We start from the raw sequence: 144,179 nt of genomic DNA, 5'->3' as shown, positions 1-144,179 counted from the left end.
CAGATGGAACAGCAGAATTTTTCTTGGTCCAGTTGATTTCCTTGATGTGCCATTTTCCCTCTCAGTGATCTTGACTGTCTGAGTGACTGTCAAATAGTTTCACTTTCTCTGAACAGAAACAATGTCTGTGCTCTGAAGGAAAACAGATCTCCGTTCCTTTTGCTCTAGTTCACTTGCTGCAGTGGATGAGGCTGATGAGCACCTGCATTTCACACCATGTTGTTTACACCATCTGTTTCTGATGGCGGGGAGTCAACAGAGAAATATCTTGATTGGGTGGAGCTGGAGAAAGAAGACCGACTTTCAGGTTTTACTGCATTCCACAAAGGGTGGATTGTTGTGAGAGAAACAGTTTTTATGTGTCATCTCCAAAATGCAGTAAAAATAATTGGACTTAAAGGTATGACACACAGGCAAGGGTGTACCTTTGGGTTAAACATTGGAGGGGTTGAGATTTCATCCCATTTCAGAAAGTCCCAGGGGTGGAGTTTAAAAAAAAAAAAAAAAAAAAAAAAAAAAAAAAATCTATTTTACAACATCAAGTTGTGCAGAGGAACACCAACACCATAAAATCACAAACTTTGATTAAAGAACCTGTTTCTAAAATCTGCTTTGAAGCTGCACAGTTGTGCTTTAACAAGGGACATGCAAAGTTTCACAGTATGAAGTAAAAAGAAAATGTGCAATGTGCAAACATAGTAACCCAGAGGATTTGTATTAGTGTAACACACTGATGCACGTTAATGTAATGTAATGAGTCTGTGGGGGTGGAGAAGAGTCCATGTCAGGTGGTGGTGGATCAGATATTCACACAGGAGATGGACACTTGTGTCCCGTCACATGTCTGTAATTATCATGCACATCTTTTCCATGTGCAGACATTTTAAGAGCCATTTCACTGTCTTTGTCAACCTTTTAAATAAAGGTCATTGAGGAGATAAATATCACACTGGGTTCTCTGTGGTGACGTTCACCTGCAGAACATAATTCCCTGATGTTCAGCTTCACAGTGCTTACATTCAACTTACACATACATTACCAATGAACTCTTATGAGGAGGGTAAAGCTTAATGACTTAATGAAGGATGTGACCTTTCTGTCAGAACCAGCATTACAAGTTGCAAGAAACTGATCTGCCACCAGGAGGCGGAAGAGTTCCACAACCTCAGCAACCTCAGCACTAGATGCCACTAAATCCTATGTTATCAACAAACGCACTATTATGATGAAAAGTAAAAGCATTCACTCTGCAGGCCACTGCGACAGATATGTTATTAGATATGACATTATGAGACTGTAATAAACCACATACATCAAGGTGGAGCTGGTTTTAAATAGGCGTGGATTGTATTGTAAAAGCTTGTCATCTCTGAAAAGTAACCAGTAACTCATAAGTAGCTGTCAGATCATTGTAGCAAAGTAAAAAGTACAGTCTCACTAAACTGAGGTGAGGTAGAAGTATAAAGTATAAAGTCGCCAAAAAATGGAATTACTCAAGTACAGGCAGTTGAAAATTGTACTTGACTCGAGTACTCGAGTACTCACTTACTCTCCATCACTGCTGATTGTCTGAACAAACAGCTTTCACCCTTCAGAGGAAGGGCGAAATGTCTGGCACACACACCTTTGACCGGACGTACACACCACAAACTGAGTGTGAATTAACTGCAAGTACATTTTGGAGAAATTAATTTTTCCTTCAAGCGAATTAAAGGCTAATTGAAACCCTTGAATCAATGCTGGTTGGTCAGAGGAGTTCCTTCACACTGCGAGGTGTGTCGCTACCCCTGACAATCAGTAATACCGTGTGTTTCATTTTAAATAGCACTCTGGGTTATGTTTTATGAAAATGTTTTTCTGTGAACTTTCAATCGCCACAGGTGCCCCCAAAACTAACACCGGATTAACACCGTCAGCCATAACACGACAACTTTAATGAAGTCAACTTTCAGTTTTCAGTTTCTAAAACTAAACCATCTCCAAAAATCCATCCTCATGAAATAAGCATGAATCAGCTCGAAAGAGCGCGAGCATCTCCGGAGCGTCAGATCATCCTGCTGTTCTGTACTGTAACGCCGTGATGATCACACTGCTGCTGTGTTATCAAGCTCAAGCTAGCGTACCTGCATGGAGGGGCATTTGGTTCACGTGTCAAATCATTCACGGTGGAGTTTCTGGGGCTTCTGGGCAGCAGCCTGTTCAGTGTTTCATGTTGCCCCTGCGGAGCCAAACAAGTGCACCAGGTTCCTATTTTCACTCAAAAATGTCATAACAGGAGGGTTAGACTCAAGTCTGCAGGAGATCCTGTATTTTTTTGAAAGTGAGACTCATTAACATCACTACTGTTTAACTAAGAGACAAATTAAATATCTTATTGGGTATTTGGTGATGTTTGTGTCTTGTAAGTAAGTTGCCTGTGGTGAATAATTAATGGTTCAGAATCAATTTGCTGAAATTCATAAGCATAGATTATAGGTTGCAGAACTGCAAATAATGATTATTTTAAAGCAGCTATAATGGACATTTTTCGAATGTATGAAATATGTACTGAAAACAATGTGATGCTGTGAAAGATGTCACTCATTGTGATGAACCTACAGTTGAATCTGCAGCTCCCCTTTATGGAAATTAACAGTGAGTTTCAGTTCTTTGTTTAGCTGCGCAGCTGCAACTTTACTCTCCTGGTTGAGTCTTGTGGCTCTCATAGTGTCCATATGACTCACTGTACACCACCTGCTCTGCAGCTACAGCAGATGGACGCAATTAGAGACTAGCTGATGAACATAGTGCAGCATTTAGCAGCTAAAGTAATTTTTCCCTCAGGAGTTGACGGAGACCAGTGGTGGACGGAGAAAGAGGTTCAGGTGGCTCTTGTGTGACAACAGAGATCTGAACTGTGTGATGTCAATGATGTGTGCACAGCTTGTTTCCGCTGCCCCCAAGTGGCCAGAAAAGTAGGTCTTATATATAAATAATTGGACCATAAAAAGCCAATGTCCTTCATTGGTCATACAGTGGCTCTGAGATACATAAGGTTTCAGTCTGAAGGAGTGTTGATAGGACTTGAGGAGAAAGTTACAGTCGCTTTGACTGCAGGAGCAACAACCAGATGGTGGTGTTGTGGGTACCTCTGGAGTCCTCTGCCTGAACTAAGAGCTAGCAGGCTTTGTTTCATTAAAACTAAGCAGGCACTGACTCGTCTTCACCTACCGCGCTTCTCTCATCCAGCTGCTTTCCAAAAAGCCTGCTGATGGATTAGACTTCCTTTTAATTGTAGCTGCTGGCGCGGACTCTTTGTAGTATCAGACGGGCTCGATCTAAACCAACTGTGGCAGTAAAACAGCCTTTGTGCTCCATCTGTCTGCAGAGCCAGTGTAATGTTTAAGCCTGATCTGATAAAAACATGTTTCTCATCGCTGAACTTTTCCACAAACTTCACAAAACTCCAACACATATATTTCAATCACTGACAGAAATTCTCGATGGGAAAACTGTGTTGAGAAAGTTATTTTCCTGCTCAGGCGACAATTACTCTATGAGCGGCACAGTCTGTTCTAGAGACACTGACAGGCAGTTATCAAGTCGTTTCTCACCATTCGTTTCACCGCTTTCATTGCCTTTGTCGTTTATCTGATAAAGGCCAGAGGAAAAAAAGACTAACATATAGGAAAATGGAGCAGAGTGGACACCTTTTATCTTAACGTTCATCCCCATTTTATCTAAATATAGCTGTATTGTACATATTCTGTAGAGCTTAATCGAATTGTAAAGGGCATTCAAGCCTGTCTTTCTGAGGAAAGAACAGAAAAAAGGTTTGTTCATCTGAAAACAATGTGCAGCAAAAAGCATTGCTGCTGCGTTTAGAAATAGCTGCACATTAGCGAGAGATGCCCCCCAAATACAGAAAGTTACAGCTGCTGTCATGACATGAAGAAATAAAAGGGTCAGATAACCTGGACACACCCCAGCTAACATGGCTGATTAATGCTGCTAATGTTGGTATAATAATACCAAGAAGACTTTAAAAACCACCTTGTTTTCACATTACTTCTAGATGGAGAGCTTCAAAACACAAAAAGAAGCATCTGGATGGAGGCAGGACTAAAATAACGTGGCAGAGCAAAGGCCTTAAAGTCGTCTTTAAATGCCCAAAGATCTCGATCACTCGGTCCACCATGCACACATTTAATTCAGGCAAGAAAAACAACAAGCTGTGAGGTTTTGACCCCACAGCAGTGATGAAGTCTGTGGTGTGCGGGTGTATAATGAGAGTGTGGATGGACACCGTGGAAAGCAACAGTGCTGAGCTGATTTCAGATTCAAGCATTAGTCTTCAGCTTTACTTTGGTTATCCATATTTATGTCAGGCTGCATGTTATTTCTCAGCACCCATCTGCTGCAGCCACACAGGGGAGCTGCAGAGGACTCCACTGAACGCCTGCCAGGATCACGAAAGATCGTTTGTTCTGTCAGCCAGTTTTACACGTTTATACGGAAGAAAATATCACCACCAAGCAACGATTCCAGATGATGGCAGAGATTTGCCATCGGGCTCATTTAGAAAAATTGCCAAAGTACCACATTCGGAGGCTGAATCATCCTGACAAGCCTTTTTAGTTCCCACTTTACAACAAACACAGGCGAGCGCTCCCTGAGACCTGCAATCAGGTGAGGTGCAGAAAGTTCCCCTGTAAGGTTTTGGTCAGGGTAAAAGAACGATTCCAGTTCTGGAAAAATAACTGTTTCATTAAGATAAGGGAATGTAACTGTCTGCAGATAACAGGAAATGAACAGCAGCATCCCATATCAAAGCCGTCCGCCCACCTGACCTCCTCCACATGTGGACTTTCAGACTCTAACAACGTTATACTATTCCTGCCTTTGCCCCCAGCAAAGCTGCTGCAGCTTCTCGTCAGGTAAATGTAAATATATGTTGTGGAGTGCTGATGTCCACTGTCCAATAGACGAGGCAAAAATGCCCCTGAAATAATCATTAAAAACATTTTTCACTTCAAAGAATCTTCACAGATAATTGGTGCTCTCATTTTTCATGAAAAGAGCCCCCAGTGACTCTGTGTTTTACATTTCTGACTTTTAAAACAAAATTCTAATTATTAATCAGAGTAACTTCAGTCCAAACAGCAGCCGAATGTGGAAAGTTGCTCTATTTGCAAGGACATGCTGGCTGCAAAAGCACCCTCACAGTATTAAAATCAATGCAAATGCAAACAACTTTAAAGAAAGAAAAGTATGAAAGTGAAAAAGAGGAAATTGTCATCATGAGTCACGGAGCTGCACTGGTGCAGTGACTTGTATGCTGTACAAGTCACTGCCTGCGGATGCTGCAGAGGCGCAGGCGGATAAAACAAACACATATCTGCATAAACACACACACAGCAAAGAGATCAGTGTCGGTGCTGCTGTGATGCTTTCTCCTGTGTATTAACATATAAACAACTTCACCTGCAGATGTGATGCTCAGTGACAGTGAGGAAGTATTCAAAGACATTTGAGATCCTGCCTGCACAGCTGATGGCTCCTCACGGCAGGAAGTTGTAGCTGCCTCTTACAAATTTAGAGCAAACTCATTTTTTTCTTACATAATTTACATTTTGAAAGTAATGAATCCCTAGATTTGATTCTGAACCTACAATAAGCGGGCTCAAGGTTATTTTGGCGTTCACAGCTCATCAGCTGCAGCCGATCCGCTGTCACTGATAATGGATCACCCGTCTGAGGAAAGTCCTTCCCCTCGCAGCCTCACTCGGCTTTCAGAGTTTGTGTACAAGACTGTCGGCAGCATTCCACAATTTCCTGTAAGGACACAGCGTAGTTTGCTCTCCTGCAATTTCATCCAATCATTCAGCCAAATTCATCACGACTGCTGTCAATGGGCAGAGCTGCAGGGCCGGAAGAAAACAAGTGAGCATTTTGGAAGAAGTAAGTGTCCTCAAATCAGCAACAAATGGAGAAACGCAGATGAAGCAGGATGTGGAGGCAGAGCAGAACTCGGTGGCTGATTAATGTGGGGTGAGGGACAGGTGTGCAGGCAGGTGAGGATCAGGTAAGTGGTGACAGGTGGGAAGAGCCAAGGGAAGAGTGGCAGAAAAATAGCAACTTGGGTCTTGTTTTCATTGTTTTATGAAAATAGGACCCAGACTAGAGATGAACTATGCTTTGGCTGTATGAAAGATGACACCAGAGCGTGAAGTCCTGATGAAAAGAAAAGGTTCTGCCTTTACAGTATAACCTGAATTTTTGCTGTCTCTGTTTGATGATTTGTTGTGAAGCATGTTTGGAGCTTTTCAACAAGACGTCTGCTGCTTGCTGTCAGACTCAGGCACTCTGGGACAGCAGGACGTCTCCACTCGTGCACTAATTATTCTACTTCGATCTGTGAGTGAACTAACGTGACGAAGGCCTGTTTGCCAAATATTCCCACAGTCCAGCTTATGGCTTCGTGGCATCCCACTATGGCCATTCAATCAGCTCATCAGCAGACCACACAAAGCACTCAGATACTGTATAGGATCTGCAGTGGACCCATTATTTGCATAATTAGTGTCTGGTTCCCACAAAACGGTGGTAACGGTCAGTGACCTGTAAGCTTCATGAGTCACTGACATGTTTTCAGCTTGTTTACATCCTTTTGTAAGGAGTAAACATGGAGACAGGACACACAATGTGAAAGCATTGTGAAGCACTGCCCAGTCCCCCTCCCTCCAGTTAGGAACACAGTGTATGATATTCACTGTTCACACGCCTATAGCAAGAGGAACATCTTTATTATTCATGACCGGATGCAGAATATGGAGAATTCCTCACTGCCACCAAACTGGAACGCGATTCAGGCGTTGATGGATCTGCCAGAGGAGGCATGGCAGCTCAGCCTGGAATGCACACACATCTTACATTTAAAATATTAAAAGCAAATTGTTGAGGGGCACATACAGTATGTGGGAAGCCAACGGATTTAAATCCCAGCATCCCTCCTGTCAGGGTGACAAAGTGCAGCATATGCTTCAGCACTGGCCTGGAGACTGATCGTCCTTCTTCAGCAGTGATGGAGGACGTACTCACATGCTTTACTCCAGTAAAAATGGCATAAAACAATGTAAATGTACTCTGTTACATGTAAAAGTCCTGCATTTTAGCTTGTTGAGATGAAGCTGATTTGAACTCTTTTATATACTGTTGGGCAGTTCATCATTTTATCGTCTTATTTTTATATGTGAAAATCTAGTACAGCTAGAAATAAATGTACAGCTCTGAAATAAATGTAGAGAGGTTAAAGCCCAGTATTTCTGTATGAAATGCAGTGGAGTCAAGGTTTAAAGTGCAGTAAGTGTACTTAGTTACTTGCTAACATTGTCCATGGCGGTCAGATGAACCTCTCTCATTCAGAAAGTTAAGAATGGCCTGAGACAATTTCACAAAACGTGCTGCAGCTAAAAGTTTGGAGGAACTCCACCATCCTCCTCCAAGTACAAATTTGAGGTACTTGTAATTGTCTCCACTACAATTCAGAAGGAAATACTTTGCTTTGTACTCCACTACATCTATCCGAACCCTTTAGGTACTTCACAAATTCTGATTTTTGCATGCAAAACACATGAAGAGCTTATAAAATATTAGGTTTTGTTATGAATTCAGCCGCCCAGCAGTCAAGTAAGTTGGCTGACTGCATTTCCACTACTTTGAATATTTTTACGGTGTGGTATTTCTACTTGTTTTTAAGTAAAGGATCTGAATACTTTCTCCACCACTGGCATTGTGCCGATTAAAAATAGATACATAAATACATGAACACACTTTATCTATAGACCCTCAGATCTCAGATTCCTTCATTTCAAATCATACTGGTCCCACAAACTCCTTCATCCTGAAAGTGGCATCTGTATTTTTACCGAAGAGGAAACAACATGTACTGTAGGACTTAATCAAGTATTCAGTGGAAGTAAGAAGCCCCAGAGAGCGAGGAGGAGGAAGAGTTTCTTTAAACTTGTACCTGCGTGGGTAATCAGGTCCCAGCAGAGCCCAGAGAGCCGACAAATGAAAGAAAAGTCTACTTTGCAATTATCCTGACATCTAGAACCTCCCCACATTTGGAAACCACTGACTTCTTCACACAAGCTTCTCTCATTTTCTCTGTTTTGATCAATTATTCAGCTGCGGGGAAGCAAATAAGTACAGGAGAGCAGGACTCCCACTGTTTAAGAGACGGGGAGCACAGTCAACGCAGCCAGGAAACAAGGCCATCAGAGAACGTCAATGCGAACTGGATCAATGCATCGTTTCAAATCAGGGAGTTCACGGCAGATGCTTCCGTGTGATTTGTCAACAGCAGCTCGTGACATTACAAATGACCGAAGTTTAAAAAGAGATTTCTCCTGGTTGCTATCGGAGCACCTCGGAACATAATCAAAGTGCACTGAATTAATTTTCTTTACTCTGTTTTGTTCCACCAGAAAGTGTCTCGAGGCACCTTGGGTTGCCTTTTCCCTCATGTGATTGTCTGCTGCTCTTCAGTCCCAGAATAAGCATGAATAGTTCAACATTTTGCTACATGAGAAGAATGATACTGCTGCCAATGTCTTCATGTTAAATATGAAGCTAAAGCAAGCAGCCAGTTAGCTTAGCACAACAACTGGACCCAGCCAAGAAACACAAATCAGCGACTTGTACATGTAGATGGTAAAAGATGTTAGTTAATGAACTTCAGGCCAACAGCTTTGCCTCTTACCAGTCTTTATGCAAAGCTACGCTAAATGGCTAGCTTCTCATTTAGCGTGCAACATTCTTACTGAACTCAACCAAGCTAAAGCTATTTAGGATGCACGAAGCCATCCTAAAGAAACAATAGTGTTGTAGTGAATTATAACTTAACATTTCGTCAGTGCATCACAGTAGCACGGTGGCACAAGTGGTAACACTGTCGGCTCACAGCTAGAAGGTCCCCGGTTCGAATTCCACTGTGGGTACTAGTGGCATGTCCTCCACCATGCCTTTGGTGCCTGCTGCTCGAGGAAAAAAAGGGGCCTTTCTGTGTGGAGTTTGCATGTTCTCCCCGTGTTCACCCCGGGTCTCCTCCTTAATAACCCCCACTAAAAACATGCAAGACCTGACCAATGGTGACGACGAGTGCTGGTCCCCGGCAGCCGACAGCTGGCAGCCCACGGCTCCTGGTCCGCGGTGGATCGACAGACAGAGGATGGCATAAAAAAAATTTCACGTGAAGCATGGCGTGTAGTGTGCAACTTAACTACTGAACTGTGTGATGTGATTAATAAAGTTCGTTTCTTCTTCTTCTTCTTCTTCTTCTTGCACGGAAGCTTCTTACCTTGATTCAACTTATTTTTCTTTGCATCCTTCTCTTCTTCTCTGGTAAATAAGTCTATATGTACAAATTATTACATCACTGACCTAAAAATAAACTTGTCTAACATGCAAACATTGAGAACATAAAGGGCTTTATGAGCATCACATAAATTATTGGATCAGGGTTTCTCAACTTTTTGGATTCATGGCCCAATTACATTTTTTTTGTGCCACAATTCTGACATGACCTCAAGGCACAACAGCCTTCATGTTATCATGTCAGTCTGAATGTGACATATGCTGCTGTTCCATTTTCAGGAGCAGGAAAAATGGGACAATAACAGAAATGAAGGCATTTTTTATTCCAGTTTAATTAAATTTTTAGCCAGAGGGGCGACTCTGCGGATGTTAGTCGGTTAGTCGGTCACCACCTCGTCCACACTGAAATATCTCACTCTTGGATGGATCGTCAATGCGCAGACATTCATGTCCACTGGCTGAATAGTAAATTTGATCCCTCTGTCATCAGGCTAAAATTTTAATTCATCCAATTATTTGATTTATGACATTCCCACCAGCCTCTGGAGGGTATCACACATTTAGTTGTGTGTGTGTGTGTGTGTGCAGGTGCTTCACCCACATGCCTCCACACACCTGCCAGAGATCTGAGTGCACGCTCTTGTTTGCAGATGCTAACATGCTGTAACGCTAAGCTTTGGCGGTGAATACGCTGCTAAACAAAGCAAACGCTCAGTGTTGACTTTGTGCTGACGTGTGTGGGATTCAAATGCAGTGACGTTTTCACACTGGCAGGAAGTGGCGTTGGGGAGGAGCGCAGGAGATTCTGGCCTCATGAAGTCTTTGCAGTCCAGCATCAGTTTGCAGATCACCAAACTATCGAACATCAAATCCACAGAGAGTCATAAGTGCTTCAAATAAAACCACAGGAAAGCAGCCTCATACTCAGAAACCATGAGCATATACTGACAAACCAGTGCAGAGCTGCACTCATATTGAACAGGACATTGAAGCTCAGGCGTCTTAGTTAAAGACTGAGTGAAACTTTGCTTTTCAGCCTGGTCACTCACAATGAAGCTTCCCTTGAGCAGGAAAATGAATTCCTTATTTGTTTGATTAGTGCTTTGCTTTCATATTCAGACAACTAGTCTAATTGAAATCAAGGAAAGACAAATTTTTTACAAACAGATTGTCCCAGAGGACTTGGACGAAATGAACGAGAGGCTGCGTGTGTTTTAAAAGTGCCCACTTAAACTATTTTTATCTTCCCTTCCTTCCTTCCTTCTGGTTAATGCATGAGCAGCGAGACAAATGTGCTTACTGGGATATAATGAATAACGATGTAGTTTGTGTTGGAGTTGCCCCAATTTTAGATATTTGGAGAGATTGCATTCTCTGTAGTGCTTACATGCAGGCAGATAAGCCGTGAAAATCAGAAGACCACAGAAAACGACCACGTGGTTCAGGCAATTTAAGCAAATAAATAATACTAATAGCATCACCCTATAAGGATAGAAGCCACATAACCATTGCAAACCCATCATGTTTGATAAGTTATCTTAATCCAGTTTATGAGGAGATTTATTGAGCACTTTGAAAAGAACTAAGCTAAAAAATAAATGTATTTTTTATATTAAATGCTGCAGCAGTTGTTTTTCAGACAACGGTCAGATGCAGCCATTTGTTTGTGCAGAACATTCGATTGAAATCAGGTGGAGAAAGCTCAGCACTTAAGCACTTAAACACTTAAACACTAAACACGGTGCTATCCAGCTGAGAGATTCATGTCTGTTTTTGCTTTCAACCCCAGAATGAAATCGGATTCAGGCAGAACTCATTAATATCAACATTAACATTAACGTCAGAGGCTAGACTCAGAGCCAACAGGTGGATCAGACCTGTCAGACCTCCCGTTTTTCCCAGGATTCTCCCACAATTCACCCGCCTCTCTGCTGTCCTCTTGTTTTGAATACTTTCCCATAAATCCCCTGTATTTTTAACCTAAGGTGGCTGTAACGCTGATGCTAAGCGCAACCGTCTATTTGATGTGTTTGCTACATTCGCCTCCAGTACAGCAGGGGGCAGTATGTAGAGCAGTCGCTGTAACCATGGTGACAAGGAGTCATTTGTTCAAACAGCACCTGCCAATTAAGGAAGAAGAAGATGAAGGAGGAACATGAGAGGAATGGAGTAGCTCCCAAAATCTCACCAAGTGGCATCAGGCTTTCGGTGCTTAATGAAGAGCGACGTCAGTCAAAGTCATCCATTTTTTTAAACATCCCACACAGATTTTAGCATATCAAAAACAGGGAAAAGTATAAATATTCCCTTATCTTTTGTGTTTTCGCTTCACAGCATTTCACTTTTAATCAGGTGTCTGATTCTGACGGAGGTCACTTCATGCAGGAGCTAGTTCACAGATTTGCTGGTTTTGTGCCTCGCTTGCCTCACTTCCTTCATAAGCCTATGGACCTCATTTTGTATTATTAAAGATCACTGAACAGCACCAGGGACACTCATGTCCCACCTGACACCATGCTGCAATGATACAAAAGGATAAAACACGTGCACAATCCAATGGTAAGGTACTTGTACTGTGAGTATTCTGATTTATGAAACTCATTACTTCTATTTCACTACATGTCAGAGGCAAATACTGCACTGTTAGCAGTTACCTTGCAGATTTATGCTGCATTAAAAGGCTGCATCCATCGTGGCAATAATAATCCCGTCATAATGTGCTAACCCTCTGAGGGGCCAGTCTAATACTTGTCGTTAAAACTTTTTTGAATGCAGGACTTTTACTTGTGATGAAGATGAGGCTCTGAATGCTTCCTCCAGCACCGATACTGAGGCTTTGGGAGGCGCTCAGAGAACGATCCTGCAGCTCGGAGAACATTTTAGCATCATAGCCACAGAGCATACAGATGAGAGGTGGTTAGATGCTACGTGTTTGGTGCTCCGATAAATCCAGACTGACGCTACATCAGAGGCTCTTATCTGCACAGCAGCAAGCCCAACACGAGGCAGACAAAGCTGATCTGAGCCATTAACGCTCAACATGGAGGATAACGATTTCTCTCTGAAATTGCCGCCTGTAATAAATCCATTTTCAGTCATTTTAGCGTTTTATCTCTGAATGTGTGGACAGCCAAATGTGAGCTGTGTCCATGAATGTTTCTCGCACCATGTTCCTGTTTAAAGGACTTTTTTAATGTGTGAGGTCCAAGGTGAGTTGGATTTTAAGGGGAAGGCAGGAAACAGGAACATTTTTTGGCTAATTTATCCCTCGCTGATTCATGTCTCTCCTGTTTTTACATGCCTTTCTGCCATCTATCTGCTGCTCTGGAAAGCACTTTACGATGACCAATTTTTGTCTGTCAATAATTAACTTCCACAGGGCAACAAAAAATACTAAAATAAAATGTAAATTAGAGCTAAAAATGGACCCTTTCTCATCCCCACGGAGCTGCCAGCATCAAAAAGCTAATTTTCTAGTCAGTGAAAAATTAGTTTTTAGCGCTTTTCAGCTAAATCTAAATTGCATTAGTGACTAGTGTGAACTGTGAAACACAAAATGCAAAGGCACTTTCATGAACTTTACAGGGCACGTCTTTTCACACAGAACATCATTTTTCGAGAGCTCTCTGTCAGGAGATACTAATTTGCTGTCAGGCAGCTCTGAGGGAGCGTCCAGAATCAGGGAAAAAAGAGTCTTTCCTGCGTGACAGTGACAGTGAGCGGTGATGTTATCCTGAAGATGTGTGTGTGTGTGTGTGTGTGTGTGTGTGTGTGTGTGTGTGTGTGTGTGTGTGTGTGTGTGTGTGTGTGTGTGTGTGCGCGTGTCATCCGAAGACATCTTGACTCTAACACAGACTGACACAAGAGGCCAACAGGCCTCACCGCGGTTACAACATGGATTTCACACGTAGCAGCGAGATCCAGATATTCGATTTTCTTTCGAGAGCTTGAAGCAGCTTCTTCGGTCCCGTCGGTCCGATATCGCTGCAGTCCTTTAGCTGATCACTCCACCGGTGGTTTGAAGGTGTGGACTGAAATAGAGCCAGAGGTGATTCGCATAGCTTAGTATAAACAATGGAAGCAGAGGGAAACAGCTAGCCTTGATCTGTGCCTGCAGCCACCCCCTCGTTCATTCACTCAGTCCTATTTAAACACTGCATACACCCCAGAACAGATACTAAGAGGTGTACTATAAATATTAAGGGATTAAACAGTAAATCATCACTGACAGCTGTGGAGCTGCGCAAGACCATCTTTAGAAAATACAAAGTACAATATATTGTTAGCAGGAGGTCCTGTTCATGCCATGACAATGACAAACTTGTACTTCAATGAATTAGAAATATACTTCAAGTGTGGAACACTTTTACTTTTTGTAAAGATCTACTTAAACATATTCAAAATGAATATACTAATTATGCAGTACTTAAAGTGGGATTTCAAAGTACTTATAAAAAAGTGTATTATAAATTGTGCTGAAGTGTACTTCTAAAAAGTGCTAAATTACAAATACTTTTAATAGTAATAAAGTGTACTAATGAAAAATATACTTATTTTCAAGTCCTTTTTAGTACACTATTAGCATGCTTAACCAAAGTGTACTTTAATTTCACTTCATTAGAAGTCTATTTGAATATAATGGTTATACGACAGCAGCAGCAAACACACACACACACACACACACACACACACACACACACACACACACACACACACAAAAGATTCATTTCCATCTTCTCGTGTCACTCTTGGAGGGAAAGCGGATAATGTTTCCAATCAAGCTAATCCTTTGGGTAAATCTCAAGCATGATGATGTACAGCAGCGCTTTGTCACACATCAGTGATGATCACTCCATTAAACAATAATCTGACAAGATGAGCAGATTTACTGTGATAATGTTTCTGTTATGAAATGTTGAAAAGTTTATCCATTTCACTGGAATCGGGCGAACATGTTAGCAAACGCTGCACATCCAGCAGATGCAGAGCAACATTAAGGTTCAGCTGCAGTCGTGTTGGAAGCAGCTGCAAACAGGTTAACTTTGATTTGAGTTCGAGGAGCAGAAAATCTCAACAGTGATCCAATGTGGACTGAAGAGCTCTAAGGAACTGTCTTCAGCACATCGTCTGTCGATCCAGAGTTCGTGTTTCTGTCATGTCGATGTCAAACGCAGACGAGTCCCAGACCATCAGGAAGTCAGAGCAAGGAGCAAAGAACTGGAGTGATGTGGTCTCTGCCGGTCTTATGAGGACTCCACTGGTCTCAGTGAGTGCTCTGCTGGTCTTAGTGAGGACTCTGCTGGTCTTATTTGGACTCTGTTGGTCTTATGTGGACCCTGCTAGTCTCAATGAGGTCTCTGATGGTGATGACAACTCTGCTGGTCTTAATGATGACTCTGCCGGTCTTATGAGCACTCCGGTCTTAGTCAGGACTCTGCTGGTCTTAGCCAGGACTCTCCTGGTTTTAGGACTCCGGCAGCAGCATATTGAAAAAGCCATGAAATGTAAAACTTTTGCCTTCAAGCCAAACTGAAATATTTGTGTTGCTTTTCCTCTGCGTTGTCTAAGAGTCACACTGAATCGAGCTGAAATAAGTTTCCTGGTGGCTCTGAAGGTGTTATCATTCATGCCTCGTGCGAACTGTATATCGATGCAGCTGAACCTCGCAGCGTGACCGGGCTGTGAAAGTCTGAGATCCTTGGAGAAAAGGACATGACGTACCCATTTGCTGACAGGGTAAAGGTCAATAAAAGCTCGAAAGCGCAGGAGACAGATTTGACTTTCATTTGAATCGATTCTCTTGAACTTCCTCCGAGGTGACCACGTTGAGTGTTGGCTCGGGTGATTGATGGCGGCTTGATGGTTGCAGGTTTGGCCGCGGTCTCAGACGCACGTCTCGGCTGTTGTCGGCTGAGGCGGAGTGACAGCTCGCCCACCCGACCCCTCTGGTTGTTACTGAAACAACGTACTCCGCTGGTGACCCTTGAACCCCGACGACGTCAAGTCTCCCCCGCCACCAACTACCCACACTGGGCTGTCAGTCTTATCGACCTTTCCTCCTCAGTTACACGCAAACACACACACCACCACGTCCCCTCAGAGCTCTCTGAGACACAATCTCACCACATTCAAGTGACAGGTAGAGGACATGTCGGAAGAATAAGTGAAGAAAATACTCTGGCGGTGGTGAAATGGTGACTTCTGCTGGATCAATGTGTCCCCAACCCCCGAAAACACGTGCACTGAGTTCCTAAAGCCAGTGGAACAGAGGTGGAATGTAACTCACTATACTTACTCAAGTACTGCACAGTACAAATTGTACTTCACTCGACCTTTTCCATTTCATTCCACTCAATACTTCTACATCCCAGAGGGAAGTATTGAACTTTTACTCCACTACATTTGTCTGCCATTAAGTTGCAGACTGAATCAGTAAACAGCAACAAAAAGGTAGGTAAACCAGGACAAAGCAGAATGATTAGCTGATCAATTAAGTCTTACCTTATCTTATCTTAACTCTACAGCCTTAGTGCAAAATATCAACAGCGACATCTAGTGGTGAAACCATCAACTGCAGCACAGAGTAACACGATGGTGCCTATGCTATGTTGATGTTAGCTTGTGCGCTGTTACAGGAGTCGTTTGTGTCCTGTCATGGAGACCTTGTGGCTGATATGAAAGAGCTGGAATGATTCACGATGCTCTGTGCTAACTGTTATTTTACGGAGGACTAGTGGTTTGGGCTAGGTGTGAAGTTGTAACTGATGCCTATGATGGAACTATTTCAGCTGGTGCAACCCTTAAAATATTAGTAGCATGTAAACTCCTAAAATCCTAAATTAGAAATTATATTCAAACTAGGCGACATCTGAACTTATGTATAGGTGGTGCGACACACTGCTGATCCCATAATGCTTTGGGAGCTGTGTCCTGTGTGACCATACTCTCCTGTTAATGAAAAATATATAATTGACTTTGGTTTTAACCCTCCAGTCTCTCCTGGATTATCTCACTTCCATATCCTCTTTCAAAAAGCCCGACATCAAATGTTGGAGGTTGTCCTTAAAGTGCTGTTTTATAGTACTGTGAGTCCTTTGCTTCAATGAATGCTGGGATAAACTTCAGCCGTAAAGCTCAGAGCAAAACTGAATAAGCAGGAAAATAAATAATACATACACAGTTGTACACTCCAACTAATCAAACTCCTCCAGCAGCATTAAAACAGCTTCATGAAGGGCTTAAATTACCCCTCAGTTCAGAATATGATGCTGAACCAACAAACTGCAGTGCTGATCTCAGCCTTATCTTATCCTTACCCTTATCCTATCTTCATGCAAAAGCTGTAATCTGCTCATTCACTGATCTTGTAAACACGTAAAAATTCACAGCAGCGACCTGAAAGTGTCAGAGCAGCTGCCGAAAACAAAGCTGATGCATCGACCTCACCCACAAGGGACGAAGGATTTTCTGCCACTCAGAGTTTCACTCTGTTTTCCTCCTGTCTGTTAATCAGACAGAGATGAACTTAAGACTGATGTAGCTTCTTGTCTGACCCAGTGTGCAGCTCAGGTGAACAGCTCGACTGCATGTTACCTGAGGGTGCAGGTGTTCAAGCTACTTTAAATAACAAGAACCGAACTATTACAAATCCCCTCTGTTTTGTGTGGTGAAACTCCTCTGACCGCCATATACCTCAGCCAAGTGTCTTAAATGTACAACTGTTTAGGAAAAAAATACAACTAGAACAGTCAAGTTAAACTATTTAGAACAAAAACAAAGGAGAGATCATTGGTTGGTCATCAGACGGTGGTTAAATCTGGTTGATGGATGGTCGACGGCTGTGAAAATGATACTGAAATTAGCCTGTGTCATTTAGGCAGCAAGAGGAAAACAGCTCCAGTGATTTCAACATCTAGCATTTGTCTGATTTCAGATCAGGGCTACTGCTGAATGATCAGTGCAGGTAACAAGAGTATTGATCTGTATTGGTAATTAGCCCGTGAAGAGGATAAACTTGCAGATCAATGTGTTTGTGTTAGTTTGAGGAGAGTGGTTAGCAAGCTGGGCTAAAGGTGTCCGAACAATAGCACATTTAAGTTGTTCTATCTGAAGTTAACAGATAAAGAAATAAAACATCATGCATCACATGATCGAGCTAGCTTGCTGGCTAACACATAAGCAGCACAGTTAGCATTAGCCCTTTGAAATGTCTGTGCATGTCGCTGGTTGTTAGCAAGCTACAATAGCAACCAAACTGCTAAAAGAGATGTTTTCATTTAACCAAACAGCTTTAGCTAGAACAGGACGCTGTGTGAAACATAAATAACACCAAATGTGATAGTTTGCTAATCCTTTTTAACACGAACTTACCTGAAAACAGTACAAAGGCAACATATTTAATATATCTGCTTATTCTGGATGCAGCAACATGTTTCAAAGACTGGGAAAGATGTGGAAGATGATGAAGAAGATGTGTTTGGAGCGTTCCACAGGTAAACAGGTTGATTGGTAACAGGTGATAGTATCATGATTGGGTATGAAAGGGGCATCCTGGAAAGGCTCAGCCGTTCACAGGCGAGGATGCAGCGAGGTTCACCTCTTTGCATGAACAAATGATGCGAGGCGATGTGGAAAGCTATGACTTCAAACTCGAACTGCAGCCGGTCCTGGAGCGTGAATGTAGCTGTTCTTCCTCACTTCTCTTGACAAAGCTTCAGTGAATGACGCCGTGCCTAAGATGAAAGTCAGCGGTGAACAGATGTTTGTCGCTGACAGACGGAGTGACCAGATGGCTGAAGGCGTCTGACTGTTCATGCTTACTGATCTGTTTCTCACTAGTTCACCAACCGCTCATTAAAGAGCGCGATGTGGCCGTGTGACGTGTTCAGTGGAGAAAGCGAATGAGAAAATGATATTATGCATGAAGCTCAATAGTGGGAAAGCATTCACATCCATATTGGCCAAATAGTGTGGGAGTCATAGCCATTTTTATACATAGTCCACACAATTAAAGGACAATGCAGAGGAACAATGATCCTAAATCCATACACAAAACATCCAAGGTGTGTTTTTTATAGATAAACAGGAATGTTCTTGACTGGTGAAGTCTGTCATCAGACCTTAATCCAGCTGATCGTGTGTTTAACACAAGACAACAGTACCTGCAAAACATAGCTAGTAGAGGGAAGACAACGATATCTGCAGCCAAATATTAAACATTTAGCACCCCCTGTATTTGGGGAAATATAAAAAGGGGTTGAAGTTCCTCAAAGGTCACAGCTTTCATTCAGCACTTGACCACCACACTGACGTAATGAGCTGCAGGAACAGTCTGCCGGGCTTCGAGGAGCTCTGAACACTTCTGTCCTGGGAGTTCAACACTTCATCCACATTTCACTCCCGTCTCTGCTCTGTCAGTCACTGCCGTCATGGAGGCGGTCGTGTGGTTCTGCAGCCAACAGGAACATCGGGCGGAGAAGAGATGCGAGGAATGTTGCCACTTCCACTTTAATTCATGCCCATCAGGTTAAGGTAGGCTTTGCACGGCTGTCACACAAAACTTTGGACCCGTGAAGACCCGACTCCAGCCTCTGCTGACCAGCATGAGGAGCCAATATAAGAACCTCAACCACATGTTATATGAATATTAAGAGCTGCAGCATTCCTCATGTTCATCTTCAGTGGCTGATAGCTGTTTACTTAAGCTCCGGTAAGCTGATTCATCAAATGTTAGCTTACTGGCCTGATCATCCCATCATACACTGTAAATAGCTGCAGGCTTTGCTATCTAAGATAAGCCTTTATTGATCCCCAGAGGAGAAAGACAGAGAACAGAAAGTCCAGATGAATACAGAAGGTAAAAGATAAATAGAAATATAGAACGGAAATCTACACACAATGTTACAGCAGCAGAGTCAGCGAGTGTCCTGTTTCAAAACACCAGGCTAATATTTCATAGGATTATAATATAGTTTGTGCATGATTGTCATGTTACAGTCGGGAAAAATGAGTTGGAGAAAGCGATAATCACCCAGCGGAAGAGCTCTGATAAAAGAAAAAGCAAGTGATTGTTTGCTTGAAAACGCCTCAACACTGAAATGCTTGATGTCAAACCTGAGAGAGCACCTACAGGTGAGTCCACGTAACTGCAGCCAGTCTCCTAGAACAAAGCGCTTCCTGCCCCACCATGTTATTCATGTGTGTTCTAGGTGTAATCAGCTTAAAACACTTGTTAGGAAAGAAATCAACTGCATTCCTTTGATGGAGTCATTAAAATAGTTTCATTACTTATCAAATTCGAAACAGTGTAACTAGTAATCTGTACTGAAAAGTAAGCAGCTGATGTTTCGTCATATGAGCACTGTCAATGCTGTATTTTCACCGTCAGCTGGTAAAGAAACTGCAGTGAAGGCTCAGTTCCCCTCTAGAGGCCTCTGGTTTCCGCACACAGTGCTCAGTCGTCACCTCGACGTCGACCCCTCACCCAGCCCGCCTTCTCCTTTCCAATTAGCAGTGTCTTTGCCTTGAGTCGTTCTGTCAGCTCCCATCAAGGCTGCTCGTCTTCTCGGAGATGACTGTACATCCAGCTCGCCACCTCCAGGCCAGGCGGCTCTGAGGACGCAGCGATACATAGAGATGAGGAAGAGGAGCAAAAACGAAGAAGCTGCGAGTCTGGATATCGTCTTGTTTTATGTGCTGCTGAAATACTAAGCTAAATTTTATGTACTATTGAAATACTACTGTAAACAAAGTACTCAAGTACTGTGCTGAAGGAAAACTTTGAGGTACTTGGAGTCTGTCACTTTATACTTTTCCACACTTCACTCCACTTCATTTGTTTGACAGATATACTTAAAAAAATAAAACAAAAGCTTTTAAAAAAGGCACATTCTTAAACATTAAACCAGACTTGAGCCCTCCTCTTCTTTAAATGCATTCATGGTATTTAAATTTATGAATTATTTTCATATTTGCAGCTTCATTTTTGCTGCCAGCTTCATTCAAATCAGCTGAAGTATGTTGAATTTTAAGTATCTTCTCATTAAAGTCATGCAGCGCTTAGTCATTTTTATTAAATTAGACATATTTGCATTTTGCTTTTGAAAACAGTTTAACGATCAGCCATTTAGAATTGATAATTAAAGCCTCTGAATTTCACACAGTCACTGTCATTTGCTGCATTCTTTGTCTGGTTGTTGCACAATGACTGTCCTCTAACGAGCTTCCTCCTTTCTTTTTTCTCTAATTGATAAGATTTTTTCAAACAAACTTCTGTCAAGTCTCAAGCACATAACGAGATTTCTTTTTTCTCTCTTCTTTGAAATCAATAACACAAAGCCACGGGCACTTCAGCTGAAATTCATTATGCATCACTCAAGTTTTTCATGAAAATCAAACGTGTGCTTTGTCCCAGCCATGAGTGTGTGTGTGTTGTGTGAATGAACTGAAGATTGCAGTCTATTGCTCATGCTCTTATCTGATGGGTGAAAGCAGCTTAATTAGAGGGCAGTTAAAAGGACCGGGCGGCCTTTGACAGACAGCAATTTGTCACGGAGGTGGAGCCACTGACACATTTTAACGGCTTAATAACAACGTTTCCCCCCCACTCATTCAGAAATCCATCTTTATTAATAAATATTCCATCATGTGCAGAACATCGCTCAAGAGCAGGATGCAAAATGGGCAGAGAAGCAGTGACAAAACACTACAGCTGGCTGACGTCTGACCTTTCAAACATTACACTCACAAAGCAAACAGAACACATCACATGGGACATGCTGCGTGACGTAAGAGACCCCCACACGCCCACACAGGTGTGCTCAGTTACGTCTGATTGGCCTAAGTCTGCACGATGCACCAGGAGAGTCGGGGGAGTCCACACACTCTGTGGACTGGGAGGAGGTCCAATCAGGCAAAATGAGTGAAAGCACCCGTGTGGGTGGAGTGTGAGCGTGTGTTTTTGCTGCCGTATTCACATCATGTGGGAGTCACCATAATGACCAGTTTGACTGCTCCTGACGAGCTGATCACATCCAAACAGCCGACCTGAAGGAACCACTGGGAGACTTTACAAGCTCCAATAAATCAGACTCATGTGGACAAAGCACACAAACATGGAGCCTCACATCAGCCGAAGTCTGTCCCTCAAGAATTACTTCTAATTACATATCGGACAACGCATCAGTGCAAATGCAGAAAGAAATGTGGCCTGTATGTAGCAAGGCAGGGGGAAAGCCCCCATTTCCACTTGGTATTAACACGTGATCAGCATTTGTCTACACTGATGTCTGATTACAGGACTGTGCACTTACACCTGCTACAAAAAAGTGCTGCAGTTACCTCAATTCTGCCAACATCCATTGGTAGAGTTTTTCTGCAGCAAATAATATGTTAGCTTGCTAATATTACCCCTTGCAGGAGATGCTGCACTGCCTGAACTAAACAGTGTGCAGGATATTTTCATTGTCCTCCACCAGTCACATATTCAGGTGCACACAGACTTTTTAAAAGTTTTTAAAGCTGCAATTTTTTTTGTAAAATGGAAAAAAAAAAGGCAGCAAAATAGCTAAACAATATTTGAAATGTGGCAGCTGAAGGACAGACTGCTTGAAGATGCTTGAGTGCTGCGACACACACATCTGGTGGACATCATCTCTGTACATTTGGGATGTAAACAACAGAACAGCAGGAAGTCAGACAGTCCGAGCTGCGAGCCCTTGACAGTCATAATCACAGGAATCCCACATGAGGTGAAGGTGGCGTTAGCTCTGAGGCAGGCACTGTTTGCTTGGACGGGCTGATGCGATGTATACAAATACAACTTCTGTTGTGATTTGGCGCTATACAAATAAAAAAATTGAAAATACAGGGGAGTATTTTAAAAGCCATCCCAAATGATCAGGCAGCAGGACCCCAACTGGAGGCTTTAATTTGAAGAGTGAGGGTCTTTGTTAGCCAGAAATCACATCACTTTTGATTAAGCAGGACAGGCTTCTGAAAGCACAAACAGTATAAAAGAGTTACATTCTCACAGTGCAGTGCTTACAAAGATCACCTTTATCAATCATCCTCTGCACGACATTCATGGTGTCTCTATACAAATGCATGTGTTAAATAAAGACATGATACTCAGCATCACGTCGGTCAACGTTAAACATTATGTCGCTCGACAAACCAACACCAAAGTGTGTGCCGTTTGTGGTCTTCAGTGTTTTGTGTCCTGTGTGTACATTGATGTGTTCTGGTACACTGAGTAACATGGCGACGTCCTGTTTGTCATATGTTTGGTAACACTTTTCTGAAGGCATACAGCTGTTTTGAATGGTAATGTTTGATATTTGCATGGCAGCTATCACAACCTCATCACTTGTTTTTAAACTCTTAAAATGTGAATATTTACTGATGTCTCAGGTCTTTTGGACTGAATTGAATACTTTTGGGGGTTTGAAATAAACTCTTTGAAAGCGACAGTTTGGGCTCAGTATATCAGTATTTTCACAATTTTCTGAAATTCAGCAGACCAAACAATCTGCATATTAACTGTTAATGGAAATAATTGCGAGCTGCAGCTCTACAATAATTTAATATCTATGACAAATATGGAAATTGCTTACAAAAACTAAATATCAGAAGAGATGAAGCCTTTCTGGTGTATATTTTTACACCTTACCTTCACATCCTCGTGGAAAACACATAAAAATTGCATTAGGAGGATTAAAGAGGACAATTTTTCAGCAAATGTCTGCTTAATTGTTAATTGTTTTCTTTCTTCATTTCTTCTCCACACAAGCTCCAACCCTGCTGCCAAAATTAAAATTTTCCACCTTAAATAACTGACAGTCACGATGATGGGAAGTAAATCCAAACTTCGGGCCTTGAAACTGAAACTTAAGCTCTTCTGCAGCTAATCCGACATGTGGAGTTCCACAAGGTTCATTCTGAGGCCCACTGTTATTTTCAGTCTACATGAATGTAAACAACAATGACCTTTATTTCGCTTCCCTGACTGACAACAACTAATAATGAATCTAAATGTGCATTTGGTCCCGAGCTGTGTTTCATAATATCTTTTAAGGCACAGTGGACTCTGGCTCTTAGTCAGTGTAGATTAGAGGGCAAAAAGATCATTGTTTCTCATAATATTTGTAATTTTTAAATAAAAATCATTTACAAAGTGGGAAAATTAAAGAAACTTTGGCACTTCTTCACTAAAGATCTTAACGTGGGGGAATATTGCTTTACAATCAGTGAAATCAGAATAACTTCTGTATGCCTTCAGTCAAGTGTCACCAGAATTTTTTGACTTGTTTAATTACAACTGGTAAAAGACAAATATAGCACGCTGCACAGAGCAAGCTGTTCCTTTTTTCTTATTTTCTCTTGACAAAATTTACATTAGATTCTACAAGAAAATGACACGTTAACAACTAACAGCAATGGAAAAGGCGAAAACACTGAGAATATCATGCAACTGCTGCAGCACATGTGCTGCATGAATAAAACTAATATTATTCCCAGTAAGAAGAAGTTATTATTCTCTTTTAGGTTCCCGTGTCCGCCTGGCACTTCTGCTGCCACTGGTGACCGTCAACAGATGACGAGAAGCTTCTTATCCTCTAGGCACGCCTGCATCACTGCAGCAAGATAAGAGTTAAACCAGTGGAGGTCAGAGAAGAGTTCAGCTGCTCTTTAATATCTATGTGTCATAGCACAAAATCTCTGCTTATGATTAGAAAGCGGAGTTTCTTAAACGGCCACATGGTGGCACTATTTACACCAAAGAGTCATCCGCTCTTGCGTTGCTCAGGGCCTTAACTTCCATCAGATTTCACTGTCTTTCACGTCTGCTGTTTTCTCGCCACCTGCCCACTCACCGTCTTTCCATCTCTTCAACTTGTTGGGTATTTAAATTCAATTTTAATGTTTGTTTTCCATTCAGGTCTTTAGGATTTGGCTGACTGAACCAAATATGGAGTATTTGCATTTCTTCAGATTAAAAACATTCCTTGATGGTTTTTTTTGGGTCTTATTTTCCCTGTGGGAAGGGGGCAGAGAGGATTTTCAGCAGAAAACAGTGCTGTGGGTGGGAGTGATCAAAATCTCTACATGAGCAGGTGGGAGTGGATGGAAATCCTGCAGGAGCGAAGTGTAGGTTCCAATAAACAGCAAACCTCCTGTTTCCAGACTCTGATTAGATGAATTTGCTTCATTATTCTGTGTGCACAGATCAGCACACACCTCTGTGGGATGCGATCCCTCACTGGGTTCCCACTGAAACATCAGTCCGGCTCAAATTGCACATCAAATACAACAATCCTCTCGCAGCCTGAGACTCCCAGGCTGTGTAAAACCGGATATGATGACTGTGCTGGTTGTTGAGCTTGTCAGCAAATCAAGTGTCAGGTGTTTACGCCACCAATCTCAACAGAAGTTCCCAGTGGACACGCTGTGAAGCTTCCCTTTAAAAGACATGACATCTTCAGTCTGAGCACCAACACTGTTTCATTATACCAGTGTCAAAACCATCATAGCACAGATAAAGGATTCGAAGCATGCACACCACGTCTGCATGACAGCAGTTCATTAAATGTACATTAAAAACGACGCAGTCTGTCGGAACAGTTGGGGTTCTGAATCGGTAGAAAGCAACCCTGTGTGCCCAAACAACCAGCTCATGAGCTGACCTGGGTCAAAATGAGTCATTCTCAGCAGTGATTTTAACAAGCTTCAAGTATCAGATGGGTGGGCGTGGCCACTATGGACCACAGATTTTGTCACCTTTTCCTGCATACTTACAGGAAATGTTGCTGCTTTTTAGCTGCAATGAGTACTTTTGCCTTTGTTGCCTCCTTCAAATTAAAAGACAAAATACGTCACATGTCCGTGTCCTCTGGAACGACATGTTTTCTGATCTTAGACCACGACTGTCAGCATCTTCCAAAGCAATGACAAATCACCGTTTGACAAATACAATCGTTTTCTGATCGGACACCGCTGTGGTTAAGGTTTGGTTAGGTTTAGGCACAAAAACTTGTCTTAGGGAATGACTGACGTGGATAGGAACCAGCACAGGACACGTTAATGTTTGACATTTTGCTGTCAACAACGCCGTCCTTTGCTCTGGGTGCGACCTTGAGAGGGCTGTGTCACCTGTTTGGGGGCATTTGTTGACATGACTGCTGCTGTCAGTAGAGAACAGTCTCTTTTGCTTCATCAGTGTATGTGGCTTGCACATCATGTAAACTGAAGGCGAATACAGCGATAATGAATTTCTCTCCTCAACGTTTCACTTCCATCAACCGCAGATCGTCACAGTATCACGACTCCGACACGGCAGCATCACGGCTGCAGCTCAATTCCAATCTAAAGCCTGCAGCCTGCAACGAGGAGAAGGAAAGCAGTGTTTCTCTTCCACACGTTACTTTAGAAATATTCAGCTGATGCAGAAGAAAGATCTGTACAGCTAAAACCAAAATCAGCTCTGAAATGATGTGCAGGTCCCACCCATGTGGTACTTCACCTCAACTGTGTGTTAAAATCATTTTGTAAAACCATTCGACCCAGGCCAACCTGGAGACTGTTTTGTTTCCTTAAAGGACCCTCGGGTCCTCACAGCACGGTGGTCTCTGACTGCAGGATGGACTGAGTGCGGGAGTTGCGGTGAAACTGCACCATGTGCTCTGAGCTGTTCCTGGAGGCGAAGGTGCTGTTGAGGTGGTGATCTCTGCTCAGGTGGCAGTTCAGACACATACTCCGCCACTTTCTCTTTAGCTCAACTTGAACCTGCAAAAGGAGATTAAGCCTGATATTTTAAAAATGTTACAAACAGTGAATCAAACTTTGGCTACTGAACAAACCTTTCCAAAACACCTGACCGCCCATTTGCCTGTAAATGTGCTGAAAATTTTGAATGTGCTGAAAACTGTGACATCTATTGGCCAACTGTGGAACTGCATTGGTTGTAACGCTTCATGATATCAACATGCGTCCTGGGTGATCCAGTCACAGGTGGACACATTGAGATCCAATCACTCCGAATGCGGTCTGCGATGCATATGGCCACATTCTTTAAGAAGTGTGTATGTGAATGTCCACACTGAAGACCACCCACTCAACTGAGTACGCTACACATGAAACACAATGTCACTGTGGTTCACTGTAGTGCAAACGCAGCAAATATTTCGCCGTCAGTATCCCCAGACTCCCTTAAAAAATTGTGCAATTTTGAGTTGTTGCGTTATGAGTTCGATCACAAGGGTTTGCTCGAGATGTGTGTGGAGATGCATTGTAATGTGATCTGACGCTGTCCGCTTGTGATGGAATCAACCAGGACGCGCGTTCACACCTGCCGTAAGCAGGCCGAGCAGAAACAACTGCAGTTCCTCCAATGGCCTCTTGAGGCTTGTGCTAAAAGGAAACGAGCACCTGTACATGACGTTAAACCAATCACAGCATGTTTGCGTCTGTGTGCAAGAGAGCGTTTGCAACACACAAGGATGATTTAGGAGTTTAAAGTAAAGCCAGGATGCATTTTCAGCACGAGCTGCTCCAAAATTCAAAATATGTTTACTTAAAAAAAAAATAAAATAAAATAAAAAAAAATCTAATGATGAAATTAGGACACGCTCACATTTTAGCTCCAAACAGAGAAACTGGGAACATAATTTACTGCTTATCAAATGTTTCCACTTAAGACCACGTTGAAATTAAGCTGCATATTTTTAAATAAGCGTGTTATCAGCTGAATGCAGACACATTTAACGGGATATTTTAATTATATAGTTATCACTACTTTTGCTATATCAAATTATTTTTGGCCTCTCTAAAATCAAATACTGAAAATTGTGTTTTATGCAAATAGTTGCTGTTTGGAGGCTCCACACTCAGTCCTGCTCGTGTGTTTACTTCTCATTAATATTACTGAACACTTTACTGTCATTCCGTGTAATGCGAGCTTACCTCACTGTTTAGGAAACAATAGAGAATGGCCACCACAAGACCCTGGAAAAGCAACACAGAGATCTTAAAACACTTTCATTCATTAAGAATTGTTAAGGACAATAACATGCAGTCACAGAGGTGTGGGAGGAGGGGCTGATAATACAGCACCTGGAAAGATCCGAGGGCCAGGTCAAGGAATATTCTATAATCCTCTGCGATGGATTCGTTGAGAAAAGCGAAGACCACATAGTGGATCCCGAACAGCGGGATCAGCAGGAGAGTGGATTTGGCCAACCTCCTGATTGAAAAACAGGAGGAAACTGTTACTTAATGCACAGTTTTGAAACAGATGGAGTGTTTATATTTCTGTTGTGTGACAGCATTAGACCCTTTAGAGCAGCATGTTGCTCTAAAGGGTCAGTTTGTGCCATGCAGGTAGTTCAGGTGTTACGATCTGTGAGACCAAAAAGCAGCTTGACTCATTGTCCACTCATGAGCTTTAATCTGAGGTTTTATCAGTGTCTTAGATGTAGGAATGCAGTTGAAATCTCAGAAAAAGGCCTTTATTTGAGACTCTTTTGTCAAAAAGGGGGAAAATGGAAGTATCAAAACTCAATTCATCGGTGCCTGCACAGAAGAACATTTTAATTCTGGACTGTGACTGACTGCAGACCTGCAGATCGCTGCCCTATGCTTACTTGGACATTACTGATACTAATGACAGATTGCCTGGAACCTGCATCCAATGTCAGACAAACCCCGACTCCTCACTTAGCAACATTTCCACATAAATAACGAAGCTGCGCTGCTGATCCATGGTCCTCACTGTCAACACTCGTCAGTATCACAGAGAGGGTTCTGTGGGAGAACTCCTGACAGCGAGATGTGTGGGTCATTCAGGGTCACCGTTAGTCAATGCTGTGATGACCACAAATAAACTTCACGACCCAAAATTGAGTCCGAGATGCAGCTGTGAGAAACCTCTGAATCCAACGTGGATAAACTTTAAAAACCTCAACACCGGTGTGGTCAAAAAGAGCAGCAATACAGCTCAACTTTCCTGCACTTCACAGTTCAAACTCTCCACCTGACTCAAAAAACATGTTTCTCCAGTGATTATGATGCATCACATGATCAGAGTCCACCTGGGCATGATATATTGATGCACACACCCTTAGAAAGGAATAGCACACTATCTGGACCTGAATTTGGACCTCGTGGGGGCCGACCATCTGCACGGCTGTGGGGAAGTGGGCAAAAAGTTTTGGAAAGCTGAATACATTTGCACTACATTTATGTCAAACTACTCATGTGGTATTGTATTACCCCTACATCTCCCACAAAAGACGGCCAAATCCTTCCTTTCGGTATCAGACCCTGAACCACCGAGCGCTGACGCTGAATATTCACGTACACTGATGGGAGATTCTGGAACAAACTGAGCACATCCAGGTTTTTCTTCACCTCTGAATCCACAGGACACAAGAACACCTGACAGCTCAGCACAGCTTGGATTTCCCCGGAGGGTAAAATTGCCTGAAGATTAAACAGACTGCCTCTGAGTGGGCCAAGACTCAAACAGACACCGAATGTGCTGCTCCGTAGAGGTTTCACCCCCCCAACTCTCCATTTCACAAAGGCTGCATCATGAAACGCTGTCTTGTTGCATGAGCGTTAGCCCCGGTCTTATCTCTCCAGACAGCAAACACAGACAGAATAAAAATGTTCTGGGCGTCTCAGATTATCTGCTTTTTATATTTTGAGGCATTTAGCTGACTCCTTTGTCCACAGCCGCTGACATTGACTGAGCAGTCGTAGCTTTTGCTTAATGACACATAAATGTCGACGCAATCTGTCGACTTTTATTAAACTTGAAAAAACAGGTTTGTAGCACATATCTGAGTGCGCAGAGATTATATTTCTACCTCTGTGCAGCTGTTCACACTGTTGGAAGAGCATCAAATCTGTACCCCAGGTGAGATACCTGTATTGTGATTGGTCGTTGCCACCAACGTCAGGACACCTCAGCTTTTCAACCAAGATCCGAATGATGCTGATGAACAGGAAAAAGTTCACCTTGGAGACAGGGAGGAAATGACAGAAACATCAGAATGCCTGAAGAGAGTCACAGAAACCTCATTCTATTTTACCGTGTTTGACATTTTCCACCCACACTAAGCTATGAATGAAAAGCAGCAAGCGAGCGAGCGAGTGATCCATCCACTGAATTGTCCAATTATATCTTGGCAATTAGCAGCTATGCCATGGCAGGTCTGTCAGCCTTTTTTTTACATGCCAAAGTGCTGGGCAGTAGAAAGAGATAATCAGTCTCTGAAGACGTGGAGAGACGTGGCTTCTTTCAAACTTTCAAAAACAACAGCGAACTTCAGTGGGTTAGCTTTAGCCTGTGTTACATCAGCAGCAGAAAAACACACTTTTTACACTCTCTCTCTTGTATAAGCTGCTAAAATTAGCTAGTTAATACTGGTCGAACAGCCGGGCTTCACTTCACCACTGCTCTCTCAAAGGCTGCACCATGAAACGCTGTCTTGTTGCATGAGCAGTAAGTTCTGTATGTTAAATTAAACGACTGAACATTTCCTTCATCCGCTGTTACTGTGCGAGGCTAACTAGCTCTGCCCAGCAATACAAGAAATGATGCTGCTCCTTTGCTTCTACAGTAATCAACAACTTGTGAGGACATTTTTGAACCAACAAGCACGTTTAAGACCTGCAGACAAACAGGATGTGGCCAACCTCAACCTACCATGATACAGAACCCGATTGGTCCATTGATCACCCAGTTGGGTATGGGGTTGTCATTTGTCTCCCAGCATCTGAGGGTAACATAAATAACCAATGAGCATCTATTAGGGTGTACATGATGGTAAAAAACACACATCAGGAAAAGTGTGGATGGTCAGAAGCAGAAGCAGAGAGATGCTGCTACGACTCTTGGTGTTAAAAACCAGTTTGCAAGGTTGAATCTGGCTCAGTCCAGTCTCATGTCCTTCAGGGCAAGTCTGAGCCACTTAACCGGGCCTCCTGAGCCAAGACCTGCAGGTTTTCTTTGAGGATCCCAAGATATCACCAGGTCAGATGGAGTATGTATTCCCGGTAAATGACAGGCATCATTATCGGTGGGCTGAGCCATTTTAATTAGCTTCGTCTGACATGATAATCTCTGAGCATCTGCTTTACGACAGATGCACCAGTCTGCCTGTCATGTCAAGGTCCAGCTCTTTCCGGAGCTTTTAACTGCTCCACATGTCTTTTATCGAGTGATTTCAAGCTCCAGAGCAAGTCAGTAAGATTATTTTTTACGCTACTTCCACCCTCAGGCTTCATTATCATTCTCCACACAGTCTCCTTGCAGTGCGGAGCTGTCTCCTTGCTGTCCTTTGTTATCAGACTGCTGTTCTGTAATTGTTGTTGCAGAGTTGTTTCATGTCTTTTTAACAATGCGCCCACTCAGTACAACTCCCTCAATAATGAGCTGCAGCGTCAGCCGTAATAACATGCAACATAAGCCGAGCATATCCGAGGCAGCAGCTTGTAATAATGACTAAGTGCACTTTGACATGTGGGATATTTGTCTTATTATTCTGGAAACTGAGCGACATTCCCACATGGTCACCTGCTGCCAGAATCTAATCAATGAGATGTCATTTGTGGACTAATGAAATAATAGATGCAGTCCCACTGAATATCAATGCATGCCACTCTCTAATGTGATTGAAATTCCTGATCTCCCATCACGTAATAAAGGAGGAAATAATAAACAAATCCAAAAGCGCAAAACGTACGTTCATATATCCCCTTGGCTCAAAACAAATTACACATTTACATTACAAAATTACGGTATGCAGATTCCTGTCATACAACTGTATGATGAACACAAATGCCAAATCTGAATCTCATTTCAGTGATGGTCCGTGATTGGTTGGCAGCACTCACCCGGTGTCCTCCAGATAAATCCTCGCCATCACCCACGCAAAGATGAACATGGTGGGGATTCCTGCAAAATGTCACGAGGAAAACACTGACATAACGTAGGTATTTTTATGTATTTTACACTACTAACACAGTATTATTATTGTATAATCATGTATAAATTACTGATTAATTAATTACTGACAATTAAACTAATTGTTTAAAGCTGCATTGTTCAAACTTTGGCCACTAGAGGGCAAGAAAACACAATAAGCCCAACATTTGCGTATTTCCAGCAGACATGCAGCAGCAATATGGTGCAATACCAGTACATCTACTGGTAATAACACTGGATTTATTATCCACATCTTTAATAAACTGTACATACTGTGCACATACGCAGACTCATAAAATTCAATGTTTCTTCCGATGCATTTCATGTATTTCTCAAGTGCAATACAACATGCGACACTGGTAGTTTTCTCATAAGAATATTGGCAATAGTGTTTTTGTAATCTGTACATAATGTACATATACACAGTTTTTTCTATATCTTGAATACTTTTTACTTTGATCCTTCTGTGCCACTCTTTTGGCTGTTTTTGCTTTTTAATACTTCCTGGCTGTAACAACTTATCTTATCTTATCCACTCCCCCTCTAGCTTGGGTTTGATCTCCTCTCACTCTTGAGAAAGATACCTGGCTCCTGAGCTGCTCGATGTTCCACTTTCTCAGCTGCTCTCTAACTGTGTCAGTCTCCTGTCTGATCAGCTAGTCTGCAGTGGGTTTATCAGAGCTTGTTTGCTGCAAACAGCTTCATGCTGCTGCTGGAAAGTTTGAAACACTGACAGGAGCGCTGAGACTGAGCCAGAACGACACAAACCGTAAGCTGAAAGAGGCTGAGCGGCAGAGCTGAGTGGTGATTCTGCGTGAGTAAGAACACTTTCGACACCACGAAATACGACGATTAATGGTGCTTTAAACTTCGAAGTCAGTCCTTAATTCCAGAAGATGCCGACTTGAAATTAAATAAAAGCTGAAGTGCAGGCCAGCCTACCCCAGCCGATGAACATGTAGACGACAAAGTGTCTGTTCTCCGAGAAGATGACGCGGAGCAGAGTGTGGAGGTACAGACCCTCCACCAGCAGCCAGAAGAAGTTGGCCATGATGAAGTACTGGAAAAACACCAGACTGGCTTTACATCCCACCTAAAAGCACAAAGTTTAAAGGCCTTAAGCAGCTTCGGGACTCTGGATCTACATATAAAACTGATAAATGGCACAAAACTATCAGCAACAGCAACAGGAAGCACAGCTTTAAGTCACGTTCTCTCTTTTTTGCCTTGCAGGGTTTGATATGAGCTCAGACTCCCACATGGACAAAGACACTGCAGCTTAATCAGGCAATTATGCTAATTATTCGGACACAAGGGTATAAATTCCCGCTTTCAGCGAGTTCACCTGGAGGATACGCTTAATTTGTAGATCACAACCTTACAAGCAGCGAGAAGATGGGAGAATAAAGGTCAGAGCGCCCTGACAGCATCCCTTTAATAATCACAGGGATTTTCCACTCGAATGTGAGAGGAAATGAAAGCGAGCAGAGGAGACAGAGTTAAATATTTCCTTTGTGCATTCTGTATGAGCGCCGCTGAACGGAGCCTGAGAACAATGAGCGCTTCGATGTGATTGTTGCGCGTTTGAAAAATGGAGAACTTCATCTTCGTCTCGAGTATTTCTTTTTCAGATAATTTTTTGGGGGATGCGGTGACAAGACATCACAGATTCTATTCGAACTTGTCACTGCTGTGCAAGAAAATGAAAAATATGATCTTCCCAAATTAAAATCTCCCCGTCTGCCCTCAGTTGCCAGTTTATTAAGTACACCTAGCTAAAACGAATGCAGTGTAATAGCATTAGGTAGGTATCCCGGTCTATCTAATAAGTGTATGAGCCTGCGGACATCAAGCTCGCTAACGAACGCTCTCAGTCTGATTGGTTGCAGCCATGTTGCTCTGTCAGTAAAAACGGGATATTGTTGTTTGCAGCTTGAAGGCAAAGTGGATGAGCTGTTCTGAACAGATAATCATGAACCCGAACCATCTGAGTACTAATACACGGAAGCATTCTGCTTTCAGCGCCACAGAAAAACTTTGCTGCCTCTGTAAAAAGCAGCTACACACAGCAGTTAGTTGGTTCTCATTCGTGTGAACTTTCGTCTTCTGCCCCGTTAAACGCTCGATGGCTTGATGGAAGCCTGGATTCACTGCAGTTACAATAACAGCAACTGACATTCAAAACTTTTATTCATCAAACTATCCTCCAAAAACACCCCTCTCTTGACTTAAAGTCCACCTCCGACACATTTGATAGATTTTTGGTGGCGTCTTAAATAGATTTTAAAGGTTTGGCTCGGTTAGTTGTGGACAAAGTCATCCCAGCTAAATCCAGTGCCCTCACCAGTGACGGCTGGTTGGAGCACTGTGACGTTCGGTTGAAGAGGATGTCGTCTTTCACCAGCACGGCCACGGCTCTCAGGATGAAGGAGAAGAAGAGGTTGAGGTGGATGTAGTTCCTGGTGCAGTGGAGCTTCCTGCGCAGATGATGGGAAATGAGCGTTGTCAGATAAATAATGTCTGAACAGTAATAACCATCATGCAGTTTTTTTGTTTTATTTATTATTTTCCACTGAGTACACATGCCTTCCCAGGTCTAAAAGGAGTATACTTCAGTGTATTCAACGTAGAATTTAAGTATAGAACACGTTTACTGTTTGTGCTTAATTTAAAGTATGTTTGCAAAAAGTGTACTTCTAAATAGATGTCACAAAGTTCTACTTAAATGTTTTAAAAATCAATATAATAATTCTGCAGTACTTTAAGTGGTATTTCAGAGTACTGATAAAAAGTGTACTTTATTGGTATTAAGTCTATTATAAATTGTGTTGAAGTGTACTTTTACAAAGTGTCCTAAATTACAAATTGTAATAAAATTTGCTGATGAAAACTCTCCTAAGCACGCTTAATTAAAGTGTACTTTACCTTAACTTTCATTTCATTTGAGGTGTGTTTAAGTATATTTCCAACCTGTTGGTGATAATACTGCAGGTGTGTTTTGAACGCTCATCAATCCTGATTTTCTCCAGTGTACTTCAGTACACTTAAAGTTTGCAAAAAGTTATTTAGCAAGTACAAGTACACTCAAGTATTATTCAAGTGGAACTCAAAGACTGCTTGAGTACACTTAAGTATACTTGAAGGTGACAAAAATAGCACAAAGAGTACAGCAAAAAGTACAATCTTATATGGGATTCCATCACATTTACATGTAAACATGATAAAAAATACTCCCAACAATCTTCAATAAAACTTGGGATGCTTAGTTTCCCTCTGACAGTTTGAGGTATTCTTTCCAGTCCCAAACAATGTGGTGTATTTTTAACTCAGACATAAATATTTGGCTTATCACTTTTTTCCAGCTCAGAGCGAGAAGCGGCTTTGCTTCAGCATCCACAGACGGTACCTGCACTGTGACTGTGGACTGTTCTGCTCTCCGAACAGGAGCCAGTGGGCACAAACGTTCAATAAAAATAGTTCTGATGGAATATTTATGAATGTGGTTTTTGAGCTCTTATTAATAACCTCCTACCGAAACTGGGGCATCTGCACAAGCAATGAGTAAGAATACCTTGAGACACATTTAAAGCAAATATCAGGAATGCTGGTGTCATATTTATTTAGTGTATGATGGATACAAATGGTACTTTCAGGTCAGACTGTGCGCTGATGAATAAACACCCTCATTAGTCTTAAAAATGGATGGACTTCATAAATGACCACCCAGGACGCGAGGCCGCACACGGCAGTGGTTAAATGAGTTTTTCCTTGACAAACAGTCTCTTTATGTCAAGAAAAGTAGGTCACAAAGAGGCGTGCAGGGCTCTTCTTAGCAACACAATCCAGCTGTCATCCAACAAACTGGGACAAAGGCAGCCCGTCCTCACCAAAAAACGCTGCGTATGTCCACTTAGGAGGTTACTGCGACCCATGTTTATATTTACTGTGAGATGGCGACCTCTAGTGGTTGTAGTAATTATGACAGGAGCACAGGGGGAAGTCAGGTGATGTAGTATAAATAGCAAGAAAGTCCACGTATGGAGGAAGGTGTGGTGGACGGATGAGTCAAACAAACACAGGACTTTCAGCCAGGAAACGCCCATAATGTCCCGTGTGACACCGTAAGCCAGCACTGATCTACTTTAACGTAATTACAGTAAGATTTTTGACCCAAACCATCAACCAACTAACTGAGATTAATCCCCAAATAAGACTCATAACATACGATGTGATAGTTCGGTTTATATTTTGAGGAATTGGTTTGACATCATCGTCAGGCTTAACTCAAAGGGTTAGGGTTAGGGTCAGCTGCATCTCAGTCCTCCTCTGAGGAAAAACCCAGTAAGTGAGGACATACTTCATCACTTTATTTAATTCAGAAACTGGTTTCTATCTCATTGAATATTCTAAAATGATTCATTACTCTAATTTAGTTTGACGTTTTGCTGTTAATTCTATTTGTTATCTTAATTTTGCAGATTTTGTTTCAGGTGTCATCATTTTCTTTCCTTCTTCCTTCACTTCAAGCTTCTATAATGGATGAATTGTGCAATAAAAGGTGTATTACTTAGTATTATTAGTGTCATGCAGACACACTAAAAGTCACCTTAATACTGCAACTACTTCTAAAAAAGCACATCAGTCTGATCAGATATGTGCTACATCTGTTAAGCTTTCATAACCTCGTCCTTACACCCCGGACAGGCAGTCAGTAAATCAGAGGCTGAGGCAAACCTGTGGATTCATTTTTTTTGAGTTAAACTTAACTTCAACCTGCGATCAGAAGCTAAAAACTTTCTACAGTCTCCTTTAAGCCTACAGTGTGTAACTACTGCATGTCCACAGTAAAGCGGAAGTATAATGAGGTTTTATTCTGGGACAAGAGCAATAAGAAGCAGCATATGGACGTGGATAATGACTGAATAGTTATGATACTCATGGTGTGGAGGAGCTTTAAACTGAATATAAGAGGATTAACCTTCATCAAACGCGCGAACCCTGATAATGTAAACTCCTGATGTCATCAAAAGAAGAAGAAAAAACCTTGAAAGGGTGAGCTTCTCCTACACAGTTCCTTAAAGTTTTGATCTAATCAGGCTTTAAAAAAGTTTTTCCATGTCCAACATCTTTTCACAGACGTGTGGTTTATGCAGATTTAGCACTGTGGTCAAACCTCCAGTGGCTTTTTAAAACGAATCCCCACAGCAAAGTAAATAAAAAGAAAAAACATCCAATCAACATAATTTAGATGAACGAAATGAATAAACCTAAAACCAATTAATGGGTAAACTGAGAAGTTGTCTCACATGCACACACACACACACACACACACACACACACACACACACACACACATCTGTTGGCTATGATAAAGCTGTGAAATTGCCAGCTGGTTCATTTACAACCAAATTAAACTTCACTTCCTGTTGTGTCTCCTACAAATTATGTTTACATAGGACTTTTGAGGGAGCAAAATGATGACTGAATTATGTTTTTGTTCACATGAAAGTCACAAAAATGTTGACACTGAACGTGTAAAATGGTGAAATGTTTAGTGGTGCACATTTCATTTGTATTTGGCCAGAATAGGCAAGCATTTGGTTTGGTGTGTTTTAATACAGAAAAAAGTAACGTAACTGTAATATTTGGTCTTACCGGAACAGGCAGAGGATGGCGCTCCCTGTGGTGAGGGTGATCAAAGACAGACTGTGACCCAGAGTGGACAACGTCTGCACGACCACGTAGAAGACCAGCTGCAGACACAGAGAGGAGCAGGGTTACTGTTCATTCTGCTGATCTTTACCTTGATCTTTATGCTCAGAGCGTTAGCAGCAGGCTAGTGGTCTGACACTGAGGTGGTTCTGTTTATCACTTTGGTCCATTCGTGTCCCCCTGAGGATGAGCTGTAATCACTCCAGTCATCTCTGACCTTTCGTGTCGCGCCATCATCACGTCTAAATTTGATTTTGGTCCTTTGGTTTATGAGGAAACACCTGAAACACTAATGCTGTTCCCTTCAGCCTCACCTTCAATATGTGTTTAGTGCTAATCAGCTAATGCAAAAAAAAGAAAGGAAATTAGCATGTTAGCATTGACAGTAAGAATTTAACTGCCACTTGGGTTTAATATGGATTAGTTTTCACTGGACAGAGACATGTGGTGGGACAAATCAACCCAGTATTGCACCAAAGCTAGCTTAAAGTTAGCCGTAATATATACATGTAACATCTGGTTAGACTTTCAAAATAAAGCTTGCTGAGAAACATTTCAGGTGATGGTCACAGTTTGGTTAGGATTAGGAAAAGATCATCAGCATTGACTGAAACGATCAATGCTGACGATAGGTTTTACATGAGGTGAGTCAAAATCCTGTGACCCACCACTCCACCCGAAACCCCACACCCCTTATCGCCACCCGCTGGCAGTGCTTCTTCACACACGTACTTTTCACACCTATGCGAGGTAAAACATGACACTGATACGCTGCCCTCTAGTGGATCAGTGGGCGTATTGCACTCAAAACTGCTCCGTCCTCCCACGTCACCTCTAAACAAAGATTCTTCCCTACTGCACCCACACCCTAACACTCAGAGAAGATTACACTGGAAACTACACCCTCATTGCTGATGTTTCTACATGTTTCGGCTGTCAGTGTCTGATAACTTTGAAGAGATGTTACAGAAAGAAAGCGATTAAAATGGAGATAAAAGCAGGGAAGGAAGTGTTCAAAAATGAAATGTCTCATTGGACTTATTGGAGCATTTTATTACGACTAAAGGTTTTGTAATTGTTCATTTGCAGCTGCAGATCTGACAGAATTTGCTGAACTCACTGCCAGCAAAGCTCACAGCTCAACGATCTGAGCTGAAGTGAACTGTGAACTGTAGTAGCACGCAGAAAGAGAGAGAGGACAGCACAATGGGCAATTCAGCGCTGCCATTCGTGACCTGAAACGAGCCAAACGAGCCAACAGGAGGAAGCTGCAGTTACACAACAGCAAAGAGCCAAAAAAAACCCTTTAATTTGACATCTTCCCTGTGAGGACACAGAAATCTGCAAATGAAGAGCGACATTTATAGAAATCTGGATGAGCTGATGATAAATGACAGAAATTCAGTTGGTGAAGCATCTTTACGCATTTATTTTGATAAAGTTCCATACAAAACACAAATTATGGTACTGATACTCAACAATGATCTTAAAAAACATTCATAAATGACACCTGTCTTCCATGATTTTCATGGTTCCATTTCTCTATGAATTATTTTAATTTTTACTAGATATTCATTGAACTGTGCATCTCTGAGAGCTCTTGTATCACTATTTTTAGGATTATTTACACCAGATCGTGCATTTTTTAATATTTACTCTTATCTCTAAAACTCTCAAAAACCTTTACATTTACAAATACTTTATATTACTAATACTACTCATATTATTATTATGTCTATGTTGTCTTTATAGTATTTTTTCTTTTAAACCTTTTTAAGCATTTCATCCCTCTTTCTAGCCAAAGCATTTCCCTGCAGGGATCAATAAAGTTTTTCTACAGCATCCCAGAATGGACAAACCAAACACTGATATAGAGAGAGCTTTGCACGTTTTCGATGAGTTTCGTGGCTTCTGTTGGCTCTCCTACACGGGAAGGGAGAGTATTCATTTGGTTGCGATCTCCAAAATCACCACTAGATGCCACTAAATCCTGCACACTGGCTCTTTAAAGATAGATCAAATTTAAAACAGAAGAAATCCGCTTTTTATATTTTTCAGATGTTATGAAGGTATGTACAGTTAAACGTCCAATAAAGAGCAGGCTTCAAATGTCCACTCTAAAAAAAGGCAAATGTCAAAATGCAACACAGCAAAATCGGAAAAAGGTTGAAATATTTAGAACAAAAATGCCAGCAAAATACCTAAAATGCTTCAAAATATTTCATCAAATAGACAAATTTCCGAGAGAAAATGCTGGATTGAGGAACAACAATCATTCAACAGTCACTAACCAGGCGGCTGAGAGACGAGACGTTAGTCTCTGCTCTTACGCATCATTAGAAAACAAAATGTTCTTCAACACTCTGATGCAAACGTCCCACAATCAGACTCTCAACGCTTCACTGATTGATCAGTTTCACTGAATAAAACCAGTTTGTTACACATGTGAATGAGCCTCTGAGGTTTGACCAAGCCGACTTAAAACTACGCCCAATTCTGGTTCACCAGTGAGACATGAAGCAGAATTCAGAGGACGGAAACGTTTAAATAAAGCAGGACCAGCGACTTCTGCTCTCGTTCTGGAACTTTCCTTCCAGAGGGTTCATAAAATATGTGTCTCGTGTCTTTCAGCATAAACGTGATGCAATGAGGCTTTTGTGCTTTGAACGGAGGTTTGCGTCAGATCTGAGGCTCGTTACGCTGAAAATGTTGCAGGATGAAAAGAGAGAAAGTGTTTTGTTGTTGTGAAAACTTCCTGGCACGAAGAGCCGATCATTTCCTGTCGGACACAGAAACACAGAGATTGAATCTGCCAATAAATGCCCTGTGTGTGTGTGTGTGTGTGTGTGTGTGTGTGTGTGTGTGTGTGTGTGTGTGTGTGTGTGTGTGTGTGTGTGTGTGTATAAATCACAGCCTCTTCTCAGCCCTCTTCACCTTTCAGACATCCTGAGTCACTCGCTGTGTTTCCTTCATTGTGTTTTTCTGTGTTTTTTGAAGTATTGTCTCAGAAAAGGTCGATGGAAACAGCCTGTTTACGCCTGTTTGAGGTGGTTTGCGGTAAAGACTTAATGGAGTTAATTGGAGAAGGAAACACCTCTGATAAGTTCTCAGGTAATGAGTCACATGACTGATCAGCTGTCGCTTCACATTTGCAACCTTTACTTCTTTCTCTACTGTTTATTACAGCCTTGCGTAACATCTATACTGCCAACTTCTGACAAAAGTTTGTGTTGCAGAGCCGAGTTTATTCGCTCCAAACCAGTTGAAACGCACCTAATTTGTATTTTTTTTTTCTTTTCTGTGACAAATTTAATTCAAATTTGCTCGGCAAGTGGATGGAAATGTGTAGAGAGAGAGACTGAAGCTATTAAAGGTACAAATTGATGCTCCAAACAAATGGAGGGCAGCGTATCAGCAGAGTAACCGCTAACCGGCCATTAGCTATGTTAGCTTGGTTGCCGTGCAGCTAGCTGTGCTATCAACACCAGCTGACTGACGGACTGGGAGCTCAGCACTGGGGGAGTGTTGGTGTTTACAATGTTGGGCTAATTTGGGAACATTCTTACTGCATCATGATTGGCTCCACGCTAGTTGTGATGTCACAAATTCCTGCCTGTACAAACAGGTGTTAGACTGCGATCACAGAGGAACTTTCCCGCTTCAGCAGCCAAACGTGTGAACAGCCAAACATTTCTGGGCGAAGGGCGCTCCCCACTTTTTTGGGTTTCTAATCAAACGCTTTGTCCAAGCGGTGGCTTTGCAGAGGCTGCAGCTCCGCAAAGATGCAACAAGAGGTAGCCACAAACGGCCGTAAATAAAAGGTTTCCTGCCAGCGTGTGAAACTTGTCTCGATGCTCGTTTGTGCAGCGACAGAGGCCTCGTCTGCACAGTGTGTTGAAACAAGCAAACAAAAACTGTGATGCGGCTTCAGAGCTGAGCGTGTGCGTGAACGGGAACAAGATGTTTTGGGGTTTTTGTTTAGTTTTATGCTGAAATGTCACTCTCGTCGCGCGTCATGCTCTTTGTTCTCCTTCCTGCCTGCTTCCTGTGTGACACCTGTGTTTCATTGGCTAACTTGTTGGCGTCTTTTCCCTCTTTCAGGTCGCCTGCGTCTCTTGTTCTTTCCTTCCTGTGTTCCTCGTGTCATCCCAGTTTGTTCTGAGGTCAGTTTCTGTGTGTTCTTGGATTTGTTTAATCCTGCTCCCTCCGCTTCCTTTACTGGATTCAGCTTTGTGTCATCAAAGCTCGCCCTTTGTTTCTTCTGCCTGCCCGGTTTGCTGCATTTTGACTCCTCTTTCTTTAACATAATGCATTTGTTTTGTCTGTTAATTCTTCTGTCCAATTCTGTTTTTTTTCATGTGCTTTTACATAAACCTACAAACTAATTGAATTTTTCACTCTCGTGTTCAAGACTTCATTACAGACAGTTCAAAAACACCTTGTCTGCTGCTGCCAGATGAAAGTTGGCATTTTGCCTCTTTTTAACTTTGAGCGAATAGCGGAAAACGAAAGGGGGCATTTATATTCCTTAAAAGCATGAAGCTCCTTTGATTTCATGTCATCTAATTGACTTTACAGAAGTCGTCACAGTGCCGACCGACCGCTGTGTCATGGCTTTCAGAGGGGAGAGCTTTGAATGTGCCCCAAGAAGGTTTGCTCTTGTCTGAATGATAAAAGCTTAATTCTAATTTTGGCAGATTTGATGATTCTTGTGCCTTTGAATCCTTCCTCACAGCTATCGATCTATTCCAGTAACACACGAGGAGTGCGCAAGAAATAGATCTTTCTTCCTTTGTCCACTTCGATCTGACAGACGTGGAATATCGTTCAGGGTGTTTTGGGTGAATCGCTCTGAGAGGAAGACCTGCTCAAGCTGGGCGACCGGAGGAAGAGAAAGCAAATGAAGAAGAGGGACAGAAAGAAGGAGAGCTAAAGAAAGTGGAAGAGACAGTTAATTTAACAAGCACAATGGACGATTGAGGATAAGACCCGTCGTGACCCAAACCGACCCTCAGCAGTGAAAGAGGACAGCAGCGGCAATTATCACCGCCGAGGCCGAACCAGGCCAACAAACACTCAACCAAAAACTTTCTTCTGCTTCCCCGAACTGTCTGTGAGGACGAGGAATCACAGCACACCCGATGAACTGCACACAGCAAGGCAGACGTGCACAGTTTGATCATCATCATCATCATCATCATCATCGTGGCCTCAGAATACCTTCTGATTTCATGACGTCAGAACACATCAAGGTGAGTTTCGGACTGAATATTGGAAAAGATTTTTAGCTGTTTGTCGTCCGTGACTAGGCTGCTTCAGCACCATATGATTGTTTTTCACTGCGTAGTTTAAAGCTGCTGCATCAATTTTGAAATGGTACGTTGCCTAAATGTCTAAAAAAACATCCCATTGATGTTTTTCAGCTTCTAAATCTCATCTTTTTTGTCCCCATAAAAATCAAATGCAGAGGGTTTCTTTCTGCGCAGAACAAGATGATGCAACGTGTTGACTGGTGAGCTTTAGAGGTGCTGGCAGGCAGATTTTGTCAAAAAAAACAATAAGCTTTTGCAGATCTCGTTCTGATGCTCCTGATAAGAGAGCCACCTCTCACCGGGGCTGTGGAGCTTGGAGCTGGTTTACAAAGGCATTAAAACTAAAGGCAAATTAAAAAGGGTGTTAAAACCGAAGCTCAGCTCAAACGGCAAGCCTGATTAAACGTCTCATTGGAGGTTCAGATCTGAAAATGTCCTGCCAGGCCTGCTATGAAAGGGCATTCTGGGAAACATAAAATGAAAACACTTTATAACATCAAACTGCTCGCTCTCTCTCTCTCTCTCTCTCTCTCACACACACACACACACACACACACACACCAAATTGCTAATCATGTGTCACACTATTGTTGGACATTGACCTTTTTAAGATGCAGTCCTTCACCACTAACCCGTGTTAATTAACATCTGGCCCTGCAGGCTTCGTCGACTACAGGCCAATAATGATCCACGTAATGTTGAGGTTGAGGCGTTCAGGTGAAACACTGCTGACATTTAGCAGCGAGATGTTTCCTGTACCTTGTCCTGGCTGGTGTCCGACCCGCACACGCTGGTGATGTTTGGGAAAACGTCCGACCATCCCGCTGCCGTGCAGTTCCTGCTGATGTTACCTGTGAGAGAAGAAGAGATGCAGCGCACAACAAATGATCTCACACATCAGAGAATAAAGGCACATTTTTCATTCCTCAAGAGTTTGACCGTTTCCCCATTCTTAAAACTCAGACGTCACATCTGTCAGAAAGATGTCAGTAACTACTATGACTGTATGTAATCAAGACAAATTTCATGCCAAGATTCAGTCCAATGGACATTGTTTCAGATGGATAAGCTAGAAAATTAATCAACAACGTGTCTGAGTCATGAAAAGCTAATGCAAAACATTTTACATTAGAAAAAATGTGCTGCAGCTTCAGATGCCAAGTCATAAACATGTGAAAGTCCAAAACAAATACAACATTGTGAACATGATGCAAATCAAAAAATGAGCTGCAGAAAGCCAAAACAAATACAAATACTGCAAAAACAGAAACGCTGCGAAGTCTAAAACAGAAACCAATGCAGGAGAAACACGCTGCATTTCCAGCAGCTTGTATCTGATGCAGGAAGAAAAGTGGACTAAAGAGGTGACAAGACACAAAACACACAAATGTTTGAGACTTCATGTATTCTGACCCTGTCACACAACACATCGCAGGCTTTGATAAAGTACTGCAGAAGCTTGTAGTATTACTACTACAAAGCCTGCGCAGTGAAGTGGAGCTCAGTATCACTGAGTGTTTCACATGAGCGCCACGTCCAGGGGGCAATGAGCTCCCGAGGGGCATTTTCTGGGTGCCCCAAAGCCAAAATCGCAGCAGTGCACTCAGAGTTCATGTCCCTGGGAAATTCCCAGCATGCACTGTAAAAAGCAGGCGCGCCTCTTGCTCACTGACTGGAAGTAACGTCACCACACTTCTGCCTCACTACCCTCTTCACAGCGTCACAGCAGGGTAAACACAGCTGAAGCTGAGAGAACATTTTAATGGGTAACGGTGATTTATATGAAGTCAGTTAAGAAGCGCTCATGCTAACGCTGCCGTCAGCGCTGCTGTGGGCTGCGATGTCTGTGGAAAGTCCCACAAACTGCAGTGAAGCTAAACACAGAGGAGCTCCGACCAAACTTCATTTAGAAATCTGAAGCTTTATTACGTATTCCAGAGGTTTGAGCAACAGATGTTCCTGAACATAGCACAAGAGTGTCTTTGGTAATTAAACAACATTAAAGCTTTATGCTGTGACCACCGGGTGTAACGATTTCAACTTTCTGAGAAATCGTCGTCATCTGTGTTTGGTGGGAGGCGTTAACACTAAAAACACCCACCGAACTGTTGCTGTGAATCAAAGCTGTAACAAGTTTTTTTGTTGTTTACATTGAGGATAAAAGATAAGAAACCAGATAAAACACTTCTTCAGCTTCATTATTGGCGAACAAAACCGCTTCTAAGCTCAGAGACTGGATGTTTCTTTCAGGATGCACGCTGGGAGTCGTAGCTTCCGTTCAGTTGTTATGTCCAGAGGCCTGTACCCTCCACATTTTCTAACAAAGCAAAAGAGTTCCCGTTTGAGGGTCAGCGTTGGTCCATCTTTCCCTAAACTTCACAAACAGCGCGTTGCCTGAGCTTAACCAGGTAACCATCGTACAGCTGGACGGCACTATCAAACCACCCGTTTGTCATTTACTTATGAAGATTTATAGCACGGAGCTGCAGGCTTGACTGCTGGTTCTTAGTGGAAATGATGAATACTCTCTCACATTTAATGGCAGCTGATATTAATGAGGAGAACAAACTGCTGAGCTCGGCAAAATCAAAGTAAGACAAAGAGTTGGAGGTGACTTAAAAATGCTGTGTATTGTTTTAGCAAATATACAGTAAGTTGAGTCAAATGTTGGTCGTTTCCCTTCAGATAAAAGCCTAATTAACGGCTTGTTTTCTCAGCACTTTCCAACAGAATACAGGCATCCGATGAGTTCACGGTGGTTGTTTAGCTTCCTTCAGCGTCTTTGACCCTTTATATAAAATGCTGTAACTTATCGATGCAGACAGGGAGGCCTAAGCGTGAGCCGCTGGGTGCCTGCATGAAGATTATTCATCACTGTAAATCAGAGCACGTCGCAGAGTGGAAATCCAAACCGCCATCTGGCCACTGGCTGGAAGGATTCCCCGCTGATGGACTCAGATGAGGATCGACGGCACAATTCTCAAAGACAAGCGAAGTGAAATTCATGAAGACACAAGTATGCATGAGTTACAACAACCCAATATGAACGCAATTAACGCAATTATCAGCAGAATATAACCTGCAGGTCGGAGGATTCAGAATTACAGGAACATATTTGGGGTTTTCTCAGAAGGCTGTGACATAAAACGATTACTTGATTTGTTGTTTGGGTTATAAAATATCAGAAAGTGGTGAAAAAGGTCGCAGGATGGCGTCCTCAAATGTCCACAACCCAAAGATATTCAGTTAACAGTGAGAGAGGAGTGAAAAAACTAGAAAATATTTACATTTAAGAAGCCTGAATCAGAGAATTTTGACTTTATTTTTTCTTTAAAAATACTCAAACCATTCATTTATTAGTTATATCTAATATATTGTAATTGTTGCAGCTCGAGATATGGGTGTATGGTATTACGGTATGTCACATAATCCCATCCCGACATCAGGACAGCAGAAGCTCACCTGTTGGTCCATAAAAAAAACACCTTTTCCTCCATTTCTTATTCTCTGGTTGTTCTACACGCAGCACCTGAGCTGATGCAAAGGCTTACCTGGGCTGAAGCCCAGGGGCCCACGGAGTTTAGGGGCCTATCATTTTTGGGACAAATTAGCATACAAAGTCAAATTGTTATGTAACTTGTCAGTTCTCCCGTCAGTCACATTATGTGCAAATTTGAGACTGCTGATTGATCTAAATTAACCCGTTGCCACGACGCCCAACCCCGCCCCCCCTACAGTATGTGTCAATCTGGTCACGCTTCATCACTTTGATAGAGAGACAGGTGGAAGATTTCGGCCAAAAAAAAGTTCGAGAGTGGTGCTTCGGTAAATTTGGAGGACGGGACAGGGCCTACCAAACTCCTCAGCCCTGGGGCCTAACAGTAGGTTAAGGGCCCTGGATGTCCCCTCATGTTTCTGGCTGTTTTGTATCCTCATGGTTGAACTCACTTTCTTGATGAATGAATAAATTACTCACCGTTTCGGCCGAACACAGTCTTGAGGACTCGCGGACACGGGATGGTGACGATCTCTCCAATCTCAGCGTGCTCCCAGCATGCAATCCTGTCCCATGCTCCTTTGCATCCCGACTCTGTCAAAACCAAATGTGGCTTCGTGAGTATGTTTTTGGACAGAGGAGACTTTCCTCTCCAGAACAGACGAGGTGATTGGTCAGGCTCCTTTCAGACCAGATCAGGTGGTCTAAGAAAGAATCAAAGCCGACCTGATGACGGTGTAAACAGCATTTTAATTTCCTTCCTGCTCTTCACCTCAACCTTAAACAACTGTGTGTGTGTGTGTGTGTGTGTGTGTGTGTGTGTGTGTGTGTGTGTGTGTGTGTGTGTGTGTGTGTGTGTGTGTGTGTGTATAAGGCATGCATTGAAGGACACACTGTGCTGTATATGCTCATTAGCAAAGGCAGATGCAGCGTTAGCTTGTTCTGTCCCCGCTTCAGGTCTCAGAGAGGCAGTCGAGGTGGATGCACCACAAACACCGCCGCAGATTTTATTATTATTATGACTATTTTTAAAACCTCTCCGTTTTCTGGTCCATCTGTTAACCGCTGACAGAAAAGTAATAAAATGCGCAGAAAATTTGGGCCATTTCTTTTCAGTGTGCAGCAGAAGTCTTTATAATGAGGGAGCTGACCTTTCGAATGTTTTCTCCATTTCCTCATGAACAACAGCTTGAATGAAAAATAAAAGCTTCTTCCACATGATGCCATGACTTTGAGATGCATTTAAAGTCCCCAGAACACATTGTAGTCATATACAGTGTGTGAAACTACATGTCCGAACCTGGCCGATATTTGGATATATGAATCATTTACAGCAAACTTCCAAAGCAAAACAACAAATAACAAAATAAAACCAAAAATCCAAGGAAAGCACTCCTCATATCAAGGCCTGCCTGCCTTATTTTCTGTTAAATTGTTTTCTGCTACAATTTAAACTCTCAAAGAACACACAAAAAGAGCCTCAACTGAGCCGAAACAAAGGCTTTTAAATGTTAAAGTCCGGGTGGAACATAAACAATAAAAAAAGTCAGTGCAGCTTATTGGGTCATATTAGATGATTTTTCTTTAAAAAGAGTTCGTAACAGAGACCCAGGTGAAAATAAAGTTTAGGGTTTTTGTTTTTTTTTAGCACATTCTCATTTTTTTTAATTAGAAAAACTTAAAACAATAGTTTGACATTGTGTGAAACATGCTTAAATATGAAGCTACAGCCAGCAGCGGGTTAGCTTAGCTTAGCTTAGCATAAAGACTGGAAAAAGGTAGAAACAGCTAGCCTGGCTTTCTCTTCACAGCAATTTGTGATATGAGGTGAATTGTTTCACCTGGAGTCTCTACTAATGCAGATCTGATGTTCATGATTTCAGCAATGAAACAGCTATTTTAAAGAAATCCAGTCACCCGACCACTCCTTTTCATGTCTTTAATACGTTTAAACACTGTAAAACTTTAACAAGCACTGTCCCTGATAATAAGGTCTAATGCTCACCCGTTGTGCAGTACGACCATGTCATATATTAATTAGATTTAGTTCTGTCAAGGCTGTGCTAGCAGAAAAACAAGAGATAGGACCCAGATCCATATGCAAGGGCAGAGCTAAAGCAGCTCAATGATTTAATGCATAAAATCCAAAAGTATAAAAGGTCCAAAGTCCAGGAGGAGGCCAGGAAGTACAGGAAATCAGCACAAAGATCCAAAAACGCCAAGAGGCCTCATGTTCAAACAGTTCATGCACAGGCGGGTTCATATAAAACATGTCTGTGAAGAACCATAATTATGTCCACTGATGGACCAAAATATTCCGATCATTCACGTCGATAATGTCTACTATCAGCTGGCATTCCAGTTTACAGCTCCTCCACTCACTCTGCGTAAACAAGCATCTGGAGGGCTCCAACAATCACACAGGATTACTGATCATTAGCCACATCTGCCGGTCCAGAGGCTCACGGGCAAGGTTGGCTCGGACAGCGGTGATGTCAGCTGGAGTCTAGACGTCCTCACGTGCAGGATGCAAACAGTGAGAGTCAACGGTAAGCAGCCATTGGTTCTCTCCGGGGCTGCGTCCTCGCTCCACCTGGCTAAAACCAGCAGATTCAAACCCACCTTTGTTCCCTCTCCTGGACATTTTGAAGTCACTTTTAAGACAGTTTGTCATTTGTCCATTTTTGGACGCTGCATCAGCGTCAGATGAAGAAAAGCCTACATCTGATGACAGTGATGAAGATCTGAAGTGGAGGAGCACTGCGTATGGTCAGATTTTTTGATATTTATCCCTGATGTCTGGAAACTGCTCTGAATTCGGGAGTGTTTGCATGATGCTTGTCGCCTCGTAATCACAGGTTTTTGGTGTTCAGTGCAGGACTTTAACAGCAGACTCGGATTGCATCCTGAGTCCTGACTGTGGTTAGATTGAGCGTCTCATTTTTCAAGTCACTGCTGAAGTTTTCTGTAATAAAGCAGACCATCATCGCTCCCTAACCTCAACCTGCTGCTGCCAGTGCCTCAACACAACCAGAGAAAAGTGAGTAATGTCACCATGGATGAATATTGTGTTGGATATTTTGGCAGAAAAGCTCATACACAAAGAATTAAATATAGGCCATTAAAATCTAATGAAGCACTGTGAGTTTTCTGAACATTAGCTCCCTAAAGTGCACAGGAGGCATGCATACACGGGAGGACGAGCGGCCCTGAACGGACACAAAACGTCCACTCACCCTCCAGAAACAAGACAAACAAACTGCCTCCCAAAATAGCTCTGCAGCTCTTCAGCATGAGCCTTAATGGGTGCAAAAGTGCTGATGGCAAACTGAACAGTCAACAAGGCTTTTTAGGGACGAGAGATGAGTGGAGACAGTGTGCTTGGACAAACGCAGCCTCTTCTCCAACGTCCCTGCTGAAGAAACCCAGCAACCGCGGCATCGGGCCATGAAGAAGATCAAGAAACTGCCATAAAAACAAACCTATTAGTGTCAACCTGCTGAAAAAACAACACAGCCAGAGGAGGTGAGAGGCTAAAGAAACCAGTGGGATTTCACCGTCTCTTTCTCTTTTCATTGGTTTTGTTTCTCTTTTGCCTCTGAAGGTGTCTGTAATCTTATATAGTCCAAACTGGGTGAGAACTGCACACTTTAGGCGTTTAGATGATGACTTGTTACCCAGAGCGAGGTGCAGAAGTGATGTTGTCAGGATGCTGACAGATACAAGCCGACAGCTGCACAGATCAAACTTCTGACTTTGAGGAGCGACAGCCAATCATCAGCATCTCCTCTTGCGCCTTCACCTCAGGTTTCACAAAGCTCTTCATCCGCAGCGAAGCACCAAAACAGCAGGGAAATGTATAAATCTCATCTTCTCCCTCCAAACAACAACACTGCATCACAGCCGACGTGGGATGGCGGGACAGACGCATTGTGATTTCTCCATTACACTTCCAGTCTGCTGCCACCTGCTCTCACCACACTGCTTTAACCCTTCAAGCCCCTTTTTATGCAAGTCTGATTCCAATAAAGGTCAGGACGCTGAATAACACATAAACAAAACAGAATGTGATCATTTGCTAATCCTGTAGCAGCACAAAGACGACATTTTTAATGTTTTTCCTCATCAGCTTCATTGATTTTTCTAAACGTCTGCTTATGCTGAAAGTAGTGGAACGCTCCAAAAACACCTGTTTGGAACATTCCACAGGTATACAGGTAATACAAACACATGAACGCCATGTATGAAAGGCCAGTGTTGATGCTGCATTCTGAGCCTCAGTATAAGATTGATACGGCAAACAAAATGCCCGTACAGTTCAAATTTTCTATTCCTATAGCATGATTAACATGTCCTGTGTTCTAGAACTGCAATTCCCATAATGCAAAGCATTATGTACCCCACTTTATTTCCTCCATTTTTCCTTACTGTCCTTCTTTCTTTCAGTCCTTTCTTTGCATTTTCTCCTCCTTTGACTCCCCTCTCTGGCTTTCTAACTGATCGTTTGTCCTGATCTGCTGTCTGGGTGAAGACTCGCTGACCTTCCACCTCCTTACTGTTGACTCCACGCTTAGACGACTACACGGAGCAGAAAAGCCAGCGCTGTTCGAGAAGAGGGGAGGAAGAAGAGGGTCAACCTAAGAAAAAGAGGACAAAATATGTGCTAAGAGATCAGAAGATGAATAGAGGAAAAGAAAGAAGAAGGTGCTTTGAAAAGGAAGAGTGGAAGCATGGAGGAAATGGAAACAGGAAGTGGTGAAAGAGAGGAAATAACAGAGGGGGCAAGAGAGGACAAAAGAGGAGAAAGAGTGAGAGAGCGGATGTCTTTGGGGTAAAAATGGCTGAACTCATCAGTGCATGAGGAGAACTCTGCCCGCTAAGTGATCCATCCTTTCTCTGTGCACTTCCCCGGAAACACTCAGATGAGAGGCCGGGCCTTCATCTTTGAGCAACGACGCACCAAATGCACAGCAGCGCACATCTGGAGGGAAATCCTCCTCCTCTGGTCTTTTTATTCTTTATTCTCCATGAAGTTATGGCTGACTGAGCACTGCGCCCCTTTCAGCGTGGCCCCAATTCAATTTCATGCAGTTAGTTAAACAAACAGGTTTCTTTTATATGAACTCTGTGACAGTATTCCATTAACCTTCCTCAAGCGCAGACCCTTTTCTTTGGTGCATCAGATGTTTGAATGCATGATCTGCAGGATCTGCAGAGTTCAGTCCAGCACCTGTGCTGTCCTGTGTTCAGTGGTGGGAAGTCACTGAGGGATCATGGTGCTGTTTCACACAGACATGAGGGCATTATTAAGTAGCTTATTCAATGTGTATGAATCCACAACTCAGTCTTCTCAGTAACATTGTGGAGGTAAATATAATCTTTGGCTCAAAGGCGACATTTTAATGAGTTTCACTTCAATGCTAAATAATGCTAAATCACATTAATGTCAATAATACATTGTGTCTTGCGCAGACTTTTCCTTTAACCCAACATTGGACTTAACTTCTGTGATCTACTGTGTCTTGATTTGGGCCTCATCTGGCGCAAAATAAAATTTCTCACATCATATTCATTTCCAGATGGCACTTTTCAGGTTTCTTCTGCTGAAAAAAACCCAGTTTCCAGGTTCATTCCTGCCCTTGAGAACAGTCTCACCACCATGTGCACTGCTGGATGAGAGCATGGCCGTGACCCAGTGAGGTTGGCGGTTTGACTCCCATCGAGCTCACTAAATGTAAATTGTTCTGTGTTGAAATGAGCACAGTGGCCACGAATCAGATGAAGTCCTAAAAGCCTCGCTGCTTGACCGATTCAGTGAAACAGCTCTGTGAGAAAACTGCTCTCCACAGCACTTTTTCCCCCGCAGAGAATTTGAGCCATGTTATTATTTTGCTCTACTTCATGTCATTGAGCTTTAATTAACACAGCAGGGGGGGCTCGGCATCAAGAGCTCACATCAGAGGAGGGGAGAGTCAGGCTCGTTAACACTGCAGGAACACACAGCAAATGCAGCTGCGCTTTTAGGCTTCGGTCTGGAGCCGTGGCAGATAAAAAGAATTAGGGAACGAGATTGTTTCACTTCAGAGCTACGGACCACCGGCTGTGCATTCATGCAACATGTGGAGAGATAAGAGTATATACACGGTATTAAACATGTGCATTTCAGAGGTGGATATGCAGACAAAACATGAAGGATGTGCAGGGAAAGTGTGGTTAACTCTGAATTCAAACACAAACTAATTGGATTTTATAATAAGAGTGACAGTTGGTCTTATTTAGAAAACATGGAGCCGTTTCAGTGCTGAGATAATTATGCAAAGAGAAGTGTGTTAGATCAGATACAGCCTTTCATCTGAGGGAAGAGCAGCAGCACATTTCATCTTCACCACAAGTGTCCTTCCAAACTTCTAAACATCTGTTTATGACGTTTGACTTCAGATAGCAGTGATAGTCATTAGTGGATCCAGGAGGTGATTCGGAGCAGCGGTGTCACAGTTTCATTTTTAGAGAACAGAAATCTCGAGTTTACAGCTGTTATGAGACAAAAAACCACTGATGTCTGTCGTTCTAAAAAGGGCACATGACTACTAACCCTAACCCTAACCCTACCCTCGATGTAGACGCTGAACTGAAGGTTTCAGGTTTTGCACACTTCAGTCATTGATGCTGATGTTTGCACAACCACAACAGGTCACTTGAAACCATGAATCATCAGTAATCATTACTGTTGCAGGTGAAATATTCTTATTATAATGTCTTATGAATTATCCATGTAGAGCTGAGGTCTGAGCTGCTGGCAGCACAGTTGTGATTGTGATGATGTCTGTTGAACCTTTACATTGTAAAGTTTTTTAAAAAGAGATTTTCCCTGCTCCAAAGCACAAAGTTAATGAGGATAATAACAATAATCACGCGGGTTGTGTCTGGAGAATCTGCTTCACGTCTTGGCCTCATTATTTCTTGTTTTAAAAGTGTGGATTTTTCTGTTTTGATTCTTAAATCCATACTGACCGCTCTGTATTTTAATTCCTGGTTTTCGTTTCCTCAGTAATCAGCAGCTCCTTTGTGATTTGCCTTCGCTCTCTTCAGTGTTTTCTGTGCTGTGAGAGTTGGAAATGGTCCACATTCACTGTACGATCTGCAATCATGAGCATTAGCTTGCACTTTTAAATGCACTGAGGATATGAGATATGAGTGAAAACTGATTTTAAGCAACTCTGTGGTTGCTGATGTCTGTGCATGAACTGCAGAGATGAAGTCAGGACGTGGTTAGCCTAGCTTAGCATAAAGAGTGCAAACATGGGAAAAGAGCTAGCCTGACTTGGTCCAAAGTGAAAAACATACACTCACCAACAGTTCTGTCTCATTCATTTTAGTACAATCAGATATGTAAAAATGTTTTAAAAACTCATGCACACATCGCTGGAAAGCTGAGGTTCCTGTGATTCAACTGATGCAAACCATTTCAAGATACAATCACGACAGCAAGTCCAACAAACGGCAACAACATACAACTGCTTTTAAACTTTAGGCAACAGCTGGACGGCGTCGCCCCGTCTTATATGTCCGACATGGTTAAGACACATGTGCCTGCGATGTTGCTGAGATCATCTGACTCAAACCTACCGATTGTTCCTGAGGCCAGAGCTACAAGGCATGGACGAGCTTGATGTCATTTGAAATCAACAACAATCGAATATATTTGTGATCTGTAAATAGAGAAATCGGATTTAAATAGGATTTAAACTCTCAATATTGGCTAAAACAATTGATTCTGCTTGTGTTTTTCAAAGGTTTTTTATCAAGTCTGTCAGATTTATGTTGGAAATATGACATTCAGTGTTTGTCAGTTGATTCTGTTCTTATTTTATTGTAGCAAACATACATTAAATACATTCATTTCTACAGATTCAGATTTTTTTTATTTATTTGTCTTTTTTTTTTTTAAATAAAAATTACAAATTAATAAGAATTTGTAATATTTATTTTGGGATGAAACTGGAGCACCCAGAGTAAACCCAAACTAAGAGCAGGATAGATGCAGCTGAAAGTAGCTGCTGGACTGGATGGAGCCTTTTAAAGTGGCAGGAGAGACAACTCCTTTCAGTCTTCTCTTGCCTTCTCTGGTGTGAACTTATGTCCATGTGTTGTTTTGGTCTTTGTGAATATTCAGACGGTGCTTAGGTGTACATGTCCACCTTTTCATAGAGATAGATTATCCCTGTGACATGTATGTCATCTGGGTAGCGCTCTGGTTCCACAGATATCTTCCGATCGTCTGCTTTGATGGTCATATCATCAAAAAACAAATATGACCAAATGTGCAGACCGCCGTGACAAATGACAGAGGACAGTTTGTAGAGCTGCGTTATGTCTTTGTCCACAGCAACCTCAACATAGTCAGAAGGAGCCACTTGTACTCTATCATGCGGTCCCTGAAGGCGAGGCAAATAAAGGCTTAAAATGTCTGGGCTATTCCAGACCTGGTGTGTCTCTACGGTGGATCCACATGTCTTACATTTTCCAATGCTTGGACTGAAAACAGCCTTGAGGAGAGAGTAAATGTCTTCTCCTTGTCCTTGTAAAAAATAAGTTGTGCCAATGGCTGAGGCACTAGATGTGGTGTCTTTACATTGTTCACACCTGCTCGTATCTGTTGTCATCACCATTGTTTGCACCCCGCATTCTTCTAACCAGAGCAATAAATGCTTTAATAAATCAGCAGAATCATTAAATGCGCAAGGGGTCAATTCTGGTACGGCCAAAATTAATTGGTTCAATGCCTTTAAGATAGGCTTGCGACCGAAACTCTTTCCTGGGTTTCTGAGGGCTGTTAGAAAGAGCCTTGCAAATGCTGGTGCCGGTGATAATTCTACCAAAGCCTCTGAGGGTCGGTGCTTCAATTTTTCTTTCACAAGTGCCAGATGTACAACAGATTGTACTGTTGCGTTCATCCAACAATTATTAAAGTAATTAGAAAATTTGCAAATGTTCTTGCAGAGATTATTGTTGACCTCTTGTGCTGTGGTGCACAGTGAATCATGCAGATCCCGTCTGATGGGAACAGGAGGTCCTGTGTTGGTGTCTACGTCTGGAGCACCCTCTGCTTGGATGAAGATGGGAAGAGATCTTCTTTTGGTGTCTGCACCTCCAGCTCCCTCTTTTTTGACGAAGATGGGAACAGGAGGTCCTGTGTTGGTGTCTACATCTGGAGCTCCCTCTGCTTGGATGAGGATGGGAACAGGAGGTCCTATGTTGGTGTCTACACCTCCAGCTCGCTCGTCTTGGTCAAAGATGGGAACAGGAGGTCCTGTGTTGGTGTCTACACCTCCAGCTCGCTCGTCTTGGTCAAAGATGGGAACAGGAGGTCCTGTGTTGGTGTCTACACCTCCAGCTCGCTCGTCTTGGTCGAAGATGGGAACAGGAGGTTCTGCGTTGGTGTCATCTGAAGGTTCCTCATTTTTGCTGAAGTAGAAATCAAAGAGCCTTCTGACACCTTTAGTGGCTAAAGTGCCCACAACAAAACCCAGTGCTAACATGACGATGTAAGTTTAACCTTGAACTCCAAATGGAAATATGTGTGATTGTTCACTACTACTACTACTACAAACTACTATGCAATCAAAAACAAAGTGGGTTAAGTGTCCTATGAATGTGTCTCATATTTATAGACATAGATTAATTCATCACACATCAAAGGCATCAAAGCACACATCAGTGATATCATCAGTGATGTCACAGTGATGTAATACCAGAATGCTGAAACCGAATTTAAAAGAAAACACTGAACAATCTGAACCGTTGATATCGCTCTCTCTCGCTCTCTCTCGCTCTCTCTCTCTCTCTCTCTCTCTAAAGGATAAAATAGAAGGCCATGCATGCTGCGTTCACTGACATGCTTCACAGTAACTGACGGGAAAAGTCACGTTTTCCAAGACAAATAGTTAATCTATCATTTTTTGGTTGAAGCAAAAGACAGGCTCATGTGCCTAGTTTATGGGATGTAAAAAGGCCAATCTCGAGCATCCTCACAGCTTGATCACTGATAGATTTTTTTCATGATTAAACCTTTATGTTTTCAGCCAAGTCCCATTAAGATCACAAAATCTAAATTTCAAGGGAGACCTGGCCAAGGTAGCAGCATTACAGTGTTACAAGCAACATGCATGCAATCATTGAAAAACACACAAATACAATAATAATAAACTTTAATTATATAGCACAGTTCATACAAAATGCAACAATATAAAATCAATTAATAATGATGTGTGATAAAACAATAAAAATGAAAATTAAACAAACTAAGACAAAATATAACGGCCACCAAGGAGAAAGCGATGTAAAAAAGACATGTCTTTAGATGTTGTTCAAAGGCATTGTAGAGAAGGCCCCAAAGTTGCCGGTTTGTTTTATTGACTGTTGTTGATGTGCCTTTAAGTGCATATCTGTTAGTGTTCAATTTAGTTCTGATTTTTATAGGCGAGCCAGCTCACGAGTTGGTTGTGAGTGATGTCACACAGTAGAAAAAGTGAGTGCGTGAGCTCCGAATTGTGCAGGACCTAACTTCAGTGTGGGTCGTGTGTGTGCGTGAATGACGAGTGAGTATCGCCATTGTATCACGTGTTATGTTTCTGTGTTGATGTGGTTGTGCATAACCTATATTGGCTGATGCAGACGACAGTTCAGGAGCCAAATCACTTTAATTACTTGCCGTGTCAGTTCGTCGTTCATGCCTGCTAGCTAGCCACCTAGCTTACCCGTTCCTGCACATCAAGTGTGAATATGTCATGTTTATTTACCATCGGGGCGGACTGGGACAAGAAATCGGCCCTGGCATTTTGGACCAGACTGGCCCACCACATTTGATAACGCACACCTTTTTCGGTCTTTTCGGTTTCTTGACTGTGTATACCAACTGTGCAACTCTTTAAAACCGCGTACCTTAAGCCATGCAATGAGTTAACGGAAATCAGTGAGAGTGGACACATTAAATACTTCCAAAAAGTGTAATTTGCTAACACTACAAAAAAGTATACTCCATCACTCCATCACAGTAATGTATCTTTAAGCAGAATTCATCCTATTGGGTGTACCTATGTGTTTCAGGGAGGAAGAAAAGAGAAAGAATAGAGATGAGAAATGATGGATCAGATGCTAACTCTTTCAAGAGTAGTACTCAATAAATTGTGAAGTGACCCAGTACAAAAGGATGAATGTAGCTGAGCTCCTGAATGAACTTTGAACTCTGTGTGTGTATGTTTGAGTGAGAAAAAGAGAGAGAGATTTAATTATCGGCAAATCTTCAGGATAAAAATAGTAGTGTAGAAATTGAAAACTTAAGAGGGATGATGACACATGAATGAGGGAGAGGGCTACATACACAATGTCTTATAAATACCTGCGTATACAGGTATTATACAGGTATTACAAAATAACTCGAATACAAAGTAACCTGGCCATAGAACATCAGCCAAAAATTTCTTATTGATGTTTTATCATTATCAGATTTACCAAGGGGTTGGGTTGCTTTCCTCATTACAAGTGTTCTGAAAGCAGTCCATCTTACTGCATGTTTTACTGCATGTCGCTGTGCAATGTCGCCACCACCACCACTGTCATCAGCCACGGGAGCTGACGACGGCCCTGCCATGGTAAACATGTAAACATATCAGAAATTTTTGTGGATTTGGCAGCACTGGCTTGAGGAGCCAGCTTCTTTTTCTCTCGCAGTTTCTCTGCACCTCCTTTTCGTTTTCTCTCCATTCTCGCAGGTCCTAACACATTACCGACGTAAAAGAGGGAAAGTGTTTCATGATATGTGTGAAGTGAACTGCGTGTGTCGAGGGCCGGTCGGTGGTTATGAACAAACTCTCGCACTGTTCTGGTAAAGATCGGCCATCCGACGTTCAAGTTCACTGATTTTTTTGACTTAGCCGAAGGCATTCAGAGCAGTCCAGAGGAGACATGAGTGGTCACTGCAAGGTAACCAAACATGCCTCAGCAACACGGTGTAATAAAATCTGATCAAAAAATGGTTTATAAATAGTCCATAAAATGTTACACGCAGACCATAAAATCAATTTAGTATTCTAACAGCCACAAGCAGCTGCTGGCAGTAATTCAAATCCAGTTCTTATGGAACTTGGAGTCGAGTAAGGCTTCACACTGTGGTTTCATTATGTTTTCCAGGTAATAGGTCCCACATACGGTCATATATATCCATGTGAAAAGTAACTTCTACTTTAGTGTGTGAAACTACCGTTCAAAAGAGACCAAATCCATGCATGTGCTCCACATGGTTTGAGAACACCTTTCAGTATGCGTCGGTTTGGCGTTTTAGGCTAACTGTACAGGAATGGGAAGATTTAGGGGAGTCACGCACTGAAACTATTTCTGCGCAGACATCATAACATATTTACAGTACGCTGGAAGCGCTGCAGGCAGCAGCAGCTGCAAAGGAGCTTTACAGCCTGCCTGCATGTGTCTTGCCATGTGCAGCGCTCTATCACTCCCCCTCCATCCAGCACAACAAGTACAGTTCCACTCTGCAACATTCAAACACCAGAAGACGAAGACCAAAAAATATTGAGGGCTGAGGCCACTGTCACCGATCATGTCTGCCAACCTGCACTGCACAGAAATACAGGAAATATTTATTACGTGCAAAGGGCACATGTTCTTTGGACGCTGTGTATTAGGAACAGTGACTATAGACTATTTACACAAGCAAACACCAACAAACTATACTGACTGTTATCTAAAAAGTCACCTAAATCTTTCAGGCATGATTTAGTTAGAACAGAAGAAGAACAAGAATCAGAGGGACAATCCCCAATACACTCCAGCTCCATCACACAGGTTTCAGTTACCTGCCAAAACTGGGATTAAACAGCAGTTTGAAAGCTTCTACGTCCTCACATGGCAGAGGTATTAATATATGAACAGAGTGTATGCATTCATGTATGAAACTTCATACATTTCATACATGTATTTGTTGTGACATCAGCTTTCAGTCCGCAGACTCTACCTGTGTTGCATCCTTCCTGTTTTAAGATCTAGCTCACAAAGTTTTGCTGGTTATTTCTCTGTTGCTAGAGGAAGTGTAGTTTCTAACTGTAGTTTAGAGAGTGATTGTGACCTTTACGGCTGCTGGCAGCCTCCTTCTCCCGCAGCCTCCTCAGACACTCCGCCTGGTCTCTTTCCACCTCCAGCAGGAAGTTACAGGTTGGATGTCGTCCATCAACCTGTGGAGGAAGCAGAAAAAGAATCAGATTTATACATAAGTCAGCTTTCATGCTGCACTAACAATGTTTTTGGGGCAGTCTCCTTTCATAAGGATCTTAAACACCGGAAGGAAAAGTATTAGCATTGTGGATTTGACCAGAGTGGTGGAAATACCTGCTGTCCATTTCAATCAATCAGTAAACTCACACAGCTTTTAAGATGAGAAAATCACAGATTCAATCTACTGCATACTTTTCTGATGCCGTGTTGCAGCAGGCTAAGCAAGGCAGTCCAGACGTCCTTCAGAGGAACAACGTTTTCCAGCTCCTCCTGGAGTTCTGGAGGACGTACGTGCCGACTCTCGCACTCGGCTACAAACTGGCCCGCTGTGCGCTGAAGGATATTTATTTAAACCTCTTCAGTGCTGCCATACAAAGTGATCTGTCGCACCTTAAAGGTCCAGTGTGTAGGATGTGGTGGCATCTAGTGGCGAGGCTGCAGATTGCAATATCCCTCGCTCTTGCGAAGGCCATGCTAATCTTCTCTATATCTAACCTAGTTTAACACATGTACTGCCTCATCCCGCCCTTTGCAGTTGTGTGCGAGAAGCCACATTGGCTGCAAAACTAGAGCCAGTGTTGTGTGGTTTGACCTTTCTGGGCTACTGTAGAAACATGGCGGTGCGACATGGAGGACTCCATGGAGGACCCACTGTGTCTTAATTTCATTTTCCATAGTTTTCTCGTTATTCTCAAAAGTAACCGTTGGGACATATTTCAAGCTGATATGCAGAGGAAAGTCAAGATTATGATTGACAGATGAATATAGGGTTAAGATAAGCTGCTTAAACTGACCAGCCGACACTGTGTGTGTGTGTGTGTGTGTGTGTGTGTGTGTGTGTGTGTGTGTGTGTGTGTGTGTGTGTGTGTGCGTGTTTAAAACCAGGAGAAGCAGATGAACTACTCGTGTGTGAGCCACATAAATCCTGAGGAGAGACCCTGCCAAACGACACCGGGCAAACAACAAACCATCCTCCATGTTTTTGAACGTTACTGCACATGTGTGTTTTGTACATGTATGCAGAGTGTGTACACCAGCCTGAAAACTAGACCTGTGATCTGATGTCAGCAGAAATATAAGTACTGCAGTCTGGTTCCATCAGTTGTTGGTACATGAGGAATATTCTGATGTCACTGGTACAGAGACCAAAAACAACAGGCAAACATCACCAAGCCAGAGGAACTATTTTCATATAATAGCTGCACGAATTACAAGCTTTTACATTAACACTGATCGGATGGCTAAGTTTCAGGTAAATTGAGTCACTCATAGCCACAAACTGCTGACAAAGGCTTCGACTCTACAGTTTACCCCAGGTCTGTGCAGCAGTTAAGCATCTTTCAGCTCGTTGGTTTGGTTTCACGGCCCACAATTTTAATACTCCCACCAGCTTGTTTCATCACCAAGCTCTGATGAAGCCGCTGTTCACTACCTGCCCTGCTAATGCTGCTGCTGGATGTGTAGATGAGCAACTGTTTACTATCTTTGTCACCATCAAAAGTGATGTCAGGCGTTGGATATACATGTTGTTCTACTGCCCCAAATGGCAGAAAAAAATTAGGACAATTATGGCGCACTAACGACCGCATTTTTCATTCGTTATTCTTGGCAATGCTAAGGCACCAGTTGGACTCCAGTTCATCAGAAGCATCAGCAGTCAAACCTCCGTAGAAACCAGTCTGCTGATGTTGATTTTAATTTTGCTAGTTTGCTAATGCTAACGTCGTATAATCGCATCGTGAAGATGAAGAGACGCCAACAACAATCAACAATCTTTCTCCACAATGACTCACGCCACCTTTAAGTTTTATTTTGCCAATAATTGGATCAACGGCATTTGAAATAGTTCCCAGTGGACAGATTTGTCCCCCGTCCATCACTCATAAATCCCCTCAGACAGACTGCAGCTCTTTATCCCCCTGGCATGAGGCGACGCTGGCTGTCAAAGACAAACACACAAATTCAAACATGCAGACAGACGTGAGCCAGAAGAGCCTGCTAAACAGCAGTTTACTGCATCAAACACCAAAACAATTTACCCTGAATGTGAATAATAGATTAATCAGAATTACAATACTTTATTGATCCCCGAGGGGAAAGTGGGTTAGCTGCAGTTGCTTCAAACAGAAATGAAAATAGGAAAGAATAAGACTGTAAAAATATGGAAGAAATATGTAGACATACGTAGACTATACAACAATATAAATCAAATTAACCTCAGACTACTTACACCAACCAGAAGATGCTGATGAAGTAAATTTATGCGAAAAGTGAGTTTTTTGGTCATCTAGGTTACATAAAACTTGTTTAAAATCATTTGTGTGAATATTTCTAATGTGAAGCAGGTCTTTTACTGCAAGCTTTTGAATGCTGATCACCGCCCACATGTACGCTTCAAGTCATCGACACTACAAAGAGATGCTGAAGACAGCGACAGAGCTATGATAACGGGCTATTTGTCCCAGCTGTCCCACAAGATTTGAAGACAAATTAAGACATCATGTAGTAACTGAAACTAATTTATCAAAGGAACAAGCTTTCAGTGACCTAAAACGGTATTTGTGTGCGGACACAAGGCTGAAACACATAGAAAAGGTTTTAAAAATGCCGCAGTTGCTCTTTCTGCTCGTACTTCTGCTGACCTCCAAAGCATCGCTTCCTCTTCACCTGACAGCGATCGTTCAGCTCATGGAAAAACTTCTACACACCAGGCAGAATCACTGCCGTATTACAGCAGCCAGCAAAACTGACACTTATTTACATGTGAATGTGGAGGGAAACTTATTTCACGGCTGGATGGAAACACAGTCCTGTTGCTCTGCGTCTCACACACACACACACACACAAACACACACAGGCGAATCAATCTGTGTCATTGTGCTTTTAGTGTCTCCGAACAGCTCTGCCACTTCGTTTCTCTCCTCTTGTCTTTTCTCTCCCTGCTTGTCTTCCTTTGGTGTTTGAAGACGTTGTACAGGCCTCATTCCCACACCTGTCTGAGACTTGTGTGTGTGTGTGTGTGTGTGTGTGTGTGTGTGTGTGTGTCTGTGTGTGTTTATACATGGGTATGAAGCTACTTTCAGGGACACATTTCAGACTCAACACCAGTTAATTCAGCGCTGGATGGCTGCTGCAGCCAATTCTAGTGTTTCATGCTTGAGAGGTTCAGTCTGAAGTATAAAACACAGCAACTCAGTGCTGGAGACGTTGACGACAGTCCATGTGAAATCCATAAAGCACACCTTAGCCAAATGCTCAGCAGGCCAGAGAATAATAAAGTCAAACACATTGCTCACATTGGATGTACACAGTCTGCTGCAGCCACGGTAGCTGGAGTGTTCTGACCTGGGAAACAAATTGCTGCTCTTCTGAGGTGTAGTGTGCAGGCTTCTACAGAAAACAATAGGTGTAGCTGATGTAAAGTCCATCATGTTGGCCCAAAGACATTACAGCCACATCACCTGTTTGGTGAGGCTGTACACTGCAGGTGCTTTCGGCTAAGTGCTAGCATCAACATAGCAACATGCACACAATATTTACAGGTAATATTTACCATGCTGGCCATGTAATGCTGGGGTCAGACTAGATGAGTCGAGCCCGATTTTGAGATGATTTTGTGGTTTTGCCTGCTGTTTTTTCTTAATTTTTAATGCTCAAGACTGCCAGCATCTCACACAACTCTGCTGTCGCCATGACTGACAGTTGCTTCTCCCACCTCCCCAACGACCTCTGAATTTGCATGTTTGTCAAATAAGACGTGCCGTGATTGGCTGGTATCATACGTGAAGTCTTACCAGTCACCCAGCCAAGACACGGCGAGGACTTAACCTGACTTTGTCCTAAGTGGATAAAGACAAAGGTTAATATGTCTGATGTTCTTGTTAGCACAAACATGAGCACACCGAATTATTTTGTATTTTTTCCCGCAGTTTGTTTTATAATCCCTGAGTTTTCCCGTTAAAGATCTTCTTGACTCACAACAGAGGACAAAGAAATACATCGTATGTAAGATCATCACCAGTGAGAGAGTTTTGTGCAGTCTTTTCCAAAGTTTGACAAAAAAAACAACACAGAGACACTTTGTGCCATGTTCAGTAAAGGTTCATAACAAATAAATAAATAACAATAAATAAAGAACAGTGGGAGCAGATTTTTTCAGTTTCCACTCAGTTCACGCCTGAGCTTTAGAAATGTTAATGAATCGCTCTTATCAGCTTCTCTCCTCCGTGTCCTCCTGCTGTGGCTTCGTTCAGCAGCGCTGCACACCTGCTATCAAATGAGCTTTGGGAGATGATTGTATTGCCTTGAGTTTACTGTTTAACGGATTAGAAATTACAGCAGAGGCTGACTGAGGAGGGAGCGGGTCCAGGCCTGCCGAGCCTCCGCGGCCTCATCTAGCATATAAACTTTAAGTGTAACATCTGCAGTCCAGACGAAAACAAGTTAAGGATGATTCATTGTGAGAAACAGCAGGAGACGCTCACCAGACACTTGCTGCATTCCAGCCATGTTTGAAAAGCTGGAAATCCCAACTTCCTACTTGGAAAATTACAAGGCATTTATCACCATACCAAATGTATTGTCAAATTCCCTGTTAGTATAAAACTGGACAGTGTGTGCATGTCTTGTTTATGAACATAATGATGATCATAGTCAGTATACAAGACGGAGTGTTTGTCTGCATCCTGTCCAGACCTCACAGGATATTACGGAAAATACTACAGGACACAATCACCTTCTATTTTCTGAGTACAGAGCTACTCAGCAGTAAAATGTATCTAAGCTGCCTCACAGAGTTGAACACAGACCAGAAATGTCCACTGCAAGTTGTTGAACAAAGGAAAAAACTGAATTAAAACCAAATACTGGATCATAAAATGTTGAAAGGAAGGCCATGAGTGAAAGTCAGACACTGATATATTGAGGAGTCAGATGATCAGAAAGTCCTAATTTGCCTCTTTTTTGAGTTTCTCTGTTTAGAAGAGATTTTAAAACCCATCACAAAAATCCAGGTGGTCGTTTATGAAAGAGCTTGGACTTCACTGTTGGCCTCGACTGTTATTTACACCTGGCCTCAGGTGAATCCAGCGACTCTCAACGACCGCTGTGACACAACCAGGCGCACTGAGGACCCAGGTGGTGTCAACAGACGAGCTCGTAAAATGTAAATGTGGGTGATCAGTTTTCTCTTAGGGCAGGAAATAACATTAGAAAATGTGGATGGACATCAGTTTAATCTGATGTGCTCTGTTCACGTGGCTCTAAAATTAGAGTTGTCCCTAAGCATCTCTGTGTCACCAGCCCTCCTTATAACCATTTACATGCTTTATCCAGTCTTTTGTACTGGTATTGTGCGTTTTTTGCTTTGTATTTGTTTTACATGATCATCTGTGGACAGATCATAGATGCTGTACGTCAATATTCATCTGCCTGAGCTGTCATGGCTGCCGGCTACACGCTTAAACCTTTTTCTACTTTGTGGGCCACGACAGCAAAATGTTTCAGTCTGTGATGTCATGGGAGGATGGGAGTGGGGGTTTGCGTGGAAGACTGGTGACAGCAAAGACCATGAGTCAGATTTAAGCCCGGGGCGTCACATGGCTCGACACTGGAGAGAAAACATTTAACACTGAATCTATCGGCCATCGTTTGACCTCCAAACACTTAGATTTCAGACCTTTAGGTGGTGATTTATTGTAAGATTATCCTGCATGTATACGGTTTAAGATCAATTTGGTCACTTTTGCAGGAAAGTCATGTAGTCTGTCAGCATCATCATCATCAAACAAAGGGGTGATTGTAAATATGAATGTATTTCATGAATATTTCTGTGAAGGTAAGATAGCGTCAGCAGTAATGCACTTTATCAGACTGTGGAAAGGAAGCTGAGCCAAATGGACAAAAATGGCCACCTATGGTCATGAGCTTTGGGGACTGACAGAAAGAACGAGATCACAGATTCAAGCAGAGTTGCTGGGCTCAGCCATGAAGTTCAAATCTGTAAAAGTTTAACTAAATCAAAGCTTGTTTTTCATATTATTTATGGTTGGTATTTACCTCAGTAATAACCATTTGATGTATTTACATTCGGTAATTACCCCTCTATATTATGAGATTCACACACACGAGGGATTTACAGGAAATGATGCATGTGTGCTCTACAAAACGAGGACAAATGGAACAAGAGGGAACAGCCGCAGCGAGCTGTTAGATGAAGAGCTGCAGGCAACAGGCTGCACACCTTCATCCCTTCAGCGTGTCCCGCTGTGTGTGCGGTGAGCAGCAGGCTGTAAATCAGTGACTAACAGCTTTATTAAAACATGCTCGGCCACAGGTTGTGGGTTCAAACCCACCCATGAGCTCTGCTGTTTGCATGCTCTCCTGTCAGTGTGGGTCCCCGCCCACAGAGGTGAGGTAAATTAGCAACTAAATGACCTGCAGGTGTGCTAAAGAGCTAATGGATGGATAGACCGTTTGATTGGCTGCACTGTAAAAAGCTACCAGCTGCTATTCTCTTGTATTTCTGGGAAAATTAGTGGGAGTTTGCTGTGACATTAAACTACCATGAGCAACCACAGGTGTTGTCAAGACCTTTGTATGCTTCAAACAGTCAAATCTGTTCAGAATTACAATATGTAGTCATGGTTAGACATCCAGAGAGGCTGATCAACAGGCCTTAATCGCTTTCTGCCTCAGTTTTTATTTGGAGGTGGTGCAACTCTTGACAGGCAAAGAAAGAGGATATCTTGTTTTCCTCTTCATTACATCACTTAAATGTTGTTTCAAAGCGTAAAGCGCACTTTATGCAAAGCACTTTAAAAACTGCCTCTGTGTTTCAAAGGTGTCGCTTGCTCTATAAGGGATGGCTAATCACCACTCTGACATATATGTCACATGCTAATGACTCTTGAAGTGGCAGGTTGCAACAAACAAACAAATCTTTTGACATGTGTGTTTCTAAAAAATAAACATATCCTTGACACGCTGCTGGCTGATGAAATGAATCATTCTCTTCTCTCCGAACAGCTTCAGCAAACCGCCTCGAGTGTAAATGTGCTATCAGACATCAACAAATAGGCAGCTGTTGTTGTGCAACAGATCCCCAAAGCGGAGACTTGATACAAAGGAGCGTTCACAGTGCTTATCGGAGCCGTGCTTGTGGGCAGCAAAGCCTATTAGGAGACAGAGCTTGTTCAGTCAGATTACACAGATAGTGGAAAATGTGGTTTCCTGATTTCTTTTATCGCAGTAATCACACTGCAGGGGTGTCTTAGTGCAGCACGAAGCTCCACGTCTTCCAGCGAGCTCACTGTATAAATTTGCTTTGTTGAAGTCTGGCATGGTCACTGACTGTTAACGTGTGCTGCGGAAAGAAAAGTCTTCTCTCAACTTCAGCATCTGCCATCTCGAAAATCATTTCTCCTTACTGAGCAATTCAGAACGGGCCTGTTCAAGGTTCAGTGCCTTGCTCAAGGGCGCTGTGCAGAGCCGGTAGCAGCAGACGGAGGGGAGAGTGCTGCTCAAACATTTCCCCAGCTGGTCCTCTGAGTAATGAGCCTGCTACTCTGACCTTTAGGCAATGGCTGCCCCAAATTTAAGTCATATAAATAAAATGAGACTCCGTCAGGATCCACAGATATGACAGTTGACCCCAGAGTCAGGCCCTGAGGCGCGACTCCACCCTGGCTCCACCATCTGCTCCAGGGTTCACAGTCACTCACGTATCAGTTGTTTAACCACAAACAGAAGCTGTATCGCTCTGGCCAAAGCCACCAGACTCGCTTTACAGAACCAGTGATTTTATTATCGTGAAACACGTTTCATTCACACTTAGGCTGCCGCAGCAATCAGCACCGGCTCAGGTTTGGTGAGATGACTTCACCGAACAGGGGGAGGAGCGAGATCGAGGGGGCGGGCGTCAGAGAAGCAGGGTTTTCACATCGTGTCATTATGTGTTAGGTAACACATAATTTACATATAGAGGAGGATCTAGCCATCTTCCCTTTCAGGGCGCTCTCTCCTATGGATTGGATGGGTCGTGTGCCAAGAGGCTGGGACCAGCCTGTGCACCAACAAGGGAGAGCTAAAGTCCAAACCACGGTTTCCCCCCACCTGTTTTGACCAATCAGATAGCTGCACATTTCTTTATGAAACTCTGTGTAATCCTAAGTCAGGCATTCTCATTCTGGCGGGTGGTTGCAGCTAACTGCTTGCAGACTGCGATTTCCCAGAAGACTGAGATTCATGTACATGTTGGCACGGTGGCTTGGTGGTAACACTGTCGCCTCACAGCTAGAAGGTCCCTGTGGGCACTGGGGGGCGTGTCCTCCACTATGCCTCCGGCGCCTGCTGCTCGAGGAAAGGGTCCTTTCTGTGTGGAGTTTGCATGTTCTCCCCGTGTTCCCTCCTTAAAAAACCCACTAAAAACATGCAAGAGGATCACCACCTGACCAACGGTGATGAACAGGAACTGGGTTCCCGGGCGCTGGTTGGATGGCAGCCCACCGCTCCTGGTCTGCTGCGGAGGAAGGACGACCAGGATGGGATAAATGCGGAGGACGTTTCACCAATTGCATGTCGTGTGTGTGCATGTGCATGAAAAATTGTGTGACAAATAAAGGGGATTGTCCCTCCGATTCTTCTTCTTCATGTTCTCTATTTTGTGTTAATAAATACCTTTAACTGAAGACAGAATATCTCCTGACCGTTTTTCCGCAAGAATGACCACGCTCACAATACAAATTAGAAAAAAATTAGGAATCATAAAAGTCCGTGACCACATGTACTGTAATTAGTGAAGTAATAAGTCAGCTGAATACACACCAAATTATGGTCTTTGTGTTAAAAAAAAATTAGTCTGTATATGAAGTATAACACAGTAATTAATCAACAGCGTCTGCTGAAAATATCTGCCGCTGGCACAAAACTGTCATCAGCACTTCCTGCTGGTTTGGACAGGATGCCTTTAATGTGCAGATGAAACAGACTTAATTTTTGAGGTGAATATTTCAGCTCAAACGTAACAAACATTCACTGCTTAACAAAACTGAACTGAACCACACCTTTGAGTGAGCGCAGAACAGGAGCAAAGATTCACTGATTTTACACTTTAAACTCATTTACTTTGACTGTCCAGCACCTTGTTTGGGCAACATGTTGGGAATAAAATGCCTGCAGATTCTGTGTAATGTGGTACTTTAAAACACTGAAAATACTATTTCAGGAAAAAATACAAGGAAACTCAACATTAAAGGATATCCTTGGTGACTTTCTAGTTTTTCTTCCTGTCAACAAATGCCATGAAAATACCAAACCAACAACGAAATGGTCCCACGGACAGTTATTGTGCTGATAGACCTTCCTCCTGTGTGCCATAGAGCTCCATTATTGTCCAAAAACTATTAAAAACTCATCAGTGAGCCACACTGTTGCTCTGGATGACGCTCCTTCATTAAACGCACACACACTGCACCAAATACTCACTTGCGTACCACAGGTGGATTAATCCGCCACTGAAAATAGTTCCCAATAAAGCACTATTTCATCCTGTTTGAGGAACGTTTATTCATAAAGATTTTACATTATCAGTAACAATGACGACAGATTGTTAGTTTTGGTCTTTTCATGAGGTTTGTTGACAAAAGAAAAACACCAGACTTATCCTTATTATAAAAAACAGAGTTCGGGGCAATAACCAGTGTCAATCCCATTTAGGGTTATTTAGCAGATGCTTTTATCCAGTGTGTGATTTACAGTACTAAGGATCCATCAGTGAAACAGGCCTAAATTTAAACCCGATTATGACAACTAGAAGACACCAACAGCAAAGAGAGCTGTTAATATTTTCAGTGCCTCTATTATATTCTGCTCTGTTGTGCACTGGCTGCACATAATGGAAGCCAGCGTTTCATCACATTGTGTTAATGTTCATGCTCACGGCACAAAAGCAACTGTTGGTAAGCAACTGCACATGAGGAATCACAGCACTGTGCTTAATCATAATGGGATATGCCTCGCTGCGTTCTGTGGCCTAAAAACAAGGACAACAAGCAGCTTTCCAAAATAAGATCTCCTTCTTTGGGAAGAAATTACTCTTAGTCTCTCTTAATGTACTGTATGTACGCCAACTTTACAGGATTGTTGACTCTTTCAGATACTCTGATGAAGACAGCTCGTCCTCATACCTAATCAACTGATTATAGGTTGATTATGAATAACTCCCAAAATGTCATATATCCCCGTTGATGAGAACCAGCTCAGACATACCAGACCTTCATCATCGTGGCCCTTGAAACTGAGGTTTGCGGAGCAGAAAGTCCAGTTTGTCCACATGCAGACTTTCTTGTTCTTTATACTACGTCGCCTGACTTCCTCCTTTGCTCCTGTCATAATTATATAATTAACAGTAAATACAAGTAATAAGATCAACAAAAACCTTTAAATGAACCTGAGATACCCAAAAGGACCAACATCAGCTTCACCAGGTGTTAAAACAGGCACAAATAACTCAATAAATAAATACATTATTTAAAAAAAGTCATGTATTGTAGACGTCATGGAAATGTGGATTCTACCAGTCGGATCCATCAAAATCTGACAATAATCAATCATATGTGCGTTCATTTGTGCCTTTCCCTTTCAAAAACCTTCTCATAACACGTATCAGCTTAGTTGAACTTCTAGATGGACGGATGTTCACTGAATTATTGATGTCAAAGTGCGCTCAGCCTTGGTGGTCGTCAGCTGCTCCTCTTGTCTTGGCTCCACATTAGCAGCAGACTTCCTGACTCCAATACTCCAACTTCAAACACCAAAACACGAAGTGACGCAGCTATGTTTTTTCTCTTTTTAATCATTATCTGAATTCTCAGGTAAAATAAACCCTGATGACCTCTTGAAATCCCCCAAACCACATTATTCAAGCTTTTAACCAGAAACCTGAGCAGAGCTTGATGCTCCGCGAGTCAGTATTTCTATACCCACACCCAGAATATTATCAATTATCACCCAGCTTTAACTGTATGGAGCTGTTGAGTCTTGGTTTCTCTGCCACAAAAAGCTCTGCAGGCCCACATTACCCGCCAAATGTGTCAGACAAAGACAGTAGCTGGTGAAGATAGTTCCACAGCTAGCAGCTAAAGAGACAGATGCTGCTTTGGTGGAGATGTTTCCATGTGTCTTCTGGTGATAAAAGTGTGTCACAGCTCGATGCTCAGGCCTCTATGTGTGCGTCTGTGTGGCCACTCAATAAATAAATAATGTAGTTTTAAGCATACGAAGGAATAGATTTTTTTAAAAAACGCTTAACTGCTTTCTTTCCAGACAGGATGTGGTTAGAGTAGCTTAGCAAAGACTGGAGACGCCCACCCCTGTATCTCATTACTGTGTGTGCTGTAGCTACTTTCTGCTGGGCACAGAGACTTCATGTGGAAACCTGCATCAGACCAGATAAACCAGCAAGTCCAAACTGAACGACAAAAAATCGTCTCTGCCTCCTACAACTGCTACAGATCACTGCAGAAAGGCAGATCCGCTGTATGAGGTGGCCTTGCTCTGGATATTTGGTAAGGGTTTAGGCACAGAAACGGCTCCTCCTGCACTGTGAATTCTGATGTTTTGACAGTCACGTCACTGACTGCCTCTTTAGCTCCCGTCATAATTACTACAGCTGGTGCAGAGCTTCGTCCCTTGGTCGTAAACATGTGTTTCTCATACACTTTAAAAGTTGCATGTAAAGTATTTGTGCAACAGGTGCATTAAGCTCCAATGCATCAACTCGATCGAGTTACACGTTCACTGTGTAACGCCTGAGATGAGCAGCTTCCTATCTCAACCACCATGCAGCACTTAAAAGAGTTTCACTGCTCCAAAGGTGGGAGATAACGGAAGAAACCGCTGTTTTCCTCCCAGTCAAAGGAAACCGTGCTGGACTGCAGGAGCCTGCATCACCGCAGAGCCAGGCAGTGATAAATAAACACGTTTTCACATGAGAGAGAAGGCAGCTGAGCCTCTTTCTTCCCCTGCCATGCGATCCCATGGTGGGTCTCACGGGACTCATCCAATTTGTTTCCATGAAAACACCAACAGGCACCACAATCATCACCTGGCGCCGTTGATTAAGGTGTAGCTCACAGCATCCAGCTCACTGGTTTGGACCGTACCACCCAGCCTCGCATGCTTTGATGATTCCAGCTTTGTTCACACAGCTTCATATTGTAGTTTCATACATCAATGACTTTCCTTCCTGCTCTACAAAGTGTGATCATTTGCAGCAAGAAAAGATGTTTGGGCAGCAGACCTTTTTTGCATTTCTGAAAGCCTACAAAGCGAGTTGTTCCGCTCATCTAACTTCAAAGTGTCACGTAAATCTTGTGTCTATTTGGAGAAATGTAGGCTTGAAGCCGTGTTTCACTTGTACTTCCTTTCGGTTGTTTCCTATTAGAGAAGGCGTGCAGCAGCTTTGATCACTGCTAAAGTGGGAGTTGTGATTTTATATACTTTTGTACTGACGCCTTGATGCCTCGCTGCTGAAAGGCAACATTAAATTTCTCTGTTAGCATTCGGCCCATAATTGGATGACTGACTGCGATGCGAGCGTAGTAGCGTGGGTGTGGGTTTGGTGGATGCCAAAGCGTCCTGTTGATCCCTCTGGAGGTGGAAATACCTGCTCTCATCCGTCCTGCTGTCCTCTATCAGCCCTGCCAGCTCTCCATGCAGGCACCCGTGTGATTTAATACCACAGGAGAGGCATAAAACACATCCTGCGGTTTGGAAAAAAGGCTCAGTTAACCAGAAGACATGAACATCTGGCTGTTAACACCAAAGGTCAGTCTGCAGAGTAGTCCGGACCGAGGACGTTACATGACATCATGGGCTCATTTATTGGACAGTATGGGTGATTAACTAATTTTCATTGTCAGTGTTTTATGTGTTCCCATGATTAAAACACAATCTTACACACATTAAATATCCACAGTGTTTGGCAGCAGAGGATTTTGGGATATGATATGTGTCTCTTGCTGCTCCTGTCCCAACTTCTTTGAAAGATGTTGCTGCATCACATTCAGAATAAACAAGATCAGACTGTTTTATTTATGTTTTACACGGCACCCAAACTTTTTTGGACATTTTTCACGTTTGCTCCTCTTGTTGGTCGTAAATCAGTGTGAACTCAAACTGAACCGAAACAAACAGGGAACAATGCAGCATTTTCCTCCCCTCGCTCTGAACCTAATGAACCAAACTGCAGGTACGAAACCCTCCTCAGTCGATTTGTTTTCTGCGGATTGATTGTACATGAAGATAATGACCGTTGTTCTCTCTCTTGTTCTCTGTGGGGAAGCTGGAAGTATGTGATGTTGTCGTAGCGTCCCATATCCTGGACCAGGATGACCCAGATGAAGATATGAAGACATCTCCATCACTGTTCACTATCTTCAACACTGGCTGAGAAGATCTGAGTGTTCCCCCTCATCACAGCGCCATGTGCCCTTTAATCTCGCCTCTCAGAAACTCAAATAAATCTCACGTGCTTGTTACAAAACATCCAGTTAGCATTGACTGAGCCGGCGGCTGAGTCTGAGACAAGAAGAGTGGGCTGCAAAGAGCCGCTCTTCGTCGCACTCGCATTGTCACGCCATCATTTCCCAAAACAATGAAAACACAGTTCTCACCCGGAGACTCTGCCAGTTCTGCTCCATAAAACTGCTCCAAAAACACGTTAACGCAATAAGTCCAACGTGAAATTAAAACATGCTTCGAGTGACAAAAAGCACAGACGCTGACTAAATTTCATGTTATCTATGGGTTGCATGCAAATTGCTTTTTTGTGTGTGTGAAACTTTCTTTTAGAAGTGATGAGTAAGTAAATGAAGGGATGTTACAAATTAACCTAAAGCAGAATTATACACGCTGAACGCAGCTGAGCCTGTTTTTCTCTGCTCCTGATTTTTCCAAATTGGCATTAAGAGATTATCCTAAAATGGAAACCGGTGAGGATCTTTTCCTTTTCTCATCTCCAGCCTCTGAGTTGCTTCATCGTGGTTTCGGCTCTGCACGCGTCAGCCGTCACCTGCCAGTCACACGGAGCGAGCTTTGATGTCTTCTTCCAAGGATTTTCTGTGGATAGTTCAGGTGTATTAGAGCTGGATATGGTGCGGCAGAGCGAACGCCTGCTTATTCAAATTTAACCTGCTTTCTGTTTCTTACTGACATGAAAAGAACTTTGGACAGATTATCCAACATAGAGAGTTTTCATGTCCATGCTGTCAATTGCCTCATAGAAACTGACTTAAGACTACAGAAACAGCAGCTTTCAGAGCTTTCATGCACTTTATTTTCTAAGTGTGTTGACCAGTGTTGTTGTTTTGCATCATGTTTTTTATTTGTGGCTCATAAATGTTTTGTAGGAGTGTGAAATTTAACTTTTTTAAATCCGATTTTTTCTTGCATTTCACAGCAGCTCTGCACTGACACGTGTTTTTTTTTTTCTTTAGCTTAAATTCAATGGTTGTTTCTGTGTTTCAAACGAGGACAAATGATGAAAAACAAAACTAGATTTCTTCTCTCCTGTCCTTTATGAAAACACTTTTTCAGCGGATGTGTGATAACAAACCGACTACAGCTGATTCCAGACATCTGGTACCCTTTGTTCTGCCAAATAACATCAGATAACATCAACACAGATGACCTGGAGTCAGGGTGTTGCTTCTGCTGTGCGCTCATTTCCAGTAACTGAGTTTGGGTTTAAAATCCACGACACGGAGTTGGATGAGGCGATCCTGCAGCTCCTGTTCAGACAGATGAGCTTCATGTACGACTGTGGCTGTGAGCCAGTTCACACCTGAGTCCCTGCTGTCCTGTGGTGCACTGAGGCTGCAGAAAACATGCAGACTGGAACATACATGAGGGCAAATTAAGGCATACAGCCAGTGCAGAAGCAGATATTGGATCAACCTCTTAAACTCTCATTATCACATTATAGTTCTCCGGAGACTCAGAACAGCATTATTTATCATCATTTAAACACATTCAATGTAATGACAGATTCGAGACCAGGAATGTGGAAGAGGAAAGCTGGGAAAGACATCAGCCTCCATCAGATCATCATGGACCATGAAAAAAACTACATCTCAAACTCTTATTTACAACAGCGAGTGTCGTCCTTCAACACCTCATCCCCTGAACACCACAGGATGGCGACTGTAACACACAAGCTGCAGGAAGTAGACTGCCCCTCTGAACTTACTAAGACTTTGTATCACATAAGCAATGATCTCACATCCCAGACGCTATTCAACTGGCTGCTTCAGTCCTGTTGTTAAACCCGCTGTCAGATTATATCTACCGTTTGTCACGACATGGACGTTGAGTCTTGCTAGCATAGCATTAGCTTCCTGGCTCACAGCTGAGCCAAAGGTTCTATGAGCTCAGTGGAATAGAAATATCTGCCGTCGGTTCGGCCTATTTACTGGAGTGGTGAACGGCGTTTCCATTACAAATGAGACTTATGGGATGGTGGTGATTGCTCCAACCCTCAGGTGTTAGAAGCTTAAATTTTGATTGCAAAATGTGTGAAAAGACAAATGAATGGGCTTCAGTTTTGTTTTTCTTGGCCCGTGGTACAAGCAGGACAATGTCCTTCAAGGTGTCCATCATCAGGAATGAATGGTCTCTCCATCGCCCACCCTGAGGTGGACATTAGCCAGAAGACACAGACAGAAGAGTTTGACATGTTTCCCATTTACGAGCGACCATCAAGGCCAGCTACCTTAACGGTTAATTCTGTATCACGCTGCAATTCAGTGATCTGAAAACACGTGAGCGCTTTGGCACGGTGGAGAGCGTGAACACTGTGCCGCTCTTCTGTTCACTGAATCCAGAACTGATGTTGGATCAAACGTGAGGCACCAAAAATCAAAATGAAATTGTGAGATTTCTAAAATATTCCCACGTTGTTTATTCCCAACTGTTTATTGAGTAAAAGAGGACAATTTCTGTCCAATCCAGCAAAAATCATACACATGCAAAAGTCTCAGATGCTGCCATGAGGAAAAGAGGGACAACTGGCTGGCTGACAGACAAAATGTCTGTCATGTGATTATTATATCACCCAACAAGCATCTCAGTTTACAGATCCAGGCTCTGTTCTTGGCTTTGTTCATACATCCAGTGTTTACACCAAACTCCATGGACTTTATTGAGAATTTACTAATCCAAACCAAAGGATCTGAGAGTATAAGAGGGACGGCCAGAGAGTGTGTGCTCGCGTGAAAAGGCAGCAGCAGTCTTCATCAGTTAGATAATTAAACCCTCACATTTGTTTTGGGTGATGAGAACATTTTGACAGCCCGGTCTGCTTTCAGTCAGAGAGAGAGGCTGTTTATCCTAACTGAAAAAATAGGACGGCGTGACAAGAACAACCAACAGTGACAGATTATTTCCACAGATTATCCTCATTAATGGAAAGAGAAATGCTTGAAGACGACTTCAGACTTCAACTAATATTTTCACAATCTGCTCGTCTGCCAGTTATTTTCTCAATTAAACGGTCCCACAGCCAATGAGATGTTCAGTTTATGGTCACATGAGACAGTAAAGAGCAGCAAAGCCTTAGATTTGACAAATTGGGGGAATATTTTCATAAAATAGCAGCTGATTAAATTCCTAACTGATTAAGCTTCTGTAGGATTACACCTCAAAATGGATTGATTACAGTTAATAGAGTTACACTTGAGCTGATTAGAGCTGAAACACTCAGTTAAATACTGATTAATCAATCGATTTTGAAATTTTAATATAACCAAATACATATAATGTTCATATTCATACATATCATATTCATGGTTGCAGCTTCTCAAATGTGAACCTGTGATGGTTTTATGAAATGTCTCTGACACTAAATTGAGTGTTTTTGACTGTTGGCTGGACAAAAGTCTGCAGCTAATGATTGTTTTTATTAATTATTAATCATTTAGTCCACAAGAAATTTTCAAGAGAAACCAGGATTTGGAGTGTTTTTGCTTAAAAATGGCAAAGTGTGCTTTTTCACTATGACTGCAGTTAATTAAGATTTCATGGAGCAGATGAATTGATAGTAATAATAATTAACTGCAGCCCTGTAATTGATCCTTACAACTGTGGGTCTTAAAATCCAGATTGTTGTTATACTGAAGGAATAATTACATGAAGACAGCAGAGATCAAAATACCATAAAATCGGACAAATCCACACCTCAGCTTTGAAGCACAAAGGTCAAAACCTTAAACTGGAACATCACTAACAATATGAAGGTGACGTGTCACCATTGGTCATGACAGTAAAAAATAAAGATATGTGACTTTACTAATTAAAATTCAGCCTTTTTGTAAATTCAGTGAATGAGAATCTGAGCTTTCAGAATCATTCTAATATTATTATTTATTTTATTTTTTTAAATACTGCAGAAACGAGACTCACCGTGAGCGGACAGGTCGAGAAGCACAAGGCGACAAAGAGCAGAACTTTCATGTTCACTCCTCAGGTGGAAGAAGCCCCTCAGTCAGCTGTCCTGACAGGTGAGATCAGGGCTCCAGGACTTCATTTAAACTCCACTTTGGGCTGTTTCATCCCGGAAACAGGATGTGAATGTTTCATAAACTCCATGGAGAGAAAAACGCATAAAAAAGGGAAGAGAGCTGATGTCCTGTATCCACACTTCCACAGAGCAGAATGTGCGGAGAGATCAGCTCCCCGCATCTGCCTTCAATCGTCAAGTCACAACGATAGGCGCTGACTTCCGCCACTGCGTTTCAAAATAAAACACTTACAGAGGCTTGCTGCGATATAGAATCAATCTAGTTTCCGATTCATAACAAATGTAACTTAATTTCTTTTTAGTTTGGGGAGAATAAAATTTCAGTTTGTACAAAATGCAGCTACCATGGCTTAAAAAATCAACTAAACAGACGGATTTTAGCATCTTTGCGCTGACTTCCTGTCTGTTTTAGAAGTGATTCGTAAAAGTCCTGCATTAAAAAAATATATATGTTAAAAAAAACGTACTTGACGTTTTAAAAGGAGTGTCAGTGCAGAAAAATGTCCTAAATATATTATTATATATTCTGTCAATAGATTACTATTACTTTATTCTTCATGTAAACGCAGGATTTCACTGTCGTGTTTAGTTGAAATTGACTCATTTTAAACTATTTCGTACAAAACTGCAACCAGTGATTACTTTCATGATGGATTCATCTGTTTATTATTTTTCCATTTATTTATTGAGTATTTAGTTCTTTAGATTTCAGAAAATATTGAGGAACCATGGCACAATTAGCCAGAGCCTGAAGTGAAATGATAATATTTTGATTTCTAACAAACATATTTCGTAAGGTATTCATATGTTTTGCATGCAAACATCTTAATATATAAAATACCTAGAAACTAAAGCTGTCAGATAATCATATTTCCTGCTCTTCATCTGCGTCTCACTGCTTGTATTTGCCACTTTTAAGTTGTCAAAATGTGTTAAAACATCTTTACACAACTTAATGTAAAGCATTTTGAGATGTCAAAGGTGCTTTTCATCCGGATAAACTTTAGTATTACTAATAGTATGATGATTTGAAGATGAGGGGGGGAATTACAGAGATAAGCACAGATTTTTCTGAGAGATAATTTTGTGATAAAAACCCAGACGGTTGTTCCACAACACTTGCAGCTGGGGGTTGGTGTTACTGCTCATGGATTCAACGTTTCATCTGGAAAAAGAAGAATATTTTATTTCTTCTTCCAATAGTTGCATAGTCTCACTTTAACAGTCAAAACAGCTTGACTGCACACTGCAGCTGTGAAAAGGAAAGAAATTAAAACTTCCAGTCAAACTTCAACAGTTCCTCTGTCTGAAAGTCGCAACACTGTCTCAACAATTGACCTGGTCGTTCAGGAAATTGCTTTGGGAGTAATCTCACACCAGAATAATTGAGACTGACTGAGAGAAAAAGGGTTTTAAATAAAGTAAATACAGCACATGGACAGTGGACAATGAACTAAGCAGACACCTGCACACTCATTTTTGTGCACAGCCCTTTTCTTCCAGTGTATACCAATGAATGGGTTTGGTCCAATCCGCTCGTTGATAGTCCGGGTCAAGATGTACCTCAAACAATCACTCTAGTTTTTTGGCACAGACAGAGCTGAATTATGTCCGTCACTACATCACAGTGTCGTGATCATTTTTCAAACTTCTCTATGAAAGCTTGAAGTTTATGGTCAGAGTCTTGACCAAAAACAGCACCTGACAAAATGACCTTAAAGAAGCTGTGAGAGATGCTGCTCGCAGGAGAATTATCAGCTGAGCCTGCAGCTCCGGCTTTATGGAGCTTTACAGCAAACAGCAGGCAGATGCAGGTAGAGATTAGCTGGTCGAGCATTTAGCAGCTAAACAACCAGATATTTATCTCAGGAGGTGGTGGAGAACAAAAACAGAGATAATAGAGAGCATATTGGACTTACATTGATCAGGTGACACAAACAAGACTCTGAATGGACGATCATGTTGCTCCACAACTGCTGGATGTGTAAAGCTAGAGGGGTTTTTTGTACTAAATCTGCATGAACAAGTCCTTAAAGGTGGAAAAAATGGAAGGTTGAATAAATACAATTTCCACAACATGAGGGCAAACTCCATCTGCTGGTGAGGATCAGGGCTGCAAATGATGCCTTCAGGGTTCAATACTTTGTCCATCCAGACAACATTCCTTGTTCATTTATCTTATAAAACCCAGAACATAAAGGATTGGTCCATGGCGCTCATCACTGCTGTTCACAGTTTATCCACTTCTTTAATTACCGCTAATGATGGCTGCAATCCGGGCATCTTTTAATCCCCGCCACATTTTTTCTGTCTGGGCAATCAGAGCTAAACAGAGGCCCCGTGTTACATGTTTCCTCCACAATAGATGAAGGCTGAGCAGAACAACAGAGCTCCGGGTCAAACTCGGGTTTGTTAGTGACTCACACTGTGAGCCCAAACACTCAGATACCTCTCCACAGCCCGTAACCTGGGGATTCCCATAACGTGAACTTTTAAAGGTATTTCAGAGTAAACTTATTTGATTTCAGTGATACTGCAGCTTTTATGCACATTTTTCAAGAGGATAAAAACAGTTTTGGACATATTTAGAATCATAATTATCATGATTATCATAATTTGTGCAATGTGCAAAAGTTCATGCACCTTCAGCACTTCACACATCTGTCCTTTCACAACATCTGGAGAGACCCATCCTGCTGTAATGTTTGTATCTCACTCAGAAACAAGGAGCTGGAAAGTTATGCTCACTATGATGCCCTGCTACCCTTCTGGCAGCTGAGAGAGTCTCAGATGCAACAGTGTTTTAACCAAATACCTGTCCACTAAAAGACAGCCTAAAACACCCATCCACGGCGTACCCACAGTAAACTGACAGCTGCTCCTGAGCTATTAGGAGTACATGCATGGTTCAAAATGTGTGTAATATCGCTATTAGCGAATTTCATTGGCTATCAGAAGCGTCAGCATCTACAAAATCGGTTGCGATTGGCTCATTGAGCTGTTATTGGCCTCTGTGGTTGCTCGGCCTCATATGGCAGATCGTGATTGGTCAAGTGAGGTGTCACTTGAAAGCTGGGACTCCTCAGAGTAACTGCAGACAAGATGGCGACCGTCACATCAAGCACATCGCCGCTAATTTGAAAGGAGAAAACATCTTTCTGTGGATTATTATCATGTTTTGGACTAAATATTTTTACTGCAGTGGATTGATGGACAGATTAATCAACAATTAAAACAATCATTGGTTGCAGTCCTGGGTGGGTGGACAGCTTAAAAACAAACACCATGGACAAGCTAACAAATTCCCTTTTTGCAGTTTCAGCTCAGCTTTAAGACTGTGAGACATTAGCGCTTGAATCTTTGTGAACTTTCAGATTTTCAATACAGATTGAGATTACAGAAAACGTCTCTGAATGTCAAGTAAAGGTCAGCGGACTGAAATATGCATCAGGTTATCAGCAGAAGCGCCACCTCTGACCCTGAGATGAAACGTCTTGATTCAGCGGCTGAAATACATACCAGAGACACTCTCCTCTCTCTCTCCATTACGAATGCACACACTCTTGGATGTGCACATGCTTTCCGTCTTGTTCAGTATAAACTTGAAAGCAGAGCGAGGATGAAGTGGCACATATTTACACAAAGCCAGAGACCATCAGCTGCCCTGCCGTAGGCCAAAGTATCAACACTGCATTAAAATGTGCAGACAGAAAACGTAAAGCAGTCACTCTGTCCAGCTGCTTCGAGGGCTTTATGGCTTGTGTATAAAGCCTCATTTAAACAGGGCGGCTGTGTCCGCTCACTCTGAAACAGAATGTGCCCACCCTGAACCCTTATGTTATTAAAAGGAGCGATTTTTCAGCTGAACTAAAAGATCTGCTGCTGTTGAGGCTGCAGATACAACAACTACCTGCTCAATCAGACGTCGTTCTGCTCTAGAAACCAAATGAAAGCAACAAAAGTCTGGAGGCAAACAACTTCTCTGTTAGTGGTTGGGTTCAAGACCTTGGTACCAAGGATGACTGTCATTTTGTTTTTCAAGAGTGCACAGCTTTTACTGCTCTGTGAATTAACCGAGCAACAAATGTTCAACCCCGCGGTGCTGAATGTTCAATTCAATTTCAATTTTATTTGTATAGCGCCAAATCACAACAGAAGTTGTCTCAGGACACTTTCCATATAGAGCTGGTACAGACCAAGCTCTGTAAGTTGACGTTTACATTACGGTTGTTTGCTACGTTACGGTTGTTTGCTACGCTAACCACTCGTAAAGGTCTGGTGAGACGCCACTAAACACGTGGATTGTCTCTAAATGAGACAGGGTACATTATTAACGTTCAGCTGTCTTATGTTAGTGTTTGTTGTGTTGCTTGTAGCTGTCACCATAGATTTAAAACAATAGCTAACATTACACCAGTTCTACCATCATCCGACTCGGCTCCTCTGGACTGTAGACGGTAAACAAAGAATTTTTTCCATCTTTTTTCGGTCAATTTCTTGAATTTTTCACTCTACTGAACAACACCGTTTGGTACTCGATAAAACCTCCTCTTGGTTTCTTGGTTTGATCGATAGGAGCAACCGTAAATGACGCAAAACATCAGCATTGTGACTGTGTTTTATAGGGAAATCACTTCCTGCCTTCCATCTGCAGTGCGTGCCACAAAAAAAGAGTGACGTGACGCCATCTGCAAACAACCTCTTGATAACAGTCAATGAATTTTTGATTGAGTTGATAAATTTGCTCTTTAAGTTTTTGGTTTGTCGCTATGTGAACGAGTTGATTAAAACGGGCTAAACCTGGTAAAGACGGAGCTATTTAATAGAACAAGTTTGATGCAATTAACCTTTTATCTCAACTCTCACCATCATCATCATCATTGTTGGTGTTTAGGTGCAAGGGACAAACTGTGAGAGGTGTGAAAACTAGTTTTCAGTAGTTCTGAACTCTGAATAGTGCTTTTTATGTGATATAAAGAACCACCTGTATATCACAGGCCAGTGTGCAGCACACAGGTCTGTGCATGGCTCAGTCCATCTGTAATTCCAATTTAAATAGATGTTAATTTTATTCCGCTCAATATGGGTAATTCAAATAGAGTGAAATGAATGCAGGACAGGCACTCTATGGAAAACGTGTCTGTTTGTTTCCAAGTCTTGGATTTTTAGCCAGCATGGACGAGATGTCCCTACAGAGAAAGATGCTCAGACAAAATGGAAATATGAGCATTTATAATTCAGCCATTAATGGACAGCTCTGCCTCCCGAGGAAGATCATGAGCAAACACAGACTGTCTGAGCAGACGAATGAGGATCTTTTGTGATTTGCTTCACCAAACACACAGTTTTAGAACAAAGTACGTGTTTTTTGTTCATCAGCTCTTTCTGCCTGCTTTCCTCCATATCAGGTCACTGATTCCATTACTGAGCGATACGAATCTTCCATCGAGCCTCACGTGGTTCCCACCCCTACAGTACATATCTCTCACTGTAGCCAATTTTGATGCATGTGTCTGCACACTCAGACGATATCTTGCAGCACTGTTTTTCACCGATTCACACATAGAAATGTTTCCACGGCCCCAAACCCCAGCAAAATAATCGAGCACAGCACATACAGTATAAGCTCGAATTCATGTGTTCATTAATATAGAAACCTGGATATTTATATGAATCTGTATAGTTCATGCATTGTGTACTGTGCGTAGAGAAGGGGAAAAAAGAGATTTACATATATAACACAGTGTATGTGGTCTCCACATATACAGAAATATACACCAGCATGACCTAATATATAAAAGCTATATAGCATAGCCTTTATGCATTAGCTTAGTGTGTGGGTTTACTGCCCATTTGAATGTGTAATGTGAGCGCATAGTTTTCATGTTATTAACAGCAGCACAGAAGCTCATTATCTGGAAACAGATTGTGGTGTAACATTTTAATGCAGTGGCATGTAGGTGTGAAAAGAAGGAGGAAAATACAAGACTGCTCATGCTGAAATGTAAACACAAGTATGCATTACAACCCATTCTTCTGAGTGATCAGCATTGTATGACCAGTGAAGGTTTAGGATCATTTTTATTGTAAACAATAGTTATTAAAATCTGATTATCATGTGGATTTTTCTTAAGTGGACAACATTTTGCACTGATATCTTCCTATTTCACAACTTCACTCCAAGTAATCACCATTATTTAATTTTTAATCCCTAAACATGCAGCTTTTCAATGATACGGCAGCTAAAACAACCTAAAAGGTCAAGTGTCAAAGTTCATTCTGGACATTTAAAACATAAAACTTAAAGCCCGCCAACGCAGAGCAGAAGATAATATCAGAAAACTCCAGACCAGATCAGGCAGAACCAGCATGAACCCCACAATAACCCTGCAATACTAAAACAACCACTGCACATTGAGTTTAAATCAAAGATCATCATTATTAAATATAGACGCTGCACACTGTATATAACACATATAGACATGTATACATGCATGTACTGACTATGTCCACCTGTTTCATGTACAAACCTTATCTACACATGTGCACTCTTCATCCTTCTTGTGTACAATTTACAGAAACACTTCACTTGTATATATACATGGTATGTATTCATTGTTGCTTTTATACATTTATATACTCATCTGATTTTGTGTGTACGTAATAGTTCAGCAGTTTCTTTGCTACAAATGACATCCTTTCTAGTGTTTTCCCCACATACAGATATTTGGTGAATAGCACTGCAGCAGCAGCTCATCTGATGCAAATGAGGTAAAACTGCTCAGTGGAAAACAGCTCTGATTGGATAGATTTGAGCAATTCTTCAGGGAGGCCAATCATGGCACAGCTGTGATGATTAATCACTAACTGCCAAGAAAAAAATGATGGATGGTTGAAAAAAGCAAACTTTACACTCACACAAAATCATATTTTGCATCTGACTGAATGAAACATCTGAGATACTAAAGAATAAAGACTGAAATGTTCCTACAGGCCTTTTTGCAGGGAATATATTTCAGACTTGATCGTCCACACTGTAAGTGTATCACCCCCTAAGTAACACCTACAGGGACTGAAGAAACGGAGAACCAGCCCACTCCTTCCACGATGGAAGCCATATTACACTTCAGGAGGGATTTTAAAGACCACCATCATGCAAGAGAAAGGTTTTCTTCATGTCTTTAATGTCAGACTTTGACCAAACGAAATGACGTAGCTGTGAGTTTAATGCTGCTCTCGCCTTCTTCTTCTTGCCTGATTTGGACATTTGATATCTCCAGCTCATGCATGTTCATGGACTCTCTGCACAGAGGGACCAGAGAGCCTTTTGCAGCAGCTCATTGAGCTTTCTATGGAAACACTTGTAGGCGAAAACATTATCACGCCTGCAAACTTAAGTGGGAGGAAAAAAGTGACAGTTGAGAAGCTGGAAACCCTTAGGAGGCTTCAGGGGGGGATCTACCTCTCTGCAGACAGTTTAACATATAAATGAAGCATTTTAATCTATATAAAATTCTGCTGATATGACATTTATAATACTCTATGATGCCTTGAGAAGCAAGTCTGAGTTTGCTCAAAACTTGAAGAGTCTTTTGGCTTTGAGCTTGAAATAAAACCTATCATTTCCTGCCTCAATTCTTATCTCTTACCTTGGAGACACAGGATCTTTATTGCCTCTGTGCTGCGGCTTTGCAAACTGCTCTCCTCCCACCCTCATATTGGGAAGCACATTGTTCCTCCTCCTCCTCATCCCTCTCTCTGTCATTACCCTGCACAGTTTCAGAGAGGAGAGAAAATGAAATGAGAATAATGAGCATATCAGTGTTATAGGCTGCATTTGTCTTACAGGATAATCCTCCATCATTTTTTTTTTCTAATAATTACTTTTATTTATTTTTAGTTTGGTAAGAATTGTGCTCATCTCAATGTCTTTGCTTACTCTGGTTTCCTGTGATTGCGTTTGCTGTTGACTTAAATTCAAATGCTATGATGCATCCAATCATCAAAGTGCGAGCGGCAGTGAGACGACTCCAAACTAATAATTAACCTACAGGAAATTCTTGAATAGCGAACAGTGGGTAGGAAAAGGGATAATGCTCCACATCAGCTGAGAGATGCTTCAGGAGGCACACTACCATGACATCTAGTGGGGAAATGACCTCTGTGCAAACTGTGCTCTCCAAGTGTGCATCAACAGCACGCTGAGCAGTGATTGTCCTCACATGGCCCTAAATATCCTTTAAATTAACTATTTCATTTCACATTTATATTGGCTGCTAAATTATCTTTCTTAAAACACCTGGCTGGCTTAGGCCTATTCATGCGTTCTAAATTACAGTGAGGACAGATTAAGCTTTGGCATTACAGGTAGTAAATAGGATGAAATGGTCAGAGGTTAAAGGTCAAAGGCTGCCTGGCAGCTTAAGGGATATGCCAAGTGGAAGAAGAGTCCACAGAAATAGTATTATACACTTAAATGTAAATTTCTAACTTCGACAAGATCGACACTAAAACTCTAAATACTGTTGAAAAGCCATTTTCATCGACTCGAACTTTTGCTCCAACAGTACAGTCTCCGTAACCTTTTTTCCCGCCACAAGATGGCGCCCGGCTCCGCCGCTGTGTTTGTGTTTTGAAGCTCCCTCCCTGTCGGAGGCTGACCTTCCCGCGATGACAGTTTCCTGCAGGCTGCTTGAGACGGTCTGGACGCCCTCACGGCGAGATGTACTGAAGGGGAGACGGGGCAGACGGAGTTTAGCTGGTCGTCATGCAGTGTACCGGGCTGGTACAGTGAATTTCCGTATATTTTTCAGGGAAGAGTGAATGTCGCAGGCGGATAACGGTGAGTTGTCTCGCTCGCTGGCCGGTGAGCGTAGAGAAAGAAGTTGTTTTTTCGCTGGTGTTTGGTTTACGCAGTGCTGGTGGTGAAGTCCTAGCCCGATACGTGTCACTTTGTGGAGAGGACGTCACGACAGACTCCGTTCAATAAATCTGTCTGTTAAGAGTTGCTGTACTTAACGGTGAAATTTAACACACGGTAACAAGTAACTGAAGTGAGTTTTGGATTCAGTAGACGGTGCTCTTCAATTCGGCCTATATATCAACAAACCAAACACCTGATATTTCAGCAAAACCTGTTCTCTCTTCACACTTGTGTTGCCATCCATGGCGCTACGTTTTGATGGGTAAAGACCGTAATGACAACGGTTGAGGCACTTTTTAAAGTTGAAATACTCCTAAAATATAATGTTTTGGTTTGTCGAATATATGCCGAATTTGAGAGTCATTCTAAACTCATCGCTATATAGCATAACTTCCAGTCTTTCAACTTCGTACAGTTGTCACTTTTCCCAGTAATTAAGCTTAAAAAAAAGTTGACATTTTTGCAAGGGAGTTTCCTATGACGTCCTCTACAGACAAAAAAAGTAGACACTGGAATGACTGCAATTTTGTTGACTAAACGAACAGTATAGTATGTAGTGTAAAAAGATAAAATAGTAGAAAGATCCTTGATCTAATCTGGATCAGTTTGGGGGCTTGCTGAAATGTCATTTTCATAGTACCAACTTTCCACTGCCAACTTGTTGAGGGGGAGTTACTGTAACATGGGGCCTCTGGAGAAGGCCTGTTTCTACCACATTATCTGTGTTATCCATTTATTATACACCAGTGTTTTTAGATGGATTCACATTGTAAGATTTTCAGTGATATGGTCATGCCTTACAGGTTATATTGTAGTTTTATGAAACTAGTTGTTTTTCAGAGTCTGTCTCATTACAGTCTGGAACATAGAAAGGTGTTTTCTTTGGTTGTCTTTGGCTCACAGGAAAGGAAATACCTTTTACACATTTTCCATCTGGTGTGCTGTCATTACAAGTCTGTTCAGTGTTAGAGCTGAACAAATAAACCAGCAAGTTAATACACAGAATCTTAATGGTTCATTTCTAAAGGTCAGTGAGACAAGCCCAGTCAGAAAGCTGGCTGATTCTTTGCCAAGCTTAATGTCGTTTTAATCCCTTGGGTGTAACTGCTGAATTTCTTGGATATAATTCTTTTAACTTTGACCAGTGGAGATAAAAACCTTGCAGCTCGAGGCCTCTGTTTTGCAGTGATGATTAATTTGCATTTTCTTTGTGAGCTGCTGTGTGTGACAACAAGGCAATAACATTTACTGTAAATATCTGTCAAAATGTCTTTCCAGCAGGGAAATGAGTAACAGGATGGAGGGCTCCGCGGGACCAGACGTCAGGGCGAATGGGCCCATCGCAGCGCCCAGCAGCCCCGTGAGCTCCACCTTAGGCCCACCTCTGTCCCCCGAAGAGCTGGATGGAGAGCCGCAGTCGTCTCTCACAGACGTCACCCAAATGTGGATTAAATTCGGCAAGACTTTCGCCATCATCTTCCCGATCTACATCTTGGGATACTTTGAGTTCAGCTTCAGCTGGGTGCTGATTGGACTCGCCATGTTGTTCTATTGGAGGAGAAACTATGGCAGCAAGGACTACAGGGTAAACCGTGCCTTAGCGTTCCTGGAGCATGAGGAAAAAGCGGTGAAGCAGAGTGTGCCTACTACTGAGTTGCCACCATGGGTGAGTCCTCCATTATAATCCTGGTATCATCACTATCTTGTCATTACTGCTTCTTATTCTGACTCCTGTAGGCGTTCCTCCAGCCAACATCAGGTATGGGATGTCAACACTGACTGTTTTCCTGCCAAAGCGGCTGATAGAGATAACTTCATTGCCCACCACGTCCAAAATGTAACTGTAATTGGTCTTCCCACTGATTTTCTTCACTCAAAATGAATATGCTTTTACCTTTGTCTCAAGGAAACTGGGGATTAGCACTATCCTACTTACTGAAAGTGAGAGAAAACAGCATACACAGAACATCCCTCACAGCTTTCTCACATCCAGTCAAAGGATCAGACCAGTGCTCTTGTTTGGGTTAGTGGTTGGTTAACCTTTCCAAACTCTCGAGTGTGAGGTGTTGAAACTGTGTTGGAAACTAAAGTCACGCTTAATCAAAAGCAGAATGCAGTCATTTACAAACAAACTGTGTTTACTGACAGCAGTTTTCTGAAGAGTCCATGCGGTAATCTCCTTCATCCAATCAAGTGTTCACAAAGTGGTGAACCTCGCTCCATCCTCGACTGACCCTTTCCAGGATGCCCAATCATGATACTCTCACCTGTTACAAATTAACCGGTTTACCTGTGGAACGATCCAAACAGATGTTTCTGGGCCATTCCACAGCTTTTCCCAGTCTTTAGTTGCACATATTTTCAAAAAATAACCCTAACCCTGTGTCACCTCAGAGGATCAGTGTGATAACAGTCAGAGCAATCAGGGATATAAAGATGCATCGTCTCTGACACTCGATACTCTCACGCTTTATTTTAATCCGCAGGACTAAACACACTTTGTTGCTTGTTAGTGAAGGTCTCACAAATAGCCTTTGGAAAGGTCACACATTCAGCGCTTTTGTCGAAGGCACACAAGCTCCTCGCCAGCTCCAGGACTCTTTCAATGCGGTTAACCACCCGAAGGAGTTGGAGTCCTCTATGAATAATTTACATACGGCCTCTGAGCCCGCGGGGGTCCTGGGGCTCCCGGGGGCTGGCGCTCGTCCCCTTGCTGTGTTTGCCTGTCAGCGTGCACTCGTTTCCCTGTGCAGCAATAAGGAAAAGGTGTGAAGGAGGAGGAGGCCGACGGGCCACGTGGTTTCCACCTAGCTGCCATTCGCTCTCTGCCTACTGATTCTCTGGTCTTGGCATGTGTCAAGTTCATCCAGCCCTAATTTCTTGCTGCCAGCATGCAAGGAATGGTGATTACCGTTGGGTGTGTACTCACGGGATGTGAGCAAACCAGTAACATTTGCTAGCCAGAGCTAAGGAATGAATTCCTTTTGCCTGGGTTGGCAAAGATCCAGAAGATCAGTAATGCATGGCTCCCTTGATGATCTCCAAGCTTCATGAAATCCACTCGTGTAGTATCTGCAGGGATGCTAATGGTTGAAAAACACAATGCGAAGATATCTCAACAACACCAAGCTGCCGCCATGTAGCACATACACACACTCACCTCCGGACAGGTGATGCGTTGCACAGCCCAGCATTCTATGTTACCTGTTAGTACTGAGAATTGTGTGCTCACCTGTACACAGGAGGCTTTTTTAAAACCACAAATAGCTCTTTCGTCCTCGCCCCTGAGCGCTTACACTGTGTGGCCACTTTATTAGGCACACCTGTACAATCTGTTGCTCAGCCATAAATTCAGCCTTCACAAAGTTTCCGATGTTCAGTTTTTGCTGACATTGGTGTAAATTTAGTTAAACGCCATCATTAACTCTGAGCTCGATGCTAAACCGTGATTGAATTAACATGTGTATGAAACTTCAACATTACAGACATCATAAAGGTCGACTTCATGGCAGAACAGTTGTATCGGACTGCATGAGACTGTACAGTTGTACCTAATAAAATGGCCACAGAGTGTATATGCGTCTGGACTTTGTTATTACCACGCTTTGTAAATCTGGCACTTTTTAACACAAATACAGCGTTTTCCCACAAACTCACAAACAAACAACTGACACTTAATTTATAGCATGACCGATAATCGGGTCTTTACAATATGTTTATTTTATTCAAGATCTTTCATTCAATGATGAAGCATTTCTACGCCTTGTGAGATTAACGCAGCGACTCGATGCCTCCGTATTAAAGAGGCGTCCATTCTGCAATAACATCAGAGACGATGCCAGAAAACTGTGAGAAGCTGAGCGTATGGTGGCGTTCCAGCCAGACCCAAACTCAGCCCCTCCCATCACAGGGCGTCCCATCAACACATCCATTATCACACAGACCTTGAGAAACACGGCGCTCAGCGACGACCCCGGGCTGCGTGCAGAAAGCTCCGCTGTGAGCAGAGAAGCAGCCGCGTCGAGCCGCTGTCATGTTTGTTGTGTAGTGAGTCAGCAGGCGTATTTTTTATCTTTGTTTTGCATGTTTGACTCAGTCTGTGCCACAGATGTTTCAACCTCCGACAACGCTTGGATGTGCAAACCAAACAGTGCTGATTGACAGCTCATTGTTTGCCTGATTAAAGGGAAACTGGCAAACCAGTGAAAGGATATCAGGAGATTAACACCTCCCTCTGATAATGAGCCAAACAATCAGCGATGACCTTTGACCCCTCAAAGACACTCAGACGCTGTCATTCCTCCCCGATACTTTATCTGTTTCACCTCTGTCACACTGACCTCAAAACTCTGCAGCTAATACGCATCATGAAGCCCAGTTGTATTCATGTTAGTTGCTTGTACAATAATGAAATGAAGTGTTTAGTCTTCAGATTTGTCCAACCAATATTTAAAAAGCTCATAACAGAGTGTTTTCTACAAAGACTCAAATCTCTAAATGATGGTTATTGACCCGTCGTATTGGCTGTTGATGCTTTGGCAATCTGCTCAAACAAATGACCCTTTGTGGTCTTCAAAGATTATTCACACGTTAGCTTCCACGTGGTTTGTCAGTAGACTGGTGTTTCATGGCTTCTGTTATATGACAAATGTCTGATACTGATTAAAAAATGCTCAAAGGTGACGTCATCAAACCCAAAGATGTTATCACTGCAGTGATAGAACTCAGAGAGTGATAAGCATATTTTCATCTTTCAGTGAATAGAGATCAGCCTAATTTAATGACATTTTCAGGCACAAGTGTCATGTATTGTACAAACACTCTGTCTATGTGTGTAAAATCAACAAAATGAAGCACATCTGCATTACGCTGGCAAGCAGCAGAGCAACTGTGATCATTGCTGAAATATGGATTTTGGAGGAGAGCCTGTCGTCTTGGCTCGCACTCTCAGAAAATATGCCTGAAATGAGGCTTGATGGGCAGTGTGGGCAGCAGCTCAGAGTCCACAGGCCAAGAACACCTGAGGTAACGGTGCGCAGTTTTATTTTAGCGAAGGCAAACTGACACAGACTCCCTCACACACAATAGGATGCACGTATACAGGCTTTTAGGCTCAGGTTGTTTGATATCAGACACCTCTTCCTTCATTTGATATTACAACCTGCAGGTTTTAACTGTGTTACAAAACAAATCATCCCGCAAGTTTCCTGCATCAGATTTCAGTCATGAGGAAACTGAATTCAGTGACATCGAGCCAAAATGAAGCATAAGGAAAGACATCCGATCTTGAAAGAAAAGTGTCACCACACTGCAGGAAAAATGCTTAAATTACATGTCCTGTCTTTTAATTTTTAATATGCTTTGATCCTGCTCATTCTAATTCATCTCTTCCTGCCGTCCTCAAATCTTTGGTCTTATGCAACGTGAGTTTAAAAATGGCGTGTGCTTTTGAAAGAAGCTGCACGGCGTCTTTTCAGCCCTCGTGTCTGTACCTCGGCGTGTCCGTCCGTCATCGCTCGATTGGCCTGTAATCCTTTAATCCACGTATGCTGGAAAATCATGAAGTTTGTGCCCAACAGAGCAAAGATAAGAATCCTGTATACAGCCTTTAAAGCTTAATGTGATTAGCAATGCATGGCATGAATATAATTGATTTTTTTCTGAACGCTGACATTCTAAAATAGTGCTGCTAACAACTCTGTTAAGCCTGTTTAGCATCCGTTTGGCTGCAATTTAAATAATGAGAGGAATGACTTTTATATGTCAGATTGCCATGCGTGCATGCTCAAACGCAGTGTGTTTAATCACGTTTGGGTATTTGGACGGTCTGAACTGTGGTTTTTAGGCTTAGGCCCACCGAGGTTGGTAGTTGTCGGGCATGATGAAGGTGGGGTGGGGGGGTATGATGAAATGTCTGCAGCAACAGCAGCATTACGGAAAAGGAGTGAGGTCAGTAAAGTACTGGTCTGGATGTTTTGCTCAGTTTGTGTAATAAAACCATGTTCCTGTGGATACTGATTTGACTGGATGTCACACTGGCCATTGTCTTTCAGGTTTAGAGGATTTTTCATGCCTTAGGACAGTGTTTCTCTTTTCTTTTATGCATTTTGCAAAAAGAGGTGATCAGAAAGGGCCCAATAAGCATTGAAGCAGGGATGTTGTGTTTACAGGTCTCATACCACTCGGCCATCGGCACCTCAGCGCCAACTGCGAGCTGTTGACGTGAGAGTGTTTGACATTTGGGTTTCGACTTTTTAAATTGCCTTTGGATTGATTCTGATTACTTCATTGCATTTAACCTAATCAGAGCAAGTGACAGTGGTGCAACGCTGAATTGGGGGGAGCCATAACAGACAGATGAAAGCCAACACTGTAATGTAACTCCAAGCCGAGGTCATTCAGGGCTGCTCACTTTGTACCACTATATGCGCCATTAACTCAATCTATCCGCTCCCTTAAAGATAAATCATTCAATTGTTTGATATACAGTTTCTTTTAAAAGGCTGTCTAGAAAATCTGTGGTATTTCATTTATACTGCTTTAAAACAGAAAAGTAGTGTTTTTACTGGATAACTGACTTTTAACAGTCAAGCTTCATATATTATTAAGGGAGTTAGTTGAGCCACTGATTGATTAAGTGATAAATAACTTCAGCACTTTCTCTGAGCTTTCAGCACCGCCATGTTTTTGAGATTTGAGAAGCTCAGAAAAAGTGGACCTCTCAGTATGGATTTTTTTAATACACTGAGGTCTGCATGTCTGTGTAGTGTTTCACAAAGCTGCCAAACCGAACAGCATCTCATCTGGAGTAAACTGGTGCTTGCATGTACCCTTCAGATGAATTGTGGCGGTGTTCAAGCCAGTGGCTGTTCTGGGCAGTCGTGGATGTGCAGCTTTGAATGTGCAGCTGGGTGGAGCAGGAAAAGTAGCTGAACCTCTGCTCTGCACGCTGAAATGTGAAAACAGCCTGAGTTTGTCAACAGTCTTTATAAAGACAGATACAGAAAGTTACCCCAGGGCGGCCTATGTGTTTCACTTTCTGCCCTCCGCCTTTCCTTCGTCTTTGTACGCTCATGTGATGTGGCGTGGGCGGGCCGTCCCTGCTCTTTTGATGTGCCAAAGGGTGGGGCTCAGCACTACAACAGAGAATGGAAACAATGTGGAGGAGCAGAAAGGCCTCGTGTTGCCTGTCCTTTTCCCGACAGCCTCTGAGTGTTTGGACTGCTTTCTTCCTAGGCTCCTCTGTAGCACACTGGGCTTGAAAAATGACTATTAGTGGGGGGGACTTTTGTCTTCATCTGAGTGTGTTTACATCCACATCTGTTGAACTGAGTATGAATTGTTGCCTTTTAGTGCACCCTCCAATGATAAAAAGGTCCACAGTCCTTACAGTCTTGACTCGATGTGGATGTAAACGCCCCAAAATACCCTTAGATGTCCAGTGATTGAAGATTTAGTGACATATAGTGGTGACACAGATAGCAGCTAACCCCACCAAAAACGTTTGTTTGTTGTGGGTTCCTGTAGAAATATGATGGACCTAGGGCTGGGCGATAAAAACGATAGCCATTTGTCTCGCGATAGACACTTCATCAATATCAATAAAAAATGCGTTCGATAAAACATTCGATAATTTTTTTTTCTTCGTTGGAAGAAACCTGAAGTTGCGAAGCGAGGTTGGTTGCATGAACAAAGGCACTCGCTCTCAGGTAACCGAGCAACGTAGGGAGTAATCGCTAATCAGTGAGAGAGACACGCTAACACGCCAGTCATGTAACATTATCAAGTTCGGTTGCGCCATCTCGTTGTCTTGTGTTTGATGCTTCACGAGGAGTGAGATGAGAAATAGAAAGTGAGCGCTGCAGCGAGCGAAGAAATTGTCGATAAAACAGGGAAAGTCAGCTCGCCAGTATGGAGTTTTTTGGATTTTATAAGTCGGACCGTAGTCAGACCAATGTGGTCTGTAACTTATGCAAGACTGTCGTCCCCACCAAGACCAGTAACACCACAAACTTGTTTAACCACCTTAGCCGCGCTCACTCTTCGGAGCGCAGCCGTATTCGCCAATGTCCGCCAACCGCAGCACCACCGCACAAGCAGCAGTCCACCATGCAGAGGTATCTGCTTCAGTGCCTGATGACAAATCATCTAAAAGGCACGAAGACATAACGGAGGCAGCGGCATATCATATAGCTAAAGACATGCTTCACTGAGCACTGTGGAGAAGCCAGGTTACAAACATCTCTTACACGTACTTTTTTTTTTTTCTTAAACACACTTGCAATAAAAATATAATTGAATAGTTCATGTATGTTTAGAGTAAGAAGAGTGACTAAAGTTATTCATATGTCTAGGCTGGTTTTATAATTCAGTCAAGTCCACCTCAGTTTCTGCTATGTTTCCAAAACACTGCACATATCTGAAAACATTTTATTCAGCAGAAGGTGAATCAGCTTGTGAACTTTCTGCACTAAACCTGCAGAAAAAAAGTTCTCAGGTTTCTCTCTGTTTACATTTTTACACTTTTTTTAGAATTAATTATTTGAGTGTTTTCCATGGTTGTGTTGACATTTCCTTTCCTTTCTGCCTGGATAGCTGAGGGGATTATAATCAGAGGAAGGTTCAATTTAAAATAAAAATGTTTAAATTGAATGTATTTTTCTCCCGGTCCTTATTTTAAATAGGTCATAAAAAATATCAATAATTATCGATATCGACCAATATAAAACACTTATATCGCAATAGTTTTCAGCCATATCGCCCAGCCCTAGATGGACCTCATAGAAGAGGACCCCTCCCTCTGTAGATATAAAGAGCTTATTCTGAGGCAACAACGATTCAGTTGTAGTCACATCAATGGTCTGACTGCCGAATAGGGACCAGCGTACGATGCTGTCAAACGCTTGGTTTCCATTCAAATGTATTCAAACGATAGAGTCCCTGCAGGAGGATTTAGCTCGTCACAGGGTTTATAGTGAAAACACAACGTTCTGCAGGAGTACAGTGAATGATAGAGCAGAAAGGGTCTTCAACAACACAGCTTATCACATCAGAAATCCTTTTCTTTCGCCGATATGTCATCAGTTTGAGGGTGGCACACCACCACAGTACCCTGTTCTGGAGCCACATTCATTTTAGTCCCAAACAAAACCAAAGCCCAGTCAAATTAGACGTATTTAGGCTGTTATGTTTGTTGAATTTTTTGCTTTACCTTGCAGCACTGTTGACTTTAATACAACCCAAATTAAGCTGTGCATTTTAAAGCCCACTTTTTTGGAGCTAACTGCAGCCTCACTGTTGCAGGTTGTTGTGATCTGAATCCACTAAACATCAGAATCTAGTCTGGATCTGTCTTCACACAGCAGAACACTCAGATTTCCTCGACCGACCCCTCGTCCTGGCCGCAGTCTGCCCCACTCACATCCTCGACGGCTGGTCTGTCTCTCCGTCTCTCTGAGCCTAAATATAGACGTCAGTATGGAGCAGCCGTCTCGTCATAAAGGTTTCCTGTTTCTGCACCTTTCAACACCTTCTGCAGCTCGAGGAGAGGCCGATTGAGTGGCTTCCCTTGGTTTTGTTGTGGCTGGGGAGAGGAGCGTCGCCGTCCTCCTGTCGGAAACTGATTTTTTGTCGGCGGGTAGTGAAAAGATGACAGCAGGAAATGCAGTTTTCTTCTCATTTCTCAATTCCAGCATTCCATACTTGGCAGGATTATTCATCCTCTCCACACCTCGCTGCCTCGCACAAACACATGCATTGTATCGGGGGTGGGGCTGGAAAAGGAGGTAGGATTTCCAAACAGCTGTTGCATAGTTGGACTGTGAGTCTCACTCTCATTGACACACACACACACACACACACACACACACACACACACACACACACACACACACACACACACACACACACACACACACACACACACACACACACACACACACACACACACATGCTAAACCAAAAGTGATTCTCCAACCTCATACTGATCACCAGTGGATTGGCAGGTGGGGCGGGGCACTGCTCCTGGAAGTATTTTTCCGTATTCTGTGGAATTTCACAGAAAGCTCCCAGCCACTTATTCTGCACAGGAGAGCCAACAGAAGCCATGTTTTTGAGGAGTATTAAGATGGTTGCAACAGAGCTGTGCATAAAGAAATGCAGTATCTGCGCTGGTGTAGACGTGTCACTACAGGCAGATGAAACATGAGCCAGTTTGAGTAACACCTCAGTAGGTTTGCAGGCTTATTAGATCCCCTGCACAGACATTGCACAGCAGTTTAAGGATTTCAAGTCAGGAAAGTTATCATGGTGAGATTAACAGTGGAAATGCATCATTCAATCAAAGTAAAACACCTGGAGTACACGCTTACAAGCATTTTTAAACCAAACCAAAAGCAAACTCTTAGCTAATTAGCTCTGTTAGCTTGTAGCATGCTAACACAGGCCCCCAGTACTCGCCAGTGAATACCTTCTTCTGCTTGAAGTATTTTTTGAGATGAACATCAGGTGATAGTATTTATACCACACTGATCACTGATAATCAAGATACTTGATGGAGCATATTGCATTCATTAGATCAGGACCAAATTAATTCTGAGACATCTCTCGAGTCCATGTTTGAGAAAACTGTCAGTGTCCAGAGGCCTCCACGCTGCAGTTTTGCATTGTGAGCCGTTTGGTGGGATTTGGCAGGAAATCTGCTGGAGTAGGACGCCGTTCTTCTGGTGTGAACAGAGCTAAAGCTTCCAGATTTTCTGCTGAGAGCAGAAGGAGGGAATGGTTGACCTTTAAAAACCTTTGTCTCAGAGCCATTGTTGCTCTAAAAACAGAAATGTTCCTGTTTCTTTTGAGGGTATGAATCTGTTTCCTTGCTTTGTCGCTCGAGGCTGCAGAGCATTGTTAAGAGCATTTAGTTTGTTTTTTACTATCTAAGAGCCTTTATTGCACTTTGGTTTCAATCTTCCAGAATCCTCCTCATTGTTGTGTTCAGCTTTTGTGTCTTCATGTCTTCAGTTTTGTCTCTAATGCTGAGTGGTGCTGGCTGCTTCATTAGTACCTCCTACGTGTTGTTTCCTGTTTACTTCATGTGGATGACTGTCATTTGCTCCTTGGTCTGAGTTTAACTGCATGACTCTTTCCATGCTGAGTTTCCTTTTTCTCCATAAGCTGTTTCAGTGTTGCTTTCCCTGTCTCAGTTGTTTACCCTAAAAGGGGAGAAAACTGCTTCTGCCGCTGCCTGTTTTATTGCACATATGAGTCATTCTTTCCTCCGTTTACTCCGCGATCTCAGCTCCTTTGTTTTGTCTTGAGATCCCTGAAGTTGCAGCAGACGCAGCTAACTGCTGTGATTAGGACAGGTGCTCACTGGAGGACAGCGCAGGGACGGCTCACGGCCGCATCTGCTGCAGCTTAGCGTTAGCTTCGACCATGAACAGGCTTGTGGACGCTCCACAGTGTGAATGTAGACGACCAATAATTTGTGTACCATTTACATGTTTGGCTGCATTCCAGTAACTTTAACTCCTCTGCTCTCTGATGTGACTTCATTCCTTTGTTGCTATTCATGGAGCTTCGTTCCCATGACACCATGACAAAGATGATCATGTGTGGTCAGCTGGTAGAATTCACTTCCTGTATTTCAGTAATTTAAGACTGGCAGCACAATAAAATAAGACTGAGGTGCTGCTTTATATTTAATACTACCACAAGTACTCCTGACTGATGAAGTACATAGTGATTTTATATGTTTGATATCTTTTGGCCTTTTCACCCTTGGGGAAAACTGCATTTCCATCACCAAATGGCTTTATAGGACCTTTGTGCATCATACCTGCTCAGCCTTATGCACTGGAGTTATCTGAAAATTTCCTCTCTGAAAGCAGAAACTGAGCAGATTTTTTTGTAACGCTGCCAACAACACACTTCTGTAGTTAGTTTTCTTGGTAAAACAGCAAAAAAAACCAATGAAATAAGTGGTAGGGAATGCAGTAGAGACTGCATGATGAGAAAAATCTTTGTATTCTCAATTCACAGCAGTAGCTCAGCTTTTGCCATGTGATGCGTAGAGGACAACAGGTCATCAAACGCTCATGAAACCCATCAACGCTTGCAGAGTCCAGACTCAAGACTTTGCTGTCAGTGTCCTATAAATAGTAACTGGAATTTTAACCCAAAGAAAAACACCACGTGACGCTGACACCGTCAGTGCGAGCGTGTTGTTTATGTGTAGGTTGCACAACTGTATGCACATGAACTGTTTCCTGCAGTGCTACATTCATTTTTCAAAAAGAAACAGTTGATATCAGTATCAACAATGATACAAAGATTATGTTAAATCATTAGATTTCATTTGGCCCAAATTCAATCAATTTTAGGTTTTTATGTAAAATTTTGTGCATCTCAATTAACTATAATTACAATTAAGGACCTCTTCTTATCGTATTTATCTGTTTTTTTTTCATAATATTTTACTGTATTAGGGTTATGGTTCAAGGACCCATAATAGGTGTGTGCATCCTCCACCTCATCATTATGTTGAGCTGCCCCCTCGTGTTGTTTCCAGTCCAGTAGCCCCTCGGTTCTGTCGGATGTGCTGCCTTGAACTGTTAAACTCGATGTGTCACTTGTCCAGGTGTATGTTGTACATGCTTTGCAGGATCCTTTTGTGTCCAGCTCAAAGATGCTGGGATGCTTTGACTAAAACCTGGTTCACCTCTGCGTCGTCTCCATACAAAAGCGTTGTGTTTATGCTCATGTTCACATGCGGTGGTTGAGGGTTTCTGTGTATCTGCTCCTGGCCTGCAGAATCCTCCCAGCCTGTCAGTTACATAACAGGTGTGTCACAGGTGGCTGACAGTCCTCCACAACAGCTCTGATGCCGCCGCACTGACATCCTGTCAGATTGCATCCCACGGTGGCTTCGCAGCCTCTGTCCTCTCAGGTAGTCAGCGCTCTGCTGATACAGTCAGCAGCTTCATTTCTCTGTGGGACATCCATCCTTTGACAGAAAGTGATACCTGCATGCAATAAAAGTAAAACATGAGTCACTTTTTTTACCACGTTAGCAGCATGGCTGTGGACGGCTGCGTCAGCCTGCCTCTCGGTCACTTGGTCCAGACTGAAACAACTATTTTTACACCTCTCAGATTGTAATAATCCTGGTGCTCCCTTTTCCTTAGTCCTGTGGTCATCACTTCTCCTGTAGCGCCACCATCAGGTCAAAATGTATCTACATCTAACGACATCCCATCAGCCTTGGCTGTACTTTGTGTTTAGTGTTAATGTTAGCATGCTGACATGCTAAACTAAGATGTGTTAGTATGAGCTCAAGGTAGCAAGTCTTTGGGTGACAAAGATTAACTTTGGTGCTCACAAGGTGATTTTAAAATATATATATAAACTCTCCATATTCATGTGGAGAAAGTTCTTCCTAAAAAGATCAACTAACAAAGATGAACTGAACTGAATTATGTTGAATTTCCATCAAATTTCTCCTTTGCAATCACATTTAGTTGCCAAGTGTGTGCATGTTTGTGGGTTTTGTTGTAATATTTCAGTGTCAGTACGTCTGAGTGCTCTGCCAAAGAGAACTGCCATGAACTGGTGCCAAAAGCACAAGACACATAAGACCGTATCAGAACAAAGAGGAAGCAATGTGTTTATCTGTAGTAATTAGGCTTTGCTCTGAAGACCTGCAGTTTGCTGCACAATGAAATACTCAGGGTTTACTGTGTTTCTTGTTTCTCAGCTCATTTTAGTATCAAAAATATTCACCTTTATTGTGCAGTGGAATTTTATTTGGTTTTACAGATTTTTAGTGTCATTGATGTAAATAGGGTGGACAAAATATTAGAGACACCTGTCAGTATAATGCAGTATAATTCAACAGCACCACAAACTGCAGCCTCAGAAACGACATCATGACCCTCGTGAAGGCAGGGTGTTGTTTTACATGCATTTGATGTATTAATTTTAGCAAGGTGAACCTAATAAAGTGGCGACAACACAGAAGAGTAAGAGCAGACACCAAAAAAACATGGAAAAATCAAAGAATGTGACACTGAAGGTAATTCTGTGAAGACTGAAATCATTATTCTGACTGTCTTCTGTCTCTTATTACAGGTCCATTATCCAGATGTGGAGAGAGTGGAGTGGCTGAATAAGGTACACACACACACACACACACACACACACATGCACACAGAGAGTCATTAACTTTATCTCTTGTTTTTCTCGCCCACTGCATACTGATCTACATCAGGCGCTGTTAGCCTGTTAGCTAGCAGAGGCAGACAGGTAGGATATATAAATAGTATCTGAATCTAGAACTGTGCTAGACCCTGACCCAGTGCTTCCACTTCCCTGGAGAGAGAGAGAGAGAGAGAGATGCAGAAAGAGAAGGAGGGAAAGAGAGAGAGCGGGCGATTGGCACCTGGAAGAGCATCACTTACTGTAAATGTTCATTTGGACTTCCAGTTAATGGATGTAGATGATCAGGGAGAGAGCTTCCTAATATCCAAGAATGGTTTCCATATTTATGTCCATTATTGTTGTTTACAGGTAAAGCAAGTCTGATTTAAAGGGACAACAAGAAAGATTAATCTAAATATCAGTGACAAGCACCACGATGCTGAGAAATGTGGTTAAACTAGTAACGCGGCTGCTTTTGGGGCCACTGCTGCTGAACACTGACAGTGACACATACCGGTATGATATGTCAGGCATACATACCAACACATCATGCAGTAGAGGGGGCTTACCGTACCAACAGAACCAGCTGAGCTTGTGTAGCAGCATGAAGTGTGGAGCTAACGTTAGCTCTGGCTATGAGACGACACAAAAAGCAACCAAACTAGTACTTCTTAATTAACTGGCTTCAAATGAGGCTTAAAGTTCACACAGTTTCTCTTGACTGTCTCTTGATATTAAATACGCCAGCATTGCTCCATTGTGTGGGTTTACAGTAGATGCTACTGGCCACATTAGCCGCAGAACGTGCTAACAGCCAATTCAACAGGCTAACCAGCAGGATTAACAGTATGGCAACACAAAAGCTTATCTTAATGTTGAAGATGGTATCCATCCATCCTTGAGCTTCAGTTTTGAAATGATTCCTGCTTTGTATTGACCCTCAAAGCAACATAAACCTGTAGTGTCTCCCAACCATAAGATAGCATATCATTTCCTGTCTCTTCCCACAAAAAGAAAGAGAACATGGGAAATCCTCTGTGGGATGGAGGTTATTAAAGGCCACTGAGCATGCAATAAAAGCAGCCGTCTCCAACGATTTTAAGCGTATATCAACAACAAACAGCGCTACCAAGAACGTGCCAAGTCATCTGAAACAGGTCGTAGCTCCAGTCTGCCGGAGACCACGTGGGATGTGGACACGGTATACTTGTCTAATCCTTCCCTCGTGTCTCTCGTCCCTCAGACGGTGAAGCAGATGTGGCCGTTCATCTGTCAGTTTGTGGACAAGCTGTTCAGGGACACCATCGAGCCGGCGGTGAAGGGCGCCAACCCTCATCTCAGCTCCTTCTGCTTCACCAAGATCGACATGGGCGACAAGGTGAGGAGATAACAACACAGAGGCTGCAATGGTGATTTTAATGCAAACAGTAGTTCACTGGTAAACTTCTTAACACATAAACCAAAGAGTAACATTTTAGTACTTTTCCAGACGAAAGCGATGGATCATGATGGATCATTTAATCAAGAGTAAGTGAGAGGAAAGCACCCAGCTTGAGGGAAAAACACACTGAGACGTGAAATACTGTAGTATGATTAAGAAAATGTTTAGCCTGTGTGTAAAGTATCACTTACTTGTTCTAAATGGGCCTAAACATGCCAAATGACTGGTTCATACTGCTGCTCATCACTTCTGTCAAGGTGTGGGCGTTCAGGTCGTTTATTGGCACTTCTGTTTTTGTCTGCTCTGTTGCTGTTCAACAAGAGTCTGGTTAGATTTAAGAAAGGTTTGCTCACTCGTCATTGTCATCTCTGTGTTTCTGCAGCCGCTGAGAGTGAACGGGGTGAAGGTTTACACGGAGAACGTGGACAAGAGGCAGGTCATCATGGACCTGCAGATCAGGTACGCTGTAAACCAAAGACACTGATGGCTTGTAATTCCTGCAGGACGGTGATATTCCATATGTTCTTTTTGTCGACAAACCCCATGAAAACGACAATGACGTGATCCTACTAACAAGTAGTGCAAATAGCCTTAGATTCACTATTTATTCTCATTAAATTAATGCTTATTAAAAACCATGTCTGAGTCTCTTAAATATGAAACTGTGCATAAAAATGTTGAGAAGAGCGAAGACAAAACAAGCTTTCCTCCCTCGCTTTCAGATTATGATGTTAATCCTCTTACTGCGTTTTTCTTCATCCCCCTCTCAGCTTTGTCGGGAATACAGAGATCGACGTGGACATCAAGAAATACTACTGCAGAGCTGGAATCAAAAGCATACAGGTACAACTGCAGCGTGGAGGAGCAGTGTGAGATGCCTCTTGTGATTTTAACCGGCCAGAGTCTCTTACAGTGTGAAGTGGAAGCACGTGTCTATTTCCTGAACAGTCAATCGATGTAAATGTATTCTGACAGTTAATCAATATTTTAAGTGATTCATCAGGCAAAATGAGACCTATTCTCTGGTTTCAGGTTCTCAAATGTGAGAATTTGTTGATTTTCTCAGTTTTATATCACTGTTAATTGAAAATTTTGGGGCTTTTGATCAGACATGTAATATGAAGACACCCAGCATTGGTGAGTGTATCATATCTGAAAGCTATAAAAATAATAAAATATTCATGTCCATTTTAGATAATCTGTCAGTCTAAGGTGACTGATTTGTCTAACCAACAGTCCAAAACTCAAAGATATTCAACTAACAAAGATATGAAAGAAGAGCAGCAAATCCATGAATTTTAAATGCTGGAAACAGTGAATCTGTGGAAACTTCCCCTGATGATAAATGACTGAAACAGCTAATTATTGAACCAGCTGATGATTGGTTGACATTGTTTCTGTGGTAGAAAACACTGAAATTACCCAAAGTTTTAAAAAGATGAGAAGATAAAAGCGACAGTGCTTCCAGGCTGGATTGGCGGTAGCCTGTATTCCTTGGACCCTGACCCCTGCGTTAACCCGTGACCTCTCCAGGGACACTTTTACATAACGTGTTGACACAGTGCTGATAAAGGAGACATTATCCACTGTGCTGTTGGCAGAGGATCAGGCCATATTTGCTGTTCAGAGATCAGAGGAAGGGAGGGAGAGAAAGTGAGTGGAGAGGAGAGTTTGAAAGATTTACAGAGAGAAACGTCTGCGTGTCCAAGACGGTTAATATTTGCTTTCTGTATGGATTCAGTTTTACAGCTGCAGCGTGTGTCAGACCTTAACGTACAGCTTATCATGAACGATGAGTCACACTGTAGGAAGGAGTTTTCCTCCCAAACTACATCACTTACTTCCTGCTTCAATAGATCCTGACACAGCGTTGTCTGCTGCACATGATTTATAAAGCATCCTCATGTTCCAGCTACAGGAGGGCGGCGGGGATAAACAAAAGACTGCCTTCATTCTTTCCGCTGCAGCCGTTTTGATGAGCAAAATGTTGGTATTTGATTACTCAGAGCGAGCTAAGACCAAATTTGGAGCTGCAGACGGGCAGTCTACATATCTGAGCTTTGAGTCACTGCAGCCACTGAGAAAGCAGCGTCCATAATAACGAAGAGTTCTCAGGGGAAACGTTCACTTACAGTCTGTAATTTCAGTGTAACCACTTCTTTGCCTCTGCTATAATCATCACTTTTTTCCTTTGAGAGCTTTACATCAGTGTCTCCTCATGACTCCACAACAAAGGTTTTCCAATGCCAGCGTTTCCTCGTCTGATATCAGTGGAGACAGCCGACTGTCAAATGAGTTTGTCCTTGTTTTTTTGAAAAGCTCGAGGCCGTGTGCTCCAAAAAGCTTTTTAAAATGAGCATGAAGCTACCAAACGGACAGAATCAGCCCATAATGGCATCCAACAAATACCTTATTTTGCATTTTCTCCCCTAGTTTGACAACATCAGTGACACCTCTGAGGTTGTGGACATTCCAGTTCTTGAAAGTCAATCATGCAGGTCACGAAAGATCACCAGCAATGATTGATTGGGTCAGCATGTCGGCTGAAAAACCTCTCAGTCAACTCGCTGCAGGAACAAAAGACATGAATGTCACGCTGTCTCTGAGTCTGTGGCATAGCAGACAGGCTTAGCATTCAATGAAAAGGACGATGGTCGTAATAGGTGTCAATGAGATGCAGTGGACACGTCGCTGAGAGATAACAGACTGATCCACCATGTTTTCTGTCCTCTGTCCAGCTTCATGGTACGATGAGAGTGGTGATGGAGCCTCTGCTGGGGGACATGCCTCTGATCGGAGCCCTGTCCGTCTTTTTCCTCAAGAAGCCGGTGAGTACCGTGACCTTTGACCCTCTGACTGCCACCTCCTCGTGAGGGGCACCAGCACCTCTCAGTTTTGTAGAAGCTTGAATCACACGTTCGCTCTTGATATTAAGGGTGTGGTTTCATAGCTTGCAGAAATGTTGCTCGTCATCTCCAGCAGTAACTGTGGCCATCCATCACTTTGCATTGACACATTCTGCACACTGATAGTGATTCTGCTTGCACTGCACTGCTCCACCAAACCACAGCGTTTTCCACTTCAGTCTTCCTGAACGCTCCCTATCCCCAGTCCTCCTTTATCAGAGCATTCCTTCCCTCTGACTGCTGTCTTCCTTCCTGTCCCTCAGCACGGTTTGTCTTCCAGATTCAGGCTTTGATACCGGCACCCACGTAGAAACCAATCACCATCAAAAGCCTCAAACAGAAATGTGAAATTGTTCCTTCTGCTCCTGAAAATGTCTTTTCAGCCTGAAGTTAGACAAAAGAGGCCTCAGTCGTGACACTCTGGAGTGAACATTTGTGGTTTTTATATGAAGTAGAAGATTTTCATCAGCCGTCGAGCAGTGTGACGGATCAATGTGTGGAGATCTCAGGCTGAGATAGAGCACGTGATCAAAGACTGTAAGAAGAGGGGAACTAATTTCAGGATTTTGTCGTGCTGAAGAGCGACTTTCTAGCCGCTGCACCAGCAGGCGTTCAGAGAGATGTGTTAGTTTATATCTTCTGCATCTGGGTGGAGTTCACTGATACTACTGTTTAGGTGTTTTTGTGAGCTGAGTCATTGCTGCATCCTCCCATCCCTCCCTGCAGAGGGACTGGCTTTAGACATAGGCCCATGGTGATTTTAAAGGCAAATGTGTGACTTGTTGTATTGGACTATCGTAGATAAAGTTGACTTGACTGACAGTGAGGCTCACCAGGAAGTCGAGTGTTGGTGTTGCTCAGTATCGGCCAGCTTATCTCTGTGTTTTGGCTTCTGCAGGTCAGCTGATTGTTTGTTTGAATTCTTTGTTTTGCCTTTGTTGTTATCTGCTACCCTGCCATTTCAGCGCGTGGTTTCTGGTAATGAATTACCAGCTTGTGTGGCTTCTCCTTCAGCGCCACCATGAAATTACTCATGAAAATGAGTAATGTTCATAAAGACATTCCCATGTACCCCAGCTGCAGTTTGTGATTTGGGTTAATTAGTGAATGATAGCATGCTAACATGTTAAATTTTGTGTACTTCAGACATTATAGTACCTACTTCATGTCAGCATCTTAGTATCATCATTTCATATTAGCATGTTGATGTTAGCGTTTAGCTCAGAGCTCCTCTGTGCCCCCGTGCAGCTTAACAGAGCTCTAGCACGGCTGTTGATTCTTATTCTTGCTGCAGTTTGTCCTGTAAAAATGAAAATGAGCACAGTGAACAAAGTGCACCAGATGGAGTTGTTCAAGGGCAGTTTTGAAAACACAACTTGAGTTTTGTGCTAAAAAACATCTTAACACAGCTTAAGGAAGGAAGAAATGTGAAGGCAAGAACAGATTGGTGGCAGTTTTATTAGCATTGTGCAGATATGAGAGCTGCAGCCACTTTGACCTCTCATCCAAAATAAATGCACCGTCCAGTTATCTGGGATGTCTTGAATGAGTTGGTGACATTCTGTGCAACAATGAAAGTTTTATTTGCAACGTGCCGTGTGGTAACCACAGTGCATTGCTGCGGTGTACTGTTTCAATGATGTCATTAGATTCACATACCAGCCATTGTCTGCTTTTATCTGCTGTGTATTATTTGTACATCTTGCATTATGGCTGCCAGCAACATGAAGTCTGAACAAATGTGAAGAAAGTGTGCTCACAGGTTTCTGTTTAGCACAAACTGGGCTGTTTGTGTTTCATGTGAACGCTGTCTGGTGATAGTTTAAGTTTTAATTGTTAGAGTGTGAAGTTATCAAAGCATTAAGTCCTTGTTGCACTAGAAATTGAGCTATATAGTTAGTTCATTCTTACTTTTATTTAACAAAATAATGTGGTTTCAAATTCAACTTCCTGTCATTTTCAGTCTTTATCAGCGGATGCAGTTTGCTAAGTTTTCATTTAGATGTGTTCTATTTATGGTGACACTCGTTTTTTTGACATTCGACAACTGAGCAAACACTCCTCATCTCATGGTCTCCATCAGTGGATGGAGATTATTATTTCAAACACAGCATGAGAAAATTTTCAGCACTGCAAAAAAATCGTGGTTTTCTGTCTTGTGCTTGTGGGTCAAATGCCTCCTCAGAGAAACTTCCAGTTGACGCAGGAAACTTCACGAGGACGACCCAAATTGTTTCCAAACAGCTGTCTTAAAAATCTCTGGGAACCACGCTTGGTTTCATTTTCTGTAGCTGTCGATGGCTCGTTCCTCTGCCCTCACCATGAGTGCAGGTGCACAGCGGCGGCGAGCTAACCGCACTTCCAGTAATGGTTGATGATCACCTTTGAGGTTTTACTGGAAGCGAAACTGTGAAAACTGTACAGGACGTCGAAACCATGAGAGCCATAAACAGTGGCAAGCAAACTGGATTTACAGAATTATAGACTGGCTGCCACTTTAGCTCCACTGTGCGACATGTCAGGAAGTATCACCAGTGAGAGATCCACATTAAGCTCTAATAGGAAGTACAGCACTGTAATCCATGCAGGAAACGTGCACATGAAGGAGTGAAAAGAGCAAAAATAGACCACAGTTAGAAGTTATTTAGAATAGCATTAGTAACACATTAGCTCCAGCTAGCATTGTGGCCAGCTTGGACCAGTTTTGGTGATAAAATTAACAAAATCAGGTTGTTTCTGTCTTTATGATGGTTTGTAAGACAACCACAGGCGTGATCAAAGAGGCTTCAGTTAGCACACACTTTCTGCATTTTGTATTAAGGCAAATTAAGTTGCAGTGAGTTTTTCTTGAAAGCCACCCGCTGCTTTTATTCTTTTCCTGTGCCAGCCTGGCAGAACAGCATTGTGGTCCCCTGTGGTCTACATCTAGAGTGCAAACTAGGCCACAGAAAGACATACGGCCACTACACTGTGCTGCACACACACGCAGACACATGCCAGCAGCCGCATGCACACGAGCGCTGTGCTTTTAGTTTGTGACACGTCCATGCAGACTAACACACAGACACGCGACAAAGAGTCTCTCATAAGGATTAAAGAGGAACTCTACCAATTTCACACATCAACATCGCTGAATTGGTCATATTAAGCAGCATGCAGCGTGTGGAAGCTGATGAATGGTGCCTTCTGTATCACAGCTCTGTTACAAACTGGAGATGTGGAGTTAGAAAAACATGGACGCCGACCAGAAGGGAAGAGTCCAATGTAAAGACATGATTGAGTTACATGATTGGAAGAGTAGGATCCAGCATTTTAGGAGGTTAACCTGTGCTAAAGGCTAAAAGCCGAGATATCTCAGCCTGTTCTTTCTTCATTTGTCCTCCATGTATTTCCTGTAGATCTGACTGACAAAGGAAACTGACATGTTAGCTTTCACATCATTTTGCAGTTAGCGTCTCACAAGCTTGTTTTCCTGCAGACCAGATTTTGTCAAATGAGTGATAGATCTGACTGTTGAGTGCAAGCTGGACAAGCTGTCTTGTTTTCTGTTTCTTTTCTGGACAGACAACAAGGACAAATACTCAAGAACAAGCGTATTTTTGGAATTAGCTAATTAGCTAGTTCAACTATGTTAAATTGGGCAACATCAAAGCTGCAACAGACTACATGCAATCCCCACTGTAAAACAGCATGTCCTTATTTCCACATAGAGACACAGCAGTGTTCCCTTCCCGTGTGTCTGTGTCACACTGGTTCGCACACACAGATGAAAAGCAGCTATCCTGCAGATGAAAAATGAGAAGGAGTCTGTGAAAACACGCTCTGCAGGGCTGAACCACACCGAGCGGGAGCCGCCACATTCCCAAAACGCAACACATTTTTCACAGTTTTCTCATCGCTCTTCATTTTCTTTCATCAGCGGTATTACCGGCATCCAGCGTGTGACATTTTAAGCCTCTTTCACAACCCTTTTCAACTTTGCGGTCACTCTTAATCTCACACACACTGACATACACACACACATTCTGTGGCTCTTACTTGCACACAGAGTCTTTAACCTCACACTGTCAGTGATGTTTGAAAACACAAACGCACCAACATCAGGTCAATCCAAGTCCACGCATGCTTGAAGTCGACCTGGCATCCCGCTCACGCTCCTTTTACGGCCGGTGGGCTGGTGTTGTTGTGAGCTGGGTGCTTTCCCGTCATGAGTCTGGTGATTGTCTGGTGTGTGCGATGGTTTGATGGTGACGATGGTTGAACAGTGACCAGCAGCAGGTCCAGGTCTGCTGCAGGAACCCTGAGGGCTCAGACTGCTTCACACCATAAAACCTGAGTTCTGATTGACTGAAAATCAAATCGTCCAGATTTTCGGGACAAAGAGCCTGTCTCGGCCTGTCTCACTTGCTCGCCACGCCTCAGCTCCATCCAGACTACACCCTGTTTTGCAAATTAGGATTTCCTGCTCTCATGTTCTGACAAAAGATGGTAGCTGAACTCTTAATGGACACTGTGCTTTTTTACAGTCTTTGTTGCTGTAACTGCTACTGCTGTCACCATGAGCACTGTAACAGCACTTCTTACCACCAGGGTTATTTTTGATACTACAACTACCATGAGTACTGCTAGTACTTTACTACCTGTGCCACTGCTGACACCTTTGATGCCCCTCATGCTAAAACGTCCTCTTCTTAATCTGCTGCACGTCCAGCTCCAGGGTTGGACAGTATGACGGTATGCCCTGAGACATTTTTGCGATACTGTTGACACCAAAGAAGTTTCCCTCGTGATGTCTCTGTACCACCGTTTGGAAATCATACATGTTTGGGTGTCCACATACTTCTGGCGTATAATTAACTATAATTGTTGCTTCACCACCAGTGCTCTGAAATGGACTACTGCTACTACAAGCAGGTACAACAATACTAACGCTTCTCCTACGACTTCTGCTGTTACTTCTATAGTCATTGCTGCTTGTACTGTTACTGCTCTAATGCAGTTTTTAGGAGCAGCACAGCTGGTATGACAGTAGCAGTACCCATGCCGTTCAGTAGATATCTGGGTGTGTCTGGTATGTGAGCTGTGGCTCGTCACTTGGAGGCTCCAGCCCGACAGACTCGGTGAAATATGCGACCTCTCCTCGCCATCCGGTTCCTCAGGCAACCCAGTTTTCTGCTGAAGTGTCTAAGCCTTATAACTGGGTTAGAAAACCAGGTTAAGCTCCTTTTCTATATGCATGTTTCCCTTTGTGAAATGGTCGACTGTCGGGAACGAGTCGCTGCCTGCAACTTTGGGTTTCGTTATCGGTGCAAAAATTTGCACATGATTTTGGGTAACTTTTCATGCCAATAAATGCATGATGGAGGGTAGCACCTCCTGTGCAGATTATCAAGGCATGCTGTGAGGTTCTGCTCTGTCTGTACATGAACAGCTGAAGGCTCAGTCTCAGGGGTCGATAGCGTTAATAGCTGATAATTAATTTTGATTTCATTCTAAAGCAAACCCTCATAATCTAGTCGGAGTTGCTCACATTCGCTGTGCCTCCACGACATCCTTTAGGCGACAAGCTCCTCAGGCTTGTTGCTGCCTCACCTTTAGCTGCACTTTCTTCATCAATAAGGTGTTCAAAGGCGTCTGCACATTCCTGCCGATATCTTTTTAACGTTCAACTTTGGACTCTAATTCTTCAGTAATGAGGCAACTGGAGAAGTCGTTTCTGAAGAAAATGTGGAAAGATGTTGAAAAGCTGCTCGTTGAAAGTTGAATACCAGCAATAATGCATGCAAGACGGTGAATATTTTAAGGTTTGTTGGAAAGCTGATGCTAAACTGGATTACTGGTTTTGCAAGTTGAAAAATATCTTTGAAAGTGGGAAATGAATGATTGAGCTAAACTGCATTGCTGCCTTAACTTTGTGTGAAGGAGCAGCTGAAGGAGAAATCAGAAATATTTCTGTTTCCAGTTCACATTGGGGCCTATGTGGCGGTTGCCCATCAATTCTGCCACTTCGAGGATCGCAGTGCTGAATGTTTAATTCTGTTTGATTGCAGACAACATGTGCAGAACGGGCACAAATTTCCCTACATCTTCCTCTCTACTGACATTTAAACTGCGGTTGCATTGAAAGTGTGACTGATATGAAAAGTTGAATTAATGTGAGAAAGTTCAGTTTGACCCCCCTCTCAAATAAATGGACGATCGTAGAAAAAGTCAGCCCACAACACACAAAGTCATACCTTATTTGTGTTTTTATAAAATGCTCCATCCATGGTTCAGTATTCCTTTCTTTCATGTCCTACTTTGACTTCACTGCTGACCTGCTCTCGCATCTAACAGCTGTTTATTGTTAGCATGATGTCATTAGCCATTGAGAGGCAGTACCTCACCACATGCTTCCTGTCTGTACGAAGGCTAACCCAGTCGGCTCCGCTCTATTGACTATTGGCTCGATTGAATTAGAGTTGAGCTCCTCGGCTCCTGCTGTCGCTGCTCTGCTGACTCAAGACGCCGTCAGCGAGCAGCCAATAACGAGTAGAAGAAGAAGAGCTCGGACAGAGAAAGAAAGAGAAAAAAACTCATTTATTTTTTGACTTTTGAATCAGATTAACTGCTAATATTTAGCCCAACATTCAGTTTATTTAATAGAAACACAAAGAAACTCGGCAAAGCAGGAAAATGCCCATAACTCATGAACGATTTGTCCAGTCATCATAAATGTGGCTGCACGGCTTCAGGACGTGTTTGGGAATACTCCTATTAAAGCTGTTGCATTGTAACCCTTAGGGGGCGCCACGAATACCAAAAACGTGCACCTCAAACCTAGTGGACAGAATTTCCCCAGCTTTCATGTGCGTGCTTTGGAAGCAAATATCAACCAAAATCTTTGTGCTGGTGAAACAAGCGTCTTTAAACACAATCAACCAACCTGAGGGGACTGCGCTCACCTTTCTGAAGCCTAAACCCGCCGATCGAGCTGCTTTTACAAAAGTCTGAATCATATTTCTTCCTTCTCTTTCAGCTGCTGGACATCAATTGGACAGGACTCACAAACATGCTGGACATTCCCGGTATCAAGTAAGTAACATGTGACATATTGTGTGTGTGTGTGTGTGTGTGTGTGTGTGTGTGTGTGTGTGTGTGTGTGTGTGTGTGTGTGTGTGTGTGTGTGTGTGTGTGTGTGTGTGTGTGTCTTAATCTTAAAATTGCGTATCTGCATTTTCCACTCGCGTATCTGTCTGTCTTTTGCTGGTGCGCATCCATCGATTGTCCTCAGAATTAATCAGTTCACTGTCTTGTAGCAGCCACATCCTGAAGACGCACGCACACACACATGCATAGATTCCTTTAATAATCACAGCCAGGTGGCTTCACACAGTTCCTCCGGGAGCTAGCTGGCTATTAGAAAGTGCAGCTGTGTGTGTGTGTGTGTGTGTGTGTGTGTGTGTGTGTGTGTGTGTGTGTGTGTGTGTGTGTGTGTAATAGAGACATGATGTCATAACAGTCTGTTTTGTCTCTACTTGTCTCTACGTGGACGCTGTCACACAGTACATCCTATGTTTGGATCACTGCTATATGTAGCACTCATAAAACACACACACACACACGCAGACACACAAGTTTAATGCTGTGTAAACTTTTATCGCCTTCTCTGTCATCTGGCGTTGCATTGTGGGAGTATTTTGACCTGATGAAAGGCTGACTGAACATCTTGTGGCTCATCGTCATGTAATCAGACTCTGACTGAAGCCTACTTTCCATTGCAAACGCCGGCCGCATTACGGCGGCAGTGAAATGACCTTAGACCAGATTAATTCAAATTTCTCACTTAAACGACAAACAGCGAGACAGAGCGCCATTCAGCATCAAACATGCAGTAATCAGTCATCACAGGAAACCGACCACGCCTTTTATACGCTGTTCAAAAACACCTCCACTGAGTCTGAGTTAGCATCTGCTCTGCAGCCACCTTGAGTTCACCGAAACACTAACGGTGCCCTGTCGTGTTTTCTTCTTGGAAACATTTAGTATCCTCAAGGCTGATTTTTCTTGTTCTTTACGGGAACCCACTCGTAGAAAAACTCCCCCGTTGGTCAGAAACTGCACAGGTTACCTTGAACAGAGGCAGATGTGGAACAGAGGGAGGCTGGCTGCCAGTCTGTGCTAACAGCCGCTGCAGCAGAAATCCCCCTATAGCCCCGAGTGCATCTCCCCATAGACTTCCATTAACATCTGGAAAACTTTGATTACCCTTTGTTTTGTGAATTGATGTTCATGAGTCGTAAAACTTTCTCAGAACTTGCATGTCCACATGCTGTCTCACTGTGCAGGATGATGGACGTTAATGCTCTCGTTGTGAGCCATGCAGCTTTGAGGGAAACCAGGAAGAGGAAAAAGCTGGTTGGGCTTTTTCAAGCAGCTATTTTCTGTAAAACTACTGAGTAGAAAATGTGATAAAAAGCTGAAATATTGCAAAAATAAGAAACATTGACGTAGTTCTACTCACCTCTTCTTCTTCTACTGTTGTAAAGTGTCACTCCTGCTGCCACTCAGCGCTATCGGCTGCCTCTCCACCAGAAAGCCCAGAATTAAGCGTCACAATAGTGGGGTTGTCAGTGGTTTATATGACTTCAGTGCCTTAAACTTTATTACTGGGGCACCATTGATTATGCAATTGTGCTGAAATATATTTGCCTAATTGTAAAGTAGAGGCAGGAAATGCACATTTATTTACACTTTGTCAGCCAAATTCAGACATTTCCCTTAAAGTCAGCTGACATTTTGTTTAAAATGTTTGATGTTAACCTGGAACGCTTTGGCGGACCTGGTGTGGGTTGAATTACTGCTGTTTTTCAGCGAGCAGGTGATGGAGAAAAGCTTTTTTTTTTTTTTTTGACAAGTCCTTGTTGAAAATGTCACATTTTATTATTTCAAACCTTTTACAGTGGGAAGCTAAAACCATGGCGAGCACTCAGAGCTCTCTGGAGCGTGCAGGAGCACATCCTTCCCGTTCTGTGTAATGACAAAATGAAGGCGGCGCTTTGAAGACACGTCCCCAGTGGACATGCAGCCAGAGCCGTCTGTCGGGCTCTCAGGCTCCTCTGCTGAAACCATTACGTTAACCACCGGATCACAGAGAGGATTATGACCTTTATTTTTCCCCGCTAAGTGTTGGTATTTATAGTAACGTGATTATGAAAGGGGAGCTGCGGCAGACAGATGTGATATTGGGTGGATTTCCAGACTTCTTTTAGCCCAGCATCCAGCTGGAGGAAGACGCAGAATACACGCCGACAGAGACGCTGCATGTCACCAGCCCCATCTTGAGGGATTTTTAGTAAAACATAGCTTTAAGCCATGGACACAGGACATTCATTCAAATGCAGATTTAGCCTGCTAGCTTTGGCTGATTAGCACTTTTGCAGGTATTTGGTTTGACAGTTCATCCTCAGGTGAGTGTGAACATGTTTACCAAGCTTCAGGCCACTTGATCCAATAGTTGTTGAGGAGTTTTGCCCAAAACTGCGACTGTGAACCTCACGGTGCCTTCAGAGGCAGTCTGTGAAAATGTACGTTTTAAACAGCGTCCCAGCTGTTAAAGCTGCTGCTGAAGCTCCAACTCTCCCTCACATTTTGCTATTATTAGCTTCTTTGTTGACCTTTTTTGGGTTGTTTTTAATCCTTTCTTTATGATGATGCAACACGAACAACAAAGCCTGAAAGACAGCCTGAAGGTGTCGAGCACCTCCCTCTGCAGAGTGCTGCTACCACACTGCTGACTGCGATGTTACTCCACCATATTGACCCGCCGCTGCTGCTTCCTGCTGGTTTACGGTTTGTTTTCAGCAGAGAAACTCGCTGCGGTTTACACGAGACTCCGCCCTGTCAAATGCAGCTTTCCTTGTTTGACAAGTTTGTAGGAAAGCACCACTCTGTGTGTGTGTGTGTGTGTGTGTGTGTGTGTGTGTGTGTGTGTGTGTGTGTGTGTGTGTGTGTGTGTGTGTGTGTGTGTGTGTGTGTGTGTTGTGAAGACATGCCCTCGCCCCACCCTCCTCACTCTCTTCGTGTGTGTGTGTTTGTTTGCACCATCTAACATTGAACAGACCAGGAACCAGCATGTCACTGCTTAAATCAACTTTGCATTGTACATTCTAGTCCGAAACTGACCCTGGATCAGCTCTTTCAGGGGGGATTTATTTCTGTTTGAAATAGATGCAGCTGTTTTAGTGCAGGTTGCTGCTGCCCTCTAGAGGAAATGCGGAGAAGTGCTGTTGTTTCCCTTCCACTCATGCTGCACACATGGTATGAATATGATGAAATGAGACATTTTTGCCTCATATTAATAAAATTCCTCTCTAAAAGAGACGTACAGCCTGTTCACCCTCACAGGTAGATATTTCAGAGATGGATGTCTTTAAAGATATCACATATTCCACTAACCAGCAGCCTTCAGACATGTGCATCCTGACACCTGAGCTCGTGGTGTTCATGTGCGTCGGCATGCGGTGCAAACTTACACACATGCTGTTCCAGTACCCTATGTTGCTCTGTCCAATCACCAGCTGTGACTGCCGCCGCGCTTTAATGTCTTCAAACACATGCTGCCTGTTTCCTGTTCGGATCAGTCAGGAAGCCGCTGCAGAGCTTCTGTTTCAACCTGCTAATCAACATTTGAATCTCATACAAATAGTGTCTGGAACTAGAGAGGAGTGTGTGTTTGTGTGTGTGTGATCCTGCAGGGCGAGAAATAAACCTGAATGACAACCAGGATGAGATTAAAAGGCTTTTCACATTGTGGCGGTTCAGAAGAATAATTTATGTCTCTGAATGGTGCTTTCAGTTGTCTTCTCTGGCTTTTAATTTGTAGTAATTCTCCTTGGCTTCAGTGTTTTTTGTTTTTTTGTTATTATATACCAAGTCTTCCTCGTCTCCCTCCGTTCCTCATCACTTTCCTCCTCCTCCGCAGCGGTTTGTGTGACAACATCATCCAGGACATCATCTACAGCTACCTGGTCCTTCCCAACCGCATCACCATCCCTCTGGTGGGAGAGGCCCAGCTGGCCCAGCTCCGCTTCCCCATGCCCAAGGTAACGACACACAGCTGAACAATTACCTGAGCAACCCTGATTAAAAAAGAAATCAGCACAAAGACGATTTATTTAATGTTTTCATTGTCAAGTTAACCTTCGTTGCTTTGTCGTTCATGTGACGTCCTGTCACGTGCAGCTAACCCTAACCCTTTAGAATGAACCACTCATTGTGAGCAAACTGCTAACTTCCTCCGATCTATTTTAACCCTCGTCATCGTTTCCCCTTTTAATTTGACCTCAGGTTACCTTTCTATAACTGCATAACTTTCAGATGTTGCTAACAACACTGGGATTCACCGTATTTGTTGTGAAAAATCCTCACTTTTCCATGAATACTGAGCGCCAGTGTGTTGTGATCGTTGTCTCACACTCTCTGTGTCCTCAGGGCATCCTGAGGATCCACTTCATCGAGGCCCAGGACCTGCTGGGTAAAGACAAGTTCCTGGGAGGGCTGATCAAAGGCAAGTCAGACCCCTACGGAGTCATCCAGGTCGGGACCCAGCTGTTCCAGAGCAAAGTCGTCCACGAGACCGTCAACCCGAAATGGAACGAAGTGTACGAGGTGAGCGGCGGCGCCTGCACCATTCATGAGAAATGAGGCCGTAGGATTTTTCTCTGCTTTGTCCGTGAAGAAGACATGCTAAGATGTTAAATGTTGACCTCAAGATTAAGGCTCAGTTGCATATAAAGTGGCTGCTGTGTTTTCATGCACCAGAATGTGGATCCTCGTGTATCTCTGCGGCTGAGGTTCATGTTACGTCTGTTTTCAGGCCCTGATATACGACCACTCAGGACAGAATCTGGAGATTGAGCTGTTTGATGAGGACACCGATAAAGACGACTTCCTGGGAAGGTACAGCTTCTGTTCTGGATTAACTTCTTCAGCACACACAGGCTCTTAAACGTACACTGTAGTGAGGATCGTTGCACGTGTGCATTGTGTTCACTGTGTTTGTCGTCTGTCAGTCTGATGATCGACCTGGCCGAGCTCCAGAAGGAACAGAGGGTCGATGAGGTAATCTTGGTTCATTCGACTGGATTTTGGGCAAAATTGTTTGTAAAAGTATTAAAACATCAACACTTTTCTTTGTCTTTTAGTGGTTTGTGATGGACGATGTGGCGACAGGGAAGCTGCACCTCAAACTGGAGTGGTTATCTCTGCTGCCCACACCTGAGAAGCTGGACCAGGTACGTAACTTTGGAAGCATGCGCGGAGTCATCATCCATTCGTGACTGAGCTTTAACTTCCCGGCGAATGTCTTGAGATGTTGCTGCTCCTTTATTACCTTTATTTTAAGAGGGAAGGCCATTTACAGCACGCTCTCTTTTACATAGAATACAACACTAGGAAGTGTTTTTTTGAAGACGCCATGCAGATGAGACCTCCACAGCTTGACTCCACAAAGCCTTTTGGGATCAGTTTCGCCAAAAACTAAGTGGTTTTTTTTTCCCGCCACAGGCGCTGATGAGCATCAAGGCTGACCGCGGTCAAGCCAACGACGGCCTGTCGTCCGCACTGCTCGTCGTCTTCCTGGATTCAGCCAGAAACTTGCCCGTAAGTCAAGCCTGCTCAAAGCTCCCAGCATGCACCTGCAGTGGTAGCCTCATCTCAGGGTCAACAAATCCAGATATTAAGCAGAAGTGATGAAAAATGGTTTGCAAGCTCGGCCAGTTCGGCGTCTTGCTCTGCTGCGGAGTTGAAATCTGGAGCATTTGTTCTCGTCATCCACTGACGTTGTTTCTCACTTTTATTATTTTATCATCGCTGCACATTTTCAGTTTTCTGCCCTGAATTGGAGCTGCTGTTTGTTGCTGTGTGCTTAATACTTGTTTCCACAGTATCTGTGCCATCACAGAGCTGTTGTTTAAAACTCTGCGTTCTTTGGTATCGATGAAGCGTTTTTGCCATCCGGTCTTTGCTTGTTGGTCCCAGTTCACACAGTTTGTTTCCTCAGTCTGCTTCTTCTTCTCTGCTCTTCACTCAGCTCATCTTAAAGGTGCTGCAGAGACAGATCAAATAACAGTGAATCCTGTTGTCGTAGGTCAAATAGTCTCAAGAATGAACACTTTCTAAATTTCCATTTCAGTCTATTAAATACGCTAAAATCACTTATCATTTTATTGGACCTTGTGGGTCAAATAGTGATGATACAAAGAGTCGCAGGAAAAATAATGAAGTGTTTTTGGTTTGTGAGGTGAGACAATGTGTGATAAATATACATGATTAGTACTTCAGACTGTGGCTACTGAGCCAGGATCACTGCTCTAAATACTGTGTTTACTGTATATGTACTGTGTTCTTTAACTAATGAGGTCTCATTTGTTGGTGGTAACAAAGTACATTTTCCTGATTATACTGACAAACTTTTACTCAAGTAACATTTTCAAGGCAGGTCTTTCACAGTGTGGTAGAAGTACTTTTACTGTAGTACAGGGTCTGAATACTTCCTCCATCACTGCTAATAAGTGATCAGAGTTAACGAGATTATCGCAGCACCTTTAAGGAAAAAGTCCCGTAGAGTATTTTCAGGTATAAAGAACTTTGTTAGTGGTTGAACTCTGCAGTGCAGGCCTCACCTTCCTCTTTTCAGCCTCCTCTTCTCCTCTGCTTCTTCTCCCACCCCTCCCCCCCTCTGAAGAGCGTCTTCGAGGGGAACTTGGGCTCTGGATACTTAAAAGAGAGGCGGGCGGCCGGCCTCGTGTTTTGCGAGAACACTGCTTCTCTCTATAGGACCTTATTTGTGAGTCCACTGGCTGTTTTCTGCATCCCAGAGTAGTTTGGCCGATGCCAAGGTGTGATCAGCTGCTCGAGGTCATGCTGTTTGTTCCCTGTGCTCGTGTTTTGGTTTTGAAGAAAGCAAATGCCTGATGAGCATGAATCCCGACTCGTGCATGAGATTAATTCCTTGATATCGTCATCTGTTGTGAATGTTGGTGTTGAGTTGATTGCAAACATGACAGAACGAGAAAAGGACCAAACAGCACTGAGGGTTCATGTTTCAGGGCCGTCAAAAGCATCCTTCCTCCTCCTTTATGTCCCCTCGTAAGGAGTTATTGATCTCACAGCATCGTTTTTATTGGACATTGGACATAAAATGAGCCTCGCCAGAGCTCATTCTCCGAATCAATGACGCTCATAAGAGATTTCTGTCGATGTGTTTCTGCCTCGCTGTCAACACAGGTTACATTTCAGCAGAGGAATTGAGTTTTAAAGGGAGACAACAGTCAGTGCTGCTCCGTGTGTGCTGTTAAAAAGGCTTCGGTTTACCTCTGTGTGTCGTATGTGTCTCACGAGACAACACAAAAAGTGTTTTCTGTCAGCTTTAGTCACCAGATCTCAGATCAGAAGTCCATCTGAGTTTAACTCGTGTCATTTTAACAGTTTTTCAGTGAAGGAAAGCCGATGTTTTAGTGTCATCTTAGTCAAAGAGAATTCACATGTTGGTCTTTTTTTAGTCATCAAAGTTGATTTCAGACATTTTAGTGCAGTTTCAGTGAGACTAAATGTGACGATTGCAGTTAGTGTTGCAGTTTTGTGGTAGTTTTTAGTTTGTCGACGATGTTAAAAAGAAATTTAGAGTCTTTCAGGATTATTTGCACTTCATGCTGTCAAACATTAGTTTGATATGTCATTTGCTTTGAGAGGAAGGAATGCATTTTGATGACTGGCCGAGCAGGGAGGGTGAATTCTCTGTGGATTGCTTTCCCTCCATCCTTCCTGGATGAGCTCATTATGTGATCAGGTTTTCCCATCAGTCTCTTCTATGGCCGTTCACCCCTGGTCTGCCTCCAGGGGGCAGCACACGGTTACCCTTCATGAACATCTGAGCCAGATTCGACCAGTTTTAAAGGAATACGCAGACCTTTTGACAGGAACACTAAGTCCTGCAGTTCTGCTTGTTCGCCTGTAGGTGTCGCTGAGGAGTTGCTCACCTGTCAAGGAGTCTTTGTGTTGCTTCAAAATGTTCCTTCTGCTCAGTTTTCAGACCCGTTTATTCATGTTAGATTGGTTTTAATTAAAGAAAATGTAATTAAAACCAATTTAACTCCCTGTTCATGCTTTAAACAGAATAAGCTGATTGATGTTCTGATTTTAATGTGTCATTTTGCAGTTTTTTCACCCTGTTAGGTGCATTACATCACCTTAGCATGCACGCCTGCATCGTGTCCGATGAGCGTGACATCGGGATCAGTGTGTTTGTACAAAACGTGTTCTATGTGTGCTTTGATATCAGCAGATTTCATGCTAACGTGAATCTTTAAATGTCGTCACAACATGAAACCTCCTCATCCTCCTCTGTCAGAAGGATTCCTTCGTTCTGACCTTTGTTTCCTCTCTCTCATCATCATCAATCGAATGCTGTGGTGTTTTGACTAGAGTCCAACCAGTATGTTGTAGCCGTTTTCTTTCTAAGATCTGATGTATCTTTGATGTTTAATTACTTTTAAAATGTATTTTAGTATCAGCCTCATGAATCCAGTATTGGTGGGACTCTAGTTCTGAGCTCATGTCCAGGTTTGATTGGGGAGTTTCATTAACCATGTGATCATCCGTGTTGTCTCTCGTTGTGTCCCAACGTTTGGTGATGGTGGTGTGTTTTTCCTCCCTCCTGCACGCCCCTCTTTGCCCCAATAACCTGCTGGTGTGTGTTTGTGTGTCGTTTGCTCTCTCCTGCCCTGTCCCTGGGGGAAAATCAAAGCGCAATCCGTTAGAGTTCAACCAAGCGGGGCTGAAGAAGGCCTCGGTCAGTAAGGCCATCAAGGTAACGGCACGGAGACACGGAGGAGGCGCACAGGAGCACAGTGACACATGCTCACACAGGCCCACACATACAAGTCACGTTTACACCGTGTGGCCAAAAGTATGTGGACACCCACATGTGATCGTGACTCTGTAAGCACGAGCAGTGATCTGCTGCTTCTCAGCCTCCACTCGTCTGGTTTCAGAGTCGACGTCATGCAGTGAGGTCCATCACTGATGGTAAGACCCAGCGTGGCTTTGAGCATGAGGGTATTTTCATGTTGAAGCCGGAAAGGCTGCTTTCCTAAAGTTGGAAGCCCTCTGTTGCCTTAAACGTTGTGTAGCATTGAGACCGAATTTGGAAAATCAGCCCTAGAATTAAAGAACGCTGAAGTGTCCGCTTACCTTTGGCCACATAGTGAACACTGCAGCTTGAAATAAGATCACAGATTAAGAATAACAGCCGTTTAAGAACAGAATGTTTCATTCTGAAGTTTGGTAGTTCAGTGTTACTTAGTTCCTCTTGCAGCTTTTGCCGTTGTAATACATACAGTACATATTGCCACAGATGCTCTTGAACCTGTTAAACACGGCTGTATATTTGTAGTTTATACAGCTTTATAGCCAAAGGTTACAAAACTGATTGATCAAGATGTAAAGTTTTGGAAAGAAATTCCACGTGAAGAGTATATGCATCTCAAACTCAATAAATCACACCTGAGCGACTGAGTTAGAGCTCAGCTGGTGATGCACCCAGCAGGGGGCGCTGCTGCTGCTGCTGCTGCTGCTGAGGCTGCAGCCGGACTCACTGACCGTTGATGTGAAACCATTAACACACTCCACTAATCATGTTTGTTGGCTAAAACTGTGCACTGTGTCTAACAATGTGTGTTGTAAATAACAACATTGTGGTCCAAAGTTTACACTCTTTTAATTCTGAAACTTTTAATGATTCATCTTCTCTTTGAAACTGATCCGGCGTGTTTTCCAGACTTCCTGGTTTGGGCCCATAATGACTTTTACCTGATGTCATTCACTGCTTTATCCCCTCACATGAAACACATTTTGCCATGAAGGGCTGAAATGTGTAAAGTAGTGCTGAGTAGTTTGGATGTGATAACTCATCCCCAAAAATGACACTGTATGAGCTCAAAATGCTAATTTTGAATGTTCATCACATGCAGCATAGCGACATTTCCTGTGTTGTGAAAACATTTAACAGTATAATACACATTTAGAAGGTTTTTAGAGACTAATGGCATGTTTGAATGTGTTATTTTATGTGAAAAAGATGCTAAAACGGCTAAGCTGAGCTAACTGTAGAGCTGTACTCTCCATTCACTGCATCTTTTTAAAGACATTTGTTGCTAATTGAACTGAAAAGTACTTTTTGTGTTTACATTAAATAAAAAAAATACTTTTCCCAGAGTGAATTTCCAGAATGTCACAAATGCTAGCATAGATGCTAACACCTTGCTAACCGCAGCTCTTCCTCGTTTGTAAAACCCGTTTTTCTTCCTCTGCAGTCTGGTAAAAAGGTGACCAGCGATCCCAGTCCGTTTGTCCAGTTCAGAGTGGGACACAAGTCCTACGAGAGCAAGGTGAGACCCAAACATGAGCCTCATTCAGACCCACCACCATTAATTCACAGTGTAGTCATTATTGCTACAGCCAGTGTAGCTTTGAAGTAACAGCGTACATGAAACACAGTTCTGTCTTAAACTTAAATCTTGCACTTTCAAGCCTTTTTCCCTCATTTTTTGTAGAAATTTGCAGTTGTGCTGTCGTCTGTGACGCTCAGGTTGTTGCCTGTCTCGACCAGGCCTTGATATGTCCCGTTTTCCCTTCCAGACCAGATATAAGACCAATGAACCGGTGTGGGAGGAAGCCTTCACCTTCCTCATCCACAACCCCAAAAGCCAGGAGCTGGAGGTTGAGGTACGGGAGCGTCTTCAGTAACAGCGCAGTGAGGTTGCTGCTCCCTGCTGCAGTCGGTTGTTTGTGTTTCAAGGCAGTTGAATAAATAAGCACCCTGTTTGTTTTAGGTGAAGGACGAGAAACACGAGTGTTCGCTGGGGACGTTAACGCTGCCTCTGAGTCGCCTGCTGGAGGCGGAGGACATGACGCTGAGCCAGCGCTTCCCTCTGAAGAACTCCGGACCGAGCTGCACCCTCAAGATGAAGATGGCACTGCGGGTAGGACGGCCTGCAGACGATGTTCTCGGAGTGAAAGTGGCCCTTTGTTGGTGACTGCTGCTTCCAGGCTATAAGCTAAGCTAAGCTAATGACCTCCCGGCTCTACGACTGCACTTAAAGCACAGATGTCATGCAGTAACACAGAAGATGTGTGCAAAATCAAAGAAAAGTTAAAATAAATGAGAGTTGTGTAGTTGTTTTCCACGCAGAGGATGGATGTCGGTGGATGTCGGTGGATGTCGGTGGATGTCGGTGGTTGCTGGCTGTGACCTCGCTCGCCTCTCGTTCGACTGTCAACCGTTTTCGTTTTTCTCTGTATGTGTGTCATTTCAGGTGTTGTGTTTGGAAAAGGCCGCCTCTTCAGACTCCACCCCGTCCTCCGTGCAGGTCCGCAAGTCCAGCTCCTCCAACCCCACCCCACGGCCCTCCGTCTCCTCCGACTCCCCCAAGCCTCCCTCCACCTCCTCCGACATCCCCCACTCCGGCTCAGTTTCCGCCCAGGACCTGCTGAACCGGCGGAGGGAGGCCGACGACGCCTTCAGGTCTCCAGGAAGCACAGACTTGGGTCAGGGTGGAGGAGGAGGGGGTCAAAGCCTGGCAGAGACCGGGAGGAGCACCTCCAACCTGGCCATCTCTGGCTCCCAACAGTATCTGGCTGGAGGCAAAGAACCAACGCCCAGCATCGCATCGGACATCTCCAACCCCTACGCGGCTCAGGAGCTGCAGCTGAGACTCCAGCAGCTGCAAAAGTATCTATCAATCAGTCAAATATCAGTTTATCCGTCCATTTATCGATCTGTCCGTCTTTATGTCCTGCTGGTTTTGATGGGTTCACCCCTCCTCCGTGTCCCTGCAGTGGTTCAGGCCCCAGTCACTTCCCGCTGGGTGAGGTCCAGCTGACAGTCAGGCACAGCTCCCAGAGGAACAAGCTCATCGTGGTCGTTCACGCCTGCAGGTACGGACCAATGAGAGTGAAGAGTGTATTCCAGAAACGACCCTTTACGAGGTCGGTGTTTTAACTCCGTCTTCCTCCGCAGAAACCTGATCGCGTTCACCGACCACGGCTCGGACCCCTACGTCCGCCTCTACCTGCTCCCTGACAAACGGAGGTCGGGCAGAAGGAAAACTCACACGTTCAAGAAAAACCTGAACCCCGTTTACGACCAGACGTGAGTTCTGCTCCCGCTCGTCTCACCTTTGTCTCGTTGGCTGTTGATCGCTCGGCGGCTGAGCTGTGAACGTGCTCCTCCTCTCTCCTCCTCTCAGGTTCGAGTTCACCGTTTCGCTCGTGGAGCTCCACAGGCGGACCCTGGATGTCGCGGTGAAGAATGGCGGGGGTCTGCTCTCCAAGCACAAAGGCCTTCTGGGAAAGGTACAGATCATAGCGCCAAGTGGTCACTTCTGTCTTGAAATTAGCTTATTTTTTTCTTTGATGTTGTGCATTTAGAGACGAAAATAGCTTTAATTTACATCTAATATCTGCAGATATGGTTGATTTTTCATAATAAAATGGCGTCATTGTAAATGTTTGCAGCTGTTAAAGAAAACTGTTGCCTTTCTCATCAGGTTCTGGTGGACTTGACCCACGAGGACATCAGTAAGGGTTGGACACAATGGTCAGTCTTTGATCATCAAACAGCTCATACAAAGCTCACTTTTATTATAGAAAACATTTTCCAAAATAAAAGCATCTTTCTCCCCCTGCAGGTTCGAGCTGAGTGAAGATGGCCTGAGGAAGCCTCACCAACTATAGATGACTACGATGGGAACATCATCATCATCATCATCTTCATCATATCACCACACTTCCGCTTCATACACTTCCATTTAAGTCGACAGTGTGGCTTTTTTTATTTCATTACTTGTAAGTGTAGAAAAGGAAACAGAAAAGCAGCTTTTGACATTCATTTAATCACATCGTTCGCAAGGCAGACCTCCCCTTTAAGACGAGAACGGCTGATAGACTAAAGGGAGTATACAACATGTAGAATACTATATATGACATCATGTACTGCTGTGGAAGTCTATATTCCATATTTATAGGACAAACTATAGCAGCTGCGGAGGAAGACAATCTACTTTTTCTGCAGCGAAGAATGACAATGTACAGGTTTGTAAATATATACGCTGATGCTGGAGGGCGTGTTGAGAGGTGCGTCTCTTACTCGGCCAAACGAGTGCTTGTAATTTTATGTCATTTGATTGAATTTTTTTAATGAATAACATTCTGGACAAAGTTTCTGAAGCAGAGCAGGCGGGCGGTCGCAGAGAAAGACGCCACCAAAGAGACGAGAAGTATTTGATTCTTTCGCCCTCGCGGGTTTTTGGTAACGCAGCTGTCGTCTGGCTTTAGTCCACTGCAGTAATGTGTGTATTAACCGAGAGGAAAGGACTGAAAGTACACAAATACTGTGTTAAACTTCATGTGAGTTCTTCTCCGTCTGTTCGTACACGTGTTGTTACACTGAGATGAGGCCATTGTTAAACCTGTTTGTTTTTTACTGAATATTTGCACATCTGTGTGGTTTTTTTTTTTTTAATCTGTCGGGGATCATCTTTACTCTAAGTGGCAAATTAAACATTGCCTGAGTTCATCTGAAACAAAAATGTTTGATTTAGCGGGTAATTTTTACCTTAGATTTTAAATAATATGAGAAATTAAAGATAAAGTGTTGAAATAATGTAAATAACCTTTTTTTAAAGGAATAGTTCAACATTTTGGCTTCTGACAAGATGCTGCTCTCGTGTCTGTCATTTACATATGAAGCTACAGCCATGAGACGCTTAGCTTAGCTTATTTTAGCTTAGCATAAAAGCTTAAAACGGGAGAACAGCTTGCCTGGTTTTGTCTGAAGGTAACAAAATCCACCAACTAGAACCTGTGAAGTTTGCTAATTCAGACCTTGTTTGTTTAATCTGTACAAGTGGTGGCGTTACAGGGAGATGCTGTGTGAGCTCGACTGTTTCTTGGTGACAGTAAGACTCCAGGAAGTCTTTGTTCTCGGCCACAGTCAACAATAATCTGGTCCCTGGATTTTGTTCCCCTCAGACTGAGCCAAGCTGCATTTTCCCTTCTGTTTAAAGTCTTTATGCTAAGCTAAGCTAAGCTAAGTGGTTGCTGGCTTTATGTTTAATAGAGAATGTTATCGATCTTGATATTGATCTCTTGCATATTTTCCAAAATGTTCAGCTATTCCTTTCAGGTAATTCCTGCATCAAAATGAGCTGTATTTAAATGAAGTGATGAAATTATCACTCACATTTTCTTCATTTATCTAAAGCCACTATGTGTAGAAGTTTAGAAAGCTCCACCCTCCAGTGGAAAAACTAAAACAAGTCACAGTGACGACCAAACTGTAAACTCTGAATTCAGTTCTCATTATTTACCTTGATGAGAGAGAACCAGGCCTTTATTTGGAACAGGCTTGTATTAGAGACAGGCTTTTATTTCTAATTTCGCCTGTTCCCTGAGTAATGCAACATACCTCCATCAGTACAACGACAGTTTATCTGTCAGAAATGTGGTTTTATTCATTCATTCGTCCATCAAGAAAACACTTCCTGCTGGTTTCTCACATCTCACCTTATGACGCTGAATTCAGCATGTGAGTACTTTTTTATTTGCTCTTTGTTTGTTTATTATAATCTTTGAGACCTTGCCAGTATTTCCCACTTTTATAAGAGAATCATTGGTTTCCACATCTGGATTTCCACAAACAGACGCCTCTGAGTAATTTGAAAGACGCTTTAATGGCAGGAAATTTCTACAAATAGTGGCTTTAAAAAGTGTCTAAATGGGCTTTTTTTTATTATTATTTGTTTTTGTGGCGCTCACAGCAGGCGATAAACTGCACTACAGTCATTCTGAGTTCTCATTTTGTTTATGAATCAACATTAGTCTTAAGGGTCATTTTCAGCATGTTGTTGTGTTTCATTTGCTGAAGTTACACAGAAAATATGTGTAGTTTGAAGCAAGACACAAGTTTTGAAAATGCCTTTTTTTTTTTGTTTGTTTGTTTGCTGCTTTGTCTGCACAGCACTCGATCAGGAGGGATTTATATCAGTGACAATGCACCACACACGTGATTCTTTGTATCAAACACATGAAATAAATGCACATCCATGCCGCTCCACAAAGCCAAAGAGCAGCAGGTTGGTGTTGATCTAGAAGAGGGCAGCGTGACCTTTGACCTTCAAACACAAATGTAGACCTTTGCCTTGCTGTGTTCACGTCGCACATCCAGAGTATTTTACACATACGTACGTACACTGTGCCGCTCTGCGTTTTATGTCTCAAAGTGTTTTTTTTATTGTGTTTTCCAGACGTCACCTTCTTTGTCTCCTGTGTTTTGTTTCGTGAGAATCGAAAAGATTGTGAGCGACCGGATTCGAGCTCTTTGCCTCTGGGGTGGAATTTGTCCTCTGAAAGGCGGTTTGTCTTCTCCGTCTTCTTAATTTATCTTGTGCCTTAAAATTCGCACCACCCAGAGATATTTACATGTCTAAAAAGAACCAACAGAACTACAACAGTTTCAGAATGTCTCCCACATGTCTTTTAAAACAAATAAAGAGCTTTAGCTGGCGATGGCAGCATGAAGCTGGACAGCACTGTGGCTCCTCACTGTTCTTTTTCCATTTATCACAGCAGAGGCTGTCAGGTGGCGCAGGGTGAGCAGGTATTATAATAACACAGCTTTTGTGTAATAACAGCGCGAAAGGTGGTTGCAGGTGGATGCTATCAGTGAAAAAGCTCTTCAATCCTCCCATACGCCACCTGCTCTGCAGCCAACAGACCAGCTGCTGAGCGTGGAGTCAGATATTTCCCTCAGGTAAAAGGTAAAAAAACAGCTTAAAGGGAAACCGCTTGATGTGTAAAAGAGCAACGGTTTGTCCCAGAGGTGGAGGAAGGTTTCAGATCCTTTACATGAAACCACACTGAGGAAATACTCTGCAACCAGTCCTGCACTGAAAATGTTATGGAGTAAAAGTATGTGAGTATAATCAGGAAAATGTACTGAAAGATCAACTCCCAGTGTGTCTCCGTGCAGCCTGTCACCGCCAGATAACAAGGATGTCCTCTAGTGGTCACATCTAAATCTTCATGCACTCAGTCACCACTGGAGGGCGCCAGATCACAATCAGTGCGGTGCCTGCACCCTGCACGCAGGACAGCAGTGCTTAAATTAGTGTTTTATTTCAACTCTTTCAGGGGCCTGGAGATAAAAAAAAAAAAAAAAAAAAAAAAATCCAATAATTCACATGCAAGAAGCAAAGATTAGAAAAAAGTCATATTTTTTTTTGTCACATAAATCCAAGCCTGCATCATCATCACACCTTCATCTGACCCTGACCAATAAATAATCCCAAGTTTATTTTAATAAGGATTTAAAGGAGCTGCAGCAGAAACACAAACTGACCCCAGACCAGCTGAGGCATCTGGAAGTCTCATGACGGAGCAATCAGATTATTTGACACACCTGAAGCCAGTGATGTAAGAACTGGACTGAGGTGGTCTCTGCTGGTCTTACTGAGGACTCTGAATCGGCTGTAAAGGCAGAATCGTCGAGCATGAACACATCAAAAAGTTTTTCTGATTCCTGCTGAGACATAAAGGACTGCAGCGCGGCTCCTTGTGTTCCAGCTTTGTTTACGGGGCCTCAGTCACTTGCGTCGTGATATAAAAGCAGGAGTCGTCTGCTGGCTGCTTCCTCCTGCTGGAGTTTTTTGATGAATCAGACTCCAACCCACTTTGACTGCCTCTGGATATTGGTGTCAAGAGGTAACACACACACACACACACACACACACACACACACACACACACACACACACACACACACACACACACACACACACACACACACACACACACACACACACAGTTTCTCATCTCTTGCTGTTTGTCATAAATGAGGATCTATTGTGTGCAGGTGGCAAAAGGGAAAGTTTGCTGCCTGCTGACTGGAGGCCTGCGGGTATTTTAATTTCAGGAGAATGTGTTTATTTCTATTGTTATGAGGACCAGGTGTCCGCAAACATGAGCTCACCCTCTCCCACCCCCCCCTTTGGGAACTGAACACAGTATTTCTGAGGCAGATTATTGCACAGCCTCAGGTTTGCTGTGATTTGACTGAACATAAATTACGTGAAAAGCGTTCAGGAAGCTGAATTCACTGAGTTCATGTTCTAGGAGGGGTCTCCTGGGCACAGACGAGCCATGGGCCCCTTTGATCACCTGCTGGTAGGAATGAGTGGATAAACGTAGATGTATTCAAAACTATGCACCTGTACAATTTGACACTGTGAGCAGCAGTGAAGTCTTGTCATTTCATGGTGATGCACTTGATTTGTACGTATTCTTAGACTGACGCCATCACTGCTGACGCAAAAGTGTTTACTCCTCAGTTTTTGTTCAGATTAAACAAACGTCAGTGAGCTTCAGAGATGTTGGTCGGTGGACCAAACTAAGATAAGATCGACTAAGCTAAGCTAAGCTAAGCTAACCAGTGGATCAAAAGCCATCAAGCAATTTAATATGTTCTGTAATTAACTGAATTATTTAATGAATCATTTTATTAATTAAAACGTGCTGATATAAAGCCATGATTTTCTGATATCAACTGAGAGTTTTCTGGAATCTTTGCAAAAATGAACATTTGGCTGCAGACAGGCGTTTGAACTCTATTTGAGGACATTTTTCAAATTTCAGTTTCCTTCAGCTCAGCGGATATTTCAGCTTCTCCGCCTCAACAGGAGAACCGCTGTCCTCTCTGACCTGCCTTCATCTCAGAACCTGCGTTATTTCCGACAGCACCTGAAAGCAGCAGCAGTGCTGAATCAGAGTAGAGAGCTCGTCAAGTCAGATTCAACAAGATTACATCCGGATATCGCACGAATTACCTTCAAAATAAAGGTTTAAAAGAATTGGGTGCCGTGGACTACAGACTGAAGAAAAATACATTCATGGATCAAAACTTCTGTAAACTTTGGTAAATATATTATTATTTGTTTTTACTTATGTAACACATAAAAAAACACAACAACAAAAACTGATAACACAAGGCACCAGATGTATGAATTATCAAAACACAAATGAGGAAGTAAAGCATCACCTCGAAGATATTTTATTTAAATAGTAACACTGGCTATACTGTTTATCTATAATGGTTTTATTTCTAAACTTACCACAGATGAAAAAAACACTTTCTTGGGTAAAAAAAAAGAAAAAAGAAACAAAAACAGGAAAATAATACTAAAGATCATTATTTTTCCAAGAGCATTAGTTTAGAACTGTTGTTTTGTCTTGTCAATTATTTATTTGTTATTTTAAGCTCTGTTTTTGAAATCTTACATTTCAAATGCTCTGTGATTGTTGCTGTTGCTCTGTGATTTATATGAATAAACTTCATTTACTGCTTGAACCAATTTTACAGCCATCATTGAGTCCATCCTCACCTCCTCCATCACCATCTGGTACGCTGCTGCCACCACCAAGGACAAGGGCAGACTGCAGCGTGTCATTCGGTCTGCAGAGAAGGTGATCGACTGCAATCTCCCGTTTCTTCAAGACCGGTACACCTCCAGGACCCTGAGGCCTGCAGGAAAGATTGTGGCTGATCCCTCCCACCCCGGACACAAACTCTTTGAGTCACTCCCCTCTGGCATGAGGCTGCGGTCCATCAGGACCAAAACCTCACACCACAAGAACAGTTTTTTCCCATCTGCTGTCAGCCTTATCAGCAAGGCCTGGAACCCCCCCTGACACTTCACACTTCACCTCTGCCTCTACTTGTCACATTGACAGTGCCATAACTCCATGCGTTACATTAACGCTCAGCTTGGATTTCCTTTTTTGGATTTGCACATTTGTGAACTTTCGATGAAAACAGACTGTGTATATATATATTTCTATTGTTATATTTTGTACTTTTTAATAGGCTATTTTTAGAAGATTTGTCATGCCTTAACATCACCAAAACAAATTCCTTGTATGTGTAAAATCGTACTCGGCAATAAAGCTTTTTCTGGTTCTGATTTCTTTAATTTTTTAACTTCAGCCTTTGCGGCTCACAGGTTTTTATTTTTAAAATCCAGACCGGAAACGCCGTGCCTAAGCGCTCGTGCCTTGACGCGGAGAGAGCTGGCGCCTCCAGCAGCAGCAGCAGCAGCAGCAGAAACGCCCTGCATCCTCTCTCCTCTCCTCCGACATCCATCCGTGCGCCCCGGCTCCCCTCCACTCCCCTCGCCGCCGAGGAGCCACTCTGAGCGGGAAGGAAGACGAACCAAACCTCGCTGGAAGAAATGGCCTTTTAACACTTGAGAGAATAACCCAGAAGAGACATGGATCCTTTGCCTTTTTCCTTCCTCCACCTCCTCCTCCTCCTCCTCGCTTCCCTCAGCTGCCTCCTCGCGGCTGCTGACAGGAGATTCGGTGAGTAAATTAACGGATGATTATTGTCTTTCTGGCCGGAGCCGCATCCCGCAGAAACCTCAGAGCCATTTTGCAGACAGATCCGAGGACGCGATTTTTTTCTGATCTGTGTCAATATTTGTATGAGCGGAGCTGCCAGGACCCACAGGCTGCTCCACTGCAGCTTCACCTGAGCCGAGAAAAACAAACACGGTCATCCGGTTTGACAAAGATCCGCCGCAGACGCGCGAGTTCCTCAGAAAGATCACAGAAATGATGGAAGAGCCGCGAAAAGGCGCCGCTGCGCACCGAGGAGACGCTGCGCGCGCCGGCGGCGGGAGCAGGAGGGAGCGACCGCGAAACTGACCTTTATTCCATCAACCACACGTGCGAGTCAGGGCTGTTTCTAACTGCAATTAAAACTGAGATTAAATAAAATATTCAAAAAATAATTCAGATTAGTTGAAAATAATACAATAATAACACAAAATTTCAAAAATAAAAAAGTACATGCATTATAATAAGTGATATATATGAAATAAGATTTAAAAAGTAGCCGTTTGCTCAGGAAATAAAATAAAAATCAAAGTAAAGACAGTAATAAGATAATATAATTAAATTATTATTAGAATGATTCAGAATTCCATTAATAAGCTACTGACAAAATAAAAATGGAGGTAATGAACATACAAAACATGTTCATGTGGAAATATTTATTTATATATTTATTTCAAAAACATAAAAACAATTGAAGAAAGCAGTAGATAAAGACTGTGGAGATGAATGAAATAAAGGGAATAAATGACACACAGCAGCGCCAAATGCAAACACAAGAACAACCATCAGTGATGCGAAGCGCCGAAAAACCAGCTGGTCCACTCAGCATCCTGTTTCCAGCTCTGCGCTCCTCACACAGGCAGCTATTGATCGTGTGTGTGTGTGTGTGTGTGTGTGTGTGTGTCTATAAATAGCTGATATCTAATATTTCCTGACTGATTGGGGATTGGGAGCCTGCAAGATGACTGATGCAGAAATGTGTTGTAGAGGATAGTGAGAGGAGGAGGAAGAGCAGGAAGAAGCTGGTGCTGAGAGGCAGGGATGTGTGTGTGCATCCAGACCCTCCTCCTCCTCCTCCTCCTCCTCCTCCTCCTCCTCCTCCTCTCTCCTTAAGATTACATAACCAGCATACAGACAGTATGGCAGCCACAGGACAGACTCCGCCGAGGAGACGAGCAGCAAACGGCAGAGAGCTGCAGCGTCCGTCTCATTTACACGTTCAGCCTCAGAAACCACCAGCCGTCTCTAAGTGTCCTCTGATTGGCTGATCTGCCTCTAACCTCACTGATGGATATGCTTTAATCACCAATCCTGCAGTAACCCCACAGGCCTGTTTGGTTTTTAGTTTTTCACAAACAGAGCAGAAATGTTGCTCTGCTTCTGTCGCAGTTACAGCAAATACGTAACATAGCTAAAATCATGTTAGCTGCTTTACGCAGCGTGTCCTGCAGAGGCCACCGTACTATGGCTCAACGTAAACAGGAGGAAGTTGAATGAAGGTGGAGCTCAAAGCACCAGAACATAGATGTAAATAAATACTTTAGAGCGTGTGTGGCCTCTGATTGGTCGTTCACTCGTGAATCCCATCGTGTTATTGGCTCTGTCTTGTGCCCTTTTTCGACGCCTGCTTGCTTGTGTTATGTGGAGGCGGGTCCAGGAGGAAGCTGGTGTTGAGTCGGCGTGCTGCACGGTCAGGAAAGGCGATACACAAACACTTAGTCTCACGCTGTGTGACTTCATTTGAGGAAACATTAATGTAGTGAGAATTTATTAAGGCGGTTGATTCTGAGTGAGGCTTTGTGGGTGGTGGGGCGTGGCATGGCGACCCTCTGCAGGTCACCTGACTCTGAATACGACGTCTGCATGAGCAGCTAGTTGTCCCTCCTCTTCGTAACGTAAGAGTCACGTCCAGCATATGTTCTGCTGTTCTGTTTCTATCTTTCTCTTGAAATTTAGTTCAAACTAGCACAGTAAGAACTTTCCTCCATCTCTTCCAATGTGGTTTTCACGTCCTGTGCTCATCTGAATTTGACGTCACGTGACTCCAAACCACCTAGAATCTCTGAATGACTGTCGCCATCTTGGTTTATTGGAGCCAGCCGTTTCCAAACTGTGTTTGCAGACAGTGGTTTTCCTTCATCCAGTCATGTGTTCACAAAGTGGTGAACCTTGCTCCATCCTCTATGAACGGCTGAGCCTTGCCAGGATGCCCCTTTCATACCCAATCACGATCCTCTCACCTGATTACCTGTGGAACGCATTCCACATCTTTCCCAGCCTTTGAACCGTGTTGCTGTGTCAGATTCACAATAAGCAGATATTTATAAAGTCAAGCATTAAATATGTTTTCTGTGTGACGGTTGAAGTCTTTGAATGACTGCTCGTGTTGTAGTTGAGCAGGATGTAATGAAGCACGTTGCTGTCGTCCTGTGTGTCTCTCAGCACCGGTCTGATGACATAATTTGATGTTTTTTCTACGGAGTTTGGTTCAGGGAAACGTCCCCGTCCTCTCAGTCCACCAGCGGACTTGAAGAAGTTCAAAGACTAAATGAGTTAAGTGGAGCTTTTACCTGCAGTGTCCCACCGCACATCGCTTGTTAGCGCTAATAGTTGCTCCTGCACACCTTTAGCCTTTAGCTGCATTGTTTGTGCTGGATGATGAAGTGGGAGCTGCAGCCTGCAGGAACGCTGCCCAGTCGAAGCACCGCCACCGCTTGGCTTCCCGCCGCTCGCCTTGACAGGTGATACAAGCCACATTTCCACCTTAAGAGGTCACCTGAGGCGGAACCTTCCGTTTTTATTTCTGCCAGGAGAAGTCGGGTCAGAGCGCTGTCTCTCGTTCAAAGGCCACTTCATGCGGTTTTGCCTGTTTTTGGTGGGTCTGTGTTGAAAATGTGCACAGAATAAGACATTTCTATCAAGAGTCAGGTTTGAGGTGCCGTCACTTGACTGCTTTTCCTTCCCTTCATTGATTGACAGGAAGCTCTATAAGATGTCAGAAAATAGAGAAAAATGTAAATTGCATTTTCCCACGGCCCAGGTTGATGCCTTCATAGTTCTTATTTTGTTCAAGCAGCAGTTCAATCTTCAATTTACAATGATCCAAAACAGAAAATCAGGAAATCTTCACATCTTTGAGAATAAATGGTCACACATGAAACAGCATTTCATACGAGATGCTGCAAATTCACCTGATCTGTAACTTTCAGACGTTCCTCAGGTGAATTGTCAGATTTCTGATGTGAGTCTTTTCCAGTTTCGGAGCTAAATGTCAGTTTTGGGGATTTCATGATGATCAGTTTTTGAAACTTTAATTATTGAGGTGTTGATGCAGCCGACAATCAATAATTTAAGAGTGAAAGAAGCCGTTCGTCACTGTGAATGCTTCCACTGTTGACACTGAACACCTCAGTGGATGTACTTTTCTGTCATCCTGTAGTTTCTGAAGACGAGCTTGCAGTCGGACTCTGTGTTTTCGAGTGTTCGGCTTCATTTTAAAGCCTCTCTGAGCCACATTTTACCTCCTGAGATTTGAACCGCAGCCTGCGCTCGGCTCGGCTCTCCTAATCATTAACGTGGACCTGGAGAAGGTCACCGCTGGTTCGCCTGGTGTGACCGTAGCCATGGCAGCGCTCATTAACATTTCATTCGTGCTGATTGGTTGCTCGGGTCGGGGGCCGGGCTGCAGAGCCAGTTTACTGCAGCTGTGCTGGGAGACGTGTGGACGTGGACAGAGACAGGAGGACGGGAGCTCACAGCAATCTGATTTTAGTTGCAGTAAAAGGTCTCATGATCTGTGTGTGTGTGTGTGTGTGTGTGTGTGGTCATGTCGATCATCTGACGTCATCACTGTCAGTGTTTATCTGACGTTATGAATCTAATAAAGAGTAACGCTGCAGAGGAGACTCTGACGCGTCGGTTTGTTGGTGAGGAAGCTCCGTTGGCTTTATTGATCTTTTGGCTGCATCGACTTGACGTTCATCAATAAGCTGATCATTTGGGATCAGTGTTTATTGATCGCAGAGGCGGTGAGTGTGATGAACGGCCTGCTTGATTGATGCCTCCTCCTGTTCAGATGTCTTCTCACCGCACAGGTGAAACCACATCAGCTCTGAGTCTGATTGGTCCTGCAGGACTAATCGTGCTTCCTGTTCAGTGTCTCAGTGCTGTTTTCTTTTCTGGTCAGTCTCCCGGTCGGCGCCTGGACGTTTGTGGCTTTAAGCAGTTTGGATCTTTCTAGAACTGATCGATCCATTGCTGATCCATCTGACTTCCTGTAAGTTGTCTAAACATGTGATGCAGTTACAGCATGTCAGTAGACGCAGTAATACGGACATATTTGCCTGATAGAAGGACTTTAATTGTCCACGACCGCCAAATACTTACTAGTTGAATCTGAAATCGGCAGTCTCACCTCCTGGAGCTTGATTTTCCTGAAACTTCTGGTTTATTAAACTTTGGTTCTTAAACATAACACTAAGTACAGTTAAGTTGCACATAAACATGCAGTAAAGCTGCAGTTTATTGGATCTAGAGGGATCATTGCCATCATTTCAGGTGCTCGCTTTCTGTGTAACCTCCAATTAAAGTGTCCTTCAGAGCTCAAAATATTGGTGAAAGTTGCATATTGCAAGCAAAAGTGTTTGGTGTTATTCAACCTTAACCAAAATCTTAACACCTTAGGTTTAACGCAGGCAAATGACAAATAATGTTCAGACCGTTTACGGCCACGGTTTGTCATTAAAAGCTGCTGCAGGAAAAGTGATTTCCTGAAGCGCCATAACTTGGATTGTTTGTTGGAAAAATTAAAAATCCAGTCTGGACCGCACATAATGAAGACAGCCAGCATCTGAGAGCTCCAGCGAAAGAGAGCTCTGAACACAGAGCGCCGCGCCGTCATTTGAACAGATGGATGGATGAATGCCGCGGATTTGAACAATCAGGGGAAGAGCAGAGGAGAGGAGGATGAGAGGAAGGGGATGAAAGGACGAGGGAGGAGGTGATGGAGGCGGTTGTTTTGTCGCTGCAGGAGACAGAGGAGGGGAAGACAGAGAGAGATTACCGCCAATTTAAGCAGAGCTGCTCATACAAACCTCCTAATTGAGAAATGGATTTCCCCGCTCCGCTGCCACGAAATAAAAATGATCAAATGCGTCCAAACTCTTCCTTTAGCGCGCATCTAAGTCGTCAGGTGGCGTCTTGTCGCGATTGATCGTTTCTCTCGGAGGCCCAAACAAATTGGCTTGCCGTCATGTTAAAAGCGAAGCGCGGCACAAACACGAAAACACGTCTGCTGCGCACATGCAGTCGAGATAGACGACGTGCAGGCAGCCAATTAGGAAATCCCTTTCTGATCAGCCACGGGAAAAAACCTGAGCGTGAAGTCAGCCTTTAGATCGACAGCGGGAGCTAAGAATAAAACTACAAAGACAGGGAGAGCTTTAAAAAGGCCCGGCCCCCCCCCCCCCCCCAACGTGTTATCAACTGCCCGGAGATGTAAACACCCCCGAGGAGATAACATTGTGTGGTGGAGAAGGTTGGAGCCAAACGCTGAAGGAAAATGATGAAAGTGGTTCGCTGTAATCGAGACAGAAGGCCACATAAAGAGAGTCAGAGGCCGGTGATGGAGACAGACACGACTAAACGTAATATCTCACTCATTATATGAACAGATCAAGTGAATGTTTGCTGACCTCGCCGATCGTAACCATCCAGCCATTGCATCTGGAAATGAGCAGAACTGTAAACTGGGAGAGCCAGTTAATGATTTTCTTGTGTTGTCCAGATGTTAAAAAAGCACCTTAAAAATAGAAGAAAATCATTTAAAATACACAGCATTATAACTATGCACTAATTAGCTTAGCCAACTAGCTACTCAGGGTTAAAGCCAAACGCCGGCTAGATATTTTCATTTTCGTGTTGGTGAGTTCACTTTACGATGATCTGCGGGATAAAATTACTGTTTTTGTCAATGGAGTCTGGTGGCTTTGACCACAGCGATACAGCTGCTGGTGATGGTTAGGGTCCGAGATGCTGGCGCTCCAGTGTGACACCTAGTGGCAGTGAATGTCATATAGGACCTGCAAAGTTAATTAGCCAGATACAGTTGATCAAATGTGCAGCACTGAATAGTTTGGATTTAGCCTGACTGGAGGTTGAATGGAAAGGGGATTTTTAGGGGTGATGATGTAGAAATAAGGATTGTTCATCTCATAATGTGACGTCTTATCAATCATTCACTGCTGCATGGTCACTACACAGAAACAGTCCCTTTATTCATGGAGTGATTTTTTTTTTTTTTGTTGCACATCTTTTAACATTTTTAATGTATGTAAACAGATGTTGGTCTGTGTTTTCATATACTTCAGGATATGACGACAGTACGGGCGGGTTGTCGTTTATACAGCCAATTAAATCATTGGCTTTATTTTCCAAGGTGACCGCTCTCAGTTTAATCATTGGCCCTCTCCCACGGGAGCAGCAGGTGTCGCATGCAAACAGACAGATGGCATCCTGGGAAATGTAGTGCCTGTCCTCGTCAGCGAGCGCAGCTTGTAACGGCCCTGCCAGGAGGCATTAAAGGCCACAGCCTGGACGCTGCTCTTTGCTCACAGGGTGAAGCTGATTGAAATTCCGCTCCTCCCGCTTCGCCGGCTTGGCGTCCGTCCACAGTGCAACCTATTTCACACTCTACTGGTGTGGAGTGATGAAACCAGACAGCAAAAACTTAGGGTGGCAGCAAAAGTCCAAAAGCAGCATGCGGTGCCATCTTCCATATCCTCCACTTCTAACCAGCTCTTATCTGCAAGTCAAACAGGAAACAAAACTCTTATTTTTCCTTATATCCTCTTTCATTAAGTTGATTCATTAAAAGATGATCAGTGCATCAAATGTGTGACAGAACATTTTTATGGGTTTTCTGTGTTTGAAAACATTAAATATTGAATGTCAGGGAACATATTTTGCCAAAATGTGAAAACAGCATTTTGTTCTCAAATGTTATGATTCCCTTTCAGTTGTAAGCCTGTGTGATTTGCCTTTTTTGCTTCTGTATCTTTGTTCTTATTAAGCTGTTTTGAAGCATTTGGCCCAAAAGCAGCATGAATGGCCCAAAGCTGCTGTAATGAAGCTCTGACTCTTTGTAAACTGCGTTTCTGTGTTACATGTTTCTGCTTTTAACAAGACGGCGCCCGCTGGAAACGGCTGTGATTACCGGGTCCTTTTCCACAGAGATGTAAACAAATGCAGCCTCGGGTGATTCTCCCTTTAATTATACCAAAACAGAAACATAATGAATATCCAGCAAACATGACACAAGCTCATAGCAAATGACTTCACTCTGATTTGTCTTCGTTAAAGACAAACTGCGTCCCGGGCAAAAAGACACGATGCTGCTTGAAGCAGCGTGTGTGGAGCTGCTGTTGATTTGAGTCACAACGAGCCTGTTTTGTATGATTTATGCAGACGTTCCTGTTTTGTTTTACCCTTTTTCGCCACAGAATAATTGCAAATAGTGAATTTCAATTAATAAACTATCAAAGACGGAAGATCAAGTGCTTTGTGAAACACAAATAGGAATAATTCCACCTGATTACAGGAAACATCATTAATGTTATTAGAAACACCTACGACAACCTCACAAAATCTCCCGTGAAAAGGGCTGTAGACTACGTCACTTTTTATTATTAGAGCATCCAAACAGGGTTATGTTTGAGCAAATGATATTTAATTTTAGTTTTAGAAATGATATAAAACTGTAGTAAGTTAAGTGGGCCTGCTAACTAGCTCTGATACCAGAACAATGCTGCGTATGACACAGATCATCTTCTGGTGAGCGTACTCACTTCTTGCTTGGGACATGTAGCTTTAGCCTTTAGCATTATCATCGTGTACAGACCCTTTTGTTTGAAAACAGGTCAGCTGTAAATATTTAAAATGTCAGCTGGAGTTTATCGGCCAACTTATGGAGTTAGCGTTCAGTAGCTCATTAGCTGCAGCTGATAAAGTCTGCTAGCAACAATGGTCATCGCAAAATGCTAGCTAGTAGCTGGTAGCAACCCCTACTGGCTCAGTTCCATGGCTGTTACAGGCTGCTAATGCTACATCCGCCATTTTGTTGGATTTGTAACTGAGAAAATACATTTTTATCTTCTCCCAAAACGGCTTTGCTGGATCATTATCTGTAGGTTCCCTTTTAATTATAGCTGTTTTGTGACTGTGGTTTTGTTATTTGTTGATTTAGTTTTCCTGTGAGCTGTTTACTGCAGTGCTAACCAAGCTAGGCGAGGCTAATGTGTTGCTAATGTAACATTCTGAGTAGGCTAACTGTTAGCCTAAGTGTTTTTATAGTTTATTCTTTTTTTCTTCTGGATTCTGGGTGTATGTTTAGATAGATTACATTTGATTTAAGTCATATCATATGGATCTTAAATCTCTACCTTAAATCAGGACTCGGTGATACTTTTCTATTTGACAGTTAGCTAGTCTTTAATGGGGATTGCAGTTTCCTTGTTACTGTCCATATCCATTTTGTATTGTATCTGGTATGTCTTCTTTACTGAGCAAGAATACAGTCTTTACCTAATTTGAACCAAATGCTTTGAGTTGTTACTAGAAACACTTCCACTTCCATATCCTTTAAAAAGCAAAAAATGAGCATTATTAATGTTCCTTTGGAGGAAACGATTTGGGAAAAAAGTGTGAATTTCTCTAAAATCTCCAACCTCGTCAGACAACAGATGACCGAGGAGCATTTGAAGAGCTCCTTGTGAGTGTTTGTGTGGTTGTAAGTACACAAAAAATACAAGCCAAGGCCATCTGCTGTTCACACCAAAGAAAAGAAAGCAATACTGTGGGCACGATGGCCTCTCAGAGGCTGCGGAGGTTTGTAATAGAAAAGCAATCGCCTGGGCGCCAGACGTGGATGAATAATGAGCTCTGCCCTGCTGTAGTCTAAATGCTGATGCTGAGGTGATGTCCAATTGCTCCAAAACTGCTCCAGGTGAGCTGAAAGCAGATTTTAGGTTCAGGTGTGAGCGTCCATATTAGCAAACCCCCCTCGATAGACCACACAACGAGAGCTTGCGGAGCGTAGATGTGGAGGGAGATGAGGGGAGATGAGGGGGAGGTAAACGCTGCCACCCTTTGATCCCTGCAAGGCAGAGAGGCACTCAGTGACCAGTGTTGCCATGGTTACAGCATCCCATTGTTTTGCTGGTTTCAGCTGGTGGCTGTTACCGTCCCCAGAGTGTGTCCCTGTGTGTGTTTACAGCCACCTGAGTGCATACATTATGAATGAAACTGACACTAGATAAACTTTAAACTGCGTATTTATTAACACCGAAGTGCTAGAAGAAGCGTCAGTGGAAGTACTTTTAGTAGTACTAGAGAAGTAGTGGTACTGCTATTACTGATAGAAGTAATTGTTGGTGGAAGCAGTTAAAGTAGTAGTACTATTTGCTTAATAGCAGTAGCAGCAGTGTTAATCGTAGTAATAGCTATAATAGTAGTAGCACAGGCAGTAGTAGTAGTAGTAATTTGATTTGAACAGTAGTAGTGGTCTTAGTAGAAGTAGATTAGACAATGTAGTGGTAGTAGTAGTAGGAATAGTAATCACATTAAGAGAAGGATAGTAGATGTGAAGTGAGCAATAATAGTGGTAGCCATTTAATAACGGTAGTAGCAGTGGTAATTGTAGTAATAGTGGTAATAGTACTGTTACAGGCAGTAGATGAAGCAGTAGCCCAGTAGATACAGTAGCAGTAACAATAGTGGTAGAAGTAGTTCAGTTTAATAGTGGAAATAGTACAAGTAGTATTTTTAGTAGTAGTAGTAGTAGTGGTGGATTTAGTAGAAGTAGCAACAGTAGTGGACTCGCAAGAGGAGTAGTAGTAGTAGTAGTAGTAGTAGGGGTCTGAGACCAGTGTTAACAGTTTAACTCAGGCTTGCGACCTTCATCTGTTACCACAGTGGTTATCAGTTCCTCACACTGGACGGCCTTTATTGTGGCTGCAGGAAGCTCGTGGTCTGCATCAGCTAATGAATCCAAACTCAGATACTGTAAACGATGAAAGGAAAGAACACTGTGTTGGACTGTAACCTGCTATTACCTCCTGCTAAAGGACAAACCATCCTCTTCAGTGAACCTGCAGTGTTCATTTAACTGTGTTTGTATGAGAGTGTGAAGAAGTGCAACATGCTGCCTCATCTCCTGTAAGTGCGGGAGAATAAAACATGGCCGCCTCCCCTCCTCTCCTCTCCCAGAGGAGCGCTGAAGGAGCCGGTTTGATGCATCCTCTCAACCCAGTGTTAATTCAGGATAAGTGCAAGTTTTTGCTGTCCAAGCTGACAAATATAGCAATACAAAAACAGCCCAAAAGCACAAGAGATCTGAGGAGAAGAGTCTTATGAAGCCATTTAGTCTCTTATTCCATTTTTTTAAATTGACGGGCCAACACTGAACTGCAGGGTGAAACATTATATTACTCTGTTTCTTTAAAATCAAGATTTGTTAAGTGTCACTTCAACCTCATTCCAAAAAACAAGTTTTCTCACTTGTCTCTAATGGCTTTTTATGCAGATAGTTTGGCTTTCCTTTGTTTTCTGGGAGGTAAACTGAATTTTGTTTGAGGTACTCCTCAGAGGGACTACCTGAACCTGTGTGGGTATTATGTGTTTAATGGCAGACTCATGCTGGAAATCTGTGACTCACTTATAAAACCTGTGAGTGTGAGCTGGTTACGTGTCCACCAGCTAACCCGTGTGCCATCTTTGTGTTTCCCTGAAAACAGGTTGCCTGTTCGAGAGCGAGCTGTGTTCACCGTATGAGATCTGTGTCAACGGTAAGTCAGCTGACACACACCAACACACACGTTTCATCTGAATGCATCAATTACATGATGAGTGTTGAAGTATATTTGCACCACCTGCATCTCACAGTGCGGTGAAAAACACAGGATTTAAACTTCTCCTGCAGAAACAAGACTGCTCACGACGCTGGCGTCCCATTCGCTGTTTAAGTGACTGCACGCTGTCAGTCATCATATCAATCTCCCTCCTCATCATGACCAAAATGAGCTTCTTTGGCTGCAGCCTCTCTTTAAGCAGCATTTGAGCATCACTTTTCCTTGTGTCCCATTTTCCCTAATGGGAACTCTGCGTACAGTAGAGCCCTGTGCAAGACTGTTTTCTTAATCCCGCCCCCGCCCCTCCCACTGGATTTCTGACCTTTACCGCCCACTCCCACAATGTTTGTTCAAGACCTCCTGCTCCAGTAACGTGTGTGCTGATGACCGTCCAATCAGCAGCAAAGTTTAGAGCAGATCAAAGCGTACTCAGCAGGCACGTGTACTACAAAGCACATTCAGTCTGTGCTGCACTGACGGCTTCAACAGCCAACGTGTTATTTAATGCACACAAAATCTGAGCTGCTGCATCGCCTCTGCATTCATTCAGCCTCGTTAGACCCAACACACAAATATAAACTCACTTTCGTCCCTCGCGGCTTCTCTGGCATCAAGAGGAAGGAAACCCCTGCTGAGAATCAACCTAGAATCAGAGAAGCTCAGAACATGAAAGTCGTTCACAGAAAATAATTTGCATGTATTTTGGAGTCTTGGAAACACTTTTATCTTCGAGTCCACCGGGTCAGCCCAGCGATAACCGGGTTATCCTCCAGAGATCAGGCCGCATCTGCTCTGAGCTAACCTTTTGTTTTCTGCCTCTGCCGATCACCAGTGGTTTACTGGGAAGCTCTCGGCTTCACTTATCAACATCCCTGCAGGGTTTAAAGCAGACAGAGAGCTGACAGAGATAACAGAGCGCCATAATCTGTCGCATAATCTCATTAAGCATCTGAATGGTCTGTTAGGAGGTGCAGGTGGCCGTGCTGTCGGTTGCACAGCTGACCGATTGTGTTTCTGACCTGCTTCCTGATGTGCGTTTATTTCGGGCAGGGCGTGTTTGCTCTGGATTCGTTAGCTCGGTCACTTCCTGTCTGCGCGGCGTCCTTTTGAAACGCGCCCCCTGATCTAATTCTGACAGAGGAGGTGGGCCTGAAAAAACAACGCACACGTCCCGTTCTCGTTCATTACGTCGTCGGTGAACGTTATTTTTAGCCGAGCTCAGACCGGCTCCGCCTGTGTTGTGACTGCCTCAGGTGACCTTGTTTCACGTCCATGAAAGAAAAGGTGTCACTTTTATTTGCATAGTTGGTCTGTTTGTGCTTCGCTGCGGCTGGATTTTTCTTTGCTCTTTGCTCATTGGTCCGCACAGCTTCGTGGGGTGTGTGTTCCTGCCTCGCTGCCTCTCAGGCCTGCAGTCATTATCTGTCTGTCTACATGCTGATTGATGGATAGATTGGTTTTTAATGACTGAGGGGTCATTGAAATCCCCTCAGCTGGATGGTTGCTCTGTCTCTCCTTAGCTGATGTTCCAGCTCTGATGGTGAACTCTGTTCACCATCGACCTCGCGTGTTTCAGCTAAAAGGAACTGCTCCGACTGTGTTTTGTCTTTTAACTTCCTGTCTAGACCGGAAGTACGGGTGTGTCATGCTGTGTGGTTGACGTCTGCTTCCTGTGAGTTTTATAAGATAATGTACAGCTGGAAAAAATGAGAGATTTTGTTTTCCAGCAGTCTGACAAACATCAGCTGCTGAATGAAATTAGTCCTCCCACACAATTAGATAGATGGATGGATGGATGGATAGATGGGCGCGTGAGTGGACGGATGGGTAGATGGATACATAGATAATCAGCTGGTTAACTTATCATTTGTGAAGATAGTTTAAACCGTTCCTAAATTTGCACCAAAGATCATCTTTTAAACCCGACGTTTGGTTGATGAGCTGATCAGGACTCAGAGGTTTGCATTTCCTGTCGCCATCAAAAGAATCCAGACGTTAGGAGACAAAGCTGAAGTCAAAAAGGGCGGCCGGCATGAGATCAATGCTTGTGTAACTCGATTTGACTTGAGTGGTGGGTGCTGTGCATATAAATGTTAATTATTGTGAAACGTGATGATGTCAGTTCGCGGCAGCGTTGGCCGTTTCGGTGGAGCTTCTTGTGAGCTTGGCTATACTTTTGGCCCGAGTTTCAAAGAGCATGAAAATGTCCCAGGTGAGTCAGGTGAGGAGAGGCCGGGCTGACAGTTGGATCTCACAGTGGAAAAACTGCAGCGGCCGCATCTCCGGCCATTGTTCTCGCCCGCCGTGCGTCCGACCTGCTTCAATAGCTGCTGTCAGACTGCCCCTCGCAGACGCTGCCAGTCTGTCGGTGATTGGCAGCTCCGGCTCTATCAGGCCACACAGCAGCTCTGATTGCCTGAGCTGGCTATAATCTCTTGGCAGAAAAAAACAGCGAGTGAGGTTGGTATTGTTCAGCCGAGGACACTCTCTCTCTCTCTTTCCAACAAGAGGAGAAAGTGACAACTGAAAAACATCTCAGTACCTCGAGGAAACAAGTTGTTCTCTTACCTTGACATCAGAAGTCATTTAAGCGGTTCTCCT

General features: G+C 43.0%; 3 protein-coding genes and 1 pseudogene across 6 annotated transcripts in view; 2 read left to right on the top strand and 2 right to left on the bottom strand.

Annotated features, from left to right (window-relative positions):
- The window catches only part of LOC139338511 (tripartite motif-containing protein 16-like protein), a 1,629-nt pseudogene extending 1,571 nt beyond the window's left edge, over positions 1–58 (bottom strand).
- Positions 59–25,843: 25,785 nt separating this feature from the next.
- On the bottom strand, positions 25,844–76,682 carry LOC139339158 (vasoactive intestinal polypeptide receptor 2-like). The gene is made up of 13 exons (XM_070974650.1): positions 76,607–76,682; positions 59,004–59,109; positions 46,346–46,459; positions 43,129–43,220; positions 37,001–37,098; positions 33,690–33,822; positions 32,288–32,438; positions 31,255–31,315; positions 30,065–30,134; positions 29,282–29,373; positions 27,466–27,595; positions 27,316–27,357; positions 25,844–26,139 (listed from the first exon to the last, which is right to left on the bottom strand). The coding sequence occupies exons 1-13, from the start codon at positions 76,655–76,657 to the stop codon at positions 25,966–25,968; spliced, it is 1,314 nt and encodes a 437-aa protein (XP_070830751.1). The 5' UTR covers positions 76,658–76,682; the 3' UTR covers positions 25,844–25,965.
- An 8,671-nt stretch (positions 76,683–85,353) lies between these two features.
- LOC139338733 (extended synaptotagmin-2-like) lies at positions 85,354–126,815 on the top strand. Of its 3 annotated transcripts, XM_070973982.1 has the most exons (25): positions 85,354–85,566; positions 86,926–87,313; positions 99,769–99,810; positions 101,081–101,215; positions 101,661–101,737; positions 102,049–102,121; positions 104,017–104,106; positions 111,203–111,258; positions 115,148–115,268; positions 115,657–115,833; positions 116,042–116,124; positions 116,238–116,286; positions 116,370–116,459; positions 116,731–116,826; positions 117,911–118,012; positions 119,972–120,034; positions 121,539–121,613; positions 121,864–121,950; positions 122,058–122,207; positions 122,541–122,956; positions 123,064–123,162; positions 123,245–123,376; positions 123,474–123,579; positions 123,774–123,823; positions 123,915–126,815. In XM_070973982.1, the coding sequence occupies exons 2-25, from the start codon at positions 86,933–86,935 to the stop codon at positions 123,958–123,960; spliced, it is 2,796 nt and encodes a 931-aa protein (XP_070830083.1). In that variant the 5' UTR covers positions 85,354–85,566; positions 86,926–86,932; the 3' UTR covers positions 123,961–126,815. The 3 variants fall into 3 exon arrangements, with proteins under 3 accessions (XP_070830083.1, XP_070830084.1, XP_070830085.1); XM_070973983.1 differs by lacking the exon at positions 117,911–118,012 and having other exon boundaries at positions 85,415–85,566; XM_070973984.1 differs by lacking the exons at positions 117,911–118,012; positions 119,972–120,034 and having other exon boundaries at positions 85,415–85,566.
- Positions 126,816–130,313: 3,498 nt separating this feature from the next.
- The window catches only part of LOC139338435 (receptor-type tyrosine-protein phosphatase N2-like), a 174,030-nt gene continuing 160,164 nt past the window's right edge, over positions 130,314–144,179 (top strand). The window contains exons 1-2 of one of the 2 annotated variants that reach the window (XM_070973425.1): positions 130,314–130,638; positions 141,465–141,515. In XM_070973425.1, coding sequence (XP_070829526.1) covers positions 130,548–130,638; positions 141,465–141,515 — 142 coding nt within the window. In that variant the 5' untranslated portion in view covers positions 130,314–130,547. The remainder of the gene's footprint in view (positions 130,639–141,464; positions 141,516–144,179) is intronic. The other variant, XM_070973426.1, reaches the window with a different exon arrangement.

Source organism: Chaetodon trifascialis, chromosome 11 (genome assembly GCF_039877785.1).
Source record: "Chaetodon trifascialis isolate fChaTrf1 chromosome 11, fChaTrf1.hap1, whole genome shotgun sequence".
Taxonomy (NCBI): domain Eukaryota; kingdom Metazoa; phylum Chordata; class Actinopteri; order Chaetodontiformes; family Chaetodontidae; genus Chaetodon; species Chaetodon trifascialis.
The sequence above is the reverse complement of the archived record's forward strand: the minus strand, read 5'-3'. Positions and strand labels throughout refer to the sequence as shown.

Excerpts from the sequence above, each read along its gene's own strand:
- LOC139338733 (XM_070973982.1), top strand. The coding sequence starts at position 86,933 with ATGAGTAACAGGATGGAGGGCTCCGCGGGACCAGACGTCAGGGCGAAT. Across the intron at positions 115,834-116,041 it reads AATGGAACGAAGTGTACGAG|GCCCTGATATACGACCACTC; the intron begins GTGAGCGGCGGC and ends GTCTGTTTTCAG. Across the intron at positions 118,013-119,971 it reads CTCTCTATAGGACCTTATTT|CGCAATCCGTTAGAGTTCAA; the intron begins GTGAGTCCACTG and ends GGAAAATCAAAG.
- LOC139339158 (XM_070974650.1), bottom strand. The coding sequence starts at position 76,657 with ATGAAAGTTCTGCTCTTTGTCGCCTTGTGCTTCTCGACCTGTCCGCTC. Across the intron at positions 27,596-29,281 it reads AACGACCAATCACAATACAG|GAGGTTGGCCAAATCCACTC; the intron begins GTATCTCACCTG and ends TTTTTCAATCAG. Across the intron at positions 26,140-27,315 it reads ATTGTTTCCTAAACAGTGAG|GTTCAAGTTGAGCTAAAGAG; the intron begins GTAAGCTCGCAT and ends CTCCTTTTGCAG.